Raw genomic sequence first — 144,179 nt, 5'->3', positions numbered from 1 at the left:
CCTCTCATGGGATCATCAGCATGAAACAACATGTACTGTCCCCTACCCACATCAAGGGAAACCCCCTGACCCCCGTCTTTTCCCCGCCTCCCCTGGTAAAATGCCTCTACTTGATGCCAATAGACTGGGCAGAATGCACTGCCATGCCTATCCTCCTCAGGTATACATACCATCCTTACTAATGCGGGGCGGGGAAGTCCTGTATGTCTTCCCACCACCCCTTTAAGGACTTCCCTTGGAAACTCTGAAGCACACTCTTGCAACGCTGGCCAGCCCGAGCAACCCCATCCTTCAAGCCCTACTGTCAACATTCAACCAAACCATGATGGAACTAGTAGTCTTGCACACACCTCTGAAACAATGTCACACCGGGGTGAAACCATTTTCCCCCAGTACACCCAAGAACTGACTGACAATAAACGTATTATATGAAGACAGACACTCATCATTGAAGCTAAAACTATGCATTGCTCCATGACTATCTGCCAACTCTGCCCTTATTTCCCTTCAATCTTCTCTCACCTCTACTCTGGACACTCTTTATCCTGCTCGTCCCTTCACCCCATCCTGTAAACCACCTCGACCATGGCTCACTCCTTTTCCTTGGAAAACTTCAGCCCTGTTAGAAGAAGACCCAGTCCTCTCTTGATCTTGAATCTCTCTCTTCTCCACACACCTCCTGTGATTCTCTCCTTCTAGCTGCTAAAAAACAGTACTTTTCTTCGCTCACCCCTGTCCTTACCTCATCACCCGGGTCATCTTTTTCAATGTCTTTCTGCTGTTGATCTTGCTGATTACTTGACATCTAAGGTTTCTAACCTCAGTGCCTCCTTCGTCTCCCCATCTCTGTGCCCCTCCCATCTTCGCTGCCCCATCCCCTGCACCTTCTTCCTTACCTATCTTCTCTGCCTTTTCCCCCTCTTATTGATTTTGATACCACTCATTTCCTTTCTCGTGCCCATCCTACAGCTTCTCCAACTGACCCTCTTCCCTCGACACTTGTCCCTCTGGTCCATGCTCTGGTCCTCCCCTACGTTACTCTGCTCATCAACCGGTTTCTCTACTCTTCTGTCTTTCTTGTCTCTTTCACACCTGCTATTGTTATCCCCATTCTGGCTCTAATCTTGGCCCACTCTTGTTTTCACTACACACCATCCCTCTTTTCTCACTTATCTCATCCTTCCATCTTTCCTGTCACTTTTACGCTGATGACTCCAAAATCTTTTTTTCCCGATACTCTGCATTCTCAATTTTCTGCCCTCCTTTATTCCATTCAATCCTGGATGGTTTCCCACTTCCTTCACCTTCACCCATTTCAAACAGGAGTTCTATTCTTCCCTCCGTCCCCTTTCTCAGCCCTTTCGCACCCGTCTTTCCTTTCCTTTCCCCCTATTTGCTTTCTTTCTCCTCCTCTGCCCAGAATCCAGGCATCCTGTTCGACTCCTCTCTCTCCTTCTCCTCTCATATCTCTCTCACAGCACCTAATTTTGATTTCTTCTCTTTAATCCTTGTCACGCTCGTCCCTGCCTTTCCTTCTACGCTACTAAACATCTTGTGTCTGCTTTAATCTTCTCACATATCGACAGTGGTGGAAATGGAAAAAATGTGAAGGGGGATCCCACAAGGGCCGGGTGGGGGCAGAGTTTAGAGGAGGGGCGGAGTTCCGAGGAAGCAGAGCTCAGTGGGACCGGAGCAGGCAATTGAACTCCGTTCAAAGGATGTTCGAAAATAGTTTTAAAATGGCATAATTTCTTTCATGGCTGGAAAAGTACATAAACCATAGTAAGATATGCATTTATGTACATTACTATGGTTTGTGTATTTTTTAAGACATCTTCTCAACACTACAAATACCAGAAACTTTTTGGGGAATGTACGTCTTGAGGTGATTGTGCGCATGCGTGAGCCTCGTTCTGGCCGCGCATGCGCGTTCGGAATAAAGAAGGTCCGTGCAGCAGTTGCCGCCAGGACCCTGGAACGTACGGATGTGTGATTACTGGTGTCAGTGTATGCATGCGTGTATGTGCTAGTACAGGGCGGGCCGAGGCACAGGTGCGCCCATCGCATTGGCGACGAGGCGGGACACGGGAGAGAAATGCTCAAAACGTGTAAACGTGTTGTTATGAGCATTTCCTCTTCGCGTGTGCTACGAACTTCACACGAGTGATGGCGGCCATTTTGTTTTCAGTATGTACGGCAGTAGCGGCCCACAAGGGCACTTGTGCGCTGCCCAAATACTGAGGGTAAACAATTCCTCCGTTTTTTGACACCCTGCAGCCCCCAGTTGGGAGGGCTGCACGTCTGACCTCGGCATACAGGTTTTAGGAGAGAGCAGCCAAAGGACATCACCACAGTACCTCAGCCCAAGAGTCCAGGTATGTCGAAGCCCATTTCAGCCAGGTTTGCGGCCTCTACTATGGATTGAGGTGCCTGTGCGACCTGTGAAGATGGCGGACAGCGACGGAGAAGCTCCTGTGGCGGCAAGAGTGGTGAGAAGGCAGCATGGTTCCTTACAACCCATGCAAAAAATTGATACATCGGGCCCACCTTCAAAACTGGGCCCAAGATGGCTTCTATGGATCAAAAAACTTGATATGTTCTTCGCTGCTACCGGAGAAACCGACGATGATGCGAAAGAAGCGACGCTACTATATTCAGCAGGTACAGAAGCACTGCGTATTTACAAATCCTTCACCTTACCAGCAGCAACCTACACTGCTGTCAAAACTGCACTCCATGATCACTTTATCCCTCTATCCAATGTTGACTTTGACAGGTTTGTCATGTGCGGGGAGAAGCAGCATGAAGACGAGTCGTTAGATCAGTTTTGCGCATGCCTAAGACAGCTAGCAAGCACGTGCAGATGGGCAGATACAGATGTGATGGTTCGCAATCAACCGATCCAGGGCTGCAGCTCCGGCAAGCTGCGGAGGCAGATTCCGAGGGAGCCGGGCATGACTCTAGCTCAAATATTGGACAATGGAAGGGTGTACGAACTCACTGAAAGTAGAGGGGCGAAGATGGATGCAGCCGTACGCCCAGGCAAACATGAGGAGGCCTTTGCTGTGGGGAGACAACCTCAATCGAAACCCTGGTGGAGCCAAAAGAGGCAGGAAGTAGCCAGTATTGTGGGTATGACTTGCCACACTCCGAAGACTGTCCAGCAAAAACTAGAGTCTGCGGGAGATGCAACACGCCGGGACACTATGCCAGGATGTGTCGGGCCGCTGCCAGAGAGGGCCAGCCAGGTCGGGTGGTGGTTTCAGGAGACAACGCAGTGTCGCTGCACTGGAGCAAGATGCCCAAAGGCTCAACATTGCCGAGGAGGAAGAGGAAGATGAAGAGGTCTTCTTCATTTCGAATTTGGGTAAAGGGGCGAAGAAATGCAGACAACCGACGTGCGTCGTAGAGTTTCAAGGGACCCCCACACAAGTGCTAATAGACACAGGGGCCTCGGTGTGTGTACTGGCCACAGAACATTATGAGGCCATTCCAGGCCCACCTCCCCTGGACAAGTCGAGAGCCAGAATTTTCACATTTAGAGGTGACACTCCCCTACCCATCAAGGGGGTATTCGTGGCCCCAGTGTCCCATGGAGGCAAAGTCATCAAAGCAAGGTTTTTCATCACCGATGTCAACCCACGTTCCCTGTTGAGTTGTGCTGCCTCGGAAGCATTGGACCTTATGCATTTTGCGCTGGAGGTCTACCAAGGTGACATTGATACGCTTCTGGAGAAGTTTGCTAGCCCCTTTCAGGGGATTGGCAAGCTGAAAGCTGAACCTGTGCGGCTGCACATTGATGAGACCATCCGGCCGACAGCGCTGAAGCACCACAGGATTCCATTCCACCTCCGTTCCCAAGTGGAGGATGAACTCAAAACACTCATCAGTATGGACATCATTGAAAGGGTGGAGGGGCCGACTCCATGGGTCTCGCCCATCGTTGTGGCGCCAAATCCCAAACATCCTGGCGCGGTACGCATCTGCGTAGACATGCGGCTTCCGAATTCGGCCATCAAGCGTGAACACCACTTAACTCCCACGCTTGACGACATCATGCAGGGAGCCAAGATATTCTCTAAGCTGCATCTGAGAGCAGGTTACCACCAGCTTGAACTGCACCCAGACTCGAGGTACATTACCACCTTTACCACGCACGAGGGTCTGTACCAGTTCAAGCGCCTTAGTTTTGGCATAACCTCGGCCGCAGAGGTTTTCCAAAATACCATCAGAGGTGCTCTGGCAGGACTCATGATATACTTAATATGAGTGATGACATTCTCGTTTTTGCCACGTCCCACGCAGAGCACATGAAGCGGCTGGAGGTGACCCTGCAAAGGCTTAGTGACCTAGGCCTCACCGTGCATAGGGAGAAATGCGAGTTCCTCAGGGACCGTTTTGGGTTCGTTTTCCACGTGAGCGGAGTGTCTCCAGACCCGGAAAAGATCAAGGACATCCGAGAGGCAGCGGCGCCCCAGTCGCCCACGGAGGTGCGCAGCTTTCTGGGGATGGTGAATGATTGTGGCAGATTCATCAAAGGACTGGCCTCTCTCTCCGAACCCCTGCGGGCACTGACCAAGAATGACGCTGTGTGGGTCTGGGACAAGTGTGAACTGGAGGCGTTCTTGGCGATCAAGAGTGCACTATCTAACCAAGACACGATGGCGTACTTTGACCCCACTGCAGAGTCCGAGATCGTCGTGGATACTAGTCCCGTGGGCCTAGGGGCAGTTCTCATGCAGGCGGATGCCAGGGGTGAAATGTTACCCATTGCATACGCGAGTAAGGCCCTTAAAGAGACAGAGAGACGCTACTCGCAGATTGAGAGGGAGGCGCTAGCGATCCTGTGGGGCTGCAGGCATTTTCATTTGTACATCCTCGGAAAGCCGGTTACTGTCGTAACCGATCACAAACCTCTCCTGCCCATCCTAGCGGGCGTGTCCTCGAAGCCCCCTCCACGGATAGAGTGGTGGATGCTCGCTCTCATCGAATATGGCGTCAAATTAGTGTACAGGCCAGGGACGAACAACCCGGCGGAGTACCTGTCCAGCCACCCCAACAAGGACTGCACGACAGGCCAAGGGGAGGTGGTGGAGTGCCAAGAATTCATCCACAACATCGTTGAAGGGGCGATGCCAGTAGCCTTAGCCAGAGAGGTGGTGGCAAGTGACTCATCCAAGGATGAGGTGTTTAAGATCATCCAGGCTGCGATTAGCAGCGGAGAATGTAGGGATGTCCTGCAGAATAACACTAGACGGGAAGACAGAGCCCAGAAGGACTTGCAGTCGCTATGGAAAGTCCGTGACGAACTGTCAATCTCGGATGACGGACTGCTGCTGAGGGGGCGGCAGATAGTCATACCTCAGGCGCTAAGGGCCAGGGTCCTGGAGCTGGCCCACACAGGGCACCAAGGTGTAGCAAAAACAAAGGCAAGACTGCGACTGAAAGTATGGTTCTCGGACCTAGAAGGCCTGGTTGAGTCACACGTGAAGGGTTGCCTGCCGTGTCAAGCTGCAAGCCCCCTTGAAAGAGCACCACCGATCAACTCCATGGAAAGGAGTGAAAGGCCGGGGGGCACTGTCCATGCCGACTTCGGGTCAACTGGGAGGGGCATGTAATTTTTGGCAGTGGTTGATCAATACTCAAGGTATCCAGAGGTGGAGCTAGTTGACTCAACCGCTGGGGAATACACGATCCTGGCCCTGGAAAAGATGTTTGCCACGCACGGCGTCCCGGAAATCCGGTGTTCAGATAATGGACCGCCCTTCACCGGAAGCCAGTTTGCACAATTTATGAAGGAAAAAGGGATCCAGCACCGAAAGCTTTCACCGCTCTGGCCACGAGTGAATGGCGAAGCGGAGAGGCTCATGAGGACACTGAATAAGGTCTTCCGCATAGCGGCCAATGGTGGAGGAGAACTGAAGAGGAACCTCTTCGAATTTCTCAGGTAGTACAGAACAACCCCCCACCAGTCGACGGAGGTTGCACCAGCCAAGGCATTGTTCGGGCACTGCCCGAGAGGACTCCTCCCGGAAGTGGAGGGCCGTGAACCGGGGGTCATAGACAATGACCGAGTGAGGTAAGAGCGAGAGGCCCACAATGAGAAGGAAAGCGGAAGGAGAGGATTGCAAGACAGGGAAGTAGTCGTGGGAGACTCTGTGCTAGTCCGGAACCGCAGACTCGAAGGGAAGCTGTCACTGCCAAACGAACCACAACCCTGGACCGTCACCCACGTGAAGGGGTCAATGGTAACCGTGGCTAGCGAAAGGGGGATTGTCACCTGAAACAGGTCATTCTTCAAAAAGGTCGACGTCCGGCCCTGAGAGACTGGTTTGATGGAATCGGCATTGCAGGAGGACAACATTGGGAACCCTGAAGGAGACCCAGCGATGGACCCGCCGCCAGTGGTAGGGACTCCGCCACCTACCCCGAGGAGCGGGAGACGGCACCCGATGCAACAGAGTTGCAACCCACCTGTTCGACTCAAGGACTAAGTCCTGGGCTCAGGAGACTGAACATGAGACTTGCACATGTCAGCAACCCACTGGTGGGCAAGTTAAAGTTGTTGGTTATTGAGTTGTTTTGTTTAAAGAAAAAAAGGGATGTTACGTCTTGAGGTGATTGTGCGCATGCGCGAGCCTCGTTCTGGCCGTGCATGCGTGTTCGGAATAAAGACGGTCCGTGCGGCAGTTGCCGCCGGGTCCCTGGAACGTACGGACGTGTGATTACTGGTGTCAGTGTATGCATGCGTGTATGTGCTAGTACAGGGCGGCCCGAGTCACGGGTGCACCCATCGCAGGGAAGTCAATGATCACTGCGGGCTCCATAATGTAGTGCGCTCGGACAGAGCAGATTACATTACCGAGCCCGCGAATCTGGGGGCTCGGGGATCATTGCGTTTTCCAAATGGATTCTGCTGTGTGCACAGTGCGCTCGCATAGAGCAGATTACATTACCGAGCCCACGAATCTGGGGGCTCGGGGATCATTGCGTTTTCCAAATGGATTCTGCTCTGTGTGCACAGTGCCCTCTGTGTTCTGTCACAGGGTCTTAGACCCTCGGCAAACCTAGCGGTTGCCCTCAGCAGGGAAGTATCCAGCATTGCAAGAGTGGGGGGCGAGCTATGAAAAAAAGTCCTGCTACTCTTCCCCCCAAATTTAGGGCACGCAGTTGCATACAGTCTCATTTGCACCCCACAATCGTCCACCACCGCCCCAATCTACTTTTTTGGTAACATTAGTGGCAGATGGTATTTTAAAAAACAAACTAAAAAAACTGCAGGAAACTCATCTATTAGAGCTCTGTCCAGGTGGTCTGGGGCAACATACATGCACACCTCCTAATGTGCACATGGATTGCACCAACAGGAGTGACTTCACAGAACAGGACATTGCAAGGAGCATCATTAGTCCTTGATACTTGAAGGCACCATGAACATGACTTTAGAATAAGTTGCCATAATTAAGCCAAGTGGCAGATAACCTTGTGGTGCAAAATATCTAAATTGCACTATTATTATATATGGAGCAACTCTATAGTCATTAGGATTTTTTATAATAGCCTGATATATTAACATAAGCTATGAACTGAATCCGAATCACTCACTGAGCTTCAGATAAGACACAGTGTGATTAAATGATTTCCCCAGGATCACACACTTTGGGGAAAGCAGGATGCGGACAATTTAAGGAACTGAGCACATCTTCCCAGGTTTAGCTGATATGCATATTTATTAAGGTTTTGCTTTGCATTTCATGTGCTTAAATAAAACTTTATTTATAGCTATGCCCTGGAAGCAAAGCACATTACATAATAAACTATCCTTTCATAGTAAACTAACTATACACTATATACATTGTCATTGAAATAAATTGAGCAATGGGAGTATGGTTATAGTTTTATTCTCCCCATCCCACATTCAAAGTGAGGCGAACAAATACCCCTCGGGTTTTAAAGTCATAGGAGGTCATTATGACCTTGGAGGTAACCATGCTGCTATTTGCGGCATGGCTACCCCCATTCCGGCTACCGGGTCCGGGTTCCTGGAATGGGGAAATACCGAGCTATTCCGACCTTGGAGGGCCTGCTATTTCCCCATTCCAGGAACCCATCCCCATTCCCATTCGAGCCCCCATAGGGCTCAATGGGAATGGGGAGCATGCTAACAACGTTAATAGCGTTGATACCGTTAATACTGTTGTTAGCATGCTGGACCGCTCGCTGGACCCGCTGAGGATGCCTGGTAAAACCAGACGTCCTTAGCGTGTCCTGCGAGCGGAACTCGTAATGAGGCGGTAGGGGGTTAACGGGGCCGGCAGCTCTACCGGCCCCGTTAACCCCCTACCGCGAATCTCGTTATGAACCCCATAGTCTTTATTTCATGAAGCCTGCAGCATTATGCACACTTATGCCTCCTGATCACTCCCTCCCATTCATGTACTAAAGGGAGTCCCTGCTAATAGTCCCCCTCCCTCCCATCAGTTCCTAATATGATATGATATGATATGATATGATAACGTGCCTAGTGTTAGGGAGAATTCATATTTGTGGCTAATTTCCCTTACCTAGTGAGACCCTCAGCAGCTTTGCTGGATTTCTGGGGTTTATTTTCTTCCACCTGGTAAGAGTATGAGCATTTTTCCCACTCTTACAGTGTATTTTTTGTGTGTGTTGTACTTTTTGTGCTCATGGGCTATGGAGTGTCACCAACTCCCTAGGCATCATCTTGTTACTTGTGTGTCACACAGCACCTTTAGTGCAGTGACACAGGGATGTCTTTTAGACTTCCCTTGTGAACTCCATTTCTGGGGATGACTACTGTCCACCAGAAACATGTAAAGTCACCATTGGCTTTACTAGTCCTTTTAAAATACAGATCCATTACAAGCCATCATGTAATGGAGTACTGGAGGGGAATATCTTTCCCCTGTCCTTCTGTAACTCAAGGGGCACTTTTGTGTCTCCCTTCCCAACTCGACATGGCTGGTGGCAGTGGTAACTATCATTTTTACACGGATTCCCGTGTTAGTGTTCTGGCTGTGGTGACAGACGTGAACATAAAACCCGCTACCCCATATCATTTTTTTTGTGGGTCCTAGCATGGTTTTTCAACATTTCGTGTTGGAAAGTTCTTTCTTGTTGTTTGCTTTTCGCGCCAAACCAGGTTTGGTTTCCTTGTTCGCTGTCCATTGGCGGGCTTCTGCAAAGAAGCCCTCTTTTGGCATCTGGGTGTCTAGGTGGTCTGAATGTGAGGGAGGGATTTAGTAACCCCCTGCACAGGGTCTCCTTGAGTCGATTGGCTGAGGTGGTTGTCCGGGCCAAACAACCCCCCTGCTGTGTGATTGACAGCCAGGCTGTGTGAATGGGGGATTTTGGCATAAAAGACAGGACTTTTGGGCTGGAAGTCAGAGTCGCCACTGGAACGACAAGAACGAAAGAGAAGTGGAGAAGAAGACGGCTGCTGCAACTCCTGGATCCCGGTGAAGCCCTGCTGCAGTCCTGAGCTATTTACCCTTCAACGACAGAGAAGATCCAGTCTGGAGTTTACTTCCCTTGAGCCTGGTGGGATCAACTAGCTCACCTTCTACAGCCAGAGAATCCTCTTCTGGGTCGTAATCGCTGCACTGAGCTGTATTGGTCCGGAAATCCATCAGAAGAGCCTCTCCTGTTTTTAAGGAGTGCACCTTTTATTCATCATTGCTTTGCTGCTGCTGGTTTCATCCCTGGGTAGTGCAGATTGCTCCAGATGTCCTCCTTCTTGTCCCCAAGCTTCAGGAACCTTGAGTCTGCAGGAACTACCAGGAACAACTGCCGTAGCAACAGCTTTCTTCATCCGAATAAGGTACTGTGTCCATTTGGTCGTTCTCTCCGTTCGACCTTGAGGAATCGGGGTGAACCCTTTTCCTTTCTGAAGGCTTGTCCTTTCTTCCTTCCATCTTATAACTTTTGCTTCCCTTGACAATATCCAGTACTCCTGGCAATGTTAATCTTGAACTATTCTAACCGTGTGATCCTCGACAACAGAGCCCCTGCTCCATTTGACACATGGCGCAGGCCTATTGACTTTTATCTGCCTCTTAGAAAACGTCTTCTGATTCTATTGCCTTGACAAAAGTATTGCTATGATTGTATCCACTATTCCCTTGTTTTAATTCTATGTGCTAAGTGTGTTTGACTTCAGGTGCATTTCTTCTCGCGGGTACGCTTCATTTTTGTAAGGCCTAACTGTCATTAATGTCAAAAAGTGATCGCGTATTAACCCACGGTAACGTCTTTGTTTCGAAACGCCGGTCTGTCAAATCCTAATGTACTTGCCTTGAATTGACCTGAACAAGAGGAATTGGTTGTGTGTAGTATATTTACAGTGTGGTTTTATTTAATAGAAGTGAAGTGTTTTGTGAACAAATGCTTTAAAAATAAATGTACTTATATTTTTCAACCAGAAACCTTGAGTCAGTGGTTGTTTGAGTCAGAGTGATTGTAGTCCTTTGTGTAATCTCTACTACTGCTCATTTACTCTTGAGATAGGTCTGGCTGCTCAGCCATCACTACCACTTGACTGTGTTGTACAGGCTTGTACCAAAGGTGAAACTGTACTACCACTTGTGGTCTTAATTGTGTGTAGTGGTCCCTAACGGCACTGCAGATGATTCTGCCTAACACTGGTGTGCAGCGGTGGGATTTTTAAGTATAGTGATTACCCTTGGAGTGCTGCTATTACCTTGGGTCAACTAACCACAAGGCTAAACACCACAAAAATCTATTAACTGAAAAATCATGTCAAATATGGAAAACGACAGTGAGGAGAGCCTCTTAAACTACACTGCTGAGGTTTTAAGAAGCATGTGTAGGTAATAGAGCCTCTCTTGTAAAGGAAAAAAATGTGAACTGGTTGCTAACTTATTGGGAAAACAAAGTCTGGGGAGTGGGTCAGAAGGGCCTACCACTCCTGCAAATGTGGCTAATGATGTTTCTGATTCTGAGAGTGTTGGATTAGAAGAATTAGATGAGTCCTTGTTAGGAAGCCCTACAACTCCTCTCTGTAACGCTCACCTGATTCCCACAGAGGCGCAGGTCGTGGCAGGAAGGTGTCTGTGACTCGAAAGGTGACGTACAGGACTCGATGGGCTTCTGGGGTCGAACCTCTTCGCACTGTTTGACAAACTCGTAGGGTGAGGTTTCTGCAGGTGAAAGAATATAGGGGTTAATGGTCTGGGTTGTTTAATGTCTCTCTTCCTCTCTCTCTCAAGCTTCTCCGTAGAGCCCCCAGGTCAACGTGCTCACCTTAGATAGGTGAATGCTGGACTCTCCATCTGCGTCTGATGCAGGGCGCTGTTGCCAGTTCCTTCACTGGTGAAACATAGGCCTCTTGGACGCAGAGGACCTTTACCGTCGTTAATCGCACGAGCGGTGAGTTTCCAGACACCTTTTTAGTCTTTATAGTCTTTAGAGTCTTTAGGTGCAAGGCACGCTAACATTGAACAGGACTTCGTATGATGCTTTTCTCCCCTTTTGCTTGCAGGACTCTTGAGGAAGATGAAATAAAGCGCCTGGAAATGCGTGAGTAAATGCAAGCGCTCTAGCTGTTTTTTCCCTTGCAGCGTAGTTCGTGCTGAAGAGGCACCAGAGTATTTGCAGGCGTTCTATTGTGAAGAGCGCGATGGGCGTAAGTAAATACCTGTCTAATGTCTCTTCTTTTGTCTTTCAGAAGCTTGTTTGCAGCGCCGGAGTCCGTGGAAGGCCCGTAAGTAAATACGATGCTTTTATCTCCGCAGGTGGCGATGCAGCGTGAAGAATTCCAGAGTTCACGGAGTGCCGGTAAGTAATGACAATGCTTTTGTCTTCACAGGCGAAAGTACAGCGTGCCGAAATGACCGCAGCCGATGGATTAGGTGAGTAAGCACTGAGAGTTAAGACTGCCTTGCTAACCTGCTGCTTCTTGTCTCTGCAGATGCTGCTGTCGACTGGATACAGGAATGGTGAGTATGATTCTTGCAGATTGAGGAAGAAAGGCTGGAACAGACTCGGTGAGCGTTCTGCTGCAGATGCAGAATAACGCGAAGCACGTTTCATCAATCGGGTGTGGTTTAAATAGCCTTGGAGTGATGAGGCGTCTTCCTCTACGGCCCCGCCTAGGTAAGAAAAGAGTTCCAGTTCCAGAAGCTTTCCCCATGCTGAATCCAGGGAATGGAGCTGCCCCACCCAGGTAAGAAAGTAGTTCCTGTTTACAGAGGACTTCTAAGTGGCTGGTAAGTAAGCAGCATGGTCTGCTGCAGGTAAGTCCACCCAAACATCTGCACACATATTATGAGCCCTGCGCTTCCAGTGCCGGGACCGATGATTCTGATGAGCCTGGTGCCACCGGCGCCAGGACAAGGTCCAAAAGGTCCCCGTGGGGACCGGCTGGTGCCTAGGATTAGGGTTAGGGGCCTGCTTCCAAGGACTTTGGGCTGGTCTTGGCTCCTTGGAAGCAGTGATCATGACAGTACCCCCCCTCAAGGCCCCTCCTAAGCGTGTCTTCTCCGGGGGTTTTGGCTTGTCGGGGTGATTCAGATGGAATCTCTTGACCAGACGAGGTGCGTGGACATATTCTGGGGTTCCCAAGACCTTTCCTGGGGACCGTATCCTTTCCAATCAACCAGATAGCATAATTTAGATTTGGAGATTTTGGAGTCTAGGATGTTCTTTACTTCGAATTTGAGTTCTCCGTCTACCAAAACGGGTTCTGGGAGTTCAGTCAATCGAGTTTCTGGTTGTACTGGTTTTAATAAGGAGACATGGAATACTGGATGTATTTTCATATGCGTAGGTAATTCCAATTTGACTGCCACCGGATTAACTATGGTAGAGATGGTGTAGGGTCCAAGGTATCTCGGGTTGAAGGTGCAGGATCGTTGTAGAGGCAGGTGCTTAGTGGATAACCAGACCTGGTCTCCTACTGCGTAGTGAGGGGCCTCTTTACGGTGTTGATCTGCTCCCTTTTTGACTTGAGCTTTAGCTCTTTGCAGATGGGCAGTGGCTTCCTTAAAAGCACGGGTAATCTCAGAGTGTAAATGATCCACAGCTGGTGTTTCAAATTCTTGGGGAGGATCCAAATTAGAGGTTCTAGGATGATGTCCGTATAATAGGAAGAAGGGAGTCTTCCCGGTTCCAGAATGAGTCGAATTGTTGTAAGCGTATTCAGCGATCCACAGAATATCCTTCCAAGGGTTTTCAGTTTGTTGGAGCATGCAACGCAGATATTGCTCTAGAGTCTGATTTGTCCTCTCGGTTTGTCTGTCAGTTTGGGGATGGTGACTGGTTGAAAGTCTTACATCAATTTGGGCTAGACGACAGCAACTTCGCCAAAAGTGGGAAATGAATTGACTTCCCCTAACGGAGTTTAAAACCGAGGGAAAACCGTGTAACCGAATGATGTTTTCTAAGAATTCTCGGGCCAATACCGAAGCCGAAGGTAGGCCCATCAGGGGAATGAAATGAGCCATCTTGGAGAATAGATCCACGACTACTAAAATGGTATTATACCCTGAGCATGGAGGTAAGTCCGTGATGAAATCCATGGACAGGGTATGCCATGGACAGGGAGGAATATCCAGAGGGTGTAAAAGGCCGGCTGGTTTCTCCTTCTGACTTTTATTCTGGGCACACACACCGCAGGAGATTACAAAGTCTCTAATATCCTTCTTCCATGATGGCCACTAGAAATGTCTCTTGATCTTTTCCATGGTTTTGGTAATGCCAGGGTGACCCTCCATCAGAGAGTCGTGATAACCGGAGATTACTTGTTTTTGTATTTTCTCACAGGGTAAGTACAATCGTCCTTGGAAATATGGTAGGTCTTGATCCACTGAGAATTCTTTTCCCTTTAATTGCCAGTTCTGCAAATCGGCCGGAGTTAGGAGTGACTTGACTGCAGTCTTGATGTCTTCAAAGGATTGAGTGCTGACTAATCCCAAAATCATTTGTTCTGGGATTATGGGTATTGGTTCTGGATTGGTCAAATATTCATCTACTCCCATCCGAGAGAGGGCATCTGCTTTTCCGTTTTTACTGCCGGGTCGATAAGTAATTATAAAGTCAAACTCAGCCAGAAACAGAGCCCAGCGAAGCTGTCTGGAAGACTGAGCTTTGGCCGTCTTCAGATATTGTAGATTGCGGTGATCAGTCATTACGGTGACTGTGTGTCTGGCTCCCAAAAGATAATGTCGCCAGGCTTTAAAGGCCGATCTGATAGCTAAAAGTTCCTTGTCTGTAATGGAATAGTTGATCTCGGGAGCCGAGAATTTGCGGGACCAAAAGGCTACAGGATGTAATTGGTGTGTGACCGGATCTCTTTGTGATAAAACTGCCCCCATAGCAAGACTAGAAGCATCCGTTTCCACGATGTAGGGGAGTTCTGGGCGAGGATGTTTCAGAACAGGTGCAGAAATGAATTTAGCTTTTAAGTCCTGAAAAGCTTGTTCTGCTTCAGTAGACCATTCAAAACATTTGTTCTTTTTTAACAGAGCGGTGATGGGCTGGACTATCCGGGAAAATTCAGGAATGAATCTGCGGTAAAAGTTAGCGAATCCCAACATGCTTTGAACTCCTTTTACCGAGGTTGGTGATGGCCACTTGATGATTGCATCGACCTTCTTCGAATCCATATGAACCCCATTAGGTGACAATATGAATCCCAGGAACTCAACTTCAGTTACGTTGAAAACGCATTTTTCAAGCTTGGCAAAAAGGTTATGTTGACGCAGTCTCTCGAGAACCTTTTTAACGTGTATCTGATGTTCCTCTTCAGATGATGAATAGACAAGGATGTCATCAATGTAGACAACAACACACACATCTATGAGTTCTCTAAGGACATCGTTCATAAAATACTGGAAAGCGGCAGGAGCGTTACAAAGTCCAAAGGGCATCACTTGATATTCAAATAGCCCATACTTGGTGCGGAAGGCCGTCTTCCGTTCATCGCCTTCTTTTATTCGTACCAAGTGGTAGGCTCCTCTGAGATCCAATTTTGTATATATACATGCTTCTTTGACTTGGTCCAGGAGTTCAGGGATCAAAGGTAACGGGTATCTGTTTTTAACGGTGATTTGATTCAGGGCGCGGTAATCTACACAAGTCCTAAGGTCTCCTTCCTTTTTCGGAACGAAGAACAAAGCCGGGGAAGCTGGAGACTTAGAAGGACGGATAAACCCGTTAGCTAGGTATTGGTCCAGATATTGTCTGAGGTGAAGATTCTCTGGCTCGGTGAGGGCATAAATCCTACTGCAAGGAGGAGTTGTTCCGGGTATCAAGTCTATTTGACAGTCGTAAGACCTATGAGGAGGCAGGGTGTTAGCTTGATCCTTCCGAAAGACATCTTGGAATTCCTGGTAGTCGGGAGGTAATGTAGGAACCTCAGAAGAAATTGCCGCCACTGAAACTTCAGGCCGAGGGTAACAAGTGGTAAAACATTCTGGAAACTGAACCCTCTTTGCTCGCCAGTCGATCTGAGGATTGTGTTTCTCTAACCAAGGGATTTCCAGAATGATCTGGAACTGAGGGGCCTTGATCACATCGAACACTATTTTCTCCCGGTGTCCATCTTGGCTCGCTAGCGTCACTTCTTGGGTGGCGTGCGTTACTGGTCTGGAGGCTATCTCTGTGCCATCCACTGTAGTAATGACGTCCTTTACTGCCTTAGGGACAAGGGGTAGATTCATCCTTGATGCCATTTCACGGTCCACATAATTGCCGATTGCTCCGCTGTCAATGTAAGCTTCAATTGCATGCAAACGATCCGGACGTGCTGGACTAATGAGGATCATGGGCACCACGAAATGCAAGGTCACGGGACAGATCTTAACGCTCGGCAAGAGGACCTCTACACTTGCCGGGCTAGGTCGTTTCCCTGCTTTGAACTTGTGGCACTGGTGTCTGCGGCTCCTACAGCCTTCTTAGCTGGTTTCACTGGACAGTCTCGAAGAAAGTGCCCTGAGTTCCCGCAATAGAGGCATAATTGCAGCTGTCTTCTTCTTTCCCGCTCCTTTTGGCTTAAAGGACCTTTCATCCCCCCTATTTGCATGGGTTCCACAGTGTCAGCTCCCTTAGTAGAAGTTTGTGGTTTAGAAAACACTCGGGTATCAAATTTAGAACGATCAGCCTTCCTGTTCTGTAATCTGTGGTCCAATTGGACGACTAAGTCAATATAGTCGGAACATTCTTGTGGAGGGTTCACAACTTGAGCTAACACATCCTTGAGCTCTCCACGCAGGCCTCTGTAGAAAAGCGTTATTCTCTTGTCCTCGGGCCATTGAGTTTCCACTATGAATCTGTTGAATGAGGCTATATAGGTCAAGAGGTCTTGATTACCCTGTCGTAATGAAAGAAGTTCATGGTCCAAGGCCTGCCCTTGTGCATGTCTTGCAAACAGTTTCTCCATACTGGACTGGAAGGCCTGGAAATCATGCAGAACCGGATCATCCTGGGTGACTAAAGGAATCGACCAATCTGCGGCGCTGTCACTGAGATAAGAAAGCACGAAAGCCACTTTGGTCTGATCTGTTGGGAATGCAGCTGGTCGACATAAGAAATGTAAACGGCACTGGTTGATGAACACTGCATATTTCTTTGGGTCACCAGAAAAACGTTCGGGCGGAGCCAAGGGCACATTACCAGGTAGATTGATTTGCACTGGATTTACAGATGGTGCAGAAGGATAGCTTCCTCCTGGAGCGGGCAGAGGTGTCTGTCCGGCCTGCGTTTGTAGCAATTGCCTAGCGAGGTCCTCTGTTCGCTCCTTGGAAAGTATTAGTTCTCTTCTTAGAGAGCTTGTTTCCTGACGAGCTGCATGTACTTCTGCTCTTAATTCTCCGAGCAACTGGGCTAAGTGATCAGTGTCTGAGGTTTCCATTGTGCTTGGGTAGGAGTTTTGCAGTGGGCTTCGCGTTCTGTAACGCTCACCTGATTCCCACGGAGGCGCAGGTCGTGGCAGGAAGGTGTCTGTGACTCGAAAGGTGACGTACAGGACTCGATGGGCTTCTGGGGTCGAACCTCTTCGCACTGTTTGACAAACTCGTAGGGTGAGGTTTCTGCAGGTGAAAGAATATAGGGGTTAATGGTCTGGGTTGTTTAATGTCTCTCTTCCTCTCTCTCTCAAGCTTCTCCGTAGAGCCCCCAGGTCAACGTGCTCACCTTAGATAGGTGAATGCTGGACTCTCCATCTGCGTCTGATGCAGGGCGCTGTTGCCAGTTCCTTCACTGGTGAAACATAGGCCTCTTGGACGCAGAGGACCTTTACCGTCGTTAATCGCACGAGCGGTGAGTTTCCAGACACCTTTTTAGTCTTTATAGTCTTTAGAGTCTTTAGGTGCAAGGCACGCTAACATTGAACAGGACTTCGTATGATGCTTTTCTCCCCTTTTGCTTGCAGGACTCTTGAGGAAGATGAAATAAAGCGCCTGGAAATGCGTGAGTAAATGCAAGCGCTCTAGCTGTTCTTTCCCTTGCAGCGTAGTTCGTGCTGAAGAGGCACCAGAGTATTTGCAGGCGTTCTATTGTGAAGAGCGCGATGGGCGTAAGTAAATACCTGTCTAATGTCTCTTCTTTTGTCTTTCAGAAGCTTGTTTGCAGCGCCGGAGTCCGTGGAAGGCCCGTAAGTAAATACAATGCTTTTATCTCCGCAGGTGGCGATGCAGCGTGAAGAATTCCAGAGTTCACGGAGTGCCGGTAAGTAATGACAATGCTTTTGTCTTCACAGGCGAAAGTACAGCGTGCCGAAATGACCGCAGCCGATGGATCAGGTGAGTAAGCACTGCGAGTTAAGACTGCCTTGCTAACCTGCTGTTTCTTGTCTCTGCAGATGCTGCTGTCGACTGGATACAGGAATGGTGAGTATGATTCTTGCAGATTGAGGAAGAAAGGCTGGAACAGACTCGGTGAGCGTTCTGCTGCAGATGCAGAATAACGCGAAGCACGTTTCATCAATCGGGTGTGGTTTAAATAGCCTTGGAGTGATGAGGCGTCTTCCTCTACGGCCCCGCCTAGGTAAGAAAAGAGTTCCAGTTCCAGAAGCTTTCCCCATGCTGAATCCAGGGAATGGAGCTGCCCCACCCAGGTAAGAAAGTAGTTCCTGTTTACAGAGGACTTCTAAGTGGCTGGTAAGTAAGCAGCATGGTCTGCTGCAGGTAAGTCCACCCAAACATCTGCACACATATTATGAGCCCTGCGCTTCCAGTGCCGGGACCGATGATTCTGATGAGCCTGGTGCCACCGGCGCCAGGACAAGGTCCAAAAGGTCCCCGTGGGGACCGGCTGGTGCCTAGGATTAGGGTTAGGGGCCTGCTTCCAAGGACTTTGGGCTGGTCTTGGCTCCTTGGAAGCAGTGATCATGACAGTACCCCCCCTCAAGGCCCCTCCTAAGCGTGTCTTCTCCGGGGGTTTTGGCTTGTCGGGGTGATTCAGATGGAATCTCTTGACCAGACGAGGTGCGTGGACATATTCTGGGGTTCCCAAGACCTTTCCTGGGGACCGTATCCTTTCCAATCAACCAGATAGCATAATTTAGATTTGGAGATTTTGGAGTCTAGGATGTTCTTTACTTCGAATTTGAGTTCTCCGTCTACCAAAACGGGTTCTGGGAGTTCAGTCAATCGAGTTTCTGGTTGTACTGGTTTTAATAAGGAGACATGGAATACTGGATGTATTTTCATATGCGTAGGTAATTCCAATTTGACTGCCACCGGATTAACTATGGTAGAGATGGTGTAGGGTCCAAGGTATCTCGGGTTGAAGGTGCAGGATCGTTGTAGAGGCAGGTGCTTAGTGGATAACCAGACCTGGTCTCCTACTGCGTAGTGAGGGGCCTCTTTACGGTGTTGATCTGCTCCCTTTTTGACTTGAGCTTTAGCTCTTTGCAGATGGGCAGTGGCTTCCTTAAAAGCACGGGTAATCTCAGAGTGTAAATGATCCACAGCTGGTGTTTCAAATTCTTGGGGAGGATCCAAATTAGAGGTTCTAGGATGATGTCCGTATAATAGGAAGAAGGGAGTCTTCCCGGTTCCAGAATGAGTCGAATTGTTGTAAGCGTATTCAGCGATCCACAGAATATCCTTCCAAGGGTTTTCAGTTTGTTGGAGCATGCAACGCAGATATTGCTCTAGAGTCTGATTTGTCCTCTCGGTTTGTCTGTCAGTTTGGGGATGGTGACTGGTTGAAAGTCTTACATCAATTTGGGCTAGACGACAGCAACTTCGCCAAAAGTGGGAAATGAATTGACTTCCCCTAACGGAGTTTAAAACCGAGGGAAAACCGTGTAACCGAATGATGTTTTCTAAGAATTCTCGGGCCAATACCGAAGCCGAAGGTAGGCCCATCAGGGGAATGAAATGAGCCATCTTGGAGAATAGATCCACGACTACTAAAATGGTATTATACCCTGAGCATGGAGGTAAGTCCGTGATGAAATCCATGGACAGGGTATGCCATGGACAGGGAGGAATATCCAGAGGGTGTAAAAGGCCGGCTGGTTTCTCCTTCTGACTTTTATTCTGGGCACACACACCGCAGGAGATTACAAAGTCTCTAATATCCTTCTTCCATGATGGCCACTAGAAATGTCTCTTGATCTTTTCCATGGTTTTGGTAATGCCAGGGTGACCCTCCATCAGAGAGTCGTGATAACCGGAGATTACTTGTTTTTGTATTTTCTCACAGGGTAAGTACAATCGTCCTTGGAAATATGGTAGGTCTTGATCCACTGAGAATTCTTTTCCCTTTAATTGCCAGTTCTGCAAATCGGCCGGAGTTAGGAGTGACTTGACTGCAGTCTTGATGTCTTCAAAGGATTGAGTGCTGACTAATCCCAAAATCATTTGTTCTGGGATTATGGGTATTGGTTCTGGATTGGTCAAATATTCATCTACTCCCATCCGAGAGAGGGCATCTGCTTTTCCGTTTTTACTGCCGGGTCGATAAGTAATTATAAAGTCAAACTCAGCCAGAAACAGAGCCCAGCGAAGCTGTCTGGAAGACTGAGCTTTGGCCGTCTTCAGATATTGTAGATTGCGGTGATCAGTCATTACGGTGACTGTGTGTCTGGCTCCCAAAAGATAATGTCGCCAGGCTTTAAAGGCCGATCTGATAGCTAAAAGTTCCTTGTCTGTAATGGAATAGTTGATCTCGGGAGCCGAGAATTTGCGGGACCAAAAGGCTACAGGATGTAATTGGTGTGTGACCGGATCTCTTTGTGATAAAACTGCCCCCATAGCAAGACTAGAAGCATCCGTTTCCACGATGTAGGGGAGTTCTGGGCGAGGATGTTTCAGAACAGGTGCAGAAATGAATTTAGCTTTTAAGTCCTGAAAAGCTTGTTCTGCTTCAGTAGACCATTCAAAACATGTGTTCTTTTTTAACAGAGCGGTGATGGGCTGGACTATCCGGGAAAATTCAGGAATGAATCTGCGGTAAAAGTTAGCGAATCCCAACATGCTTTGAACTCCTTTTACCGAGGTTGGTGATGGCCACTTGATGATTGCATCGACCTTCTTCGAATCCATATGAACCCCATTAGGTGACAATATGAATCCCAGGAACTCAACTTCAGTTACGTTGAAAACGCATTTTTCAAGCTTGGCAAAAAGGTTATGTTGACGCAGTCTCTCGAGAACCTTTTTAACGTGTATCTGATGTTCCTCTTCAGATGATGAATAGACAAGGATGTCATCAATGTAGACAACAACACACACATCTATGAGTTCTCTAAGGACATCGTTCATAAAATACTGGAAAGCGGCAGGAGCGTTACAAAGTCCAAAGGGCATCACTTGATATTCAAATAGCCCATACTTGGTGCGGAAGGCCGTCTTCCGTTCATCGCCTTCTTTTATTCGTACCAAGTGGTAGGCTCCTCTGAGATCCAATTTTGTATATATACATGCTTCTTTGACTTGGTCCAGGAGTTCAGGGATCAAAGGTAACGGGTATCTGTTTTTAACGGTGATTTGATTCAGGGCGCGGTAATCTACACAAGTCCTAAGGTCTCCTTCCTTTTTCGGAACGAAGAACAAAGCCGGGGAAGCTGGAGACTTAGAAGGACGGATAAACCCGTTAGCTAGGTATTGGTCCAGATATTGTCTGAGGTGAAGATTCTCTGGCTCGGTGAGGGCATAAATCCTACTGCAAGGAGGAGTTGTTCCGGGTATCAAGTCTATTTGACAGTCGTAAGACCTATGAGGAGGCAGGGTGTTAGCTTGATCCTTCCGAAAGACATCTTGGAATTCCTGGTAGTCGGGAGGTAATGTAGGAACCTCAGAAGAAATTGCCGCCACTGAAACTTCAGGCCGAGGGTAACAAGTGGTAAAACATTCTGGAAACTGAACCCTCTTTGCTCGCCAGTCGATCTGAGGATTGTGTTTCTCTAACCAAGGGATTTCCAGAATGATCTGGAACTGAGGGGCCTTGATCACATCGAACACTATTTTCTCCCGGTGTCCATCTTGGCTCGCTAGCGTCACTTCTTGGGTGGCGTGCGTTACTGGTCTGGAGGCTATCTCTGTGCCATCCACTGTAGTAATGACGTCCTTTACTGCCTTAGGGACAAGGGGTAGATTCATCCTTGATGCCATTTCACGGTCCACATAATTGCCGATTGCTCCGCTGTCGATGTAAGCTTCAATTGCATGCAAACGATCCGGACGTGCTGGACTAATGAGGATCATGGGCACCACGAAATGCAAGGTCACGGGACAGATCTTAACGCTCGGCAAGAGGACCTCTACACTTGCCGGGCTAGGTCGTTTCCCTGCTTTGAACTTGTGGCACTGGTGTCTGCGGCTCCTACAGCCTTCTTAGCTGGTTTCACTGGACAGTCTCGAAGAAAGTGCCCTGAGTTCCCGCAATAGAGGCATAATTGCAGCTGTCTTCTTCTTTCCCGCTCCTTTTGGCTTAAAGGACCTTTCATCCCCCCTATTTGCATGGGTTCCACAGTGTCAGCTCCCTTAGTAGAAGTTTGTGGTTTAGAAAACACTCGGGTATCAAATTTAGAACGATCAGCCTTCCTGTTCTGTAATCTGTGGTCCAATTGGACGACTAAGTCAATATAGTCGGAACATTCTTGTGGAGGGTTCACAACTTGAGCTAACACATCCTTGAGCTCTCCACGCAGGCCTCTGTAGAAAAGCGTTATTCTCTTGTCCTCGGGCCATTGAGTTTCCACTATGAATCTGTTGAATGAGGCTATATAGGTCAAGAGGTCTTGATTACCCTGTCGTAATGAAAGAAGTTCATGGTCCAAGGCCTGCCCTTGTGCATGTCTTGCAAACAGTTTCTCCATACTGGACTGGAAGGCCTGGAAATCATGCAGAACCGGATCATCCTGGGTGACTAAAGGAATCGACCAATCTGCGGCGCTGTCACTGAGATAAGAAAGCACGAAAGCCACTTTGGTCTGATCTGTTGGGAATGCAGCTGGTCGACATAAGAAATGTAAACGGCACTGGTTGATGAACACTGCATATTTCTTTGGGTCACCAGAAAAACGTTCGGGCGGAGCCAAGGGCACATTACCAGGTAGATTGATTTGCACTGGATTTACAGATGGTGCAGAAGGATAGCTTCCTCCTGGAGCGGGCAGAGGTGTCTGTCCGGCCTGCGTTTGTAGCAATTGCCTAGCGAGGTCCTCTGTTCGCTCCTTGGAAAGTATTAGTTCTCTTCTTAGAGAGCTTGTTTCCTGACGAGCTGCATGTACTTCTGCTCTTAATTCTCCGAGCAACTGGGCTAAGTGATCAGTGTCTGAGGTTTCCATTGTGCTTGGGTAGGAGTTTTGCAGTGGGCTTCGCGTTCTGTAACGCTCACCTGATTCCCACGGAGGCGCAGGTCGTGGCAGGAAGGTGTCTGTGACTCGAAAGGTGATGTGCAGGACTCGATGGGCTTCTGGGGTCGAACCTCTTTGCACTGTGTGACGAACTCGTAGGGTGAGGTTTCTGCAGGTGAAAGAATATAGGGGTTAATGGTCTGGGTTGTTTAATGTCTCTCTTCCTCTCTCTCCCAAGCTTCTCCGTAGAGCCCCCAGGTCAACGTGCTCACCTTAGATAGGTGAATGCTGGACTCTCCATCTGCGTCTGATGCAGGGCGCTGTTGCCAGTTCCTTCACTGGTGAAACATAGGCCTCTTGGACGCAGAGGACCTTTACTGTCGTTAATCGCACGAGCGGTGAGTTTCCAGACACCTTTTTAGTCTTTATAGTCTTTAGAGTCTTTAGGTGCAAGGCACGCTAACATTGAACAGGACTTCGTATGATGCTTTTCTCCCCTTTTGCTTGCAGGACTCTTGAGGAAGATGAAATAAAGCGCCTGGAAACGCGTGAGTAAATGCAAGCGCTCTAGCTGTTTTTTCCCTTGCAGCGTAGTTCGTGCTGAAGAGGCACCAGAGTATTTGCAGGCGTTCTATTGTGAAGAGCGCGATGGGCGTAAGTAAATACCTGTCTAATGTCTCTTCTTTTGTCTTTCAGAAGCTTGTTTGCAGCGCCGGAGTCCGTGGAAGGCCCGTAAGTAAATACGATGCTTTTATCTCCGCAGGTGGCGATGCAGCGTGAAGAATTCCAGAGTTCACGGAGTGCCGGTAAGTAATGACAATGCTTTTGTCTTCACAGGCGAAAGTACAGCGTGCCGAAATGACCGCAGCCGATGGATCAGGTGAGTAAGCACTGCGAGTTAAGACTGCCTTGCTAACCTGCTGTTTCTTGTCTCTGCAGATGCTGCTGTCGACTGGATACAGGAATGGTGAGTATGATTCTTGCAGATTGAGGAAGAAAGGCTGGAACAGACTCGGTGAGCGTTCTGCTGCAGATGCAGAATAACGCGAAGCACGTTTCATCAATCGGGTGTGGTTTAAATAGCCTTGGAGTGATGAGGCGTCTTCCTCTACGGCCCCGCCTAGGTAAGAAAAGAGTTCCAGTTCCAGAAGCTTTCCCCATGCTGAATCCAGGGAATGGAGCTGCCCCACCCAGGTAAGAAAGTAGTTCCTGTTTACAGAGGACTTCTAAGTGGCTGGTAAGTAAGCAGCATGGTCTGCTGCAGGTAAGTCCACCCAAACATCTGCACACATATTATGAGCCCGGCGCTTCCAGTGCCGGGACCGATGATTCTGATGAGCCTGGTGCCACCGGCGCCAGGACAAGGTCCAAAAGGTCCCCGTGGGGACCGGCTGGTGCCTAAGATTAGAGTTAGGGGCCTGCTTCCAAGGACGTTGGGCTGGTCCTGGCTCCTTGGAAGCAGTGATCATGACACTCTCCATGCCCAGAAACCACAACCTCTGTCCACAAGGACCCCACCAGGTCCTACACTCACTCCTGAATTTATTGCACTTGAGAAAATGAGACTTGAGTTGGAAGTGAAACGTATTGATGCACAAACTGACATGAAACATCAAGAGTTAGGGCTCAGGGAAATTGAGATGGCTCATGCTTTAGAGATGAAGAAATTGTCTGTAGAAAATGCTTCTCTCCCATGATCTTCTAGGTCTGCCAGCCCTAAGAGACCCCGTATGCCAAAGGAAATGATTGGTATGTATGAGACTAAGCTTGATATTTTGGATTGGTTAGCAATGTTTGAGTATAATCATGGGATTCAAGGTATCTCAGGGAATCAGTTGATTCCTTGGCTTTTCTCTAGGCTCCCCCCTGTTGCAAGTGATGCTGTAATGGAGTTGGGGGAGGAGGATAAACAGGATTATGAGTGTGTGAAAATAGCTTTAATAGCTAGATTTGGGAAGACCCCTTCCCAGTACCTTAAGAGGTTTAGAACCCTCAAAAAGCATGATGGTACCCCTTGGGCTACCTGGGTGTGTGACTGTTTGAAAAACTTAGATGGTTGGGTTTAGGGTTACATAGTGAATACTTATGAAGGTTTGAGGAATCTTGTAAAGTTGGAGTCTATTTTTGATGGCTGCTCTCTTGAGCTTAGACAGCACTTGGCTGATTCAATGGAGATAGATCCTAAGAAGTTAGCTAAGGCTGCTGACTTGTGGGTTGCCAACAGGACTACTCACAAGGATTCTGGGGCAACTCAGAAGAAGGATGAGGGAAAGCAGCCAAAGAAAGATAACAAGGAGAATTCTAATACCTCCCATCCAAAAGTGGGCCCCAAACCTAACCAGGGGAAGCCACAAGGGAAACCGAATAAGGCTAGTGTACCATCTGGTGCTAAACCAGGTGGAGGTCAGAGCAAGCCTCCATTCATTAGGACATTTGGTAAATGTTTTGTTTGTGAAGCTACTGACCATGTGAAAGGGGATCCCAGTTGTAAGGGTAAACCTTCAGGGGTCCACACTGTCTCCTTAGCCTTCTCCCAGGTGGAAGAAGTACCTATGGCAAGTGGAAACTTTCAGTTACTGGCTGATGAACCCACGAGAGTCTCAGCTAGTGTTTCTTTAGTGTCCATGGGTCTTTGAGAACAAAAGAAATAAGATGCCTATAACTCAATCCCAGATAATACTAAAGAGTATTATAAAGATAGTGTTCTTGTGGATGGTCAGGAGACCCTTGCCATCAGAGGCACTGGATCCAGCATAACTGTGGTTGATGAATGTTTTTTCAAGGTGGAGGATGTTGCTAAGGCACCTAAATACCTAGCCAAGTTAGCAGGAGGCACTGTGCAAATGGTTCCCCATTTACCAGCTCTCATCCAGTGCAATGACATGACTGTCAGAATACCTGTTAGTGTGTAGAGTGAAGTACCTGGGAGAGTGCTGTTGGGTAATGACCTGAAAACTCTTGGAGTTGAGTCTAGTACCCCCAGACCTCGCAGTAAGAGGAAGCAGGAGCTCACAAGGTCTGCTAGGGAGAGAACCTTGAGAGGCTGTTGTTGTAAAGTGTCTTTTGCTCTTGAGTGGAATTCTACCTCGTAGAATTCCACTCTTTCTCTGATGTCATGTTTACTTCTGTTCAGAGGTGAGATTCTATGAAGAGCCGTTAGAAGCTGGAGTGAAGAGGTGCTGTGTAGGCTGAGTACTGCTGGCTTAGGCTGGTTACTAATAAAGGACCTTCACTTACCTGCAGTGTATGCTTCCTTATTACACTGGCGATGAGAGTAACCAGCCTCCGACCCACATTGCCTTTGCAGCCTCAAGCAGTTGTCTACATTCCTCTTTTCGCCTTTGGAAGAGTGCCTGCTTCGGAGTAGGAGCAGAGGGCCGTGTGGAGGAGAGCCATCTCGCCGACGATGTCCGCGTTAAGAGACTCGTCCTGAATCAGCTGGGAGGAGCAGCATTGCCCAGCCCCAGCCGTGACAGTTTGTCCGTGGGCTCCGGCGCCTGGTTGTCCTGTGGAAGGGAGGCCCCTCCGCACACATCGGCACCAGGACAGCCGACGTGCCCCCAGCCTGTGCTCCCCAGCCGGAGTTGAGCGCGGTGCCTCCTCTGACAGCAGGTGAGAGGGGAAGGGATCCCTGCTTCCCGGCGCTTTTCCGCCCTGCGTGGCGAGTGGGGCTGGGAGCCGGGGCGAGCGCGCCGTTCAGCCCCCTGTGTCTGCCGCCCCTGTTCCCTTAGCGGATATCGACGCCGGCTGGAGGAGGGTGGGACTAAGCGTAAGCTGCCTCCTTTCTGCTCACAGTCCTGCCTTAGGGGCGTTCCCTCCAGCCGTACAGAAGGAGAATTAACCCTGTGTGGATCTTCCAAGGGTTTTGTCACTGTATTCTGGCCACATCTCTGTCTTCGCTCAAAGCACGTTGTATGGTACAGTGACACTCCAGAATTGGTTGTTTTGCCAAGCACACGGGTGAGGCTGCACAGTGGACACTAATTCATTACAAGGTTGCAAAGTGGATATTGGTTCATTACAAGCCTGACTGACCCCCCTTCTCAACATGCAGCACAATAATGCACGTCCGCCACCTGCATTCTTGGCCAGTCCTGGTGAGCAGCCTGTTGTGTGGGACTTGTGGGTGCTCACCTTCAAAGTATACCTCAGAGCCGCGGGTGGTGCAAAATTCACGGATGATGAGAAGGAGGCGGCGTTGCTCAATTGTTTGGGAACTGAGGGCCTCAGGGTATTCAGGCATCTGCCCGGCCCCAATGTGCACGCACCCCGCTGCCCAGGCAGAAGGCAGTGAGGGTGGTGATGTTGTACCAGCAGTCGTGCTCGCTTATGAGACAGCTTTGGGCAAGTTGGAAGCGCGATTTGGCAAGAGGGCTAACGTTGTTCTTGAGAGGTACCATTTCTTTTCGAGGGCTCAAGGCTCCTGAGAGGGAATAGATGCTTTTGTGACTGCCCTATGCAATTTGATTGCAACATGCAAGTTCACTGGTACCGTCAATGAGTACATCCGTGACCAAGTAATGATGCGCACGCGTGATGTACGTGTCAGGGAGAGACTATGGATTGAAAAAGACCCACCCCTGGAAAAAGTCATAGAGATTGCCCGCGCAATTGAAGAATCTAGGAAGAGTGTGAGAGAAATGGCTGATAAAGGGGAAGCTGTGCATGCTGTGATCCCTGTAGGACTGTTGAGGCCAAAGTGAGGAACAAGGACGGCAGGGCAGGGCCCTCATCGAAGGAACAGTGCAGGAGATGTGGTTGGCGAGGTCATGCAGCGGGTGCAAAGGAATGTCCTGCTACCAATGTGGACTGTAGGAAATGCAAAGCCAAAGGACATTATGCCCGCATGTGCAGGTGCCTTGCCTCCACTAAGGAGTCTGTGAAAATGGTGGACGTGAATGATGATGATGTGACGATAGTGGGGTACATGGGTTGTTCTGGCAGGGGTGAAGAAGGTGTGCCTGAAGGGACATTGTTGAGTGTGGGGAGCTGCAAGAAGAGAGCTTGGCAACGCTCATGGTCAACGGCGTTCCGTTAGAGATGATGGTGGACACAGGTTCTCCATACACTATGATATCCCCTGAACTATACGAGTCCAAGTTCCACAAGAAAGTGTCTGAACTCTCCTCTTCTGATATAAACCTGTGTGCCTATGGGCGAGTACCCATCAAAGTTTTAGGTTTTGAATGGACTGACATAGAGTTTGAAGGCAGAATGGCAGAATGGCTAGGGGTAAGTTATACGTGGCTCACAAAGGTGACCCTGTAGTGGGTTGGGACGAACAAGCTGCCCTGGAGCTGCAAATTAGACCTGGGAAACCTGTCCCTGTGATGAGTGTACGTGAAGGGAATGACTGTGCTATGTTGCCTGTGGGAATCACAGCAGATGTTTTGGAGAGCAGGTTTCCCTCAGTTTTTACTTCAAAGTTGGGCAAATTGAAGGGTTTTGCACACAAGATAGTTCTCAAGAAAGGTTCCGTGCCTGTTGTACACAAAGTCAGGAGAGTTCCGATCATGGCTCGTGATGCTTTAAAGGAAGAGTTGCACAGACTCAAGGAGTCTGGGGTCATAGAGGAAGTAGAGTGTTCAGAATGGTTGGCCCCGGTAGTATTGGCACGCAAGGGTGATGGAGGAATGAGGATGTGCGTAGATCTCAGAGATCTAAATTCAAGCATTTGGGTTGACAGAAACCCCTCGCCAACATCAATGAGATGCTTTCCCAGGTATCTGGGGCTTCCTGCTTTTCTACTTTTGATCTTTCCTCTGCCTATCACCCCTTTTGGCGCCTTCCGTTTTTGTAGGATGCCCTTCGGCTTGGCCTCCGCAGCTGCAGTTTTCCAGAGGACAATGCAGAAACTTTTTGGGGGTATTCGGGGGGTGGAATGTTTCCAGGATGACATTTTAGTATGGGGTAAGTCGCGAGCTGAATATGCTGTTAGGGTTCTTGAGGTGATGTGTGTCTTGAGGGATTGTGACCTCACCCTCAAACTTAGCAAGTGCAAGGTGGGTGTTCCCAGTGTGACTTATTTGGGACATTCGTTAGATGCCCAGGGTATTCATCCTAGGGTGGAGTTGGTAAAAGCGTTGAAGGATGCACCGGCCCCAGTAAACAAAGATCAGTTGAGATCCTTCATGGGTCTCGCAGAGTACTACAGTAGATTTGTGCCTTTGTATGCTGACAAGACTGTTGGTATGAGGTCGTTGCTGAGGAAGGGTGTGCATTTTGCATGGTCAGACCAGTGACAAATGGAATTTCTCAGGTTGAAGGAGGAGATTGAGCAAGCCCCGTCCTTGGGTTCCTTTTTACCGGCCAGGAAAACTTATCTCACTGTGGACGCGAGTGAGTAGGGCATAGGTGCTGTCTTGGAGCAGAGGGTGGAGGGCGAGCTTCGGCCTATCGCCTTTGCATCCAGAGTGCTCAGAGAGGCTGAAGGCAGGTACGCTCTCATAGAGAGAGAAGCTCTGGCTGCTGTGTGGGCCTCCAAATATTTTAGGACCTTTCTGTGGGGAATTGAATACACCTTGCGCACTGACCACAAACCTTTGGTGCATGTGTTGACGACTAATGGGTTGTCCCATGCGTCTTCAAGGATTATGAGGTGGATGGCTGATATGGTGGAGTTTAATTTCAAGGTTGAATTTGTCCCGGGAGCGAGGAATGCGGTAGCGGATTGCCTGCCGCGGTTCCCGAGATCTGATTATGTCGATGGAGTCCAGGATGTAGTGGGGGATGATTGTACCTTGGTTGCGAGTGTGGTGCCTGCTGTGTCGGAGTTGGAATGGGGTGCAGAATGTACAGCTGATCCGGAGTTGATGGAAATAAGGACTGCGCTCAGTAGTGGGGTTGTCGGTACTACGTTGTCTAAATATGGTCACGTGTGGGAGGAATTGTCTATTGGTCCATAGGGTGTGGCCAGAGGTCTGAGGTTGGTTCCTCCTTGTTCCCTTAGGGAGAAGCTCGTCGATTTGGCCCACGAGGGGCATATAGGAAGGTCCATGACCAAGAGGAGGCTCAGAGAAGAGTATTGGTGGCCCCGAATGGACGCTTGATGTGGAGGACGTGGTGAAGGATTGTGCGGCCTGTTCCACTAGTGACAAGATCAAAGTTCCAACTCCCCAACCCATTTATCCTGTGGAAGTGCCCCGTGAAGTGTGGTCCAAGGTGGCGCTTGACATAATGGGCCCCATAGATTCATTGGGTGGGGGGGTCTAAGATTTATTGTGGTTTTGGTGGATTACACGTCCAGATGAGTTGAGGCTACAGCTTTGGCTACGGTTACTGCCCAGAAAGTGGTGGAGTTCCTCTCTGCTGTGTTTGACAGGGAAGGTGTGCCTGCGGGGTTGGTGACCGATAATGCTGCCCAGTTTGTGTTGGAGTACATGCAGAAGTTTTTCTTGGTATACGTCATCACAGAGTTGCATTATATAATCCACAGGCCAATGGTCTGGTAGAACGCATGAATTGTTTTGTCAAGGGTGCGGTTCAGTTGGCCCTTGCCAATGGTCTTCCCTGGGGGAGAGTAGTATCGGAGTCACTTAAAGCATACAGACTTACTCCTTCCATTTACACTGGTCATTCTCCTTTCGAGTTGATGCGAGGGAGGGAACCTAGCTCCAAATTGAGAATCCCTGCCCTGGGTGGTGGGGTTCAATCACAAGTGGATATGCAAGAAGTCTAAATCGAGTACGGTGTAGGCAACAGCGTTTTCTGCAGGAACAACTGGCCCGCAGGAAGCCCTTGCCGGTCAAGATGGGTGATTGGGTCCAGATCAAGAATCCCAGGTTTGCAGCAAAGGGACTCAGCAAGTATATGCAACCACGCTTAGTTGTCAAGTGTGGTCGCGGTTACGTCAAACTTGAAGATGGCTCCAGATGGAGTCACAGGCGTGTGGTTGTGGTAGACAAGGCCAAAATGGATTCTGCTGGTGGTTCGTGGGGGGAGCCTGATTGCGCTGTAGGTGATGCTGGGTAGATGGTTGAGTGTCCTTTGCTATGCCCTTCTACTTATGGGGAGGCTGCTGATAAGGTGCCTCCTATGCTGGCCCCTTCTCACAATTGTGAGAATGCTCCTGTTCCGGTGTGTGAATGTGATGAGAAGGCATCCTCCGTTACTGGGCTGTCTGTCTCTGTCCAGAGTAATGCTTATCCTGTCAGGGCGAGGAAGGCTCCTTCTAAGTACAATGATTATGTTTTGGGTGCCATAGTTCGTTAGCGCTTGTTCCTGTTCTTATCTTTTCCCCTCTTTGAGCTGCATTCAGGTCCTTGTTTTTGTTCTTATGTTTTCCCCTCCTTGAGCTGCATTTAGGCCCTTATTATATGTGTTGTGGTGGTTGTGTGTGTTTGCCTGTTGGTGTGTGTTGCGGTAGTGTGTGTAGCTGCCTGTGTGCAGTTGTTTTGCCGTCAGTTGTGGGTAAAGGGGTTAAAAGTGTTGTAAAGTGTCTTTTGCTCTTGAGTGGAATTCTACCTCGTAGAATTCCACTCTTTCTCTGATGTTATGTTTACTTCTGTTCAGAGGTGAGATTCTATGAAGAGCCGTTAGAAGCTGGAGTGAAGAGGTGCTGTGTAGGCTGAGTACTGCTGGCTTAGGCTGGTTACTAATAAAGGACCTTCACTCCCCTGCAGTGTATGCCTCCTTATTACAGCTGTCCTGGGGACTTGATAGAAGAAGCTATCACCCCCAGTCCACAGGATCTACTGACTGCTATTGCAAGAAAACAAGAGACAAAGGGGAAACCCAAGTCTGCCAGCAAGAAAACAGCAAGCACCCCTGTACCCACAAGGACATCACCGAGACTGTCCAAAGTTACATCTGTGACTCCTCCACCAGCTGAGGTTGAGTGTGAGGTCCAACCCTGTGTGGTTCCACCAGATACTGAGGAATCAGATCTGGAAGAAGATCTTACTATGGTTGGAGATCTTGACTCTGTTGAATATCCTGAGCTGCAGTCTTTACCTGCAGAAGGTGGACCCAACAGGGTCAGACTTCAGCAGAGGACAAAGAGAGTGTCCTACTCTTGAAGGTCTTCGCCTAAAGGCAGCTTCTCAGCTCGATGGGAAAGAGCCTGGGAAGTATAGGTTGCACTGGGAAGATGGCCTCTTCTACAGTGAACCGACTGAGTCAACCCCTGGAGACTGCAAAAGGATTGTAGTACCTCTAGTGAGCCGACTCCAGTTCCTATTTTTTAGCCCATGAGATACCTTTGGCTGGTCACTTAAGTTTTGAGAAGACCAAGAAAAGGCTCTCACTTTACTTCTACTTGCCTAAGATGTGTTCAGAAGTAGACATATTCTATAGGAGCTGTCACACTTGCCAAACCTCTGGCAAGAGTGGAGCCAAGAATGTGTCACCCGTGGTGCCTCTCCCAGTGGTGGGAGTTCCTTTTGAGAGGGTAGGGATTGACATTGTTGGTCCTCTTGATCCTCCCACATCTTCAGGTAACAGGTGTATCCTGGTGGTAGTAGGCCATGCTACTAGGTTACCTGAATCAATACCTATGAGAACTGTTATGGCTCAGGCTGTGGCTAAGGCCCAACTTGGTATTTTTACCAGAGTAGGTTTTCCTAAGGAAGTGATATCTGACAGGGGATCAAATTTTATGTCCCATTACATGCAAGCCATGTGGAAAAACTGTGGAGTCACTTAGAAGTTCTCTACTGCCTACCATACACAAACCAATGGATTGTTGGAGAGGTTTAATAGAACTACCAAGAGCATGATAGGTGCTTTAGAAGAACCCCTTAAAAGAAAATGGGACCTTCTACTGCCATGCCTTCTCTTTGCATATAGAGAAGTCTCTCAGGAGGGAGTAGGTTACAGTCCCTTCAAACTTGTCTATGGCCATCCAGTCAGGGGTCCATTGGCCCTGATTAAGGAGGGGTTGGAGAGTGCTCCTTCCCCCAAGCCAGTCAGAGTGACCGACTATGTGGTAGGTCCCCGGAGGAGAATGTCACACATGATGGCAGAGGCAAGTGATAACTTGAAGGCTGGTCATGCTCTGGTCAAATATGGGCATGGCCAGAAGGCTAACATGGTTGAGTTAACTCAAGACCAGCTTGTTCTTGTTATGGTACCCACAAGACTGAGGGCCTTGTGGGACAAGTGGATAGGACCCTTCAAAGTTGTGGGTAAACTTGGAGAGGTGAACTATCTGGTGGACTTCGGCAATCCTAAGGAGGCTCACAGAGTCTTTCACACCAACTGTTTAAAGGATTATGTCTGTAGACCTGAAATAAGAGCTTTGCTTCTAACTTCAGCTCAGGAGGAGGAGGAGAGTGAACCTCTGCCTGACCTCCTCAGAGGCTTATATTTAGATGAGCAAGTGGAAGGAGTTAATCTCTCTTCCAGTCTCACATCTGACCAGCAGGATGAGTGTAAATTACTGTTGATTCAGTTTGCCTCCCTGCTCTCACTTTCACCAGGCTTGACCCCTTGGGTTCAGCATGATACCCTCACTGGTGACCGTTTGCCTGTGAAAAGCAGGTGGTACAGAATATCAGACAATGTAAGAACCCATATAAGGAATGAGGTCAACAAGATGCTTGATCTCGGGGTTATAGAGCCCTCTAATAGTCCATCGTCTAGCCCAGTTGTGCTTGTAACAAAGGCAGGATCCAAAGAGTTGAGATTCTGTGTGGACTATAGAGCTCTAAATGCAGTCACAAAGACTGATGCCCATCCTTTGCCTAGGACAGATGAGCTGGTGGATAAACTTGGTGCAGCCAAGTACCTCTGCACATTTGACCTAACCTCAGGCTATTGGCAAATAGCTCTGACAGACCATGCCAAGGAGAAAACTGCATTCCCCGCACCAGCAGGCCTCTTCCAGTTTAAGGTAATGTGCTTTGGACTAACAAATGCACCTGCTACATTTCAGAGGATGGTCAATCAAGTTCTGAATGGGATGGAGGACTTCTGCATAGCATACTTGGATGACATTGCAGTGTGCAACCCTACATGGAAAGAACATATTGATCACCTAGGGTATGTTTTGCAGGCTCTTGAGCAGGCCAATCTGACCATAAAGGTAAGTAAATGTCAGATTGGTCAGAGCAAAGGGGTCTACCTTGGACATGAGGTAGGAGGAGGTGAAATAAGGCCATTGCCTAGCAAAGTATAGGCTGTACAAGACTGGGCCACCCCTACTACTCAAACCCAAGTGAGAGCCTTCCTAGGTCTCACTGGGTACTACAGGAACTTCATAGGGAACTATGGGACCATAGCTTCTCCCTTGAATGTTATCTCCTCTCCCAAATTTCCTAAAAAGGTCAGATGGAATGAGGAGTGCACTCAAGCCTTTAAAGGCCTGAAGAAAGCCCTTTGTCAAGCTCCAGTCCTAAGAGCTCCTGACTACCACCAACCCTTCATTGTGTAAACTGATGCTTCAAATACAGGTATAGGTGCAGTCCTTAGTAAACTGGATGAGAAAGGTAGGGAACATCCCATTTGTTTCATCAGCAGGAAGTTAAAGGATCCCGAGACAAGGTTGGCAACAATAGAACGAGAATGTTTTGCTATTGTGTTGTAACTGAAGAGGTTTAGGCCATAATTGTATGGATCTACTTTCATTATTCAGACTGACCACCAACCCTTGAGATGGCTGATGCAAATGAAAGGGGAAAACCCTAAACTACTAAGATGGACAATCTGCCTGCAAGGTTTTGATTTTACCATGGAGCACAGAGCAGGAAGTCACCACCACATTTTTTTTTTATTTAAAGCATTTAGCGTAAAAAAAATACAAACGTTTGCTTATATACAAATTAAATTTTTCTCTCATCCACATACACAAGCCAAACCCATTATTTTCCTTCTTTCTTAGTTCTGCATCAGAGTGGATCCAGGTTTGGCTATGTGTTAAGAAACAAATGTTGTCCATTGTGTTTTTATACCATTTCAAGTCTCTTTAACATTGATTCAAGGAAGATTCCTAAAGCTTTGGTAATTTTCCTATTTGGATTGTCATATAAGGCTGACCACCATGAGTCGGAAATCTTGATCACATGCTGGAGACAATATTGGTTGTAATATGCATCCCCTTTCAGTTCTAAGTTCAGGGCAAAACATGATTAGGTATCGAGTCCATTCATCTTCTTGTTTGCATAGTCTACAAAGTTTTTCTTTTGCCAGGCCATATCTGACCAAATTTGTCCTTGTTCTTAGAATGTTCAGACGGAATCGCAATATTAGATCTTTATGATTCTGATTGGCGCTTTTTTATAGATATCCTGGAAATATCTGTGGGCATCTAGTTATCTTTTCAGACAAGGTATGATGACTCGAAATGGCTCTCGCACGTTCTGTTTCTGCCCAATCAATAGATAGCAGAAGTAATTTTACTCTCTGCGGATGTTGACACAGGGCTCTCATTGATACGTTCATATTTTGCAGTAATTCCTTGCATTTCAGTTTCCATTCGTCCATTGGCCAAAAGGAAATTCTTCCTCCTTCCTTCTTTAGTATTTGATATTGTTTTGGACAATCTTCCAGCAAGATTTTTCTATAGGTGGCCAGTGTTTTCCAGACTATTCGTGCTTGCGAAGAGTATAATCCCAGCTCGTGCCTTATAATATTTATTGGTACACATATAGGAATTCTCAGCAATTTACACCAGAATCTGGCTTCAAGTTTTTCCCAAGTTTCCCATGGGATCCTCAGGGCCGTTTCTCCTGCGTATGTTACAGTAGGTATTACTTTAGCGTTGTAAAATTCTACAATCGGGCGAATGGAGAATTTGAAGAACTTTCTTTTCAATATTAATGCCTCTGATGTTAATTGATCCATTTTTTGTTGTAGATGATCGATCCAAGGTTGCTCACTCCAATTCGTGCTCACGATTGCTCCCAGGTATTTTGTGTCTTTCACTATTTTTATTGCTTCATTCTCTATGTGCCATTTGAAAGCTTTCTTGGTATTGGGACCTGGTTTTGTGATTATCATTATGACTGATTTTTCTGGATTAATTTTTTGTTTGATTTCTTTCAGATGAGTGTTTAATGCTTCCAGTTTCCTTTGTAGCCCAATTTGGGTTTTGTCCATCACTATAAGGTCATCTGCATATAGAGGGTGACCTATTTTTGTTTCTCCTATTTTAGGAGAGCAAGCTCTTAATGGTTCCAAACAATCTTTTACATCCAAGATATAGAAGTTGTGAAGTATGGAAGCTAGTGTGCATCCTTGTTTTAGCCCACACTTTGTCACAATTGCCTTTGTTAGATTTCCCTTTCGATCCAATCTCACACGCATCGATGTATTTGTGTGGAGAGTTTTAATAGCTTCTATCAGATCTATCGGACAGCCTTTTTCTGTCATTTTAACCCAGAGAATTTGTCGATCCACTCTATCGAATGCTGCCGCCATGTCTATTGAGGCCATAAAGAGTTTTTGATTTTCTTGGCTGGTCTTTGCTTTTAATAGATTTAGAATTAGGAGGTTCAGACTACAGTCTACTTTTTCTACGAAACCTGCTTGTCTATGATCAAAATTACCAGAGATTTGAATCCATTCCTTTAATCTTTTTAGAGGTATACCAGCAAAGAGTTTACCTATGACGTCCAAAGTGATATTGGACGATAATTCTCTGGACATGCTCTGTCTCCTTTTTTATGTATCGGAATAGTAATAGAAGTCGTCCAAGATTCTGGAATCTGCCTTATTTTTACTATTCGTGTAAAGAGTACAAAGCACATGTTTGCCCATACCTCTGGGACTTGCTTTAATATTTCATTTGTCAGGCCATCCGGTCCTCTGGCTCTGGATCTACTCGCTTTCGTGATCAATGCTAGAATTTCACTTTTCGTAAATTTGATGTCCCAGCCATTTTCCTTATCTGTTACTCGAGGGAATGACTCATTTGCAAGCTCACAGTTGTATTTTGGTTCAAAGTATTGTTCCCATTTGCTTTCATGTATAGGATTAAGTTGTTCTTCACCTTGTTGATTTCCTTTTTGATTTAGCAAAGACCATAAGTATTTTGAGTTTTTATTTTGTGTTGCCATAAGCATCTGTTCAGAGTCTTTTTGAAATAGTATCGCCCTGTGGGATTTGATCCAATTTCGATGCCCTTGTTTGAGTGCCTTACTTTTTATTGCCATATCATCACAGGCAATATTCTGTTTTTTCAGGGCTCTTAGGTCTCGTGCTAACTGTCGTTTTTTTCCCGCTATTTCAGCGTTAAAATGGTGCACCCTGTTTTTTGTGTTCCTTCTTTTATTTTCGGTGGCCACTCTGAAAATTGTCAGACAAGTTTCATACTCAACATCTTTTCCTGTTGTAGATTCCCATTTATTTATTGATTTAGTTAACAGAGGAATCACTTTGGTTGTTATTCTCAGTCTGTTTCGACCCTCATTTGTTTCAACTTCAGTTGGCCAAATTTTCCTTTGTTCCTTGTCATTTTTATTAGCGATGTCTGTCTCTGAGCAAGTGAGTATTAGGATTTTATGATCACTACTTTTTGTTGGTAGAATGTTTAGAGACATTGTTGTGCCAAAAGTTTCTCGATCTACAAAGAAATAGTCCAGAGTTGCAAATGAATTGTACGATGCCCATCTGGGGTTTCCTTCTAAATCTCCTTCTACATTACCATTCACTTGTAAAAGGTCACGGTTCTCCATTTCCATTTGCCATTTTCTCGCTCTCGATTGTTTTTGTTGATTGTGATTCGTCATCTTTGCCTGGTTATTCTTATTTTTATCACAGGAGATATTAAGATCACCACACAAAATTAATGCCGGATTATCGTATTCTGATCTCAATTGATCCAGATAGTTGGTAAATGTTTCCAGTAGGGTTTGTCCATCTTTGGCATTAACATTCCAATACAGGTTAAAGATAATTAGAGTGTTTTTCTTCCCTCTTTCATGTGGATTGCCATTTCCTTCTACTTCTTCTTGCAGAATTATTATTTGCATCTGAGAGGATGGTTGAATCGTGCGTATTACATTTCCACTATACGTATTCTTTATAATGGTTAGGAGGCCTGCAGAAGGTCTACCTTTTTTTCCTTTGAGAGCTTTGTTCAGGTAACAGGTCGTACCATGTAAATATGGTTTTTCTTGCAGCCAACACTCTTGAATGCAAATAATGGCTGCAGTCATAATTTCGGTATTTATTTTTTCAACCAAATGATGAAAACCTCTTGTGTTCCAGGAGGCGAATTTTATTTTTCTTCGGAGATCCTGACCATCGATCTAGTTTTTTGTTTCTTTTGATTTTGTATCCAGTGTCTCTGCTAACCATCCCCAAGAGCTTTCTGTGTCAATTTTTGTTTTAATGGCATGCCCAGTATCTGATTCGAAAGCTAGATTCAATTTCTCATTTCCTTTGATTTTCATCCGAAGAGCATTTGGGCCCCGTAGTATTGTCGGAGAGAACCGTATAGGTCTATAGTCCACTTCATCTTCACTTTGATCCCCACAGGCATGTTTTGGCTCTTTAGAGCTTTTTTTCTTTGGTATATACTTTTTTGGGTCTTTTTCACTCTGTTGTTGATTTTCTATTTTGACATCAAAACCCAGTGCTCGGAGGTCGTCTGCTGCTAGCCATATTGAGTTCATGACCGCCTTTGATTTTAAGTGTATGCATATTCTGTCCGTATGTTCTTCATTCAGGAATTCTACAATTTCTATGTCTTTTGGTTCGATAACTCTTAATTGAGGGACATTATACAGGAGTTTCATTAAATTTGATCTATTTAAGATCAGACCGTCCTTTGCTCTTAAAACTATCTCCATTCTTAGTTTGTATAAGCGGTTTTGGTTATTAGAGGGCTCTGATTTGTTCTTATCGCTCCTTCTACCCTTGGTGTCATCGCATTCATAGGAGCTTTTCAATCCTGAGCTCTTAATTACGTTTGTGCTCTTTCTTACCCAACCTTTGCTAGATTCTTCTATCATAGCATTAAGCAGATGTTGTTGCTTTTTTCCAGATCATTTTTCTCCTCAATTTGCATTCTTTTTTCGTGCAGAGTTTGAAAGGTCAGAGCCAATGCTTCTAGACTTTCCGGTGATTTGTTTTCCTTATTTCCAGGATATTCACAGTGCTCCATTGACTCTTGTGAGCTTTCATTCTCATATACTGATAAGAGTAGTGGGGATTCTTGGCCATTTGACTCATTTAAGGAGCTTTCTAAGGTACTCTCTAGTTCCACATCTTTGATATGTTCTCGATCCTGTTTTTTTGTTTGTAGTGGCTCATCCTTTTTTTTCGTTATATGCACTTGTTGAATAGGATTCGTTGTCTCTTGTCCTTTGATTTGTCAACCTTGTCTGGTCGTTTTGATTCTTTTGTATTTTCAATGGAGAATAAAGGATAAATACCATTATGCTGATTTTGGTCGACATTATGTTGTGTAGCCGGCATCATTGGCCCGTTGTTCAAGGCCTCTTCCAAGTTTCTTTCATTTCTTCGATTGCCTATTGGCAGATTTCAATTGTCTATTTGATCCATCACACAAGTGCTTGCTGTTTCAGTTTTTCTACTCCGAAAGTCAGTCACAATTACCCTTCTTTGTTCCTCGCATGGCTTTGGGTTTGTGTCCAGTGTTTCTGTTAGAGGGCTTTTGTTCTCAGATTGGACGTAGTCTTTTTGGCTCTCTGGTTTAAGTGGCTTGATGGTGTCACTCTCTTATCTTGCAGAGCCTCTTCAATTAGGTCACTTAGAGTCTTGATTATGCCATTTTCTGACTCTTTTTCTTGTGTTTTTCTTTTTTTTTTTACCTCTAACTGTTTTTCCACCTTAGTTAATTTAGTTTGGATTTGTGCCAATACATGGGCTTGATCCTTACAGTTTTCGCCTAGTGCCTCATAAAGCTTTAAATATGGAGCAAGAGCTATCGTCATCATTGACCCTACATCAGCTTGCATGTTTGCACAAATATCTATTAATGGCCATGCATTTTGTGACGGAACTTGTTCTCTTTCAAAATTGTTTTTTTTTATTCCACGCTGTTTGGGCTTGGCACGATATGTTCTTCGTCATCCGGCTGTGTGGCCGAAGTCATGCTGCTACTTAATTCTTGAGGTACATCTTCATTAGATATTTGTGGTGGTAGAAAGACATTGTCTTGCAGTTCTGAAGTGATTTTTTTGTTCACTTCCTCTTCTACAATCATAGCACTTTTGTTTTCGTTTTTATTCCTTTTTTCCAGGGCCATAAAAGCAGTAGATTTATTTACTTCCACCTCTCCTTATTGCCTTTTTGTTCGAACGGTCTGTGGAGTTGAGGTGCTTATTGGTTCATCATTTATGGATATTTTTTGGGCATCATCCAATTTTTCAGATTGTTTCTGTTGGTCAGAAGCTGCATTTTTTGCAGGAACTTTTTTAATTCCTTCGGTCTCTGTAATCATTTCGCCAGTAGGTATTTTGCTGGAGCCGCTTTCGTCTATTTCTGGCTGTTCGTCCTGAGACATTGTTTGCTCACATCGGCCAGACGCTAGAAGAAGGTCATGGTCTGACATTTCCATTTCAATTTGCTGCTGTTTGGAGTCCATATTCCTAGATACCATGGTATGATCTTTCTGAGAGGAGAGTAAGTCTTTCTTTTTGAAGTGCCATTTTATGGTTTTTATTCCTGAAAGGGACGAGGGGCGCGGTTTAAGTTTTCGGAATGGGAACTTGTTTCAGAGGTCCACCTGCCCCACAAATTGATTAGGTTTGTTTTTCCATTCGTTTTTTCTTGTGTCACGAGATTAGGTGATTTTTGTGTGTTACATTGTGCGAGACTCTTTTCCAGAACACACATTGTTTCTTTGTTGTGGGAGGACAATAGGTATGATTTGTCCTTCTCACACACTTTCCGTGCATTTTGTTTTACTGCTGTACTTTGTATTTTTGTAGCTTGGCTGCTTTCCATGCCGTCCAAACATACTGCTGCTTCAATACTCTCATATAGAATACTTGGTATAAATGTTTTTGGTACTTTGACTTTATTATTGATTTTCTTGTTCATTTTTTGCTTTATTGCAAAGGAGGCTACTTCCTGTGGAAGACAGAAGCCTTTGTTCCTTGCTAGCTCCCTCAAAGACACCACCCCTCTCTCGGACAGCGAGTCTCCAGTTCGCGCTCGCTCCCCTTTATTTCGCTCGGCTCCGCGTGCTTTGCCTGACTCTGCTGTCATGACTTCATCGCCATGCGCATGTGCGCCTCCACTAGCCCCGTCGCATACCGCAAACTGCGACCCGACCTGACTGATAGGGGAGCTGTGCAACGGTGAGAATTGAAATTTATCCAGGGCGGGTGAGGAGTTTACCGGGGGGGTTGAAAAGGGAGGGGTGGGTGAGAGGGGGATCGGGGAGGCAGCGGTTTTGTTTGTGTGGAACATACCGTCAGTGGGGGGTACGGGCGCAGCGAGAAGCAGAGAGCATGGCTTACCTAGATCTTGCGCGCCACTCGTTACTTCACTTTTGTCCCCCATTGTACCCCCCGACACCGGGCAATTTCGAGCGACTACGGGTATTAGGTACCTGAGTGCTTACCGCGTCGCCGGAGTTCGCGGTGGATGTAGAGTCCATGTTGAGCCTCTAGCTCCACACTGCGCCAAACAGCCGCACAACAGCCTGTGGGCTTGACTCCAACAGGCTTAACGCCGCAAGGGTGGTAGCCTCTGTCCTTTCAAGGAGCCCGGAATCATGTGATGAGATCACGTGCAGCTTTTGCCACGCCTCCTCCAGGAAGCGCGTTAGTACGGCGGTGCCGGCAAGAGCCTGGATCAGCTCGCAATGCCGGATCAATAGGTAGGTAGAAGCAGCTTCTGCTCAGATGAAGAGTACTTTTTGCAATGAGTAGCACACCAAAATGCTGATGGTCTCTCTAGGATTTATTTAACTGACTAGAGGTAAGAGATCCTTCCAGGAGTGGATTAAATCCAACTGTCCCTTAGTCTGGGGTGGGAGGGGGGCGAGTGTTAGGGAGAATTTTCATTTATGGCTAATTTCCCTTACCTAGTGAGTCCCTCAGCAGCTTTGCCGGATTTCTGGGGTTTATTTTTTTTCTACCTGGTAAGAGTCTGAGCCTTTTTTCCCACTCTTACAGTGTATATTTGTGTGTGTTGTACTTTTTGTGCTCATGGGCTATGGAGTGTCACCAACTCCCAGGCATCATATTTTACTTGTCTGTCACACAGCACCTTTAGTGCAGTGACAGAGGGATGTCTTTTAGACTTCCCTCGTGAACTCCATTTCTGGGGATGACTACTGTCCCCCAGAAACATGTAAAGTCACAATTGGCTTTACTAGTCCTTTTAAAATACAGATCCAGTACAAGCCATCATGTAATGGAGTACTGGAGGGGAATATATTTCCCCTGTCCTTCTGTAACTCAAGGGGCACTTTTGTGTCCCCCTTCCTGACTCGACATGGCTGGTGGCAGTGGTAACTATCATTTTTACACAGATTCCCGTGTTAGTGTTCTGGCTGTGGTGACAGACGTGAACATAAAACCCCCTACCCCATATCATTTTTATCGTGGGTCCTAGCATGGTTTTTCGCCATTTCGTGTTGGAAAGGTCTTTCTTGTTGTTTGCTTTTGCGCCAAATCAGGTTTGGATTCCTTGTTCGCCGTCCTTTGGCGAGATTCTGCAAAGAAGCCCTCCTTTGTCGTCTGGGTGTCTAGGTGGGCTGAATGTGAGGGGGGGTTTAGTAACCCCCTGCACAGGATCTCCTTGAGTCGATTGGCTGAGGTGGTTGTCCGGGCTGGACAACCCCCCTGCTGTGTGATTGCCAGCCAGGCTGTGTGAATGGGGGATTTTGGCATAAAAGGCAGGACTCTTGGGCTGGAAGTCAGAGTCGCCACTGGAACTACAAGAACCGAAGAGAAGTGGGGAAGAAGACGGCTGCTGCAACTCCTGGATGCCCAGTGAAGCCCTACTGCAGCCCTGAGCTATCTACTCTTCAATGGCAGAGAGGATCCAGTCTGTAGTCCTCTTCCCTTGAGCCTGGTGGGATCAACCAGCTCACCTTCTACAGCCAGAGAATCCTCTTCTGGGTCGAAATCACTGCACTTAGCTGTAGTGGTCTGGATAACCATCAGAAGAGCCCTCTCCTGTTTTTAAGGAGCGCACCTTTTATTCATCATTGCTTTGCTGCTGCTGGCTTCATCCCTGGGTAGTGCAGATCACTCCAGATGTTCTCCTTCTTGTCCCCATGACTGAAGCTTCAGGAACCGTGAGTCTGCAGGAACTACCAGGAACAACTGCCGTAGCAACAGCTTCCTTCAACCGAATAAGGTACTGTGTCCATTTGGTATTCTCTCCGTCCGACCTTGAGGAATCGGGGTGAACCCTTTTCCTTTCCGAAGGCTTGTCCTTTCTTCCTTCCGTCTTATAACTTTTGCTTCCCTTTGACAATATCCAGTACTCCTGGCAACGTTAATCTTCAACTATTCTAACCATGTGATCCTCGACAACAGAGCCCCTGCTCCATTTGACACTGGCGCAGGCCAATTGACTTTTATCTGCCTCTTAGAAAACGTCATCTGATTCTATTGCCTTGACAAAAGTATTGCCCATGATTTTATCCACTATTCCCTTGTTTTAATTCTATGTGCTAAGTGTGTTTGACTTCGGGTACATTTCTTCTCACGGGTACGCTTTATTTTCGTAAGATCGAACTGTCATTACAGTCAAAAAGTGATCGCGTATTAACCCACGGTAATGTCTTTGTTTTGAAACACTGGTCAGTCAATTCCTAATATACTTACCTTGAATTGACCTGAACAAGAGGAATTGGTTGTGTGTAGTATATTTAGAGTGTTGTTTTATTTAATAGAAGTGAAGTGTTTTGTGAACAAATGGTTTAAAAATAAATGTACTTATATTTTTTTAACCAGAAACCTTGAGTCAGTGTTTGCTTGAGTCACAGTAATTGTGGTCCTTTGTGTAACCCCTTGTACTGCTCACTTTACTCTTGAGATACGTCTGGCTGCTCAGCCACTGCTTCCACTTTACTGTGTAGTACAGGCTTGTACCAAAGGTGAAATTGTACTGACACTTGTAGTCTTAATTGTATATAGTGTTCCCTAAGGGTACTGCATATGATTCTGCCTAACACCTATACACACGTGTTTCAAGGTGTGACGAGGAAAGGGAAGGGGAATAGAGGAAAGGCAGAGACAACGATCCTACTTGGCCAGGTGACATTGAGATTGCGCAGGTCCAGGGGAAGGAGGAAGAGGAAAAGTGCAGTGGCAAGGGGGAGGGAGCAGTGCAGTACATGGGAACGACAGTAAAATAAATAGAATAAAGAAAGCAATAAGAAAAAGTGCAGCCAGCTGTTGGCAAGTGCCAGGGTAAGTGCAAACATCAGGATTCAAGTGCTGGTAGGGGACATTAGAGATACAGAAACAGGCCCCAAGTACAGGGGATGCCAGGGAGGCATTGCAGGGGTGCAACTGGCCGGGGAGGGGACTGGGCCCGAGATCAGAGGGTAGACAGGTGAACAGTGCAGTTTCAGCCAGGAGTTCAGCATGGGAAGGAGGAGAGAAAGCAGAAGCAAAGAGGAAGGTTTTGTGATGGTTCCGGAACCGGAGATGATTCTCCTCAAGTTTCAGGGAGGCAGGGAGGCTGTTCCAGAGGGAGGCCGCAACCGAAGAAAGAGATCTACCACCAACTCGTTGCTTCGAGAAGTGACTGACCCTGAGGGAGTTAGAGGTGGATGAGCAAAGAGCTTGAGAAGGAAGTCATTTAGGAAGAGAGAGTTGAAGGTATTGAGGCCCTGTGCCCCAGAAGGCCTTGTGGACAATGCATAGGGTTTTGAACTTAATCCTTGCAGCCAATGGGAGCCAGTGTAGAGATTTCAGTCCTGGAGAGATACGATCCCTGGGCTTGAGGCCAAGGACAAGTCTCGCAGGCCTATTCTGGACGAGTTGTAGAGGGCGGAGAGTAGAAGCAGGCAGATTTAGAAAGAGGCTGTTGCAGTAGTCCAGCCTAGAGAGAACCAGAGCTCTGGAGACAGTGAGCTTCTGGGGCAAGGAGAGGAAAGGAAGAATACCTCTGAGGAGGTGCAGATGGTAGAGTGACTTCTTAGTGATGTCATAGATGTGAGGAGAGAAGGAGAGTGTGGAGTCGAAGATGACCCCAAGGTTTTTAGCCTCACAGGTGGGAGAAGGAAGAGAGCCAAGAGAGGCCAGCCAGAGAGTGACAGGAAAGGAGGGAGCAGGTGTGCCGATGAGGAGAATCTCGGTTTTACTGGCATTACGGCAGAAATCATTGGCGGGACACCACTCCTAGATTGCAGACAGACAGTCAGAGATGAGAGAAGGACAAGAAGTGGCAGGAAGGAGCCTGAAGATGAGTTGAGTGTCATCCGCATAGCACTGAAAGTTGGAGCAGAGTGCGGCAATGCAGTGGGCAAGAAGTGCCAGGTATAGGTTCAACAGCCAGGGAGAGAGGTTAGACCCCTGGGTAACACCACAAGTAGAGATAGAGGTAGAGGAGAGGAAGAACACTAGTTGGACCTGGGAGGGTCGTTTGGAGAGGAAAGAAGTCAGCCAAGCCAGGGCCTGATCGGTGATACCCAGGTTATCACAGAGATGGTTGAGCAGGATGGCATGGTAGACCGTGTCAAAGGCAGAAGAGAGATCAAGTAAGATGAGGACACAAGGGGTGTTTTAATCGAGGTTTGAGAACAGGTCTTCACGGATGTTCAGGAGAGCAGTTTCCGTGCTTCTGGCAGCTCTGAAGCCAGACTGATGGTCATGGAGACAACCAACAGATACAGTGTCAAGATTAAGCTGGGAGATGGACAGCATTTCCAGGAGTTTGCACAGGAAGGGAGTGATGGAGATTGGGTGATAGTTAGCCGGGCAGGAGGGGTCGGCTGTGGGTTTCTTAAGAAGAGAGTGCACAAGGGTGTGCTTCAGGGGGTTGGCGTGAGACTCCAGTTGCGAAGGAGTGGTTGCAGAAGTCAGCCAGAGCAGGGCCCAAGGTGTCAATGTGGTCCTTTATGGATTTGAAGAAACAGGGGTGAACCTGTTTTGACGAGACTTTCATAGATTGGACTTGTCTAGAAACCTGGTCTGGTGAGAAAAGGAGAAAAGCAGGGAGCAGAGGAATGAGAGGGAGAAGAGGGGGGAGGCGGAGGAGGGGGAGAAGAGAGAGAGGACAGGAAGTCCTGAGTGTTAGAAATTAAATGAGAAGCCAGGGCCATACAAAGAGTCTGGGAGGGGACAGAAGAGGTAGAGACTGCAGCAGGATTGGCCAGCTCCTTACAGATTTTAAAGAGTTTGGCCGAGTTGTTAGATGCCGCAGAGACGTGGCCTTGGTTCTAGGCTCTCTTCTTGGTGAGGACAGAGAGACGGTATTGCCTTTGGAGCAGGCGGCAGGCCAGTTTGTCAGAGGATGAGCAAGAAGTCCTCCATTTCCTCTCAGCCACCCTACACTTAGATTTAAGTGTGGCTAGGTCAGAGTTATACCAACAATTGCACTTGGCTTGGACTTCAAACGGATCCTCATGACAAGGGCAAGTGCATCAAGAGTATCAGAAATAGGAGAGTAGAGAAGGGACAGGGCTGTGTCCGGGTGGGAGTCAGCCAAAGGAGATGGGGGGGGAGAAGGTGGCAGCGAAAGCCTCAACTGACACACTCTTCATGGGACGGATGCCCGAGAAGGTAGGTGGCAGTGTTGGGATGGGCTTGGCTTGGGGGGAAGAGAGTGAGAGATGAGAGGAGAGGAGGCAGTGGTCACTCCAGGAGAGAGGAGTGGTCAGAGGGATAGAGAGGGGGAGATCAGAGAAGATCAAGACATCAAGCATGTGACCTGCAGAATGAGTGGGGCCAGAGGGGAGGATAGAGAGGGAGAGGAAGTCACAGAGGTTGCGAAAGAGCAAAGATGAGGGACAGGGAGAATCGAGGTGGAGGTTGAGGTCACCAAGGAAGAGGAGTTGAGTGGTTGAGGCCAGGAGGGAGGAGGAGAGATCAGCTCACTCGGAGAGAAAAGAGGTGATTTGACCAGGGGGCCGTTAGAGAGTAGCAACAGTAAGAGAGTGGCCAGGAGAGAGGGAGAGCCTGCAGGCAAGGCATTGGAAGGAGGGGTAGATCTGAGTAGGAATGACAATGCCAGAAATCCACTCAGGAAAGATCAGGGCTACACCACCTCCGGGTCGGCTGGATCTGGGTGCGCAGAGGATCTTGTAGCCATCAGGGAGGAGAATGTCAAAGCTTGTGACAGAGCTGGCCGTAAACCATGTCTCAGTAAGACTGAGGACATCAAGGTCAAGTTCTTCGAGGAGGTGGCAGATGTCAGAGGGGTGTTTGACAGCAGAGCGAGAGTTGAGAGTGGCAAGATGAAGAAGGTTGCCAGCATTAAAGACCTTCCAGGGAGGGGTACAAAACAGAGGTATGCCCTGCGGAGGTGTGGAGGGAGCCCGAGGTGGGGGAGAGGAGGAGGGAGGAGTGGGCAAGGGAGCCAAGAAATGAGAGGAAGGGACAGCCGGATGTGAAAGGAAGTTGAGGAGGTGATGGAAACGCCTATCGAAGAGGAGGAGATTGGCCTGAGGACCTTGAACCATGACAGTGCCATTCAGAACGATATTAAGGATGACTCTGGAGGAGTCAAAGGAATCCATGAGGACTTCCAAGTGAGTGCCACCATTTATGGGAGAGGAGGAGACAGGACAGAGCACAGAGATCATATGCGGGGTCCATAGTTGTGGCGAAGGAACGACAAAGAGGATGTCAGTGAGGGTCTGTCTGGAAGAGGCGTTGGAATAGGTATCAGCGATAGGGAGACCAGGGTTAGAGGACACAATATCCTTTTTAAACTTCTTCTTTCCAGACTTAGTGAGAAGGGAAGGCTAGTTGATAGAGAAGCAGTTGGAGTAGATGGGAGAAACAGAAAGCGCCATGGGTGGCAAGAGAGAGGAGGCAGAGGAAGGAGTAAGCAAGTACAGCGGTATAGAACAGTCATTGGGCTAGAAGGTTACAATCAATGGCCAAAGTTAGATGCAAAAATACACCGAAGTTTAACTTTCAAGTAAATGCAAAAATACACCCAAGTTGGACTTTCAAGTAAATGTAAAAATACACCCAAGTTAGACTTTCAACTAATGCAAAAATACACCCACGTTTGACTTTCCAGGAAAATGCAAAATACACCCGTTTGGCTTTCCAGGTAAATGCAAAATACACTCAAGTTTGGCTTTCCAGGTAAATGCAAAATACACCCAAGTTTGACTTTGCAGTTAAAAGCAAAATACACCCAAGTTTGGCTTTCCAGGTAAATGCAAAATACACCCAAGTTTGACCTTCCAGTTAAATGCAAAATACATCCATAATGGTAACTACATAAATGCCAATAAAAATATTTTAAAATAAATACATTAGGGAGCGCTGCATCCCAGAATCTTGGAAGAAAGCTATTTTAATAGCAGTGTATGAAGCCGGCGATAGAACCACGCCAGAGAATTATCGGCTCCTGCAGTATTGGACGCAATAACCACCAAAGCTAAAACCAGTAAAGGTCCATCTGTGTATGTGACTTTTGTAGATTTGAAATCTGCATTTGACAGTGTTGATCGAGGCAAATTATGGGAAACTTTGATGAAGTTGGCATGTCCTAGTTGGCTTGTAGATATCTTGGTTAAATTACATGAAAACAACAGTGTACAAATTCGTCTTGACTATGTGGGCAACTTAACACAATCCATAAGAGTGAATAGAGGAGGGAAACAGGGAGGCCTCTTGGCCGCTCTTCTATTCAATCTCTCAGTGCTATGCTGACGACACGCAACTCATTTTCAGGTTGCCCTCTGCCACCTCCTCTCCCTCTCTCATCTCCGATTGCCTATCTGCCATTCAAGATTGGTGTGCCCCCAATGATCTTTGTCTGAATGCCAGCAAGACGGAGATCCTCCTCATCGGCACACCTACACCATCCTTTCCCCTCACTCTCTGGTCGTCCTCCCTTGGAGCGCCTCCTACCCCCTCCTGCGAGGCTAAGAACCTCAGGGTCATCTTTGACTCCACCCTTTCCTTCTCCACCCACATCTCCGAGGTATCTAAAAAGTCAAATTTCCTACTGCACCTCCTCAGAGGTACTTTGCCTTTCCTCTCCTTCCCCCAGAAGCTCATGGTATCCCAAGCTCTGGTTCTCTCTAGCTTGGACTATTGTAACAGCCTCTTTCTAAATCTACCTGCCTCTACTCTCCGCCCTCTTTAACTAATCCAGAACAGGACTGTGAGACTTGTCTTTGGCCTCAAGCCCTGGGATCGTATCTCTCCAGCTCTGAAATCTCTCCACTGGCTCCCAGTGGATGCAAGGATTACATTCTAAACCCTCTGCATTGTCCACAAGGCTTTCTAGGGCCTGGGTCCAAAATACCTTCAGCTATCCCTCCGCAAATACCTACCCTCTCGAGCTCTTCGCTCCTCTACCTCCAACTCCCTCAGGGTCAGTCGTTTTTCAAAAAAATGAGCTGGGGGTAGATCTTTGTCTTCGGCTGGGGCCTCCCTCTGGAACACCCTCCCTGCCACTCTAAAACTTGAGGAGAACCATCTCCGGTTCCGGAAGCACTTCAAGACCTTCCTCTTTTCTTCTGCCTTCGCTCCCCCTCTCCCCTGCTGATCTGTTCTCTCTTGGCACTGTGCACCCGGCCACCCTCTGTCCTTCGGGCCCAGGTACCTGCTCATCCTGCCACCCTCTCGCACTGCCTCCGGGCCACCCCTTGCACTGGGGTTTGTATCTGTACCCATACAGCCCCCCCTTTTTCTTCCTGCATTTATCAGTTCTACCCTGTCTGCTGCCTTAAACCTAGCCCTTGCAAATTGCTGGCTGCACAACCACTGTTTGTTGCCTTTATTATTTATTTATTGTTATTTATCTGTTTCTCCTCTGCTCCACACTCTCTTTTTCTCCCCCCTTCCATGCACTTTTCCCCTCCCCCTCTCCTATGCACTTGCGGGTTCTCAATGTCACTGGGCCTAGTAAGATCGCTGTTTTGTTCTCCCCTGTTCCCCTCCCTTGCCTTGTTGCGCTCTGAAACACTTGTGTACGAGCGCGATAGAAATAAAATATCAATCAATCAACATATAGCAGATCTGATTAGACGGCTAGCGGCAAAAGCCAGTTGCCCAACTAAATTTGAAAATATGATGATATCTGCTATGCTATACACTGAAGATTTATGTCACGGCTCGCTCCCTTCGTTCCCGTCCCCGCCACTTGGGGGCATGTTCTGGGGTTTATTCCTTACTGGACATTTCCTTCGAACCCTATGCTACAGTGCTCTGATGAATTGGGAGCGTTTAAACCTGATTTTCCAAGTTACTTCCCTTCCGGATCCATTCCAGGTTTTTGGCAGCCAGCATGCTACTTAAATCAAATGACTATGTTTCCCAGAATGCCTTGGCTCACTGCTTCACCTCCTACTTTCCAGAATGCCTGGCTCACTGCTTCATCTCCTCCCTGGCAGCCAGCATGTTACTCAAATCAAAGGACTACGCTTCCCAGAATGCCTTGGCTCACTGCTTCACCTCTTGCTTCCCAGAATGCCTGGCTCACTGCTTCACCTCTTGCTTCCCAGAATGCCTGGCTCACTGCATCATCTCCTCCCTTGCAGCACAAGGCTGGGAGGAGGATAGGCAACACCTGTGGCTCCAGGTGCAGCAGGCAACACGCCTGGGGGTGTGCTCGTTAAGCAGCTTTAAAAACCTCAGTTTGCTTCAGTCCGGCGCTGGTCATTGTAGCAGTGTTCCTGTTGTGACTAGTCCCTGTTTCCTGTACTTAGTTTCTGTGCCTTGTACCTAGTTCCAGTACCCTGTTCATAGATTTTGAGCCAAGTATCTATTTCCAGTTCCTTGTTCCTAGTTTCTGTGCCTTGTATCTAGTTCCAGTTCCTTGTTCCTAGTTCCATGCCTTGTACCTATTCCTGTTCCTAGCTTTCTGCCCAGTTACTAGTTCCTGTATCTTGTTCCTCTGTCCTGGATTGCGGATTTATGCGCTTATTTGATTTATGCTTTCTGAATTTCCCTTTCTGTCTTTCTCTGTCTGCAGACAGCCTTTCTCTGTACTTTACTAATTGATGCAGCCCAGTTTGCCGGTGTTTTCTGTCCCTTTATGCTGCCCTGGTTACTGAAAAGCATGATGTATTATTATTTACTTTCGTAGAATTAGTTACTGCCTTTTCTCCTTGGATTGGGTGGGAAAGGTTTCCTTTTGTGATATCATTTTCCCTGCTCCTGATCCAATTTATTGAGATTCCACTCCATGTTTTCCATTGCACTTCTACATTCATTTTCCATTGATTATTAGGTGTGGGTTTGTTGTTACAAGTTCTAGAGTGTTCCCCTTTTAGTTTTCCTCACGATTTTTCCATTGCACTTCTGCATTCATTTTCCATTGATTATTAGGTGTGGGTTTGTTGTTACAAGTTCCAGAGTGTTCCCCTTTTAGTTTTCCTCACGATTTATCCCTTGCATTTCTGCATTCATTTTCCATTGATTATTAGGTGTGGGTTTGTTGTTACAAGTTCCAGAGTGTTCCCCTTTTGTTTTCCTCACGATTTATTATCACAATTCAGACTTGCCTTTTACTAGGGTTTATGTATTTTGTTATCTTTAACCCTTTGCTTTTACAGCCTTCTGGGTCCCTGTTTGATCTACAGGGTTCGTGTAATCACTGACATTCAAGTGGTCTTTCCGGTCCTCGTGAGTACTGTTTATAATTGCCTTATTCAGTATTCTACAGATTGTCAGTTCACAGAATCTGTCCTTGCTTGCCCGCTACGTGGGTTTAGCGCTGTCAGTATCTGTAAGAGCATAGTGGGTAAAGAGTTTGCCGACTTTTCCTTTCAACCATAAGGAGGTCCTAAGTGTTTACCCTACATCCCTTTTCCTAGATTGGTAATACTGTTTTACCTTATTGACATTCATGGGTTTACATATATACACAAGACTTGGGTATTATATACACGTTGTTAGATTCAGAGTTGTTCACAGTGCGACTGTGTGCATTTTCCCTTTTGCCATAGTATGCCTTCTTCCTTTCTTAACAGAATGACCAGCCCTTATTCCCGTTTGTATACGGCCAGATTAAGAAAGAAAGGCAGCAAGGCTACTAAAAAATGTGTACATAAAGCTTTGACTACGTTTGCCTGTGATAATCAAATCACTGATCCTGATTTAAAGGAACTCCTCGACACAAATGGGTATTTACGTGCAAAATATTTTTCCCACAGCCTGGCCCATCATACATTGCCTGATCCTAGTTCTGTCTTTAATTTTGATTCAGATATGTCCGCACAAGCCTTAGCAGCGGAAAATAAAACACTGTTAGATTTACTAAATACGAGTACATCTGTTGTTGAACCCCATGATTCCGGTTGTGCTTTACCTCAGATTGAACAGTTTCATGATTCAAACATAAAGAATGAAGGGGTTCATTACATAACTTCTGTTTTCAGCCCTCAGTCAACTGCTTACTCCTCTGCACAAGTACTTACTGTAGTCCCTAATGTCAAGAGGTCTGATGTCAGATTACTTAAGGGTAACACAGACCAAGTCGGTAAGCGAGAGTATAGATCGCAAGACCTGCAAGCAGTAAATGACGATGTACAATCAGTACACGTCCAGATGACTAGGGCAGGTTCCAGCCCCGATGCCACCATGCCTTCCCTTGTGACTACTGATAGGGATGTACAGTTAAGCCTGGGCATGTTAAGAGTTGAACTTGAGGAATTAAGACGAGAATACATCAGTTTACTAGAGGAGAATAAAACTTTACGATTGTTTCTGACTACACCTCAAACTTTATCCGTTGATGAAGTGAATACTGTTCAATCTCTGAGTGAGGAGGTTTTAGTAGGTCATGATACTTGTCAATATGAAAAACCTATTGGGAGTGAGAGTCCTCTTTCTTGCACAGCACTTATTCAGAGCACAGATTCTGACAATTGTTCTACCGTTTGTCAGGAATTGCTGTTAGTAGAAGATTTACAAGTCACTCCTTTGCCCAAGAATTCCTCTGTAGCAGTCAGTCATAATTCAGAGTTTGAACACATACATGCTTCTGTATTCCGAACACAATCCACAATGGATGCGTACACAGAATCAGTCATTACTGTAGGCTTAGGTTCAGCCCTTGATCCAGCTGCTGAGACTGAAGTAAACATTCAAGCTGATGTGGAAAACGATGCTACCTCTGTGTTCACTCCTCCTTCTGCCAAATATTGTCACAATGAACAATCAAAGACAGTACATATTTCTTGTTTTGATGGACTCATTCCACAGTATACTAAAACAAGGACCAGGCAAGCGATTCCTGAACTGTTGATAGATAATCTGCCACCTTCAGAAGTTAAGACAAAGGAATGGACACTTGACGGAATCCTGATTAACAGAGACTTTGGAAATGACTCTATGTCATCCACTAAGGAAAGGTGCGGCATGGATCCAGCTCAGTCTTTGGTTAATGGTGTCATGGAGTCAACCGCCCTAAAGGTGCTTTCCATTCCTGATTCACAAATATGTCTGTCGACTTCTGGGACTTCAGTCTGTCCTTCTACAACTATTGACTCTTCGACTACCCAGTCCACGGCTCTGCAGTCATCATTGTCAAACGTGTTTTCAATCAATGAACAATTGCTATATCTGCCAGTCACTCAAGAGTCTTCACCATGTACCTGGTCAGAGCCAAAGACCTTGACAAGTTTGTCTTCTGCTAACGAGACGGCTCCAGCTTGCATGCCCTCAGCCTCTGAATCTCCTCTGGCATGCCTGTTTTCAGATACAGTGACTCATCCAGCAGTTTATCCTTCAACCATGAAGCCTCTGGTAGCACATCCTGAGTGCCTGTCTCCGGTCCCAGAGCCTACTGCTAGTTTGGCTTCAGTTCATGAAAGACCTGTATCCTGCTCAGCCTCCCTGCCAATATCGGAGGTGAACCTGTCTGCTCTGTTTGATCATGTTGCAGATTCATCTACTTCAGAGCTACCTCCTAAATCCCAGCCATTTATTACGGATGAACATCCAATCTGCCCATCCTATGCTTCAGGAGGATCACCAGAAGGCCTGCCTTTTACACAAGCTAATTCTCCCAACTGCTTGTCTGTAGAATTAGCACCTCTCGCATATGCTACATCTGAGTCTGAGACTTCTGCCAGCTCTCCCTTCAGAAACATCAAGCCGGCTCACGACTCGGGAGGGCCTTACATGCGAGGCCGCTGGACTTGCCTGGAGTATTACGAGAGAGAAACGGATGCCATCCACCACGGCCCAGTCACCGAACGAGTAGCCGACCAAGATAGCGGGCTGGACGGTCCGCGTTTGGAGTCCGGTTTTGATCAACCGCTTGACAACCCTTTTGTTGCCGGATCCCACATGAGCCTGAGGGAAGGGACGGGCACGGCCCTCCAGCTGCAGCGCCAGTTGGGTGCTAGTAGCCGAAGGAGGGGAAAGTCTGCTGCAGTTCAAGATGTGCCTGTTTTTGCTCCCGCTGCTAGTATGCCTGATGTTCCAAGTACTGTGTCTAACACTCCTATCAGTATGCCAAACGTTCCTGCGGTTGTATCCCACGTGCAACAAGGTGGCTACTTGACTGGCTACATGACTGTCAATGGGAGTGCCAGCCTCGTACAACCCATTGGATCTCCAGACCTCCAAGGCATGGAACTTATGCAGGCGAATCTTTGTCACTTTCAACCACAAACTTTTACCCAGATGGATGACAGAGTATCCGAACCTCTACCTCAGCCGCCAGCTTCCTCTTCCGAACATAAACATTTCCTGAAACCTGCTGTTTCCTCACCTCCTGTGTGTCCACTCTCGGCAGTGAGGCTAACAGAACTTCTACCGTTGTCTAAGGCATGTAGCACCAGCCTGCCTCTCTCCCCAAAGATGTATGCATATCCTCTTCCAGTGACTAAGCTTCCCGGACCTTCCGACTCTGCTTCGGGTCCTGCCAGTCCTTCATGCCTTTCTTCAACCCATGAGTCCTTTCCTTACCGAAAACCTGCCTATGACTCTTATAGACTGCAGCCTGATTCTATTCATTCCAGTCCTTCTGCTTCTGCCCTTGGATCATTGTTTTCGTCTGTGCCACCTCCGAAGACGAAGCGCTCCAGTCATGGAAGGAAGATGTTTTGTGCGAGTAACGGCCGCCTGGAGTCGGCCGTGGAAGGGGGTATAGTGTCACGGCTCGCTCCCTTCGTTCCCGTCCCCGCCACTTGGGGGCATGTTCTGGGGTTTATTCCTTACTGGACATTTCCTTCGAACCCTATGCTACAGTGCTCTGATGAATTGGGAGCGTTTAAACCTGATTTTCCAAGTTACTTCCCTTCCGGATCCATTCCAGGTTTTTGGCAGCCAGCATGCTACTTAAATCAAATGACTATGTTTCCCAGAATGCCTTGGCTCACTGCTTCACCTCCTACTTTCCAGAATGCCTGGCTCACTGCTTCATCTCCTCCCTGGCAGCCAGCATGTTACTCAAATCAAAGGACTACGCTTCCCAGAATGCCTTGGCTCACTGCTTCACCTCTTGCTTCCCAGAATGCCTGGCTCACTGCTTCACCTCTTGCTTCCCAGAATGCCTGGCTCACTGCATCATCTCCTCCCTTGCAGCACAAGGCTGGGAGGAGGATAGGCAACACCTGTGGCTCCAGGTGCAGCAGGCAACACGCCTGGGGGTGTGCTCGTTAAGCAGCTTTAAAAACCTCAGTTTGCTTCAGTCCGGCGCTGGTCATTGTAGCAGTGTTCCTGTTGTGACTAGTCCCTGTTTCCTGTACTTAGTTTCTGTGCCTTGTACCTAGTTCCAGTACCCTGTTCATAGATTTTGAGCCAAGTATCTATTTCCAGTTCCTTGTTCCTAGTTTCTGTGCCTTGTATCTAGTTCCAGTTCCTTGTTCCTAGTTCCATGCCTTGTACCTATTCCTGTTCCTAGCTTTCTGCCCAGTTACTAGTTCCTGTATCTTGTTCCTCTGTCCTGGATTGCGGATTTATGCGCTTATTTGATTTATGCTTTCTGAATTTCCCTTTCTGTCTTTCTCTGTCTGCAGACAGCCTTTCTCTGTACTTTACTAATTGATGCAGCCCAGTTTGCCGGTGTTTTCTGTCCCTTTATGCTGCCCTGGTTACTGAAAAGCATGATGTATTATTATTTACTTTCGTAGAATTAGTTACTGCCTTTTCTCCTTGGATTGGGTGGGAAAGGTTTCCTTTTGTGATATCATTTTCCCTGCTCCTGATCCAATTTATTGAGATTCCACTCCATGTTTTCCATTGCACTTCTACATTCATTTTCCATTGATTATTAGGTGTGGGTTTGTTGTTACAAGTTCTAGAGTGTTCCCCTTTTAGTTTTCCTCACGATTTTTCCATTGCACTTCTGCATTCATTTTCCATTGATTATTAGGTGTGGGTTTGTTGTTACAAGTTCCAGAGTGTTCCCCTTTTAGTTTTCCTCACGATTTATCCCTTGCATTTCTGCATTCATTTTCCATTGATTATTAGGTGTGGGTTTGTTGTTACAAGTTCCAGAGTGTTCCCCTTTTGTTTTCCTCACGATTTATTATCACAATTCAGACTTGCCTTTTACTAGGGTTTATGTATTTTGTTATCTTTAACCCTTTGCTTTTACAGCCTTCTGGGTCCCTGTTTGATCTACAGGGTTCGTGTAATCACTGACATTCAAGTGGTCTTTCCGGTCCTCGTGAGTACTGTTTATAATTGCCTTATTCAGTATTCTACAGATTGTCAGTTCACAGAATCTGTCCTTGCTTGCCCGCTACGTGGGTTTAGCGCTGTCAGTATCTGTAAGAGCATAGTGGGTAAAGAGTTTGCCGACTTTTCCTTTCAACCATAAGGAGGTCCTAAGTGTTTACCCTACATCCCTTTTCCTAGATTGGTAATACTGTTTTACCTTATTGACATTCATGGGTTTACATATATACACAAGACTTGGGTATTATATACACGTTGTTAGATTCAGAGTTGTTCACAGTGCGACTGTGTGCATTTTCCCTTTTGCCATAGTATGCCTTCTTCCTTTCTTAACAATTTAGTGATGATAGACCACACATTTAGTGGGATGAAAGCTATGCTAGAAGAACCTGACAGCTTCGCTACAGAACATGGATTGACTATCAATCTGAAAAAAACGCAGGTCATGCTGTTTTCTTGCAAGAGAGTTAACAAAGTTAAAATGGAAGGATCATGGGGTAATGTTGAACATATACCGAGGCGTACAAATATTTGGGAGTCCTTTTCAATTGTAAAACTGGGTACAGACCTTTGATTGAGAATACAGTTAGACGGGCCAAACAAATCACCATGATGGTGAACACATGTGTAAGAGATTATGCAGGATACTCTCTGAAAGGCATATTGACATTATGCCGCCAAAGGTTTACACCAGTCTTAGTATATGGTCTTGAAGCCGTTACCCTTACCGAACTCTCCTTTGTAGATAGGACTGAAGACCAATTTTGGTGCTCTATTTTGGGTGTGCCTCGTTCGTGCCCCATCCAATATATTCGGGTGGAACGTGGCCTCTAGTCCAGTCCAAGACAACAGCGAGGTTTGCTAGTTTTGAAAGCAGGGTGTCATCCAGAAAGTGAACTATTACAGACCATAGGTACACATGTTGCTAAAATTAATGACCATAAACCTGGGTGTAAATATGTGGTTAGTTGCTGTGAATATTTTCATGAGTTACAGTGGGTAGCAAAAGTGAACCAGTGTGGATACTTTCCTGCAATCAAACAAGCATTTAAGGCTAAGAGATATGATTGGGAGTGTAATTTTATTTGTATGTATGAACGTAAACACTTTAAATATATTGAATGGATTTTACATATGTACTTTAAACCCCAGAGGTACCTAATACGGTGTCCAGACCTTCGGGTTCATAAATTTAGGCTGCTAATGAGAACCAACCAACTTCCTGTGAAATCCACATTTGGTCACCAATGGAGGTTTATGAAAAAGGACAGATATTGCCGCATGTGCCATAAAGTTGACATGTTGGAAACTGTGAGGCATGTGCTAACAAGCTGTCCTTAAAGACAAAAACATTATATGGTGAACTATGGTCATTTTGTCCATAATATGGAATATGTACAATCAGTAGCTTTTTGGACCTGGAGTTTGAATGTGCAACCAGAAGCTGTGTATATTGCCCTATAGAGAGTATGGCAAACTGTTCCGCCTGTAAGTGAAAGCGTCTAACATATTTGTAAGAGTCTTGTAAAGTAGTTTTAGATAAATGGATAGCCTGATTTTCAAGCTTTGGAAAAAATGGACTGAAAATTAATATGTATGTTTGAGTATTTTTGTAATGAACTTTGAGAAAGTATGCATGTATGTACAAAGTTGTAAAGTTCTATGAACTGAAAAACAACTAAATAAATAAATACATGGTCACTGGGAGAGACTCATGGTCATGGGAAGAGGTGCATAGTCACTCCTCATGGAGCTTGGGGCCAATGGCCAGAGGACAACAATCCACTCCTTCCGAAGCTGATGGTCACTGGGAAGAGGTGCACAGTCACTCCTCCTAGAACTGGGGGCCAATGGCCAGAGGTTCACAATCCACTCCTCCGGAAGCTGATGGTCACTGGGAGAGACTCATGGTCATGAGAAGAGGTGCATAGTCTCTCCTCCTGGAGCTGGGGGCCAATAGCCAGAGGTCCACAATCCACTCTTTCCGAAGCTGATGGTCACTGGGAAGAGGTGCACAGTCACTCCTACAGGAGCTGGGGGCCAATGGCCAGAGGTCAACAATCCACTCCTTTCGCAGCTGATGGTCACTGGGAAGAGGTGCACAGTCACTCCTCCAGGAGCTGGGGCCAATGGCCAGAGGTCCACAATCCACTCCTTCCAAAGCTCAGGGCCAGTGGGAGAGCGTAATATTCATGGTAACAGATGCATAGTCACTTCTCCTGGAGCTGGGGGCCAGAGGTCCAGAATCTGTTCCTCCTGTATCTGGGGGCCTTTGGCCAGAGGTGCTTAGTCCACTGCCCCTAGAGCGGTTGGTATTAGCTAGAGGTCAGGTATATATTTCTTCTGGAGCTAGGGGGTCACTGGCCAGGGGTTCACAATCTGCTCTACCTGGAGCTGGAGGCCTCTGGCTAGAGCTCAGGAATGGGGGTCACTTGGCCTCCTGGAGCTCCTCCTGGGGCTAGGGGCCACTGGCCAACAGTGCAGCATCTATTCCTGCTGGACGCGGGGATCGCTGGGCCTCGGTCCAGAAGCCGCTCTCAGAGGTCAGGGATCTGCCCCTCCTGGAGATGGTGCTCATTGCCCAGGGCTCGCCATTATATGAAGCGTTGCATAGAGTGGGGCACCAGGAACCCAGAAGAAGAGCTCCTCAAATACCCCTGGGGCTTTCAGGGCCCCTCCATCCAGGCGCAAGCCAAAGGTACATGCGGGTGGACCTGGTCCGGCACCAGGCCCCCTGGGGAGTAGGGACGTCGGCTCAATAAATGCCGTAATACCACAATAGCACATGCACTAATATTAGTAATAATGGTGCTTGATACTTTTCTATCGGATAACTTTGCAGGATGTTTAGAACTCGATCCGGGCTGAACTCAGGCCAACCCTTGGAAGGTCCCCAAGGCGCTTCGTGCTTCTTGGAGCTGAACTACAGGGCCTGGGAAAGGTTTATTCTTTTCTCTCCTAGAAGTCGTTTTTGATATGTTGAAAGGCGTGCAGTCGGACATCGTGCGACTGTAACTTATGTTCTACTGCCCCCGCGTGGTCGTCTGGTGTACTGCCGAATGCACGATGTGGACAGGACACCATGTTCAACATTGACCAGGGTTCATGGTGAAAGGGCCTGGAGCAGAACCGCACTGCTGAGCTTCTGGGCTTGATTCCCGCGATGCATCTTTAAGATGCTAAACTGTGAGACAGTAAAGGCTAAACAAGCTCCTGTGATATGATGTGGCGTGTCTAAGCGCGACAAGACAAGGAGGCGGAAACAAGGGAGGACAAAACAATGATCTTACTAGGCCTTGTGTCATTCAGATCGTGCAAGTGCGGAAAAGAGGGAAGGGGAGAAGTGCCAGAGGGAAGGGGGAAGAGCAGTTAACTCACAAGTGCAGCCAGCGGGTGGCTCATAAGTGCAGAGAGAGGGATTGTAGGGTTGCACATACAGACCCTTAAGTGCTGTGGAGCCCAGAGGCAATGCAAGGGCAACTGGACATGCAGGAGCCTGGGCCCCTGTTCAGACCAGTGCATGGAGCAGTCGGGAGCATCATTAAGGGAGAGGAAGAGAGAAAGCGGAAGCGAAAATAAAGGTATTGAGTTTCTTCTGGAACAAGAGGTGGTTCTGCTCAAGTTTGAGAGATGCAGAGAGGCTGCTCCAGGGGGAGGCCCCAGCCGAGGGGATAGATCTGCCCCCAACTCTCTGCTTGGAGAAGTGTCTGACCCTCAGAGAGTTGGAGGAGGATGAGTGGAGAGCTTGAGAAGGAAGATGTTTTCGAAGAGAAAGTTGGAGGTGGAGCGGTCCCAGGCCCCAGAAAGCCTTGTGGATGATGCAGAGGGTCTTGAAGTTGATCCTAGAAGCAACCACAGTGAGCCAGTGAAGAGATTTCAGAGCTGGAGAGATATCATCCCTGGGCTTGAGGCCAAGGACAAGTCTTGCAGTCCTGTTTTGGGTAAGTTGTAGAGGACGGGGAGTAAAAGCAGGCAGATTTAGAAAGAGGGTGTTGCAGTAGTTCAGATAGAGATGGCCAGGTCTCTGGAGACAGTGAGCTTCTGGGGGAAAGTGGGAAGAGCAAGAACACCCCTGAGGAGGTGCAGCTGATAGTGTGACTTCTTAGAGACATCAGAGATGTGAGGAGAGAAGGAGAGGGTGAAATCGAAGATGACACCGAGGTTCTTAGCCTCACAGGAAGGAGCAGGAAGAGGACCCAGACTCCATGAAGTACTCCCCGAACCCTGTTCTGCGCACAGCCCCTCGTATCCCAGAAGCCACTGCTACGATAAACTAGTCTACGTAAAGCGGTTCACTGCTCTCGTGAGCTAGGCTGCCCCAACCAAAAATATCAAATATAGACCAGTAGCCCCCCGTAGGTGCCCAGGGAATGCCACACACAGCCTCACATCTGTCACCAGCCCGCTATTGCTCATGAGTAAGTCACTGTCATTGCTTTCAAATGTTTGCTGTGTTTCTGCACCTATTGTATGTGACACGCTCGTTTGAATGACGTTCATAGATAATCTTTCCTCACTCCTCCGAGCATTACCATGGGGTAAACTGTGACCGCCCAGCAATGCGTAGACACAATATTTACACATTCTTTCCATCACTGTGCCCAACGAGTTGTATTTAGGAAAATACACCCTGTACCAGGATAAAACAAGATAATATGTGTGCCCTCGTGTGGGGGCAGGTGTAGGGCAGCAGCAACCTCCAAGCACTTCTGAATCACACTGTACCCCACCAGAGAGCACCCACCCCCATGACACGGCAGAAGCCCACGCCTACATAGTTATCCATTCGCGCTTGTGCAGTATCGGGGAGCAGGGGCTGGATTCGAACGGAATGGAGAAAGAGCAGTCAGAGAGACAGGAGGGCACCCAGCCTAGAGCACAGCAGGATGGGCTGTGGTAACAAGGATGAGCGCAATTGATGTGGCGCATTGGGATGCAATCCAGATTGGCGGGGGCCAGCAATCCTACCTGAGATAAGTGGCCGTCTCAAGGATTTTAGAGTGGTTGGGACGGAGAGAGACAGGTCTGAAGAATAAGGGGTTGGTAGGTTTAACACTTGATTTGTTTAGGAGCGGATGCCAGGCAGTGGGACCCCCACCTCCTGCACAGGGATTAACTGGATAGCAGTTCAGCTGAAAAGTCCAATGAAGGAGCTGCCTGGTTCCAAAATGGCCCCCATATGGGGCAAAGGCCAGGCACAATGGTGGCCCGAACGCAGGGATCTTCTTTAGATGAAGTCCCTCCCTCTCCACCAGGGAGGATGCTGGTAACAAGGCTAGGAGTAGTTATAGCAGACGCAGCCTCACATCTCAACACACAGAGGGCCTCCTCACGGGGTTGCAGGTATTAGCAGTGCTCATGCTGCCAAAAGTCACGCAGTGACCATCGTTCCTAACAAGGCCGACGCCACCTCATAATGACTTTCTGTTAGTCCCCATGCAGAAGTCCTAAGGATTTCATTGGGCAATCAGGCATTGCCGCTTGGCTAATACCACCTGTGGTAATGCCATCATGCACGCGCAGGCAGTTTTACAGTAATAATACTGCCACAGTCTGCTGTGCCCACACCTGTTATGAGGTCAAAAGCCTTGATCTCACCGGGAGGGCCGCCTCAGGGTGTGTGGTGGCGCTGTCACTAAGTCCCTGAGGCCGCGCCCCCATCTCAGCTTCCATATGTGGGATGCATAGTGTGTGGCTTATGGGTACAGTCAGTCGTTTCCAGATTCTCCTCGGTTTTCAGATCAAAGATTACAGCCATGAGACTCCTGCCATCCAGTAGCCAGAATGCTTCCCCTCTGTGTGCGGTGCTGCAATGCACCTGAGGTGGCTGTTCACAAGCAAGACGTGTAGAACCTTATTTCACTCTGACACGTGCACACATTTTCTGTCTTTCTTTCCCTTATTAACGGCTCAACATTCTTTATTTTTTGTTTCTACCTTTATTTCTTAGTTTACCATTTTCCGCTTTATTCGTTTTATTTCTTCTTTCTGTTCTCCTTTTAGTTTCATAGCACCTTCTTGTTTTCCTCCTTTCTCTTTATTTGTTCTTTGTTTCTTTCTCTTACATTCCCCCTTTCTTTTTTTGTTCCTTTTCTTTCATTATCTTGTCGTTCTTCGTTTCTTTGTTGAAATGTTTTCTTTACTCCATTCTCTCACTTGCTTTCTTTCTCATTCCCCTTCTTAATCTCTTTGCCGTCCCTTCTTTCCTTCTCCCTTATCCTCTTTCTCATGATAAGTCATTCATAGGGCACCTGTACACAAGTCTTTCTTTTCCTTCTTTGCTACTTTCTCTTTATTTCTTTATATAGTTCTTTTTTCTTTCAGATTCTCTCCATTCTTTCTCCCATTCTCGTGTTCGCCCCTTCTTCCCAGCGCTCTCCTCTCTACGCCTGTTGTGATCTTTGGTTGATGCTCTGTGTGGGAGAACTGGGGGTCATTAGAACCCCAAAGCTCAAGACTAGGACACACACAGAAGTGACTTGGGATCTTTATCCGAACCTCCCTCCATGTCGTATCCGCAGTGGGACACATGAGGACTCGCCTTGTGCACCAGTGGGTCTCCCTCTTATCCGACTGTTATCACTGTGCTCAATATCTTAAGAATGGTGCACAGGAAAGTCTGCTCAAGCAAGTATTACATCTATCTACACGTTCTCTGCATAGGTCTCATGTATTATTCATTATTGGTGTTAACCAGAGGTTTGCGGAAAACCTCAGTCTCCTCACTTCGGTTACCCTGAAATCCGCTGGGGACTGCATGAGTCAAAATGGCCGTCTATTTATAACGTTAGCGACGTGTTGACGTCATTGCGTCCTTTGCTGCTAATGACGTAAGAGGCTTGGAGCGCGATTAGTCTGCAATTTTTGTTGGTGTTCCTTCCTGATATTATACATGGATAGTTAAGGCACAAAATTGCATGTTGGGGTAATTAAACTGCAAATATCGAGAGACCTTCGTACAATTGGGTGTTTTATGTATCAATTCAATGGTTATCATTTTAATTAGTGTATGTATCTATTCTCGTAGGATTACTTGCCTCTCATTGGACGGATATACTCATTAAACCCTGTATTTAGGTGGTTATACATTTTATGGGATTAGCAATATTTGCCATGGCCTCAAGTTGCCTGAGTGCAAGAACAATGTGTTCTCCACATTCAGAACCTGTTGGGGACAGTTATTCAATCTTGATCCTTAGTAATTAGAGTCCAGGGATTGGCTAAAAGGCAGTAGACTTCTATTTGTATTTTATTGTGTTTTATATAGCGCTTTCACCTAAAGCACTGTACAATTTACAAACAAAGCACTGTACAGCAGTAATGGTAAATAAACATCAGAAGATGAGAAGAGCGGAAAGTAGAGTAGTCAGTGATAGAAGGAATAGCCACCGGAAGGGCATTTCAATGTAGAGGAGCAAGAAGCTGAAAGGACCAGAAGCGAGACTGGCCACGGAACATTCGGTCTGAAGAGACAGGAAAAACGCAAGAGGCGAGATGCGAGATGGACTATAGAAGAAAGAAGTGAACCAAGATAGTCAGGTGCAAGCTGGTAGGTAGAGCGATTTAAAGACTAAGCAAAGGAAATGGAATCTGAGAAGGGAATGAAAAGGTAGCCAGCCAAGTGAAGAAGAAATGGAGTCATGATAGGAAAGAAGGCAAAGTAGACGAACACAGGGGAGCAAGACGTGAACTTGGGAGAACAAGGAGAGTATTAGAGCAGTAGAAGAGTCGTGAAAAGATTAAGGAGGAGATAAGGAGTTTGGTGGCCTGAAAAGTGAGAAAAGGGCGGATTTTGCAAATGTTGTATAGATGGAAACGACCGGAACGAGAGGTAAGAGAGATGTGGTGAACAAAACAGAGATTAGAGTCAAGATTGAGGCCAAGATTCCGAGGTGTAGGAGAAATAGTAAGACTAGCGGTTGGAAAAGATATGAAAGGAGCAGGTGGATGAGGTGGAATAGTGTTAGCAGGGAAGAATAGTACCTCCGTCTTCTCTGCATTTAAGGTGAGGAAATGGGAAGCCATCCAAGATTCGAGAGCAGAAAGACAGGCTGCAAGGGTGTAGTCAATTTCTTGAGTGAAAGACGAGAAGCATACAAAAAGTTGTGTATCGTCGGCATAAAAGTGACGAGAAAGACCAAAGGAAGAAATTATGGCTGAGAATTCAAAAGTGTAAAGAGAGAAAAGAAAAGGACCCAAGCCTGATCCTTGGGGAACAGCGTGATCAAGGGGAAAGGAAAGAGAGGTCTGACCAGCCCAGGAAACGGAAAAAGTTTGATTCGGAAGATAGGAAGAGAACCAGGAAAGAACAGCACCCCTAAGACAAAAAGTGGAGAGAGATTCCAAGAGCAGAGAGTGATCCACAGTGTCAAAACCAGCAGATAAGTCGAGCAAGATAAGTGTAAAGACTGGAGGGGGGGTGTCTGTACTTCTGCTCTCTATATGGTAGAGGAGAGGCACAGAGGACCCCAGCCAAGATTCTCTATTATTGGTACGTGGTCGAGCAATCAAGGCCTAGCTTCTCAGGAGGTGATGCGGGCTGGTTCTTAAGTACAGTGTAGTCCCCAAGCCCCCACAAAGGAATGTCCACACACTGAATTACTGAAAACACAGTCTTTATATAATTAATATTCAAAGATATGTACACTATCACAATAACTCTCTTTGTACTCAGAAGTCAACAATGGCAAATATATACAATTCTAAAGTGGTACCACCAATATTATCAGATCTCATTAAAGTGCATCAACTATACTGTTAGAATGTCACACAGATCAATAACAAGGAAACCAGCAATAGAGATAGGAAGGAAAGCAAGATGGTTGAAACAATGGGCAAAGTACTGGCCCAGCTACCTAGATGCAGTTCTGTGTGGAGATCCCCCCACCTGGGCAAGCTGTAAAATAAAGATATAGCACAAGCACAGTCGATATATTGATCAATAGTTTTATTCTCTCCTATAATGTTTTTACCCCCCCCAATGTACCTGGTGGAGCAGAGTTCTTCAAAGAAGCGTCGACGGATCCTTCTTGGGTGACCCCCTTTCAAGCAGGAGTCACGAATCGTCGAGAGGCATCGAAGAAAGTGAACTTGGCATCGACAGTGTCGATAAGAAGTTTGAGGGTGCCGAGACCACAGCATCGATCCAGGCGGTGCTCATTGGCGACGTCCTGCGAGGATGAGGAGTGCGGGGCACCTCATCGTTTGATAGTTCTGGACCGCAAAGAGTTTCAGAAGAACTGTGGCCCAGCAAGGGCGTCGAGTCGTCGAAGTCTTTGTGGCCGTCAGGTGGCGGGAAACCCACCGGCGGATTCTCCTCAGCACGTCGCCGGCCTTGAATCTCTCAGGCAGGATAAAGCGGTCATCGGTGTGGACAAGGGAGTCCTTCGATTCAAATGTTCTTAGGCAAAGAAGCAGGCGGTCACGGTTGTCGGCGGCACAGCGTCAACTTCGATGTGCCTCCAGCGGTTACACAAACCTGCGAACCCTGGTCGAAGGCAATGGACTTCGACGGCGGCGAATTCCTGGTGCTTGACTTCGATCTCCTTGGCGGTCCTATCTCCGGTCGGCAGCCTTTTGAGGGTCTGACTCCCAGGGAGCTTCGGCGAAGGTCAGTGGTGCTCGATGGTCCCTCGGAGCACGGGAAGAGGGTGCCTTACCAGGTCCTCTCTCGGAACAGTCTTCGATGAATTCGGCAGCTTTCAGATCAGGTTGAAGCAAATGCAACAGCAAGTCGTCTTCTTCCAGCTGGGCATCGAGGATCAGCAGTTCCAGTTACTCTTCAAGTGTAGACACAGCTTCTGAACAATTTCCAGTGGTGAGGTCCCCAGATATACTATCCTGTCTCTCATCCACACTGCTGGGTCACTCTCAGCAGCCAATCATACAGAAGGGCATTCATGCAGTCAGCCAGCCAATCAGGCACACAGTGCATTCAGGCCATGATCCTCCCTCTCAGACACTCAAAACAAGGAATGTGGATTGGGACAAGTACCCAGCCATTCAACACTACAAACTGCATTCAGGCCAGTTTCGGGCAGGGCTGTCTCAGTCTTTGTCTCTCATACCAGAAACCAGACAGCCACAACAAGAAGTGTATATTGGTCACACACTCCATTAACCAAGGTCCACCCACAGGGTGTACCCACAACATACAGTCACTGGGAAGGCTCCAGCCAGTCTGGACTGGACTTCACAACAACACCATATATGGAACTTCCACCCAACAGCCAGTCAGGGGGAAGGGACAGAGTCAGGGATTCTCAGGATTTTGGGAAAACAAGATAACAGGCAATAGAAAGCAAGAGGCCACATGGGGCCATCTTGTTTTCTATGAAGAATCAACCGGTTCCAATGGCAGGGACCGGGTATCCCAAAATGAAGGATACTCAGAGCACCTGTCAAATTCAGCATGGAGCTGCCACCAGCCAATACCCTGCTCTGTGGGCCACGAACAGTTGCCCAAAAACATACACTAGGGGCACAGGGTTGTACCCCCACCCATGGGTGCCATAAGGGTATCTCATGGGTCTGTACACCAAGCCAAAAACAGGAGAAGCTGCACTGCCAGGAGTCCCACATGGACTCCTGGACAGAAAACAATACAGAACATAAATGAAAAGGGACTACTGGACAAGGACATGGAGGCCCTGTCCCTCCAATGCATTTCCAGCATCACAATAAGAAAAGAGGAGTGTTTAGAGCAGCGAACTGAGAGGAGAGAGTTAAGTACACAGATCAGTGCAATCTCAGTGGAGTGACGAGGATGCAAACTGGACTGAAAGTGAGGAAGAAGAGATAGGTCAGTGACAAAGGATGAAATCTGAGAATAGACAAGACGTTCAAGGAGTTTAGAAAGAATAGGAATAATGGTTGCGTGTTTGAAGGCTGTGGGAAAGATGGAAGTACTGAGACAGGTATTGAAAAAAAGAAACGAGATATGGTATAGGAAGGGGATCCAATTTAGGAATGAGAGCAGATGGGATTGTGTCAGTGGGAGTAGCGGTTGGATGTGCTTTGGCTAACAGAAGTAGTACATCAGAGTCACAATCTGTAGAGAAACTAGAGAGGAAAGCAGATGGAGTAGTATGGGGCGCAGATACGCTGGATGGAAAAGGAGAATTTAGAATGTCTTGACGCAGGGAATTAACTTTAGATGTTCTCGCAGGGCACCAGGGTAGTGCAAGACACCACTCTGGTGCCAGGATTTGCAATTGGGACACCCCACACGTGGTGCCGCTACATATCACGAGCAACAACCGCGTAGAGCGGCGCCTGCAAGCTTTGTCTCTCCAGATGCTTTGGACTACAGCTCCCATCAGCCCAAGCCAGCATAGTCAATGGTGAGGGATCATGGGAGGCATAGTTGAAAACTTCCAGACTGCCACAAGTTGCAGACCCCAGACATAGTGTGATATAAAAGGCATTATTTTCAATAGTGTATGTTCGGCTTAGCAATGTTCCATTAGCTCCCCCATACCTAGGGTTACCCCCAAACAAGGATCACAATAACCATTATCTGTCCTTAGAAGTAAAATGACTCCTCAACACAATTATATTCTTAAACAAAGAACAGATTCATTGTTACAAGACAGCAGTTCCACCATAACAACAAAGCCATTGGCTTTTCCGAGTCTTCCTGGTAAGTATGAAGTCGCAAACACATGGGGGTTATGTGTCAAGTCCTGTGGATAGATAAAAATGGCGGTAAAAGTGGCGTTGTGCTTTTACTGCCATTGTCCTGAGCCACGGGCTTTTAAGTCATGTGTCAAGCTGAGTTTGGGGGCAGAACGCTCCACACATGTCTAACTGCGTTTGAACTTCCTGCGAACAAATATGTCGGGTTTTTCATGGTGGCGGAAAATTAGTTGATTCTTATGCAATCACCTGGTAAAGGCGGGCGGGTTCCGCAGTTTGTTTGTTTGTTTGTTTGTTTGTTTGGTTGTTTATTTTATTTGTATGGCGCTTAAGAAGACGGTTACATAAATGTGAAGTATCTTTGTGTTGCATACTTCGTACTTCCATACATACATATAATATATAAAGGAATACAATTTACAGTCATATGTTAAAAGGTAATATACAGTTATCAAGAATACAGTTGTAATATACAATCATATACAGTGCATGCGCCAGATTGCCGAGCAAAGGCAGTAAGGTCAGGTGTCAATAGGCTACTCTTTGTTCAAGAGCCAGCTGATGGCCTGTTTCCTGAAGATCTGGAAGGACTCGATAGTTTTGATGTTGAGAGGTAAGGTGTTCCAGAGTTGGGAGGCAAGTACTGTGAAACTGGCCCCTCCAGCTCTTTTTAAGTGGAATCTGGGCACGGTCAAGCATAAAGTGTTGGAGGATCTGGTGGTTCTGTTGGTAGGTTTCATGGTGAATTTGTTAGCTAGATAAGGAGGTGCTAGGTGGTTAATGGGCTTGTACGTGAGGCATATAGTTTTTAGATCGATTTTCTGGCATATGGAGAGCCATTTGCAGGCTTTCCTGGTAGTAGAGATATGCTCTCGTCTCGGAATGTTAAGGGCTAGGCGCAGAGTGTTATTTTGCAGTACCTGTAGTTTGTTGAGTACGGATTGGTTAGCACCTAGGTACAGGCTGTTGCAGTAATCCCCTTTGGATTGTATGAGGGCCCTGGCAAGGGTGACACAGCTATTGGGAGATAAGAAGGGTCTGCTGGCCCTAATGAGCTTGCCGGTATAGGTGGAGGCTGAGGCGATCATATTGGTGTGTTTGGAGAGGTTGGTTTTGGCATCCTGGTAGAAGCCGAGGGTTTTCACATTTTTGGCAATAGGGTTGGAGTGACCATCTATTGAGATGTTATTGTTTAGTTAGGGTGTTGGGGGAGCCGACGATAAGGATCTCTGTCTTCTCATCATTCAGACGGAGGCCATGAGAGGCCATCCATGCCTGAATGATGGAGAATATTTCATTGGTCCGGGTGACGTTTGCATGGTAGTTGCCTGAGATGGTGAGGAGTATCTGGGTGTCATCTGTGTAATTGGTGTAGGTGACACCCAGATGGTGTAGTTGGTCAAATAGGGGCTTTGTAAATACATTGTACAAAGTGGGGGATACACAGGATTCCTGAGGGACCCCGCATGATATGGGGATGGGGTCTGGTGCATCTGTTGTGGAGAAAACCAACATGGTTCTGTTTGCCAGGAAGGATTGTATCCATGTGATGGTAGAGGAGGAGAAGTGGGCTGCGGTGGCTAGGTGACTACAAAGGATTTTGTGGCTGACCAGGTCAAAGGCCGCTGAGAGGTCTAGGAGGAGTAGGATTGCGGCGTTGCCTTTGTCTTTAATTTCATCAATCTGGATTTTGAGATCAACAAGGGCAGTTTCTGTTCCGTGTTGAGATCTGAAGCCAGATTGACGTATTCCTAGCAGTTGGTTGGATTCCAAGTATTCCTGAATTTGGATGTAGGCAACTCTGTCCAGGATTTTCAGTAAGAAGGGGACTGTAGTGATGGGCCTGTAGTTGGTGGGTATAGCTGGGTTGAGGGATTGTTTTTTCAGGAGTGGGAGAACCCATGATTGTTTTAGGTTGCTAGGGATCGAGTTGTTGGTGAAGGATAGATTGATATGTTTGGTGATGAAGGGGGAGAGCTCTCTGGCTGCATCTTTTATGATCTGTGCAGGGCAGCTGTCTCCTTTGCAGTTAGAGGGTTTCAAGGAGGTGATGATTGTTTGGACTTCTGGGATAGTGACTTTCTTAAACGTGAAGCCCGATCTGGTGTTGTTGGGCTGTGGGTGGGCTGGGGTTGGTGACCTTGCTATTGGAGAGTTGATGGCTTGTCTTGAGATTTTATTGTTGAGGGCATTTTGGATGCTGGTGGCACCAGGATTTGTCTTTCAAACAGGTGTCTGGAGGTGAAATAGGGTTTTCTAGTTCCTTCAGAATTTTAAATAATTCTTTAGTGGAGGATCCAGCCTGAGCAATCCTGGTGTTGTATACATCTTTTTTGGTGCACATTTTCTCACTTTTCTAAAGCCAGGATAAGTTTGTGAGGTTGGACTTGTTTTCCACGGAAGGGTTAGTCTTCCATGCGAGTTGTGCTTTGGCTTTCTTTTTTCTGAGTACTTTGAGTTCCGGGGTGTACCATGAGTTCAGATGAGCTTTAGGTTTGTCTTTACGTGGTTTCAGGGGGGCAATGGTGTCTATTGCCTTAGCCATGGAGTCATTGAAGGTGTCAATCAGCAGGTTTAAATCAGCGTTGGCTGGGAGAGCATTAAGGGAGGGTAGGACCAGGGGTAGTAGGGCTTCAGCGGTAATGTTGCGTTTGTTCCTGGTGGGACAGGCTGGTGCCGGGGGGTATTTATTGGGTAGTACCTGATTGATGTTGATCTCAAGAGGGATCATGTGGTGATCAGTCCATGGCAGAGATTGAGGGTCCTTGCAGGTTGTGTTACAATTGAACGTTGCTACCCAGTCAAGGGTTCCGCCCTTTTGGTGGGTGGGGAGTACATTGAGTTGTGTGAAATCATGTTCTGTTAGGACATTGCCTAGGGAAGCAGCGTGTGCATCGTTGGGGTCTTGGAAACCAAGGTTGAAGTCCCCGAGGATCATGATTTGTGCTGAAGGTTTGAAGTGTTGAGTGATGATAGATGAGATGTCTACTTCAAAGACCCCAGGGGGGCCTGGGGTCTGTATATGAGGTGGAGTGTGATCGTGGCTGTGGGGGAGGTTTGCAGGTTTGCTGTGAGTATCTCGCAGGATGTGAGTGGCATTGGCGAGGCTAATCTGAGGTCTAGGGAGGATTTGGCGATGATCGCTACGTCTCCACCTCTAGTGTTGGGTCTATCAACTCTGAGGATAGAGTATTTGACCGGGATGGCTAGCGATAAGTGTGGTCCGGACGCCTCATGAAGCCAGGTTTCTGTTAGGGCCAGGAAGTGAAGATCGTTGGTGAGAATGATGTCTGCGATTTCTGTAGGGTGAGCGGCTAAGGATCTGACATTAAGCAGGGCACTTTTTAGTGGGGGAGGTATGGGCTTATTCGGCGCATTATGGTTTGTATTGATTTTGGTATTGGGTTTGGCGTTGGGCCTAGTAGTTGTGGGGAGCCTGGTGCCAAGTCTGTCGTTGCGGGTAGTGAGGTTGGGGGTGAGGGAAGGCGGGGTTAGCCCGGGGGCATGGTGCGGGCAGGAGGATTGATGTTCAGCTTAGCCTGGTGAGGTTTAGCGATTGGTCTAGTGAGGGCTGAGGCTGTGGTAGGGAGGCTGTGTGTTGTGATGGCTGGGGGGCCCAAGTTGGCGGGGGCAGTATGAGGCTGGTGGTGAAGGGTTGGGAAGGGGGACACGGAGGGTAGGAAAGGTGTGGGACATGGGATGGGGTGGTGCCTTGGGCATCCTGGTTTGGCCAGGCCGTCCTGGAGGACTATGTAGTTGTTACAGCTACAGGATACGTGGTCGGGCATTATGCAGAGTGGGAACATGATTAGGGCGAGCCAGAAGGTCATAGTTTGGCAGCAGTGGTGTGTAGTACTGATGCCTGGCGTAGTGGCACTGGTTGTAGGAACAGGCCAAACTATAGCAAGATGGTTAGTTTTTGGGCTGGGCTGCGGTAGACTTGAGGGCAATAGTTGGTTTAAGGATGGTGCATTTGAGCTGAGGTGCAACAGTTTGTAAAGTCAACGAGTGATAGTATAAGCTAAGAGTGATGGGGTGGCCCCAGCTTCAAAATAATACGTTTGGTTAAGGTACATATAGGTTCAGTGGCACAGTGGTCAGAAAGTGCCCCTCGAGGCAAGATCATGGCCTTGGTTAAAGAGCATCTAGATTTGAAGTGGCACATAGGTTAGATTACACCTGGGTTTTGGGAAACACATTTGGCTGGTAATGCATGTAGATTCAGTCGCACAATTGTCAGAGAGTGATAGTTTAAGCTAAGAGGGTGAGGCAGTCCCTAGCTTCAGAGTGACACATTTGGTAGGAGTACATCCAAATTCAAGTAGCACAGTTGCTCCAGATTGCACCATGAGACAGGATAGTAGCTTTGGTTAGCGAGCAACTAGATTCAAATAGCACATAGGTCATATTACGCTTAGATTGTGGACAGCACATTAAGTGAGGAGTACATCCAAATAACACAATTGGTCAGAAATGTACTGTGAGGCAGGTCGATAACTTTGGTTGGTGAGTAACTAGGTTGAAATAGCACATAGGATATACTACGCCTAGATTTCGGATCGCACATTAGACTAGAGGTACATCCAGATTCAAATAGCACAATTGGTCCAAAATACCCCTCGGAGCACAGTGATAGCTTTGAATAGGAAACACCTGGATCTGAGTTAATTAGTCAAATAGGCAGGTTACAGTAGACGGTGGACATGAACGTGCACGGCAGTGAGCTTAGTGCAGCAGTGGTAAGTTGGCTGGTACACAGGCCTGAGGTTAGGCTATTTTGGGCGTGGGCAGGCAGAGTGGTGGATAAGCGCAGGGTGCCACGATTGAACTTGTATTAAAGAGTCAACGGTAGAGTAATGTAGCGGCAGTGTGGCGTGCCTCGGTAGCGGTCGACCAGACACTGATTGGTATTAACATGGTTGCACAGTACCTGTTGCGGTGTGGGGGTCAGGGCATCAGATTGCAGGAGGATCCGGCATAGTGGGAGGGCAACATTGTGGAGGTGCAGCGTGACGCTTGTTCCGCAGGTTACAAGGCGATGATGGTGATGGCGGCGGGTACGAGGGCTTGCCAGTAGTGATAGTGTACAAGTGGAACCTGGGTCTGAGTCATGGGTACTTTTGGGCAGCATTCCTGGCCCAGGCTCGGACAGCTCATGGCAGGGTCCAGACAGGAAGCCTTAGTGTGTGGCCTTGGTGGGTGGGCCGTCGATTAGCCTGCTGGCGATGATTGGCCAATAAAAGGAGCCGAGGGGCAGTTGTTAATTGAGGGAGACATTTACACTTTTCCACCAACATATGGGGAAAGTGAAGAGAGAATTTGAGTTGGCTTATTTTTCCTTCTCACTTTTAAACTACTTGGTGAAAATGAGGAACACGCATAGAGGGCGCCGTGTGCACTTCAGTGCAAATGGAGGTAGTCCCTCCATGCAATTCACCATTTAACTTTTAGAAGAGGCGTCACTTGCTTGGAAGGGACGGACCCCCAGTGGTCGCCCTTACATTCTGCAAGTGTAATGGTCCAGGAGGCCGAGAGGGCCAGGCGAGAGCAAACTCACTTTTAAGCTTTCATTGGCTACCGTGTGTGACTGAGAATCAAACGCTGCCTGAAACTACGCTCTGCAGGGGGAGTTCACTAATGGATTCCTAGGGAATCCGCCTGCTTCTGACCCAGGCGGAATCCAGAGCAATCCATGGGGGAATCTCATGCACGCGATGGAGCTCCCACTCCGCTCCATGCCCCTCCTTCTCCTTGTGTCATGGGGCAGAGGGGGAAACGGGGGCATACATGCACCTCGCATGTTCTTAATTTCCCGCCGTCACAGTTTAAACGAGGATGGCAGGGTTTCAGCGAGGATGTTAGATATTTAGAAGCAACATGTCTACCTATATGCCCCTCCCCCCACAAACAAAGGCATCTATAATACACCGGCATGCAGGCGCGCACACACACGCTTTGATCCCTCCCAAATTACCCAGAGGCCACTGTGCTTAGTTTAATTGCCAATGCTAATTAGGAGACGGATGCTGTGCTACCCAATACAGGCACAGTGAAGCACGCGAGAGGGCGTGTGATTGATGCGCAGTGATGGGTGTGTAGCCACACGTGACACCACAGCCTCAGCGCCGGTAACTTCTGCTTCGCCCCCCACCTTTTCAACCTTTGAACCTTGTAAGGCGCTCCGAGACCCTCTGGGTAGGGCCAGTGCTGAACACACATTCGAATAAATAAATAAATAAATAAATAAATAAATAGGAGGGATGGAGGCAGTGGGAAAGGGTCCCAGGAAAGAATGATAATTTAGGGGCATGAGCTCAGAAGTGAAACGAAAGGTTAACGACTAGACATCCTCATCCTGCGTGAGTTGAGCGCGTCCGCTAGGCGTTCTAATTCCAATAAGACAGCTCAGCGGGTTATTTCACCTGCTGCAGGGATTCGTGTGTAAGCTGTGTATTATGCAGCCACAAAGGTCATTGTCACATCATATACTTTCCTGTACCCCCACATTCCGCAATAGGGCGATTGGAACAGCTGGTAAAACACGTCCTGTTGCCAGACACCCCTGACATGGGCGGAAGTGGTCAGAAGGGGTTTAAGGGTTTGGAAGTCGCCCTCCTGGAGGTAAGCGAGGAGGCTGCTCAGCGATAGGGGAGAGCCCCGTAGGTGACTAAAAGGAGCCTTTATTCAGCACTAGTCACAGGTAAGACATGACTCCCACAGTAGCAAGGGCCCCGAAACATCCTGCCGCACACCTGCACCTTCTGACAGTCTCGCCGCACACAGCTGACATGACACACACCACAATTCCACATAACTCAGCAGCCATGGGCAGCCAGCCTCCAGCACATGGCATGGCTTCCACACGCCACCTACATTTTAAGATGTGTATTTCACCTTCCTTCCCTCTTTCCTTCTTTCCTCCCTCCCTCGCTGCCTCCCTCCCTCACTCCCTTCCTTCCTTCTTTCCTCCCTCCCTTCATCACTAGCTCCCTCCCACCCATGCTTCCTCCCTACCTTCCTTCCTCCCCCTCTGCCGTTCCTAGCTCCCTCCCTTCCTCCCTTCATCCCTCGCTCCCTCCCTCGCACCCTACTCCCTCCCACCTTCCCACTCCTTCCTTCCTAGCTACCTCCCTTCCTCCCTCCCACCTTCCCACTCCTTCCTTCCTAGCTACCTCCCTTCCTCCCTCCCACCCTTCATCCCTTCCTTCCTTCCTTCCTACCTTCCTTCCTCCCCTCTCCTTCCTTCCTAGCTCCCTCCCTCCCTTCCTTCCTCCCTCCCTTCTTCCTACCTTCCTTCCTCCCCCTCCTTCCTTCCTATCTCCCTCCCTTTCTCCCTTCCCCCTCCTTCCTTTCTACCTTCCTTTCTCCCCCTCCTTCCTCCCCCCTCCTCCCTACCTACCTTCCTCCCAATCCTTCCTTCCTAGCGCCCTCCCTTATTCCTTCGCTCCCTTCTTCCCTCTCTTACTTCCTCCCCCTCCTTCCTTCCTCGCTCCCTCCCTTCCTCCCCCTCCTTCCTTCCTAGCTCCCTTCCTCCCTCGCTCCCTCCCCCGCTCCCTCCTTCCTTCCTCCCCCTCCTTCCTTCCTAGCTCCCTTCCTCCCTCGCTCCCTCCCTCGCTCCCTCCTTCCTTCTCCACTCTCCTTCCTTCCTAGCTCGCTCCATTCCTCCCTTCCTCCACCTCCTTCCTCCCTAGTTCCCTTCCTCCCTTGCTCCCTCCTCCCTACCTTCCTTCCACCCCCTCCTTCCTTCCTAGCCCCCCCGTCTTTCCTACCTTCCTTCTTCCCCCTCTTTCCTTCCTAGCTCCCTCCCTCCCTTCTCCCCCTCCTTCCTTCCTACCTCCCTTCCTCCCTCGCTCTCTCCTCCCTACCTTCCTCCTCCCCCTTCCTTCCTAGGTCCCTCCCTTCCTTCCTCGCTCCCTCCCTCCCTACCTTCCTTCCTCCCCCCTCCTTCCTTCCTACCTCCCTTCTTTCCTCCCCCTCCTTCCTCCCTAGTTCCCTTCCTCCCTTGCTCCCTCCTCCCTACCTTCCTTCCACCCCCTCCTTCCTTCCTAGCTCCCCCTTCTTCCTACCTTCCTTCCTCCCCCTCTTTCCTTCCTAGCTCCCTCCCTCCCTTCCTCCCGCTCCTTCCTTCCTACCTCCCTTCCTCCCTCGCTCTCTCCTCCCTACCTTCCTCCTCCCCCTTCCTTCCTAGGTCCCTCCCTTCCTTCCTCGCTCCCTCCCTCCCTACCTTCCTTCCTCCCCCCTCCTTCCTTCCTACCTCCCTTCTTTCCTCCCCCTCCTTCCTTCCTAGCTCCCTTCCTCCCTCGCTCCCTCCCTCTCTCGCTCCCTTCTCCCTACTTTCCTTCCTCCCCCTCCTTCCTAACTCTCTTCCTCCCTCGCTCCCTCCCTCCCTCCCTCTTTCCTACCTTCCTTCCTTCCCACGCCTTGCTCTCCTAACTCTCACCATTGCTCCCTCGCTCCCTCCTTCCCTCCCTCCCTACCTTCCTCCCTGCCTTCCTTCCTCCCCCTCCTTTCTTCCTAGCTCTCTCCCTTCCTCCCGTCCTCCCCCTCCTTGCCTCCTAGCTCCCTTCCTCCCCCACTCCCTCCCTCGCTCCCTCCTGCCTACCTTTCTTCCACCCCTCCTTCCTTCCTTCCTCCCTCCCTTGCTGCTCTCTCCCTCTCTCCCTGCCTTCCTACCTTCCTTCCTCCCGCTCCCTCCTTCCTAGCTCCTTCCCTTCCCCCTCCTTCCTAGTTCCCTTCCTCCCTCACTCCCTCCCTCCTCCCTACCTTCCTTCCTCCCCCCTCCTCCTTCCTAGCTCCCTTCCTAGCTCCCTTCCTCCCCCTCCTTCCTTCGTAGCTGCCTTCCTCCTTCACTCCTTCGCTCCCTCGCTCCCTCCTCCCTGCCTTCCTTCCTTCCTACCTCCCTCACTCCCTCCTCCCTACCTTCCTCCTCCCCTCCTTCCTTCCTATCTGGCTCCCTTCCTCCCTTCCCCCTCCTTCCTTTCTACCTTCCTTTCTTCCCCCTTCCTCCCTCGCTCCCTCCTCCCTACCTTCCTCCTCCCCTCCTTCCTTCCTATCTCCCTCCCTTCCTCCCTTCTGCCTCCTTCCTTTCTACCTTCCTTCCTCCCCCTCCTTCCTCCCTAGCTCCCTTCCTCCCTCATTTCCTCCTTCGCCCCCTCCTCCCTACCTACCTTCCTCCCAATCCTTCCTTCCTAGCTCCCTCCCTCCCTCGCTCCCTTCCTCCCTCCCTCCCTTCCTTCCCCCCTTCCTCCCACGCTCCCTCCCCCGCTCCCTCCGTCCTTCCTCCCCCTCCTTCCTTCCTAGCTCCCTTCCTCCCTCGCTCCCTCCTTCGCTCCCTCCTTCCTTCTTCCACTCTCCTTCCTTCCTAGCTCGCTCGATTCCTCCCTTCCTCCACCTCCTTCCTCCCTAGTTCCCTTCGTCCCTTGCTCCCTCCCTCCCTCGCTCCCTCCTCCCTACCTTCCTTCCACCCCCTCCTTCCTTCCTAGCTCCCCCCTTCTTTCCTACCTTACTTCCTCCCCCCTCTTTCCTTCCTAGCTCCCTCTCTCCCTTCCTCCCCCTCCTTCCTTCCTACCTCCCTTTCTCCCTCGCTCCATCCTCCCTACCTTCCTCCTGCCCCCCCTTCCTTCCTAGGCCCCTCCCTTCCTCCCACCCTCCCTACCTTCCTCCCCCTCCTTCCTTCCTACCTCTCTTCTTTCCTCCCCCTCCTTCCTTCCTAGCTGCCTTCCTCCCTCGCTCCCTCCTTTCTCGCTCCCTTCTCCCTACCTTCTTTCCTCCCCCTCCTTCCTTCCTAGCTGCCTTCCTCCCTCGCTCCCTCTTCCCTACCTTCCTTCCTTCCCACGCCTTGCTTCCTAGCTCTCACCGTTGCTCCCTCGCTCCCTCCTTCCCTCCCTCCCTACCTTCCTCCCTGCCTTCCTTCCTCCCCCTCCTTTCTTCCTAGCTCCCTCCCTTCCTCCCATCCTCCCCCTCCTTCCCTCCTAGCTCCCTCCCTCCCTCACTCCCTCCCTCGCTCCCTCCTCTCTACCTTCCTTCCACACCTCCTTCGTTCCTAGCTCCCTCCCTTGCTCTCTCCCTCTCTCCCTGCCTCCCTACCTTCCTTCCTCCTCCTCCCTCCTTCCTAGCTCCTTCCCTTCCTCCTCCTTCCTAGCTCCCTTCCTCCCTCACTCCCTCCCACCTCCCTACCTTCCTTCCTCCCCCCTCCTCCTTCCTAGCTCCTTTCCTAGCTTCCTTCGTCCCCCTCCTTCCTTTGTAGCTCCCTTCCTCCTTCGCTCCCTTGCTCCCTTGCTCCGTCCTCCCTGCCTTCCTTCCTTCCTACCTCCCTTCCTCCCTCACTCCCTCCTCCTCACCTTCCTCCTCCCCTCCATCCTTCCTAGGTCCCTCCCTTCCTCCCTCGCTCCCTCCCTCCCCACCTTCCTTCTTCCCCCTTCCTTCCTTCCTACCTCCCTTCTTTCCTACCCCTCCTTCCTTCCTAGCTCCCTTCCTCCCTCGCTCCCTCCCTTGCTCCCTCCTTCCTTCCACCCCCACCTTCCTTCCTAGCTCCCCCCGTATTTCCTACCTTCCTTCCTCCCCCCTCTTTCCTTCCTAGCTCCCTCCCTTCCTCCCCCTCCTTCCTTCCTACCTCCCTTCCTCCCTCGCTTCCTCCTCCATACCTTCCTCCTCCCCTCCTTCCTTCCTAGGTCCCTCCCTTCCTTCCTCGCTCCCTCCCTCCCTACCTTCCTTCCTCCCCACTCCTTGCTTCCTACCTCCCTTCTTTCCTCCCCCTCCTTCCTTCCTAGCTCCCTTCCTCCCTCGCTCCCTCCCTCTCTCGCTCCCTTCTCCCTACTTTCCTTCCTCCCCCTCCTTCCTTCCTAACTCTCTTCCTCCCTCACTCCCTCCCTCCCTCCCTCCCTCACTCTTCCCTACCTTCCTTCCTTCCCACGCCTTGCTTCCTAGCTCTCACCGTTGCTCCCTCGCTCCCTCCTTCTCTCCCTCCCTACCTTCCTCCCTGCCTTCCTTCCTCCCCTCCTTTTTTCCTAGCTCCCTCCCTTCCTACCTTCCTCCCCCTCCTTCCCTCCTAGCTCCCTTCCTCCCTCACTCCCTCCCTCGCTCCCTCCTCCCTACCTTCCTTCTAACCCTCCTTCCTTCCTAGCTCCCTCCCTTGCTGCTCTCTCCCTCTCTCCCTGCCTTCCTACCTTCCTTCCTCCCCCTCCCTCCTTCCTAGCTCCTTCCCTTCCCCCTCCTTCTTAGCTCCCTTCCTCCCTCACTCCCTCCCCCCTACCTTCCTTCCTCCCCCCTCCTCCTTCCTAGCTCCCTTCCTAGCTCCCTTCCTCCCCCTCCTTCCTTCGTAGCTCCCTTCCTCCTTCACTGCCTCGCTCCCTTGCTCCCTCCTCCCTGCCTTCCTTCCTTCCTTCCTCCCTTCCTCCCTCGCTCTGTCCTCCCTACCTTCCTCCTCCCCTCCTTCCTTCCTAGGTCCCTCCCTTCCTCCCTCGCTCCCTCCCTCCCTACCTTCCTTCCTCCCCCCTCCTTCCTTCCTACCTCCCTTCTTTTCTCCCCCTCCTTCCTTCCTAGCTCCCTTCCTCCCTCACTCCCTCCCTCTCTCGATCAATTTTCCCTACTTTCCTTCCTCCTCCTCCTTCCTTCCTAACTCTCTTCCTCCCTTGCGCCCTCCCTCTCTCCCTCTCTCCCCCCTCCCTACCTTCTTTCCTCCCTCTCCTTCCTTCCTAGCTGCCTTCGTCCCTCGCTCCCTCTTCCCTACCTTCCTTCCCACGACTTGCTTCCTAGCTCTCACCGTTGCTCCCTCGCTCCCTCCTTCCCTCACTCCCTCGCTCCCTCCCTCTCTTCCTCCTTCCACCTTCCTTCCTCCACCCTCCTTCTTTCCTAGCTCCCTCCCTTCCTCCCTTCCTCCACCTCCTTCCTTCCTAGCTCCCTTCTTCCCTCCCTCGCTCTCTCCCCCTCCCTTCCTTCCACCCCCTCCTTCCTTTGTAGCTCCCTTCCTCCCTCGCTCCCTCCCTACCTTTCTTCCTACCTTCCTACCTTCCTTCCTCCCCCCTCCTTCCTAGCTCCCTCCCTTCCCCCGCCCTCCCCCTCCTTCGTTCATAGCTCCTTTCCTCCCTCGCTCCCTCCCTCGCTCCCTCCCTACCTTCCTTCCTACCTTCCCCCATCTTCCTTCCTAGGTCTCTCCCTCCCTTCCTCCCCTCCTTTCTTGCTCCCTTCCTCCCTCGCTCCCTCCCTCCCTCGCTCGCTCCTCCCTACCTTCCTTCCTCCCTCCTCCTTCCTTCCTAGCGCCCTGCCTTCCTCCCTCGCTCCCTCCCTTCCTTCCTACCTTCCTTCCTCCACCTTCTTCCTTCCTTCCTAGGTCTCTCCCTTCCTCCCTTCCTCCCCCTCCTTTTTTGCTCCCTTCCTCCCTCACCGCCTCCCTCCCTCCTCCCTTCCTCCCTCGTTATCTCCCTACCTTCCTTACTACCTGTGGAATCAGAAAATACAATATTAAGGCTTTTACACCAAGCAAAGAGAAATACACCAACACGGGCTTGTAAAGATTCCCAGAATCTTTATTGCAATACTGTACAGTTTACAAAACAAAGGACACAAATAGCTATTTGGCCGTCAGTACATCACAGAGACCACCAGAAAGTTCAATGTGAGCAGTGAACAGGAATTGCTAGCTGGACATCAGCATATTTATACAATTTCTTCATAACGATGTCCAGCCTCCTACAAGTTAATCATGTACTGGGCTAGGGTCGCGCCAGGTTCATTCCTAATTTACATATCTCGTGCATGCGGTTTACTTTTTAATACATTTGCTAACAAACACTATTATTCTCTGGGTTTAACTTTACACTCTTTACACATTTGTTTTAATACAGGTCAAACAGATGTTTCGCATGTCGTGTTCAAATAGCGTTATTGTTCTTGCATGCTTGTAGGTTAACATCGCCGATTCAAGTAATCCCCTGATCCCGAGGTCAACAAAGGACATGGTCTACATGACCCTAACATATAGCCTGCAGGCAGGTTGGACATTAACTCTCCTACAGAGGTTGAAGAGGTTAAAGTAAGAACACGCAAACACAGGTCGGCCATTTTAGGCCACAGGGTGACTTTGCACGACAAACCAAAATGGCGGCTTTAACCTAAAATGGAGGCTTGATTCACTCAAGGTTACGACCTTGCGATGCGGATTTCCTCACAGAGCGACTGGGCATAGGCCAACATATACAATGAGAACGAAACAATATTATATCAGTTTTAACAAACCCTCCTTTTGGACTATGCCAAGTGCTAAACTACCTTCAATCACTTTGCGACTAACTCCATATTTCAACGTCTATACACCCCGAATCATTATCAGACATATCTATTGCCATTAGATCAGACACTAGAGTTTCTTTCAACACATACTCCTTGGAAACCTCATCTGGGGCATATATTTTATGCCCTATTACACTTGTTGCTTGCGCGCAACACCCCCCCTAATACCGAACATATACCAGGGACAACAAAGAAATAGAAAACTTCCCAAGATAATCAGCAGGGCCGAAAACAACTTCCATCCCCACGACCGTAGGAGGTCCCAAAACCATGCACCAAGTTCCCAGTTTCCCTCAGGAACATGCACTTCTGAACTAAGAACATGTAGATTTTGGATCGCCCTAAAGATCGTTGGAGAGGAGTCTGGTACGTAAACGCAGCAAGCGGACCCCACTAATTTACATACTCCTCCATGCTCTGCCAAAATGACATCTAATGCCATTCGTTTCTGAAGAGCTACTAATATTATCGCTTTCTGTTCTAACGTCATATTATAGAGTATGTAAGTGGTCCGGTTGATGGTTTTCTCCAGTACTCTCGCTAGTCCCCTGATATCTTCTGAATTCATAATTTGCCCAAAAAATAGCACAAAGGATTTCACGATATCTCCTAGAGTTTGCGCTGGAGTATCCCCCTTCACATCTCGTTGTGGAAATTTCTACAGTACTGGGAATAAATACCCCAGGTAATAGAATCCCTAAATAGCAGGTTCCTTGCCAATCCCTGGGCAACCATGGAAATTACCGCAAACGAAATAGACAGGTTCACCTACGTACAGAGGTCTGTTCTCACTAGTCAAATTCGCAACGTTGGCGCATTTTCTAAAATTACCCATTGACCGTGTTCCATTCCTCTGTATGCAGAAGGATACTGAATCAGGGCTATGGTTAACAGAATAAGATGGAGGCGTGGGATCCTTATTGCCTATAGGAGCCATTTTGAAAGAGATCAAAGACTGAAAAGGACGAGACAATCTATCAGAGGGCCTAACAGAAGCAACGTTTGGCTTACTCCTATTTGCAAAAAGCGAGCATCCCAGGGGCACCAAAACACGCTTTTCAAAACTATTCAAATTCTGTACCATCAAAGTTCCCTGGGATGCTATCATTCCATCGGCCAAAGAATAGTGCTCTAAGAGAAGCATAACAAGCAGTTGTCAAAGGTAAAGGATGAATGTACCAACCTAGTCCCTTATCCCCATGTTGCGGTAGATGCGAGCAGATCCAGCAGTTTGTTCTGTTCAAAATTTCATGAGTGGCATTCATTATTAACAAAAGAGTATTATTCTGATAGTTCCGTCTATGCGAAGAATCTCTAGGCGACAAGGTATGCAATTGCACGGATAGAGTGGGGAAAACAGATAAATTTTCAACAGGTAAAAAGTCCTCTAGCGGATATTCTTCCTCCAGATACCATAACCCAAAACCAATAGTTACAAAAAACCCAGTTATTATTACAAAAAGACAACAATACAGTTTCGGGGTCCCATTACATGCTTGATCATTGTCTCTGCTATTCACATATTTATCTAAAATTTCGGTACGAGCGGTAGCGGGTGCAGGCATTGTAGTCTTCAATCGAAAAAACACCAATTGTTCGTTTGCTGGCGACTCCAGTCACGCGTCTTCTTAATGTCTCTCCACAACCCTTAGCCAACAGAATCCTTTCATACAGTCGGGCCAAAAGGCAGGCCCTCAAATGATTTTCTCAATCGCACAGTCAAACCGTGCCATACGTCTATTTTCTTGGATGTAAATTATATTTCACAATTTCCGGTGCCGAAGTATCAGATAACAGTATGTCGTCACTTCCCACTGGAGGTGGCGAGTGAACGGAAATGGGATCAGAAAATGGATGATCCGGAAGTACCACTGTTGGAGAATGCGGAGACAAGATGGCCGTTTTGTCTGGCCTTACGAACTCTGGAACGGTCTCCAATACTCTTGGCTGACATCCAGTTACAGATTATGTCCTCTGAAAGCATCAGTTGTGTCAGTTGTTGCTGTTTCAGGCACGTTGGTTACAGCATTGGAAAGGGATTCTGTGTCTTCTGTATCGTATGGCACGGGCTGCGGGATCCGTTTGGTGTGTGTCGAGGGGATCCAGTTCTTTCGCCCTTCTACCTGCACAGGAGTCTGGGTGACTAGCAGGACCTGGTAGGGACTCCTCCACTGAGGTGCAAGGCATGACGATCTCTCAAAAACTTCCGTGAGGATCCAGTCCCCTGGTCGTAGACTGTGACCAGGACCCTCGTACCGTACAGGTAATGCCTCTCGCAACTGGTGATAAATTGAAAATAGATTTTTAGTCAACTGGTTACAGTAATCTGAAAGAAGCACATTCTCTATATCCCGCAACGAGTGACTTTTTGGCATACCCCAAATATTAGCAGGCCTCCCCATTACCACCTCAAAGGGAGAGAGCCCAGTCGTAGTTTGAGGGGTTGTTCTCATCGACAGCAACACGATCGGTAAGGCGTCCGGCCATTTTAGTTTGGTGCCAGCACACGTCTTAGCGAGCTTGTTCTTTATAATGTTGTTATGCCTTTCCACTAATTCGGCACTTTGGACATGTCTGGCCGAATGGAACCGTTTATCAATCTGTAATCCTTCACATATTTGTAGGATTACAGCAGCGATAAAGTGTGGCCCATTATCCGACCAGATGACACTCGGCAGCCCGAACCTAGGAAAAACTCTTTCAACAGTGTTTTTGCCGTGGTTATGGTCGTTGCATCTCTAACAGGGAAGGCCTCAACCCATTTACTAAATGCACAAATAACAACCAACAAATATTTAAGATTGTTGCAACGTTCCATCTCAATAAAATCAAAATGGATAACCTCAAACGGAACAGAAGGTGGAGCAAAACTTCCTCTAGGAGTCGAGGTACCTTTTCCTACATTGTGCTGCAAGCAGACCATACACCCTTGGACAAAGTGCTCCGCAATTTTGAAAATTTTATCATTGGCCCATACACTGTGTAAAATTTTAGTCAATTTACGCGCGCAGAAATGGGTCGGACCATGAGCCATAATGACCATCATTGTAATATAGGCGTCAGGGAGTAACCATTTTCCTTCAACATTGTCCACCCAACACCCATCTTCATCCAATCTTCCTGCACCCTCGACCCATCTCTTAGTTTCCTCTATAGTAGCATCTGCTTGAATGTCTTTTACAGAATCGATACTTTCACCAAAAGTGCAAACATTTACAGTTTCTCTTACAGCATACATTTCTGAACTAAAATCAGTGGCAGTTTGCTTAGCTATCTGATCAGCGAAAGCATTCCCTTTTCCTATATCATCTGTAACCTTTTAATGTGCTGTACATTTAATAATGGCTAACTGAACAGGGAGTGCGAGCGCTGAAAGTAATTGCACTATTAAAGTGCCATGCTGTATTTTTGTGCCATCTGAGGTCAAGAAACCTCGTTCTTTCCAAAGTCTACCGAAGCTGTAAACTACCCCAAAGGCATACTGACTGTCGGTATATATATTTACTGTAAGCCCTTCAGAAAGTTCACAAGCTCGAGTTAACGCTATAATTTCTGCGGCCTGCACGGAATTATGCATAATTCTTTTGGTTTCCACAATCGTGCTTAAAGTAGTGACGGCATAAGCAGCCATGGATGTACCATTCGGAAGTTTAAAACAAGAGCCATCACAAAATAGCTCTCCTTGTGGGCTATTCAAAGGCGTGTCTTTCAAATCAATTCTACCTTTAGTCTCTTGTTCTGTAGTATAAAGGCAATCGTGTGACGTTTCGTCGCCATCAACAGTATCTTGCGGGAAAGGTAAAAGTTCTGCCAGATTTAATACACAACACCTCTGAATTTTAATGTGGGGAGCAAACAAGATCAATTTGTATCTTGTCAATCGTGCGGAAGTAAGGTGTTGCGTTTGAGTTCTATTTAATAAAATATATACAGAGTGAGGTACCATTAGGGTTAACACATGACCCAGGACCATTCCCTCGCTCTGTTTTACAGACGCAGCAGCAGCAGCGACAGCTCTCAAACATCTCGGCAAAGCGCATGCAACAGGATCAAGGACGGATGAGAAATAGCCGCACGGCCTATTCCTCCCTCCATGTTCCTGCGTTAACACAGCCAAAGCACATCCATCGCATTCATGCACATACAACACAAAGGCCTTTTCATAATTTGGAGTTCCTAAAACCGGCGCCGAACACAGTGCGGTTTTGAGAAAATCAAATGGTGTCTGGTGTTCCAAAGTCCATGGCAATGGCAAAGAAATGCCCTTCTTTGTCAAAACCAGCATTGGTTTAATCGTTAACGAAATGTTAGGGATAAACAATCTACAGTAAGAAGCCATACCTATCAGGGCTCTAACTTCCTTCTGCGTATTTGGGACAGACATGCCAGAAATAGTTTTTATTCGTTCAGGTGTCAACCTTCTTCCCTCCTTTGACAGGAGATAGCCTAAATAGGCGACCTCCTGACAACAATATTGGAATTTTTTGAGTGAAGCGTTGTGGCCATGTTTTGCTAGATGACAAAGCAACAACATGATGCCTTCTTTACAGGCATTCTCAGAATCAGCAGCCAAGAGGAGATCATCTACATACTGTAGTAACGTGCAAGTAGTAGGCAACTCAAGAGTATCGAGTTGCTCTTTCAATGTTCTACTATAAATACTTGGACTCTCCGTGTACCCTTGTGGTGCACGAGTGAATGTGAACGAGCGTCCACCTAGGGTAAACGCGAACAAATACCTACTATCCTTGTGTATAGGAATACTGAAAAACGCGCTTTTGAGGTCACAACGCTAAAATGAGTGGCAGAAGCCGGAATCATAGTTAGTATTGTTGTAACATCAGGTACAATAGGAAATTGAGGAGGCACAATTTTGTTAATAGCACGCAAATCAATTATAAACCAAACCTTTTTTGTATACTGGCAAAACCGGCTGTTACACAAACTACCTGTAATTTCCTCAATTACTCCACGATGTACAAAATCAGAAACTATACATTTCAAAGCCTGTTCGCCTATAACTGAGACCTTATATTGTGGAATGCGAGGCAATTTTACTCCATGTTTCAGAATAATTTTAACAGGTTCAATTTGAAGAATGCCCACATCATTATCATCAATTACCCATAAGCATTCCGGAATGTTACTGAATTCTGGCGGTAAAGGTCGAGTCAAAAACTGAGAGGCGAGTGATTGCTGAGGTGAAATTGTTAACCGAACTCCGTCTGAGGAACAATGTATTACTGCATTCAATTCCTTCAACAAATTTAACCCTAGCAAATTCTCCCCACAGTTTGTAGTAAGTAGAAATGGACACTGCTCCGTGAAGGGACCCAGTGTTATTGGTACCGGCAAAGAGACCAGACAAACTACAGGTGTGCCTGAAAACCCTACGGAAGCATTGGACTGCCCTGACAGTGGAATATTTGGAACCTGTGAATGGTCAATGGAACATTTTTGTGCTCCCTTATCTACTAAAAATAGATGCTTCCTATTTCCCACCGCCATCTCAACGTAGGGACCTTTCTGATGAACGGGAATAGGCGTTGGTTCCAAATCCTGCTTCGGGCAATCCTAACGACACAGAATATCGTCAAAAGGAAGCTCTCCAGATAGGTACGCGGTAGAAGGATGATCAAAAATGTTTCCATTATCCACACTCGAAACGTGTTTATCCTGTGAAGAAGGTTGCTGTGATTCTGGCGCAAACTGACCTCTGCAGGGGCCCCCTGCACCTGGGCGACCTCTGGATCGTCTACCCATGATCCCAAATGACCTTTGCCGCAAGGTCGGACATTGTGCGCGCCAGTGACCTTCCTGTCGACAATAGGCACACTGGTTAATGGTTACCGGAGCAAAGGGCGTACTTACCTGTGGAACGTACTGACCTCTAAATTGATTACCCCCTCTAGGGTTTCTAACAATCTGTTGTAATAGGACTTTTGTTTTTAGGTCACCCTTTATTTTCTCAAGTTTTTCCTTTTCATTATTTACACGATTTTCATAGTACTGAGCATGTGCAGTACTTCTGATTGAGACTTCGCCTGCCAAGCGCTTTCAGAGGACATAATCTGTAACTGGATGTCAGGCAGCAATCCACGTACACATTTGTCGACAAACAGCCTTTTCCCTGACTCTGTGCCTAAGTCTTGTCCACTGAAATCTGAAAATACCTGTTCGAACCGATTGAAGAACTCGGTAGCACCCTCAGACTTTCCTTGGACACAGGCCGTAAACTTGTCCCAAATGATTCTTTTTTCAGGAACTATAGTTTTTAATTTTACAATAATCCTATCAGGCAAAGTTAATATCACTTGCAGCGGTCGCTCGCCAGCTGGTCTTTCTCTGTCGAGCCTAACCATGTTATCCCATGTATCTCCTAACCCAGGTACATCATCTACAGTACTAATCTGTTTCCACAAATCAACTGGCAGGAGTACGGGAAATAATAAATCAATATCACTTAAGGTGAATACCGATGATTGTAAGACCGACTCTATTTCTCTATAGAACCCCGTCGGATTCTTTCTTACATCAGGAATAGATTGCTTTATGGTGTTCACTTCCTGTCTTGAGAACGGGACGTGAACAAACTGCGATACGTAATGTGCAGGAATGTCCACCACGAGTATTCCTCGTGCAGCATCGGCCACAATCTCAACATTTGGGACAAATGTCGGAGGGACCTCTCTCATAGGCAACTGAGGAGTAGGTAGCTCCGAACGCATACTAAGCAACAGAGCCAAATCAAGCGCTAAGGCAGTCGAAGAAGTATCAATCGAAAAGGCTCTCTTATAAACACTCAGCAATTCTGCGGGACAACAAATCTTTCTTTTTACACACTCATTCTGCAGGTATTCTACCATAACCTGTATCACTTTCTTTTGCATTTCTAACGTATACTAACCATATGTGTCATATACTTCATCTGGAGTTATCGACATATCCGAAATCCATCTTATCGCATCTTTTGTACAAATTCACGCTTTCCTCACCTTTCAATTCACGGCGAGGAGAAAACCGTTTCTGCAAGAACATAGTACCTAAACTATCATCATCTACTTCTTCATTCTGTAACTCTTCCAACTCCTTCTTATACACAAAAATCCTCTTAACATGCTCATATACTTTCTCCGCAGTATCTCTAGACAACGCTAAGGCGTTCAAATCCCGTAACCCTTGTGGGAGATCTACATCGTTTAATCTATTCCACATTATGCTCAAATTAATTCCTAATCCTTCAGTAAAAACATTTTCCTCAGGAATACTTTTTAAATTTTCGAGTGTGGAGAAAACATCAGCTTGTTCACCCTTCTCCATACAATGTTTAGCCCAAGCAATCAATTCATTCTTTTTATCTGGGGACACAGTATTACGAGTCACAACCTTTGATCCCGCTCCCTGGTCTACTATAAGCAATGCAGAAGCACTTGGAAGAAGAAGAGTAGACACATTCTGAATATCAACAGTTGGAAGCAAGGGGGCAGACAAAGGAGCAACATCTGGAAGAACAGCAGGAAGAACAATAGGAAGGACCGGGGGAAGTAGAGGAGGAGGAATAATGACAGGAAGGGGTAAAGCACCACGAGGAGGGATGTACGGGGGTGGCGCAGAGGCATCGGGCCTTCGTTCATGCAAAAGTTTGTTAATCAATTCATCTGACGTATGAATTCCTAATTGAAACGCTCTGTCTGTGTTCCTAACTGACTCCAATTGTTTATTTTGATCATATAACCGTGCCTTTTCAACACTCGTCATATGTCAACGCATATGTTTCTCTCTCCTCTTTTGTTGCTGCAAAGCTTCTGTTTTCCAACTGTGCAATGCGTCAAAGGCTGCAGGTCTAGCCTTTTTCTTTACCAATACAGACTCTAAATATTCTATACGAGGGATTTCAAAGCTACCATTGGTTGGCCACCGAAGATTAGAGTTATGTCTGGTATGTCTGTGCCAAATGTCATTAAATGCTATACTACCAAAGCCTTTCTTACAGTACATAGTACATGCCGGCGACCCTTCCTGTGGTGCGGGACGGCTACCTTCCAAAGATTGTCTGTCGCTGCGGAATAATGCCCTGAAGCAGGCAGACAATTTCCCAGGCATATCAGAATTCTGGTGTTACCTGGTCAAATAATTGTGCTCGCGAGTACAATGCGCCAAATTCAAATTGTCTGGGTTAAATTAAAAATCGGGTCACGATTCACCTGACCAAAGGACTGGGAGGCCCGATCGGGTTACTAATGACAATTCTAAGGACCCACGTGTCTGGTGATTTCGGCAAATTTACCCACCTCGATATATGGACCCTCGTCAAGATGTCGTCTCGGGCTACAGCTCACCGTTCGGGGATCAGATCGTGCTGTTCTGTCGAGGAATTCGCTTCTCGTCCAGAGGGGCCGTTTTGTTGGCACCGTCCGATCCCGGTCCGATAGCCGAGCCAACCTTCAACAAGACGAAGTTAATCTTGAGGGTCCCTATTCGGGCGCCATCTGTGGAATCAGGAAATACAATATTAAGGCTTTTACAGCATGCAAAGAGAAATACACCGACACGGGCTTGTAAAGATTCCCAGCATCTTTATTGCAATACTGTACAGTTTACAAAACAAAGTACACAAATAGCTATTTGGCCGTCAGTACATCACAGAGACCACCAGCAGGGTTCAATGTAAGTAGTGAACAGGAATTGCTAGCTGGACATCAGCGTATTTATACAATTTCTTCATAACGATATCCAGCCTCCTACAAGTTAATCATGTACTGGGCTAGGGTCGCGCCAGGTTCATTCCTAATTTACATATCTTGTGCATGCGGTTTACTTTTTAATACATTTGCTAACAAACACTATTATTCTCTGGGTTTAACTTTACACTCTTTACACATTTGTTTTAATACAGGTGAAACAGATATTTCGCATGTCGTGTTCAAATAGCATTATTGTTCTTGCATACTTGTAGGTTAACATTGCTGATTCAAGTAATCCCCTGATCCCGAGGTCAACAAAGGACATGGTCTACATGTACCCTAACATGTAGCCTGCAGGCAGGTTGGACATTAACTCTCCTACAGAGGTTGAAGAGGTTAAAGTAAGAACACGAGAACACAGGTCGGCCATTTTAGGCCACAGGGTGACTTTGCACGACAAACCAAAATGGCAGCTTTAACCTAAAATGGAGGCTTGATTCACTTAAGGTTACGACCTTGCGATGCGGATTTCCTTGCAGAGCGAATGGGCATAGGCCCACATATACAATGAGGACGAAACAATATTATATCAGTTTTAACATACCTTCCTTCCTCCCCCCTTCTTCCTTCCTAGGTCTCTCCCTCCCTCCCTTCCTCCCCCTCCTTTCTTGCTCCCTCGCTCCCTCCCTCCCTCGCTCGCTCCTCCCTAAATTCCTTCCTCCCCCTCCTTCCTTCCTAGCGCCCTCCCTTCCTCCCTCGCTCCCTCCCTTCCTTCCTTCCTTCCTTCCTCCACCTTCTTCCTTCCTAGGTCTCTCCCTTCCTCCTTTCTTGCTCCCTTCCTCCCACACTCCCTCCCTCCCTCATCCCTACCTTCCTTCCTTCCCCTCTTCTCACCCTTGCTCCCTTGCTGCCTCCTTCCCTCCCTCCTTCCTTCCTAGCTCCCTTCCTCCCTCCCTTCTTTCCACCCCCTCCTTCCTTCCTAGCTCCCTCCCTTGCTCTCTCCCTGCCTACCTACCTTCCTTCCTCCTCCTCCCTCCTTCATAGCTCCCTCCCTTCCCCCCTCCTTCCTAGCTCCCTTCCTCCCTCACTCCCTCCCTCCTCCATACCTTTCGTCCTCCCCCCTCCTCCTTCCTAGCTCCTTTCCTATCTCCCTTCCTCCCCCTCCTTACTTCCTAGCCCTCTTCCTCCCTCGCTCCCACGCTCCCTCGCTCCTTCCTCCCTACCTTCCTTCCTCCCCCTCCTATCTTCGTAGCTCCCTCCCTTCGTCCCACTCCTTTCTTCCTAGCTCCCTTTCTCCCTTGTTCCCTCCCTCCCTTGCTCCCTCCTTCCCACCTTCCTTCCTCCACCCTTCTTCCTTCCTAGCTCCCTCCCTTCCTCCCTCCTCCCTACCTTCCTTCTTCCCCTCCTTCCTTCTTAGCTCCCTCCCTTCCTCCCTATCCCCCTCCCTCCCTTCCATCCTACCTTCCTCCCACTCCTTCCTTCCTAGCTCCCTCCCTTCCTCCCTTCCTCCCTCTTCTTCCCTCCCGCTCTTCCTTCCTCTCTTCCTTCCTCTCTCCCTCCATCCCTCCCTTCCTTCCTTAATTCCTTCCACTCAGACGTAACGTCCACAGTGTTGCATGGGGAGGAAGGATAGCTTAGAGGCAATGCGTTTGTTTTGGGAGCAAGACAACACAGAGCAACACGGGTTCGAATCCAGGACCCACGCTTAGAAACCACTTGCAAGTATTAAGGGCGTCATAAGTGAACAATAAAATAAATAACTACAAATGCACAGCTCCGGTGGCGCCATGTTGTGGGGTGAAGGCCTCTGCCAAAGGTAGTCTCTGCAAGCCACATAGCTGCACTGAGCACACTATGCGCATGCGCTCTGGGCCCTGGTGCACGCACGCTCCGGTGGCGCCATGTTGTGGGGTGAAGGCCTCTGCCAAAGGTAGTCTCTGCAAGCCACATAGCTGCACTGAGCACACTATGCGCATGCGCTCTGGGCCCTGGTGCACGCACGCTCCGGTGTCTCACCCATGGCCGCCGCCTTCCATATGGTGTTATCGACCCAAACAGGAATGAGCGGCCCCCAGCCCTCGGGGGAATACACGCGTTCCCTTCTCTCAGGACCACAGGGAGAAGAAACCCCGTGCTTAAGGCCACTCAGGAGTTCATCTTGGCACCAATTATTCCCTCTGTTTTCCAGTACACTTCTAGGGTTGAAGGTCAAAAGATAGGGGTGGGGACAAGAGCTGAAGGTCAAAAGATAGTGGGGGGCGAGAAAGAAGGAACATCTTTCAAAATGCCCATCACTGAAAGCCTTGAACACGGCCGTGAACTATCTGGCGGATCCGAGTCCCGGGGCACTGGCTCACTTAAAGCCCTATTCTCTGTCTTTCTGTGTTCGATTGTGATCCTCGCCGATATCTACTCCCACTCCACGCTCTACTCTGTGAGCAACTCGATATTTCCAGCCTAAGGCAGGCGTGCTTTGTGCAGTGCCCTCTGCTTCGTTCTCCCCCACTACTCTTCCCAGACTCTTGAACAATATCTGTTTTACCAACTGTACCCCGTGCACCCTGCTTGGACGCAGCTTCCTGTCTCTTTGCACTGTCACATTAGAGGGAGGCCGGAACCCACTGCAGCTCAAGTCCACCTCCAAGGTCCTCAGTCTAGTCTTACATCTGCCCTTGACCTCATCCACCGCCCCCTGCAGCGTCTCTTTGCCTTTACCCTCCCCCTCAGCCATTAGCTTCACAACATACCATTCCGGGCCATTCCACCCAGAGCCAGCCTTAGGGGGGGACAAGCCGGACAACCTCCCAGGGCGCCACACCCCCAGGGCGCCATTATTCCCCGCCACGCCAGCTCGGGGGAGTCTTTCAAGGGCTCCCCAGAGCTGGTGTAGTGGGAGAAGGCGCGCAATGCAGGCTTTCACTGGTAAAGGCGCCCGCGGCTCAGCACCGCATTGTCACTAAATGCGCCGGTATGCCGCGGGTGCCTTCAACAACACAAGGCGCCATTAGCCCCCGTCACGCCAGCTCGGGGGAGTCTTTCAAGGGCTCCCCAGAGCTGGTGTAGTGGGAGAAGGCGCGCAATGCAGGCTTTCACTGGTAAATGCGCCCGCGGCTCAGCACCCCATTGTCACTAAATGCGCCGCTATGCCGGGGTGCCTTCACCAACACAAGGCGCCATTAGCCCCCGTCACGCCTGCTCGGGGGAGTCTTTCAAGGGCTCCCCCAAGCTGGCATAGTGGCAGAAGGCGTGGCGGACGCCTCATTGTCATTAAATGCACCCGCAGTGGCAGGCTCATTTAATGACAATGGGGTGCTGACGCAATCTATTCATATCAGTACCTCCTTGCCAGAGCCAGGAGGTTAAAAAAATGTTTTTAAAAAGTGGCCCGCCCCCCTACCGCCCCAGGGGCGCGAGGGGGGGCTCCAATTTGCCCATGGTGCTGCTGCACTGAAGGCCGGCCCTGATTCCACCTCACTGCGTCTCCTTGTATTCAGCGCCCTACAGCACCCTCCTTCCTGGTGTGAGACTTTGCGCCATCCCCCGGCCACCTTTCACCCATTGGCATGGCCTCCATGGGCATCTCTCGCATCTTGCTCACAGCCTAGCATCACACGTGCGCATCGGAGCGTCGTGAACACACATGCCCGTGTGCTGGTAGTAGCTAATGGCGCTCTTTAGCGGATAGTATCTGGGAACCAGCCAAACTAAAAGGTGGCATCGTAAACTGATTACAGGAGTCACCAATGGCACCCGCGCATACAATAGTTCACCATAAGCCATGCAAAGGCTTTGATAGAAAGTAACCAGCTGTGGGGCGCAGCTTGCCAATGACATCTGCATGCCAAACAACAATGCATTGCTATGGGGGTGCAGTTTGCCAATTGTGCGCAACCATTGGCTGCAGGGCTGCACGTGCAAACACATGGGTGAGCCTTTCACGGTGCCCTCTGAGCTGGCGTGGTGGGAGAAGGTGCGGCAGGGGTCCCATAGAAGGTTGCTTTTCTATTTTTGTTTTGCTGCCTGGGGCACTGGCGCAGCTAAGGCCGACCATGATTGCCTGTGTTGCTTAAGTTGAAGCACAATGCACGGCTTGCTGGGCCGCATGCCAGGACTCTTTCAGGCTGCATGCTCACAGACGAGTGCCACGGCTCGACAGAGGCACATAGTGGGGTTCCCGAGCTCACTTTATACATGTGTGTAGTGACTAAGCGTCCCCTGGACCGTGAGTAGCATGCATGGAAGGTTGGAGTGAGTGACAGAGAAGGCAGCCTGAGAGAATGTTGATGTGTGAGTGGTGATCTGTGAGAGTCAGTTGGAGATGTAGACCCCTGAGAGAGCATGTGGTGCATGTTGCCCTTAACTTATGCGCACCTGACCTTATGTACCGGATGTAATGTACAAGGAACTTATTAAAGGAGCCACTGGTACATCCCAGGATGTCAGAGTCATCATTGGCCAGGAACCCATCTTTACAATGAGGTCCCAAGAACCCAGCGATTCCACTAGAGTAGGGCCCGGACTGCTACTCTCTGGAGCCACCTGCTTCCTCAAAATGGCCGCCGGGACGTCGCACGAGGCACGTCGTAGACAGGCAGCCAATGGGCAGGCACGCCCGACGCAGCAGCGCGAGGCACGATGTGCTGTGATTAGGGTCATCACGTGGGCCAGACCTGTAAAATCAGGCGCTATAGGGACGTTTCACTCAGGGAGTGGCAGCGTAAGACAGTGATTGCCTTATATGCTTTCCTGATGCTGGCGGCACGCGCTGGCTGATCGTTCTACGATTCGGGGCCAAGGGTTAGAGGGATTTAGAGGAACAGAGGGACATTCTTTTTTTTTTGCTTGAATAAGGTTTGTAAACATGCGCCCAGCTATGTAAATCAAGGCGCCCTCCTGTGCGTGCGCTATCGCTTCCGCCACGGGGCTCAAAGGAGCTCTTTAGCGAAATAAATTCACCAAATCCAACAATGTTATCTGGGAGGGGTGTTTTTTTCAAGCGAGCCAAGGCTGGACGTTTTGCTCGATTACCTGCAATTTATTTTATTGCCTGCAACTTATTAACCCTGCAGATTAAATTCCCTTAAAGTTGTGACATGAAGGCGCCGCCTCGTCTCATGGCCACAGTGTGGCTGCTTTGCCGACTCCTGGGCCGCTACGCACAGAGCCTTTCCCAATGGGGCTTTGCCAGTATAATCAGCCTCTGGTCTCTTCCAAATATTCACATGGACATATTTTGGGCATTTCAAGGCACGAGCACTCTGTTAAAGTAGAGTGCCAAGGAATGCATAGCGCCGCCACCCCTTTGGCGCAGGCCTTGGCGGGTTTGTGACCTGCAGCGCGCGCTCTGACGTGTACACGCATGGCATGCTGGGATTGCGTTGCCAAATATAGGGACTACCTATGTTCGAGTCAGGCTTTTTTCCCTGACCGGACTTATTGAGTGAGTGGATGACCAAATGAAGCGCCTTTGCACACTGAATTGGCGCTATATATACACTGACGCTCTAAGGGAGCGACATATTTGCCAGACTCTGTGTGAAGGGCATTCTAAACACGTGTAGGGTGGGCGGGACACATCCACTTCTCGGCTGCTCTCAGCAGAAAGTGAGACTGCCACTCTGATGTCTGGACACACACACACACTCTTTCTCTGCTGGTGTGGTCCAATGTGTGGCCCCCACCCCAAATGGCGGTGCTTTCGGCTGTTAACACACGCCCAGTTGATATGTGCGTGCATGGAGTGCACCCCTCCCCACATTGGATGCAGTAACCGTGCAGACCGAGCTGAAAAGTGTCAGAAGGTGGGTGTCACAGCAGCAGCACCAAGTCCTCCTCGGGCAGGCCTCTGTCTGTTTTACTGGGCGTTGTGTGTTGTCTCCTTGTTTCTGCTCCTGGGGTGTTCGGTTGATGCGCTGTGCGCACCACAGACTGCTTTGGTGGGGTATCGTTACGGTGTGGTGCCGTTAATCAGAAGTATACACCCTGTTATAGGGTAACGCAGGGCAGGTCCTCTGTGATGACCCTGTCAGCGGCTACTGGTGGCACCAGAGGAGGCTGGAGCCGACCAGCAGTGAGGGCAATTACCTCGACCGATTGCACTGTGGTGTGGGATGTCCAGCACACTGACACCCTTTTCCGTAGCTGTGTTTTTGATGTGGGAGCTACAAGGAAAGAGAAGGGGAAGCGGGAGTGTCTCTTCAGAGTGTGTCACCTGCTTCCTAGCAGTGATGAGAAGGTTAACCATGCCAGAATCACGTATGTAGGGTGGTTTGTCTGAAGATGCTGGTTTATTTAGGAAAAGCCTACAGCGGTGTGGGGAGTAGCACAATGGCACAGCGCGGGTGCCGTCCCTGACTATGCAGCTGAAGGAGAAGCATGTAGCAATTTAGGACTCGTCTGAAGAGACTCCATGAACGTCAAAGATCGTGGGTATAGTGAAGACCCAGCTAGAGCGGCAGAGGGTTGCTAAAGAACGCAAGAGACTCTGACACCCTCAAGAATCGTGGGTATAGGGAAGACCCAGGTAGAGCGGCAGAGGGGTGCTGAAGAACGCAAGACTCCGACAACCTCAAGAATCATGGGTATAGTGAAGACCCAGCTAGAGCGACAGAAGGGACGCTGAAGAAAGCAAGAGACTCTGACAACCTCAAGAATCGTGGGCATAGTGAAGATCCAGCTAGACCGGCAAAGGGGCGCTGAAGAAAGCAAGAGACTCCAACAACCTCAAGGATCGTGCGTATAGGGAAGAACCAGCTAGAGCGGCAGAAGGGGCACTGAAGAAAGCAAGAGACTCCGACAACCTCAAGGATTGTGGGTATAGTGAAGACCCAGCTAGAGCTGCAGAGGGACGCTGAACAAAGAAAGAGACTCCGACAACCTCAAGGATCGTGCGTATAAGGAAGACCCAGCTAGAGCGGCAGAGGAGTGCTGACGAAAGCAAGAGATTCCAACAACCTATAGAATCGTGGATATAGGGAAGACACAGCTAGAGGGGGCACTGAAGAAAGCAGGAGACTCTGACAACCTCAAGGATTGTGGGTATAGTAAAGATCCAGCTAGAGCGGCAGAGGGGCGCTGAAGAAAGCAAGAGACTCCGACAACCTACAGGATGGTGGGTATAGTAAAGACCCAGCAAGAGCGGCAGAGTGGCGCTAGAGAAAGCAAGAGACTCTGACCACCTGAAAAGAGGCAGGCTCGTGGGTATAGTGTAGACCAAGCTAGAGGGGCAGAGGGGCGCTGAGGAAAGCAAGAGACTCCAACAACCTCAAGGATCATGGGTATAGGGAAGACCCAGCTAGAGTGGCAGAGGGGCGCTGAGGAAAGCAAGAGACTCCAACAACCTCAAGAATCGTGGGTATACTGAAGACCCAGCTAGAGTGGCAGAGGAGCGCTGAAGAAAGCAAGAGACTCTGACAACCTCAAGGATCGTGGGTATAGTGAAGACCCAGCTAGAGTGCCAAAGGGGCGATGAAGAAAGCAAGAGACTCCAAGAACCTCAAGGATCATGGGTATAGTGAAGACCCAGCTAGAGCGGCAGAGAGACGATGATGAAAGCAAGAGACTCCGACAACCTCAAGGATCGTAGGTATAGGGAAGACCCAGCTAGAGCGGCAGAAGGGGCACTGAAGAAAGCAAGAAACTCCAACAACCTCAATGATCGTGGGTATAGTGAAGACCCAGCTAGAGGAGCAGAGGGGCGCTGAAGAAAACAAGAGACTTCGACAACCTCAAAGATCGTGGGTATAGTGAAGACCCACCTAGAGCCGCAGAGGGATGCTGAATGAAGCAAGAGACACCAAGAACCTCAAGGATCGTGGTTATAGTGAAGACCCACCGAGAGCGGTAGAGGGGCGCTGAGGAAAGCAACAGACTCCGACAACCTCAAGGAACGTAGGTATAGTGAAGAACCACCTAGAGCGGCAGAGGGGCGCTGAAGAAAGCAAAAGACTCTGACAACCTCAAAGATCGTAGGTATAGTGAAGACCCAGCTAGAGTGGCAGAGGGGCGCTGAAGAAAGCAAGAGACTCTGACAACCTCAAGGATCGTAGGTATAGTGAAGACCCAGCTAGAGCGGCAGAGGGGCGCTGAAGAAAGCAAGAGACTCCAAGAACCTCAAGGATCGTGGGTATAGTGAACTTGTCTGAGGACTAGGACTCGTGTGGCCTGGAGGGTCTTCGGCCTTGTGGCGTTCTTAGATTTCTGGGCTGATGAGCGGATAAGGAGGCACTGTTGGTTCATGGCTTCTGGATTGGAAGCCGCTGCTCAGGAAGTAGTGCCACGTGTTCAATCACGTGAGCAAGAGAAGATCCCTGTGAAGTCCAGAGCTCAGCAGGAGATCCAGCTAGAGCGGCAGAGGGGCGCTGAAGAACGCAAGAGACACCAAGAACCTCAAGGATCGTGGGTATAGTGAAGATCCACCTAGAGCGGCAGAGGGGCGCTGAAGAACGCAAGAGACTCCAAGAACCTCAAGGATCGTGGGTATAGTGAAGACCCAGCTAGAGTGGCAGAGGGGCACTGAAGAAAGCAAGAGACTCCATAAACGTCAAAGATCGTGGGTATAGTGAAGACCCAGCTAGAGCGGCAGAGGGTTGCTGAAGAACGCAAGAGACTCTGACAACCTCAAGAATCGTGGGTATAGTGAAGACCCAGCTAGAGTGGCAGTGGGGTGCTGAAGAACGCAAGAGACTCCGACAACCTCAAGAATCGTGGGAATAGGGAAGACCCAGGTAGAGCGGAGAGGGATGCTGAAGAAAGCAAGAGACTCTGACAACCTCAAGGATCATGGGTATAGTGTAGACCCAGCTAGAATGGCAGAGGGGCACTGAACAAAGCAAGAGACTCTAAGAACCTCAAGGATCGTGGGTATACGGAAGACCCAGCTAGAGTGGCAGAAGGGCGCTGAAGAAAGCAAGAGACTCCAAGAACCTCAAGGATCGTGGGTATAATGAAGACCCAGCTAGAGCGGCAGAGGGGCGCTGAAGAACGCAAGAGACTCCGACACCCTCAAGGATAGTGGATATAGTGAAGACCCAGCTAGAGCGGCAGAGGGGCGCAGAAGAACGCAAGAGACTCCAAGAACCTCAAGGATCGTGGGTGTAGTGAAGACCCAGCTAGAGTGGCAGAGGGGCACTGAAGAAAGCAAGAGACTCCATAAACGTCAAAGATCGTGGGTATAGTGAAGACCCAGCTAGAGCGGCAGAGGGTTGCTGAAGAACGCAAGAGACTCTGACAACCTCAAGAATCGTGGGTATAGGGAAGACCCAGGTAGAGCGGAGAGGGACGCTGAAGAAAGCAAGAGACTCTGACAACCTCAAGGATCGGGGGTATAGTGTGGACCAAGCTAGAATGGCACAGGGGCGCTGAAGAAAGCAAGAGACTCCAACAACCTCAAGGATCATGGGTATAATGTAGACCCAGCTAGAATGGCAGAGGGGCACTGAACAAAGCAAGAGACTCTAAGAACCTCAAGGATGGTGGGTATAGTGTAGACCCAGCTAGAATGGCAGAGGGACGCTGAGGAAAGCAAGAGACTCCAATAACCTCAAGGATCGTGGGTATAGGGAAGACCCAGCTAGAGCGGCAGAAGGGCGCTGAAGAAAGCAAGATACTCCGACAACCTATAGAATCGTAGATATAGGGAAGACACAGCTAGAGTGGCAGAGGGGCTCTGAAGAAAGCAAGAGCCTCTGACAACCTCAAGTATTGTGGGTATAGTGAAGACCCAGCTAGAGTGGCAGAAGGGGCGCTGAAGAAAGCAGGAGACTCTGACAACCTCAAGGATCGTGGGTATAGTGAAGATCCAGCTAGAGCAGCAGAGGGGCGCTGAAGAAAGCAAGAGACTCCGACAACCTCAAGAATCGTGGGTATTGTGTAGACCCAGCTAGAATGGCAGAGGGACGCTGAGGAAAGCAAGAGACTCCAACAACCTCAAGGATCGTGGGTATACTGAAGACCCAGCTAGAGTGGCAGAGGGGTGCTGAAGAAAGCAAGCGACTCTGACAACCTCAAAGATCGTGGGTATAGAGAAGACCCAGCTAGAGTGGCAGAGGGGTGCTGAAGAAAGCAAGAGACTCCGACAACCTCAAGGATCGTGGGTATAGTGAAGACCCAGCTAGAGCGACAGAAGGGACGCTGAAGAAAGCAAGAGACTCTGACAACCTCAAGAATCATGGGCATAGTGAAGATCCAGCTAGAGCGGCAAAGGGGCGCTGAAGAAAGCAAGAGACCCCAACAACCTCAAGGATCTTGGGTATAGTGAAGACCCAGCTAGAGTGGCAGAGGGGTGCTAAAGAAAGCAAGAGACTCTGACAACCTCAAAGATCGTGGGCATAATGAAGATCCAGCTAGACCGGCAAAGGGGCGCTGAAGAAAGCAAGAGACTCCAACAACTTCAAGGTTCATGCGTATAGGGAAGACCCAGCTAGAGCGGCAGAAGGGGCACTGAAGAAAGCAAGAGACTCCGACAACCTCAAGAATTGTGGATATAGTGAAGACCCAGCTACAGCAGCAGAGGGGTGCTGAAGAACGCAAGAGACTCCGACAACCTCAAGAATCGTGGGTATAGTGTAGACCCAGCTAGAATGGCAGAGGGACGCTGAGGAAAGCAAGAGACTCCAAGAACCTCAAGGATTGTGGGTATAGGGAAGACCCAGCTAGAGCGGCAGAAGGGTGCTGAAGAAAGCAAGATACTCCGACAACCTCAAGGATTGTGGGTATAGGGAATACCCAGCTAGAGTGGCAGAGGGGTGCAGAAGAAAGCAAGAGACTCCGACAACCTCAAGAATCATGGGTATAGTGTAGACCCAGCTAGAATGGCAGAGGGCCGCTGAGGAAAGCAAGAGACTCCAACAACCTCAAGGATCGTAGGTATAGTGAAGACCCAGCTAGAGTGGCAGAGGGGTGCTGAAGAAAGCAAGAGACTCTGACAACCTCAAATATCGTGGGTATAGAGAAGACCCAGCTAGAGTGGCAGAGGGGTGCTGAAGAAAGCAAGAGACTCCGACAACCTCAAGGATCGTGGGTATAGTGAAGACCCAGCTAGAGCGACAGAAGGGACGCTGAAGAAAGCAAGAGACTCTGACAACCTCAAGAATCATGGGCATAGTGAAGATCCAGCTAGAGCGGCAAAGGGGCGCTGAAGAAAGCAAGAGACTCCAACAACCTCAAGGATCGTGGGTATAGTGAAAACCCAGCTAGAGTGGCAGAGGGGTGCTGAAGAAAGCAAGAAACTCTGACAACCTCAAAGATCGTGGGTATAGAGAAGACCCAGCTAGAGTGGCAGAAGGGTGCTGAAGAAAGCAAGAGACTCTGACAACCTCAAGGATCGTGGGTATAGTGAAGACCCAGCTAGAGCAACAGAAGGGACGCTGAAGAAAGCAAGAGACTCTGACAACCTCAAGAATCGTGGGCATAGTGAAGATCCAGCTAGACCGGCAAAGGGGCGCTGAAGAAAGCAAGAGACTCCAACAACTTCAAGGATCGCGCGTATAGGGAAGACCCAGCTAGAGCGGCAGAAGGGGCACTGAAGAAAGCAAAAGACTCTGACAACCTCAAGAATTGTGGATATAGTGAAGACCCAGCTCCAGCAGCAGAGGGGTGCTGAAGAACGCAAGAGACTCCGACAACCTCAAGGATCGTGGGTATAGGGAATACCCAGCTAGAGCGGCAGAGGGGTGCTGAAGAACGTAAGACTCCGACAACCTCAAGGATCGTGGGTATAGTGAAGACCCACCTAGAGCGGCAGAAGGGGTGCTGAAGAAAGCAAGAGACTCCGACAACCTCAAGAATCGTGGGTATTGTGTAGACCCAGCTAGAATGGCAGAGGGACGCTGAGGAAAGCAAGAGACTCCAACAACCTCAAGGATCGTGGGTATAGTGAAGACCCAGCTAGAGTGGCAGAGAGGTGCTGAAGAAAGCAAGAGACTCTGACAACCTCAAAGATCGTGGGTATAGAGAAGACCCAGCTAGAGTGGCAGAGGGGTGCTGAAGAAAGCAAGAGACTCTGACGACCTCAAGGATCGTGGGTATAGTGAAGACCCAGCTAGAGTGACAGAAGGGACGCTGAAGAAAGCAAGAGACTCTGACAACCTCAAGAATCGTGGGCATAGTGAAGATCCAGCTAGAGCGGCAAAGGGGCGCTGAAGAAAGCAAGAGACTCCAACAACCTCAAGGATCGTGCGTATAGTGAAGACCCAGCTAGAGCTGCAGAGGGACGCTGAACAAAGCAAGAGACTCCAACAACCTCAAGGATCGTGCGTATAGGGAAGACACAGCTAGAGCGGCAGAGGATTGCTGACGAAAGCAAGAGATTCCAACAACCTATAGAATCGTAGATATAGGGAAGACACAGCCAGAGTGGCAGAGGGGCTCTGAAGAAAGCAAGAGCCTCTGACAACCTCAAGGATTGTGGGTATAGTTAAGACCCAGCTAGAGTGGCAGAAGGGGCGCTGAAGAAAGCAGGAGACTCTGACAACCTCAAGGATTGTGGGTATAGTGAAGATCCAGCTAGAGCAGCATAGGGGCGCTGAAGAAAGCAAGAGACTCGGACAACCTACAGGATGGTGGGTATAGTGAAGACCCAGCTAGAGCGACAGAGGGGTGCTAGAGAAAGCAAGCGACTCTGACCACCTGAAAAGAGTCAGGCTCGTGGGTATAGTGTAGACCAAGCTAGAGGGGCAGAGGGGTGCTGAGGAAAGCAAGAGACTCCAACAACCTCAAGGATTGTGGGTATAGTGAAGACCCAGCTAGAGTGGCAGAGGAGCGCTGAAGAAAGCAAGAGACTCTGACAACCTCAAGGATTGTGGGTATAGTGAAGACCCAGCTAGAGTGGCAGAGAGGTGCTGAAGAAAGCAAGAGACTCTGACAACCTCAAAGATCGTGGGTATAGAGAAGACCCAGCTAGAGTGGCAGAGGGGTGCTGAAGAAAGCAAGAGACTCTGACGACCTCAAGGATCGTGGGTATAGTGAAGACCCAGCTAGAGTGGCAGAGGGGTGCTGAAGAAAGCAAGAGACTCTGACGACCTCAAGGATCGTGGGTATAGTGAAGACCCAGCTAGAGTGACAGAAGGGACGCTGAAGAAAGCAAGAGACTCTGACAACCTCAAGAATCGTGGGCATAGTGAAGATCCAGCTAGAGCGGCAAAGGGGCGCTGAAGAAAGCAAGAGACTCCAACAACCTCAAGGATCGTGCGTATAGTGAAGACCCAGCTAGAGCTGCAGAGGGACGCTGAACAAAGCAAGAGACTCCAACAACCTCAAGGATCGTGCGTATAGGGAAGACACAGCTAGAGCGGCAGAGGATTGCTGACGAAAGCAAGAGATTCCAACAACCTATAGAATCGTAGATATAGGGAAGACACAGCCAGAGTGGCAGAGGGGCTCTGAAGAAAGCAAGAGCCTCTGACAACCTCAAGGATTGTGGGTATAGTTAAGACCCAGCTAGAGTGGCAGAAGGGGCGCTGAAGAAAGCAGGAGACTCTGACAACCTCAAGGATTGTGGGTATAGTGAAGATCCAGCTAGAGCAGCATAGGGGCGCTGAAGAAAGCAAGAGACTCGGACAACCTACAGGATGGTGGGTATAGTGAAGACCCAGCTAGAGCGACAGAGGGGTGCTAGAGAAAGCAAGCGACTCTGACCACCTGAAAAGAGTCAGGCTCGTGGGTATAGTGTAGACCAAGCTAGAGGGGCAGAGGGGTGCTGAGGAAAGCAAGAGACTCCAACAACCTCAAGGATTGTGGGTATAGTGAAGACCCAGCTAGAGTGGCAGAGGAGCGCTGAAGAAAGCAAGAGACTCTGACAACCTCAAGGATTGTGGGTATAGTGAAGACCCAGCTAGAGTGCCAGAGGGGCGCTGAAGAAAGCAAGAGACTCCAAGAACCTCAAGGATCATGGGTATAGTGAAGATCCAGCTAGAGCGGCAGAGGGGCGATGAAGAAAGCAAGAGACTCCGACAACCTCAAGGATCGTAGGTATAGGGAAGACCCAGCTAGAGCGGCAGAAGGGGCACTGAAGAAAGCAAGAAACTCCAACAACCTCAATGATCGTGTGTATAGTGAAGACCCAGCTAGAGGAGCAGAGGGGCGCTGAAGAAAACAAGAGACTTCGACAACCTCAAAGATCGTGGGTATAGTGAAGACCCACCGAGAGCGGCAGAGGGGCGCTCAAGAAAGCAAAAGACTTCGACAACCTCAAGGATCGTAGGTATAGTGAAGACCCAGCTAGAGTGGCAGAGGGGTGCTAAAGAAAGCAAGAGACTCTGACAACCTCAAAGATCGTGGGCATAGAGAAGACCCAGCTAGAGCGGCAGAGGGGCGCTGAAGAAAGCAAGAGTCTCCAAGAACCTCAAGGATCGTGGGTATAGAGAAGGCCCAGCTAGAGCGACAGAAGGGACACTGAAGAAAGCAAGAGACTCTGACAACCTCAAGAATCGTGGGCATAATGAAGATCCAGCTAGACCGGCAAAGGGGCGCTGAAGAAAGCAAGAGACTCCAACAACTTCAAGGTTCATGCGTATAGGGAAGACCCAGCTAGAGCGGCAGAAGGGGCACTGAAGAAAGCAAGAGACTCCGACAACCTCAAGAATTGTGGATATAGTGAAGACCCAGCTACAGCAGCAGAGGGGTGCTGAAGAACGCAAGAGACTCCGACAACCTCAAGAATCGTGGGTATAGTGTAGACCCAGCTAGAATGGCAGAGGGACGCTGAGGAAAGCAAGAGACTCCAAGAACCTCAAGGATTGTGGGTATAGGGAAGACCCAGCTAGAGCGGCAGAAGGGTGCTGAAGAAAGCAAGATACTCCGACAACCTCAAGGATTGTGGGTATAGGGAATACCCAGCTAGAGTGGCAGAGGGGTGCAGAAGAAAGCAAGAGACTCCGACAACCTCAAGAATCATGGGTATAGTGTAGACCCAGCTAGAATGGCAGAGGGCCGCTGAGGAAAGCAAGAGACTCCAACAACCTCAAGGATCGTGGGTATAGTGAAGACCCAGCTAGAGTGGCAGAGGGGTGCTGAAGAAAGCAAGAGACTCTGACAACCTCAAATATCGTGGGTATAGAGAAGACCCAGCTAGAGTGGCAGAGGGGTGCTGAAGAAAGCAAGAGACTCCGACAACCTCAAGGATCGTGGGTATAGTGAAGACCCAGCTAGAGCGACAGAAGGGACGCTGAAGAAAGCAAGAGACTCTGACAACCTCAAGAATCATGGGCATAGTGAAGATCCAGCTAGAGCGGCAAAGGGGCGCTGAAGAAAGCAAGAGACTCCAACAACCTCAAGGATCGTGGGTATAGTGAAGACCCAGCTAGAGTGGCAGAGGGGTGCTGAAGAAAGCAAGAAACTCTGACAACCTCAAAGATCGTGGGTATAGAGAAGACCCAGCTAGAGTGGCAGAAGGGTGCTGAAGAAAGCAAGAGACTCTGACAACCTCAAGGATCGTGGGTATAGTGAAGACCCAGCTAGAGCAACAGAAGGGACGCTGAAGAAAGCAAGAGACTCTGACAACCTCAAGAATCGTGGGCATAGTGAAGATCCAGCTAGACCGGCAAAGGGGCGCTGAAGAAAGCAAGAGACTCCAACAACTTCAAGGATCGCGCGTATAGGGAAGACCCAGCTAGAGCGGCAGAAGGGGCACTGAAGAAAGCAAGAGACTCTGACAACCTCAAGAATTGTGGATATAGTGAAGACCCAGCTCCAGCAGCAGAGGGGTGCTGAAGAACGCAAGAGACTCCGACAACCTCAAGGATCGTGGGTATAGGGAATACCCAGCTAGAGCGGCAGAGGGGTGCTGAAGAACGTAAGACTCCGACAACCTCAAGGATCGTGGGTATAGTGAAGACCCACCTAGAGCGGCAGAAGGGGTGCTGAAGAAAGCAAGAGAGTCCAACAACCTCAAGAATCGTGGGTATTGTGTAGACCCAGCTAGAATGGCAGAGGGACGCTGAGGAAAGCAAGAGACTCCAACAACCTCAAGGATCGTGGGTATAGTGAAGACCCAGCTAGAGTGGCAGAGAGGTGCTGAAGAAAGCAAGAGACTCTGACAACCTCAAAGATCGTGGGTATAGAGAAGACCCAGCTAGAGTGGCAGAGGGGTGCTGAAGAAAGCAAGAGACTCTGACGACCTCAAGGATCGTGGGTATAGTGAAGACCAAGCTAGAGTGACAGAAGGGACGCTGAAGAAAGCAAGAGACTCTGACAACCTCAAGAATCGTGGGCATAGTGAAGATCCAGCTAGAGCGGCAAAGGGGTGCTGAAGAAAGCAAGAGACTCCAACAACCTCAAGGATCGTGCGTATAGTGAAGACCCAGCTAGAGCTGCAGAGGGACGCTGAACAAAGCAAGAGACTCCAACAACCTCAAGGATCGTGCGTATAGGGAAGACACAGCTAGAGCGGCAGAGGATTGCTGACGAAAGCAAGAGATTCCAACAACCTATAGAATCGTAGATATAGGGAAGACACAGCCAGAGTGGCAGAGGGGCTCTGAAGAAAGCAAGAGACTCCGACAACCTCAAGGATCATAGGTATAGTGAAGACCCAGCTAGAGCGGCAGAGGGGCGATGAAGAAAGCAAGAGACTCTGACAACCTCAAGGATCGTAGGTATAGGGAAGACCCAGCTAGAGCGGCAGAAGGGGCACTGAAGAAAGCAAGAAACTCCAACAACCTCAATGATCGTGTGTATAGTGAAGACCCAGCTAGAGGAGCAGAGGGGCGCTGAAGAAAACAAGAGACTTCGACAACCTCAAAGATCGTGGGTATAGTGAAGACCCACCGAGAGCGGCAGAGGGGCGCTCAAGAAAGCAAAAGACTTCGACAACCTCAAGGATCGTAGGTATAGTGAAGACCCACCTAGAGCGGCAGAGGGGCGCTGAAGAAAGCAAAAGACTCTGACAACCTCAAGGATCATAGGTATAGTGAAGACCCAGCTAGAGCGGCAGAGGGGTGCAGAAGAAAGCAAGAGACACCAACAACCTCATGGGTCGTGGGTATAGGGAATACCCAGCTAGAGTGGCAGAGGGGCGCTGAAGAAAGCAAGAGACTCCAAGACCCTCAAGGATCGTGGGTATAGCGAATACCCAGCTGGAGTGGCAGAGGGGCGCTGAAAAAAGCAAGAGACTCCGACAACCTCACGAATCGTGGGTATAGTGAAGACCCAGCTAGAGCAGCAGAGGGGTGCTGAAGAACGCAAGAGACTCCGACAACCTGCATCTGAATATCCAACAAGGAAGCCATCAGTAGCAGTAGCGAGAGAGAAGGCTTGAAGGACCCTGGAGGAGTCAAGTGACGGGGCTTCCACAGACAGAGAAGGTGGAGAACACCGTGGAGTGACCACCAAAAAAGTAGACATGTGAGAGACACTACAGCACCGTACCGGTGAGATGGGCAAATAGCCCAGGAAATCAGGCAGAGGACCGAGAGAGCAGGCTGAGAGGTACAGTGGAGATCTCAAGTGGAAGGGAGGCGCATACGCAAGACTTGTCCTTGGTCTTAAGCCCTGGGATCGTATCTCTCCAGCCTTGAAATCCCTCCATTGGCTCCCAGTGGATGCAAGGATTAAATTCAAATCCCTCTGCATTGTCCACAAGGCTTTCTGGGCCCTGGGTCGAAAATACCTTCAACTATCCCTCCGTAAATACCTCCCCTCTCGAGCCCTTCGCTCCTCTACCTCAAACTCCCTCAGGATTAGTCGTTTTGCAAAAATACAAGCTGGGGGTAGAGCCCTGTCTTCGGCTAGTGCCTCCCTTTGGAACAGCCTCCCGGCCACCTTGAAACTTGAGGAAAACATCTTTGGTTCCGGAAACTTCTCAAGACCTTCCTCTTTGCCTCTGCCTTTGCCCCTCTTCTCCCCTGTTGATCTGTTTCTTCTCATGGCATTGTGCACCTGGCCACCCTCTGTTCTTTCGGGCCCAGGTATCTGCTCACCCTGCCACCCTCCTGCACTGCCTCCAGGCCACCATCTGCACTAGGGTTTCTGTATATGTACCCATACAGTCCCCCTCCCACGTTTCTTCTGCACTTATCAGATATACCTTTCTGACGAACTTTCACCTGTCACTTGCTGGCTGCACTACCATGGTTTAAAGCCCTTATTTATTATTTATTCTATTTAATATTTATTTTTGTTTTTCTCTCCTCTGCTTCACACGTTCCACTCCCCCCCACCCTGCACTTTCCCCCCATTTTCCTTTCCCTTGCACTTGCGCTTTCTTAAATGTCACTGGGCCTAGTAAGATTGCTGTTTTCAGTTTTTTTAATCTCCCTTGTTCCCCTCCCTTTCTGCCTGGTCGCGCTCTGAAACACTTGTGTACGAGCGCAATATAAATAAAATATAATTTCATTTAATTTCATTTCATTTCAAGTGCGTTCTGAGTGAGTCAGAGCAACCGCGCTGCACCCTACAACCTGGAAGGGAGGTTCCTAGGCAAGTAACAAACCCCAGTAGACATTGAGAGAGTGGGAGAGCAGCGGTGCTACACCCTTTAACCTGGAAAGGAGGTACATATGCAGGTAACAACCCCCAGTAGACATTGAGAGAGTGGGAGAGCAGCTGGGCTGCACCCTAGAACCTGAAAAGTAGGTGAGTACTCAAGTAACAACCCCCAGCAGACATTGACAGAGTGGGAGAGCAGCTGCGCTGCACCCTAGAACCTGGAAGGGAGGCAAATACGCAAGTAACAGCCCCCAGTAGACATTGAGAGAGTGGGAGAGCAGCCGTGCTGCACCCTGGGACATAGAGTGAAAGTTCACAAGCATGTAAGCACCACCTGTGGCTGTTGTGAGAGTGAGAGATCAAGTGTGCAGCACCATGGGTGAGGAATTGCCATCTGGCAAGGGTGTAGAATCCCTAGCATTTTGTTTTTATCAATTAATAAAATGATTACATCTCAGAAAGGGTGGGCAGCTAATCAGAAGCCCCTGTGAAAAGCTTCAAGTCAAAAGCATAGTGACACATGTGACCTGCTGAACCAGTCTCCTGATCCGCAGCCCCAGCTCTCCAGTGGCACAGACCAGGTTCCCAGGTTTCGGGGGCCCTTCATGCCAGCTGCTGTGACAGTTACGTCACTGCAGTGCAAAGGCTGCATTTAACTCTGCACCTCTGTCCCAAACCACATAATTATGAGCGTTACTAACCTGGTGGCAGTTGCAAACTTTATACATGGGCTAGCATTATGTGAAGTTGGGTAACACCTCCCTCCAGCAAGATGGCCCCTCAGCAGGAGCTGTCCTGAGTAACAGGAAACTAAGGCCACACCTAACGCAAAAAGGACTAGCCTCACACCAGGGTTTTTCACACCAAAGGGCGTTTCACACCAAAGCGCCTTTGCTGCTGTGGGAAACGGAAGAGGCGGGATTAGCGTAGACAGAGGGAGCTCACCATAGATGGGGAAGGGATCCACCATCTTGTTTCTCTGTGTCCCTCTCTTATATTCCTGTCCCCTCCACTTACTTTGGCACAAAGCACTTTGGGTGTGATGCAAGAAGGCAAAGACCACTTGTCACAAAGGCAAGGATTGGACCCCTTATATCAGGCTTGCTTTGTCCAGTCAATTGTGCACTTTTGCCTATAAAAGAGGGGGTCCTCTTTGGACTGCAAGACATGAAGAAGAATCTGTTTGTGCCCTGCTTGCAGAGCAGTCCTGTCCAGAGTCCTCCAGTTGCGAAACTAAGGCAGGTGTCGTATGGCAGAGACAAGCTCTGCTCCCTAACCATCCCAGGGCACTTTGGGGTTCAAGTTCTGCAGCAAGACCTGACTCTGCCAAATACACTGGTACCCAGGACCTTGCTGCAGTTTAAAGACCCCTGTGGGTATTTGCCGGCTTCCCCTGTGTTCGGGAGAACGAGAACTCAGACTTATCTTGTCCCTGGACCCCTGGATTGGGACTCACAGAAACCTGGAGGCCAGATCAGCCAGAATACTTGTTTCCCCCCCGTCAACCTGCCTGTAGACGCGTGTCGAGCCTCTTTGACACATTCGAAACCACCAGGACCCTTTGGTGCTTTGTTTGGCACCCTCCTGGTCTTCGAACCGCTGGCCCAGCACCAAGGAGCCTGGTTTGATTCTGTTCAACTACCAAAAGCCGTGAGATGGTATTATTGCCTCCTAATTGCCCCTCTGGCCCCTCTGGTCTAGCTTTGGGCCCTAGAGACTGGTGAGGTCACCTTGGGTCCCATTTTCACCCCCTTTCATCCCCCAGAGGCTGCGTCTTTCTATCTCTGCATATTCTGTGTTCTTTCCACGAGGGTGGGTTTGTGTAGTGTTTTTCTATTTAGCTTTGATTGCAGCTGGTGTGTTTAACTAAAGTATATATACTTGAACCGGACCTTGATTGGGCATGCCTTTATTTTGGACTGTTGTAGTTCGCTGTTTGGGTCATTACTGAATCACATCCACAGCTCTCTTGAGAGCATATCTTTCCGTCGCTGCACGTTGAGGAGGGATATCTCTTTACTGTGTCTATTTCACCTTCATAATTGGATTTCAACCTGTTTTATTGACGTCTGAGGTCTTCAGCCACTACTCATCCTTGTACTCCTGCAGGGCAGAAGTCTTTTTGCTGCACAGTGGGATGCTCAGGGAAGGTCCTCAGCACGTAACAGCCAGCGAGCAGAGCCAGAGGAACCGCGCCGCACCCTGGAGATTGGAGTGACTAGTCACAAGTACCAAACTATAGGAACTGAGCATTGTGACTGGAGGGGAAGTGCACTGCATTGTGGGAGCTGGGGTGAGGGTTATCAAGAGTCTAACAGCTGTCAGTGAACATTGTGATAGAGAAAGAAGCCCAGACCATCTTCTGGATCCTAGAGAAAGAAGCCCAGACCATCTTCTGGATCCTAGAGAAAGAAGTCCACACCATCTTCCGGATCCTAGAGAAAGAAGCCCAGACCATCTTCCGGATCCTAGAGAAAGAAGCCCAGACCATCTTCTGTATCCTAGAGAAAGAAGCCCAGACCATCTTCCGGATCCTAGAGAAAGAAGCCCAGACCATCTTCTGGATCCTAGAGAAAGAAGCCCAGACCATCTTCTGGATCCTAGAGAAAGAAGCCCAGACCATCTTCTGGATCCTAGTGTGAAGGTTCACACGCAGGATGAGAGCCATGCGTTGAAACATGCAACGATGCAAATCATGACCAAATAAAGCTGAGAACGAATAAAAGTGAAAGTTCCTTAAATGAGTAAGTCCAGGAGTCTTATGTTCTCATGAGGATGCCATGCTCCCTGATGGGCGTTCAGGTTATTCGTAGTGCTGTGAATGTAGTACAGTGGAGCAGTTGAGATTAGTATTGGTCAGGGTCCCTAGCTCTGGTCTGTGTAGAGTAGGGAGTACAGAGAATGGGGTGCACAGCAGGATCCGCTGTGTGCGCCCCGTTCCAAAAAGGCCCTTTTGCACGCAGTCTTAATCCGGGACTCATGCTGGCGGCACGCGGCACGCGGCAAGACACCTTCCACACACATCTCCAGAGACAGCTCTAAGCAACAACTTGAAGACGGAATGGCCCATCTTGAATGGGGTTTTGAAGTGTACCACCATGCTGTCTTGCCCTGACTCGGCGCCACCTGCCACCCTGAGCTCTCCCTCTTGGTGTCCTCCAACTGAGCACCAGGTTCGTACCGGGCATGCAGTGTGGCAAATGTCTGGTGCCCTGAGAAGATGGCTCCTGCCTGTCCTCAGTGAAGGTAACACTTGAGCGCACGCAGGCCACGCAGATCTGCTCAGGGGCGGAGAGGAAGCTATGCAGCCAAAGGGCCACATCTCGGGCTACATGCAATGAAAGGAGTGGCTCATATGATATCATTAAGAGACAAGGAGGAGACTGCGCGGTTGGCCAACATTCTCTAGCAATCCCAAGCCCTTTAGGGGACGTCACGGAACATACTAGCGCCTCAAGCACTTTCCGTGCACTTTCTACTGAGCAGTGTGCTACTGAGTGTATTACAGCGCTAGTAAGCTGATGGGTGTGGAAGTCATGTATTCATTGCGTGGGAAAGTGGCGAGTGCCGCAAGCAGCAGAAAGTGCAAATATAACTCAAGGAAAATGAAATGGAGATTTGTTTTAATTGTACAAATGCGTAAGTGGGCGATAAAAAACATTAAGGTGCAACACATGGAGACGATGGTGGGTCCGGCAGGTGTTTCATGCAAGTTGAGGGTCCCATCTTAGCAGCGCCAGTTATGCAGTCTGCGCCGCTGGCGGTCGGTGGTCGCGCAGTTCCTGCGCAGCCTGCGTGCGCGTCCCCGCTCTTGCCGGGCCCATGATTAATATGCCTGCTTGCATTGGCTCTCAGGGAAGCCGTGGACGGCCTCTTTGTCTCGGCCTCTCATCATGAAACGCCGGCCCTCCACATTAGCGCATCTGAATTTCCATCCGCAGTCAATGCGCCATCCAAAGGGACCATTAATGCATCATTTTTTAAACTCCTCCACTTAGGTTTTTTTCCCCCCTAATGGATTCCCTTCGGATGAATGGGGCCCGGGAGGCAGCTGGTGCGGCCTGGCGGAATGCCGCCCAGTGTCTGCTGGGCCTGGGGGGCGGGGAAGGGCGCGCCCCAGCACGTGCTGCCGGCGCGCACAGCTGACGGCGGCGGGGGCCGCGACTCGAGGGCCGCAGAGGCCCCCATACAGGGCCGCGGGCTTTTATCCGCCCGTTTGTTCTGCAGAGAAAGGCTCTCAGCTGGTGAAATGCTGTGAAAAGGCCCCTCTTTTCACCCGGCCCTCCTTGGGGAGCCAGGCTGGGAAGGGGGAAGTGGGCAGACAACTGGAGGCCCGCATGGCTGCTCTGTGCGCACAAGGCCCAAATGCAAGGCTCTCTGCCATTGGCTCCCTGCGTGCGGCTGAGCGTGGGGAGCGCGGGGCTCCAGATACCCCACAATCCAATGCTGACTCCTTAACAACAAGTGGCAGGGGCTCCCGTCCGCAGGACAGAATTCACTTCATTTATGTATGTATTTGTTACAGCGCACAGAACCCTTGGGCATCTTGGCGCTAGTTACATTAGTTACAGTAGGGTGCAAGGTTACATGTTACATTCAGTGGTGGAAATGGAAAAAAATTGGTGGGGGCTCCTACAAAGGGTGGAGGCGGAGCTGGCAGTCGCCCTCCGATCAAAGAAATCTTCTGAAATAATAGTTTAAAACGGCGGCGCTATGTTTTTCATGCTGCTTCTTTTCCAAACTATCTATCGATTCCACTTTAAACCATCTCCATGGCACTGGTGATGACTTACTTCACTGTGCGCATAATAGTTTTGACCAGTGTTGCTGAGTAAATATTCTTTGAAATGCACAATTTACATTCCATTTTATTAAAAAAAAACGACCCCTCGGATACTATTCAAACAAGGTGATTTCTGTTCGCCATAAGCAACATTTTCTGCTACTGGAACCCCACCTGGCACAGCTCCTGCAGCTCCCCTCTGAAAGCAGTTGGGTATTTATTTATTTATGCAATGTTTGTTGTTTGTCGGATAGAGGTATCCGACAAACATTGCATAAATAAATAAATAAACCGGTTCATGGCCGAGGACTGGGTCGTGGCTGAGGACTGCAACTTCCTCTGGTGACCCCTTGCACAGGGTCACTAGAGGAAGTTGCAGTATGTTTGCAGGCGCTTTCTTCCCCCCACCCCCAGGGCAGAGCAGGGGTTTGGGGCGGATGACTCTGGCCAGATCCTGAGATCCAGCTACACATCTGGTGCCGGATCTCGGATCCGGCGAGAGCCCGGCCCAATCGCCAGCGCTGCTTGCTTTACGTGAAGAGAGGTGGAAGGAGAGTTACATTTTACATTAGAAAAGGGACTTGAAAAAAGGGGGGGCAAAGCAGTGGGGGATACTCGAAACTCGAAAATGTACTCGAAACACTCACACCAGCCTTATTCCCAACAATGCTGCTCATTTTACGGTCAATAAGATGACTTTTGGGCACGTGTGAGCACATGCATGCAAGCATGTGTAATAATAATGTGTGTATGGAGAGAAGTAGCTGTGAAGACGTGCATCAACGCGGTGCATCCATATTGCTGCTATTCCCAGCATGAAGCCGCGCACCAGCAGATTTCTCCGTTACCTGCGAGTCCAGTGTAGTACATGAGTACCCCCTGCAAGGTGCGGTCATGCCAAATCCATCACAGCTGCCCCATGTGCCCACCTGGAGGGCTAAATGGCACAAGAGGTGGCGAAAGGAGCCGCAACCAGCGTAAGGCATAGAAAAGGCAGCTAGGACACCTGGGCCACTGTTTAGACTAGTACCTGCGGAATCAGGGTCCAAACCCCAGTCAATGCATTCCCAGGGAAGGACAGAAGATGCCGGCAAGATCCTGTGCACACTGTTGTCTGCTGCTATGGCACTCGTTTCCCTTAATTTTGACCTTCTGTTCCTCTGTTGCGTGCTTCCCCCTTCCTACATTCCTTACTTCATTTCTGTTCTGACCGCTCTGCAAAATCTCCTCCTACTGCCGCTTCAACTGCCTATTGGATGCATGTCCCCTGGAGCCATTCACAGTGAATTCCAGCCCTCTTAACCAAGCCTTCTCCAATCTTCATTCTGCTGCAGCAATACTCAGATCCCCATAAGATTGGTCCTCCCATGTGAGCTTTTCCTTGGAGTCGCCTACCCTTCTGGGTGCCTCGATTCTCTCTGGTACTTCAGGGACAGTCCTGGCTGCTACACAGGAAGGCTCTATCTCTCCTTGGCTAGGAGACAAAAAACACCCCAAGCAAGGCAGGTCGCTGATACATATGGCCAGACTGGCACCACCAGCATAGGTCAGTATAGCCACAGAATAACACTTATCATGTTTGCTTTACTCTTGAGGCTCACTAGACAAATGCAATGCCCACAGTAAGAAAATATATGTGTACTGACAGAATCAATGTAGGCTAGTCTAGTAACAATTATCAGGTTTTCTTAACCCTTGATTCCCATCTTTCCAATGCCATGGCATTGTAAGTATATATTTTCCGACTTGTGCCACCAACGTAGGCCAGACTAACCACATAATAATACTGCTCCTGTTTGCTTTACCTTTGATGCACTGTAAAAAAAACAAATGCCTAGCCATATTAAAAATGCCCAACCTGCTGCTGTATAATAAGGCACCCCTACACACAATCTGAGGTCCCAGCACGCATGCATTCACACAGCCATTCATTTCTCTCATTGACTCATGCACACGTACAACATGCATTCTCTCATTCACATCTGCACACAAACATACACTCTTCTTTTCACACGCGCACTAACAGACACACACCCTTGCATGCACGCATGTATCCATACATGTAATGTTTTCTTACCTACAGCCCCGGCCCAGACTGTGCCTGCCATGATGGCCCTCCAGCTCCTGCGCAAAATGCAACAGGAACCAGGAACCAGAGACAGCTTGCTAGTTCCAGAAGGCATGTGCTGTGTAGCTACAGCAACACTTTTATGCTGCCTAGGGAGACCTAAATATGTGGAAGGGGGCCGGAACACCTCCTACACACATAGGTCTGCAGTTCCCCAGCCTGCAACCCCAATGGGCCATGCAAGGCCAGTGAAGCAAAACACCCCCAGCCTTGCATGACGTATTGTGATGTGCACTGGGTCCCTCCCGCTCCATTGCACATTACAGGTGAGTCCCCCTGGTGGCAGGCAGATGGCACAGGCATCTTTCTGGCCTTATGTTAACAGGAAGCTGCTCACAGCCACAGATGGTAGAAGTGACTATTCCGGTTTCGGGGACACATAAACATAGTCAATTACACAAACAGAGCAATTTACAGAAAGTTAGATTAGAATTGAAGACAGAGTAAGCCTAGGAGGAATTATCTTCCCTGTGACCTGGCAGCAAAGAAGCAGAAAGAAAGAGCAGCGGGCAGAGACCCGGAGGAAGCACATGGAAGGTGCAGCAGAGTGGGGAAAGTGCTGCACCACGGTCCTGTAGTGCAGCGCTGCAGGCATGCGGATACCACCCAGTTGCTAATGCAGTGATTCATGTCATTAAAAGGTGCGGAATTATAAATGCACTTCAATCCTTTCCCGGGGCCACTTTCAGGTGCTTATTTCATCTTTGCATTTAAGGGTGTGTTTTTGCTTCAGATTGTTATCTGTGCATGTCGTCGCATATCGCCACATATCGCTGCATATCACTGCATATCGGCGCATATTGCAACATATCGCCCCATATCGCTGCATATCGCCACATATTACTGCATATCGGCGCATATCGCCACTTACCGCCGCATATCGGCGCATATCGCCGCATATCGCTGCATATCGCCACATATTACTGCATATCGGCGCATATCGCCACATATTGCCGCATATCGCCACATAGGCGTAGTATAACATTTTAAATATATTGAAGTCTGAGAGGCCTGGGGTGACAGGAGGCATCTTCAGCACCTTCATTATAAGAGACTCGGGTACACCAAGGAGGAGATCAGATGGCAGGAGAGGTCCCAGCTGTGGGACATGGAACTCTGGCCCGAGGACTCATTCTAGCAGTCAGTCACACAAGCTCCCACACGCACAGGGAGACACACAGGCACGGATGAATGAAAAAATAGGGGTAACGTGATCAGCCGACAGCGCTGTGAAAAACCCACTGCAAACAAATAGAGCCATTTTAAGACATGGGCCTCATTACGGGTTCGCCGGTAACTGGTGAACTCGTAACACCATTCCGCCGCCTGAGAACCTAGTACCTCCGGGCCAGTATGTCAGGCGGCAGAAAGTGTAATTCCCCATTCCCGTGTAGTCCTATGGAACACGGAAGCATCAGCACCCTTGCTAACAGTGCCAGTGCTTCAGTGAAAAGCCAGTGCCCCTGGAAGGTCAGACCAGGTGGGAGCAATGCCCCTACAGGCAAAGTCTGGCGGTCCGGAAAGGGTGCCGGTACGCTGCTACCAGCACTTTCATTTCCAGACCGCCGGGCTTGGAATGAGGCCGGTTGGGTATGTGTTATTATGTTCTTAAGGACCTTCTTCAGAAGGGAGTGGTGTGCTTGGGATCTGAGAACCAAAGAGCAGTGATTTACATTTGCTGCAGTACCTCTAAGGTGCTCACATTGGCTGGGCTGGGTCAGTCCTTGCTACCCAAGTCAATGCATGCAGAGTCCTTGCTGTGGTTGCAGAGGTCATGGAGCAATTGGCCTCAGTGGTCGGAACTTCGCTGCTCACTGGGCTGTTAAGAAGTTCAGAATGTTTGCACAGTGCAAATGCTTGCTAACGGCATGCATCTTAAATTGATTGACTATGTTTTAGCACCAAACGGTTCAAGAAGCATTATTGCAGGGCTATTTGTTCTGTGTAGAGTATTTACCAGCAGTGTAGTACCCTAAAGGCGTTCAAATGCTTAGAGCATGTGTCTTCCCTTCAGTACTCCCTAGGAGCATCCAGCTAGGGCTGTCCTAGTGAAGGGTGGAACTTTGAAGGATGAAGACCAGCCGTTGACCAGCCTTGTTCTCTCGTTGCCTCTTCGCCTGAGCCTTTGCTTTTGCTTTTCTCCCTGTTGCACCTGTGAGTACCTGAAGCTTCCAAATATCTGTGCCTTCTCTCCACACTGTGCTACTCACACATAATGCATTCACTCCTACTCCTCCTGCTGCTCTTCCTACTCACCTCTCCCTATGCTTTCACCAATCACACTACAACGTTCTCCGTACTTATTGTAAAACTCTCCACTCAAAACTCTCACTACTCTAGTACTCGAGTGCGAGTGACCCCTGACCGGCCCATAGAGTCACAGCTCGCTCTGTCGTACTTTTAAGACGAGATAGCTGAACCTTGAGGTGGAAGGGGTGCAGGACTTCTTACTCCAACACAATAAGGACAACTCAATGGTTTGGCAAAGGGGAGTCCATTCAATGATAAGTACAAAAAATGGGGAAACATGGGAATCAACAGTGCTGCGATCGCCCATCTCGCTTCAACTCCCAACAATCTTCATTCAAACAGTAACAGTTATACCCAAAATTCGTCATCATTGACGTGTAACACTGATAAGTTTATCATGCAATTCTATTGGTTGGAAAAGGTAACTTAAGTAGAGGTGCTATATCTGTATATGGTAACTGAGTGTGAGGATTGGATAACCCTCATCAGGTGGGCGTCTATGCCCTTCACTCTAACATTACTCATGTAGACGTCACTAAAAGTACGACGTCCCATTGGTTCTATTATCTATAGGACCCTAGATCACTTGGCTTATTGTGATTGGGTCGGTTACACCCCTAGGCATAAATCTCCACTTTAATTAGCAGCATGCAGAATGGTCACCCAGATGCAGGATGCCCCAAGGTTCACCCAGCCTCCCTTCCATCAATCAGTACTTTAGTGCTATGTGTCAATTAGTTGGCTGTGGTCGGCCTCGAAACTGTAGCTTCTTGTCAGGAAAAGTTATGGTATCTTCTTTTTTGGGTGACATCAGAAGTTAGTGCCTCTTTGCGCTTGGCTGATCACGTGTTAGCACACCATGAATCTGCTTCATTTTCCAGCTATTTGTGCATTTAATTCTCATTTCGGCCTGCCACCTGCCTGTGCCTCCTCATCTCGACCTTCACGGGGCAGGCTGCTCTGCTCTTAAGTTTCGATTCTCCGGATCTACTGTCTGCCTCCCTTTCTTGGTTTCACCTCGACTTCCCAGGCACGGACTGCTCTTTGCTGAGTTTCGATTCCGCCGTCTCTTCTTGTTGTAGCTGGAATACGAATCCTGTCCTGTTTGACCCTTAGTAACATGGTTAATTCTGCTTTTGTATAAAGTGGATTTGTAATTATATAGTGTGCTTCGTTGAGGTAGATATATAGTTGGCGCTTGCTGCTCTATTCTTCTACTAAGCATAGCAAGCCAACCTGTTTTCTTAGCTTCTTGCAGTTACAAGGATATGTATAGGTGTTAGCTGGTTGAATATCTTATCATCCTGCTTTACAATTTAAGGTTCTTTATATTTCAACATTGTCTCTCCTTCCAAGTTCATGATATCCTTATTCTTGACATCGTCTTTGTGTGTCGTCTTTTGGTTGTCGTTTCATCCATCTGTGAGTCTGTCCGGGCCCTTGTGTCGTCACCATTCGTCTTCAATTAAGGCCTTTTGAGTTTCTTCTGGGACTGTTTAAGCAATCTTCATTTCATGTCATTTGTTGGTAAGGTTGTATCAATGGATACCTTACTGTCCTACTGTCCATGGTTGTCTGGTTATTGGCACTTCAATAGGTATTGCTATTCTGATGGGCACTGGGCAGAGCCCTAATGCGGCTCTCTGATGGTTTATTTGCTCCTCATACGTCACATATCTCGGTGTGAACGTTTCTGGTACTTCGAAATTGGTGGCTGGAGTGCAGGCTATATTTGGGACCCCCTTTACACTCCCCCCTCTGGTCGTTTTATCGACCACTTCTGCTTCCTCTTTTAGATTAATATTACTTGGTTCTTCCGTATCCATTTCTTCTTCGTCTTCTGGGTTTGTACATGACGGTTTGAAGGAGTGTCTCTTTGGAGTCCATATTTCTATCACTCCTTTCAGGTTTCCTGCTGTTTTTACATGTTTGTTTTTGTTTCATGTCATTAGCTGACATTGTACATTTGGGCTACAATAGATCCATTTTCCTTCATAATTTTTGCGTTTCCTGGGATACAGAAACTTTGTACCTTCTGGCGCACATTCTCTGGCCTTCACAAAGTCTCTAATTTCATCATCATTTAGGTCTTTGGGCTTCCATCCTGGTTCGACATCAATCATGATCTTCATCCCTATGGCTTTCTTTGCAGTTTTCTGGCATTGCGAGATTATTATCTTGATGACACAAAATCCTAGTAATATTACTACTAGCACGGCTCCTAGGAACTTGAATGCATCCGCCATCCATTGTAGAACCCATGAAAACAGTGATCCAAACCAGCTGTCTGCATCAACTTCGTCAGTTTCATTGATCATCTGATTCGGTAGGTTTGTCAGCATACCTATGGCTTCTGTTAAAGTTCCATTATCTTTGTCGTGAGAAGGTGTAAATGTGCAACAATATTCTCTTCCATCCATAGTTGTGATCATGTCAAGTACATATCTGTTCTGGAGAATCATCAGTCGGATTGCTCTGAACTCTTCCTTGATTGCATTGAATCCTTTTATTGTCGAGTTGATAGTTTGCAGTAATTCCCATCTGGTTATCTGCAACCATTTAGTATTTTCTCCAACTTGGAATCTTGGCATGAGGATTGTCGCGAACACTGATGAGGTGAGGCTGAACAGCCTGTGTTCATGTGGGATTGCATGAAATGCTTCTTCTGATTTGGCAGAAAAATAATTTTCTCTCTTCACTCGGGTTGTCAGTTCCACAGATCTTCTTTTCCTCAGGTGAGCATCTGCTTTCGGGAAACTGTCAATATTCAGGTCACCTTTCGGGATCACCAAAGCTAGAACATGGACATTCACTATTGTGCATATACCTCCCCAGTTTCTCGGTAGTCTGATGTATGCTTTGGATCCACATGCCCAATAGTGATCCATAATTTCTAATTGTACATATGCCTGACAGTGCAAAGAACTATACAATACTCGCCAAGTGGAATCAGCTGTGCCAAGATCTGTTGGGTGAGTACGACATCACTCCTGCTTTGCTAGTGGAAAATCCGGATGCAGCAAAGCTGAAGATTTGGCGGCTAGATTGGATTAAGACCTGTGATCAAAGAACAAAGTGCAAGTTAATGCACGAAGTCCCAGGCGAGGCGAAAGCTTTCAACCAACGCCACTCTTACCTAACGCATCTGCCAAATCAGCACGCAAGAGCATTGTACATGAGATTCAGATTAAACGCACTAAATACAAAAGAACGTTTAAGCTCTTGGCCTAAGTATGCAAATATTGATCAAAGGTGCCGCTTCTGCAATCTTGATATAGAATCTCTAAAGCACTTGATCATGTCATGCTCGAGTTTTGAGAAAGAAAGAGGACGGATTTTTTCGCCAATCATTCATAATATTAGCCCAAGGAGCTCGGAAAAATGGTGGGAAATGTTCTTCGAAGGCTCAAACCGAACTATATTGTTTAATCTGATAACGCTGCTACAGGTCTTAAAAACAAGATTAGACATGAAGGATCCAACTCAAGTGCCCAGAGTCGAATGAACCTCTGCAGTGAACACGGCTTGGACACCAAGATTCATATAACTTGTGAAATTGGGTGTAGAAGGGTGGCGAGGGCAATGTACTTTAAAAAAGGTCTAGGAGATACTGTTGATTGGGTGTGATTTTCCTGTCCTGTGTTTTTAAAGGTTGAACAAACCGTATAAAAATAAAATAAAAATAAATAAATAAATAATGATCCATAATTACTGCAGTTCCATGAGTTATTCCTGGAGCTTCAAAAATGTATCTGCAGTTCTGGTTCACTCCCATCGTCCTTGTGCCATTGTTCCTGAAGCACAATTTCGGGCATTCTAGAGGCACTATATGCAAGGTTTGTCTTCGACCCATGTCAGTAATTTTGTAAGTTTCGGCCATAGAGGTTTGCACAGACTCTTTGAGTTTTCTATTGCTTCCTTGCAGGCTCCAAGGACCATCCAAGCTCGGCAGATCCTTCTTCCCATCCGTTTGGTGAAAGCACTGTTCCCTAAATCTGCATTTGCCTCTGTTCTTCCAAATATGAGCATCTTCTGGAGTTTTTCCTTGGATGTTCAGTCTCGCGGTTACTTCCCGTCTTATTCCTGCTCCTTTAACTTCAGGCTTCTCATACCTGATCACGTGATTCCTAGTATGAGCTCTATTTCTCGTCTTGATGTCTTGAACATAATCATCTTCATCGGGGTAATCTGTTTCAGTTGCCCATATCAATGAGGCTTCACTTCCCATGATCTGGCCTCTGGTGTTGCACATTGCTTCATGTGACAGACAATGTGCTGTCGGGACATCAATTTCTACAGCCACGAAGATCTTGGATTTCCCCGTGCTGTACGGTAGAAGTGCACAAACGAAGCACTCTCCTTCCGAATTTCGTCTTCCAACTTCTTTCATATGCTGGTACCAAATGTTATTCCCTATATGTGCTGTGCTGTCCAGTTAATTGTTCAATGCATTATTATCTTCATATAGACTTCTGTTGATCATCCTTAATGTTCTCTTGTAGTTTGCTATAACTACATCCTTGAATGCCTCTGTATGGCTTTTTCTTGCAGGAGGGTTCTCAGGTATCCTGGCCCATGGTGCAGGCTTCTTCATCCGCGCCATTTTAGTGGACAAGAGTCTGGCAGCTCTTTCCTGGTCCTCATGCATCTTTTCTCTGCTACGTGCAAGTGACCATGCCAACCAGCCTAACACTGGTCCGGTATATGGCTATATTGTAGGCCTGGTACTTGTCCCTTGAGTTGGAATATGCGTGCTGGATTTTACAGTCTCTGTCGTTTTGTTCTTCAGTTCCTCTTGTCATCTTCTAGCTCTGGCTAAGTGCGGGAATAGAAGGTCTACTAACATTTGTGTCTTTGCAGTGAGTTTTTCTGAGGCCGCTTCTGTCTTTTTAAGAGCTTCTGACATGACTGCTTTTGTTGGCCTTTCTCTCAATTCTTCTCGTTTTTTCTCACTATTTCCTGTGAATGGTCATTCAGGAGGCAGTCTCATCTTCTCTGCTGCTTTCGTTTGAGGTTCTGTGGTCATTGACACTAAACCTGTTTCGTGTGCATTCAGTGTGTGTGTGCGTGTATTTGTCAGTGCTTTCCCTTCATTCTTTCTGTGCCAACCCTGTCTCTGGCTTTCCTGCTCATTCGTTACCATAGACGTGTGTACATTACTATTAATCACGTTCGTTTCAAGTTCATTTACTCTACCATCAAAATTTCTAGGGACTGGAATGACTATACAAGGTCTGGGTGCTTTTGTGGGTTTCCTGCGTACATCATCAGGTGGGTGCACTGAAATTGGAACGCTTCGTGCACCATTAAAAAATGCAGTTCTGATCGTTAATGACCGAAAAATAATGACAATTATAATACATAAGTACATTATAGTTCGATATGTAAGGCGACAGCATTTCCTTCCAGAGAAGTGAGGGTGCCTCTCTGCTTGTGGGAGGGCCAGGTTACTGCTCTGGGCCCCCATCTTGATCATTCGCCAAATGTCAATGGTATTGTTCCCCCACCCAATATCGTTCTTTGAACAGTTTTGTGTCAGAAAGTGTCAGGTGTTTCACAAGTGTCCCCCCTCTTGTGAGTGATGATTGTCTCTTGAGACAGGATGCAGTTCCTTTGCTAAACTATGGAAAAAATAGATTAAAATAGCACTTCAATGAGACACCTTTACGGTACATGTTCAAATTGAGCGGGTTCCCAGTCCACTCCTCTAATCTTCTTCAGTCCTGAGGACATGTTGGACACTGGTGTGTGTGAAGAAATATGGTTCCATCCTGTGTCCTCTCTCTCCCTGTTCAGATTCCATCCTGTGTCCTCTCTCTCCCTGTTCAGATTCCATCCTGTCTCCTCTCTCTCCCTGTTCAGGTTCCATCCTGTGTCCTCTCTCTCCCTGTTCAGATTCCATCCTGTGTCCTCTCTCTCCCTGTTCAGGTTCCATCTTGTCTCCTCTCTCTCCCTGTTCAGTTTCCATCCTGCCTCGTCTCTCTCCCTGTTCAGTTTCCATCCTGTCTCCTCTTTCCCCGTTCAGTTTCCATCCTGTCTCCTCCCTCTCCCTGTTCAGGTTCCATCCTGTCTCCACTCTCTGCCCTGTTCAGTTTCCATCCTGCCTCGTCTCATCTCTCTCCCTGTTCAGTTTCCATCCTGTCTCCTTTCTCTCCTTGTTCAGGTTCTATCCTGTCTCCTTTCTCTCCTTGTTCAGGTTCTATCCTGTCTCCTTTCTCTCCTTGTTCAGGTTCCATCTTGTCTCCTCTCTCTCCCTGTTCAGGTTCCATCTTGTCTCCTCTCTCTCCCTGTTCAGTTTCCATCCTGTGTCTCCTCTTTCCCCGTTCAGTTTCCATCCTGTCTCCTCCCTCTCCCTGTTCAGGTTCCATCCTGTCTCCACTCTCTGCCCTGTTCAGTTTCCATCCTGCCTCGTCTCTCTCCCCTCTTTCCCTGTTCAGTTTCCATCCTGTCTCATCTCTCTCCCTGTTCAGTTTCCATCCTGTCTCCTTTCTCTCCTTGTTCAGGTTCTATCCTGTCTCCTTTCTCTCCTTGTTCAGGTTCCATCTTGTCTCCTCTCTCTCCCTGTTCAGGTTCCATCTTGTCTCCTCTCTCTCCCTGTTCAGTTTCCATCCTGTGTCTCCTCTTTCCCTGTTCAGTTTCCATCCTGTCTCCTCTTTCCCCGTTCAGTTTCCATCCTGTCTCCACTCTCTGCCCTGTTCAGTTTCCATCCTGCCTCGTCTCTCTCCCCTCTCTCCCTGTTCAGTTTCCATCCTGTCTCCTCTCTCTCCTTGTTCAGTTTCCATCCTGTCTCATCTCTCTCCCTGTTCAGTTTCCATCCTGTCTCCTTTCTCTCCTTGTTCAGGTTCTATCCTGTCTCCTGTCGCTCCCTGTGCAATTTCCATCCTGCCTCCCCTCTCTTCCTGTTCAGGTCCCATCCTGTCTCCTCTCTCTCCCTGTTTAGTTTCCATCCTGCCTCATTTCTCTCCCTGTGCAGTTTCCATCCTGTCTCCTCTCTCTCCATGTTCAGTTTCCATCCTGTCTCCCCTCTCGCCCTGTTCAGGTCCCATCCTGTCTCCCCTCTCGCCCTGTTCAGGTTAGATTCTTATGTTGCAGAAGACATTCCTCCGTGGCCCAGGGCAGCTTTTAAGCGCTCCCCCCACGGTGTAGGCGCCTGCATGGGCCTTGGGCCCATGCCAGGGCTCAGGAAAGGGCCTATAACCGCAGCCCTAACTATCAGCCGCAGCCGATAGTGCTTGGCAATAAAGCTGTTTGAAGAGGTGTTGACTGTCCATGGGTGCAGAGTCGTAATCAGGGGGCAGATAAAAGGTGGCAGCACTAGGCCCTGCGCCGCCCTGTCAGTTGGCATGGCTCTACTCGGGCACCTTCCACCCTGGACCTGCGCTAAGGTGCATGGATGCTTTACGAGCGTGTTATCTAAATTGCCCCCCCCCCCCCCCGGCCACCGCACAGCTGGTGAGTGATAACCTCCGGAGTGCGTGTGCCGTGATTCCGTACACTGGTTCAGTGAAAGGTGGCACCGCACGAGTGCCTGCAGACTTGCGAGTTGCATGCCTTTGTTCCCCGACGAGGCTCGCAAAGGCCTCTGGGGAATTGGGGGCTGTGCAGGGAGCTGTGTTTGTCTGTGTGACTTCCTCTGCCTTATGTCTGATGGTTTTATTTCATTTGTACTTTAAATGACCCTTCTTTGTTTTGTTTGGGCTGGCATATGAGGATGGGCGCACAGCTTGCAAGTGTTGTTTGGGTATTTGCCCACCCATTAACTGCCTATGGACATGCCCACCCAGTTCCTGCCCCTCCCCACCCAAAACACCTCCTCAAGGGAATTCTTTGAACTCGCTTTGAACAAGCCTTACCATCAACGTTTCACTTGAAGAGCCCACAGCGTATTTTCAAAGCAGTCTCACAGAGTTAATGACTTAATTGGAGTTGTAAATGTGGTACTGGTGTAACACACATGTCTTAACCAGGTCTGCCATCTGCCTCATGATTGATCAGCACTCTGTGTGTCCTTCACTGAAGTCCTGTTAAAAACAAGTGAACTGGATGGACCCCAGCCGGCCCACGAGACTGGGGGTCTCCAGACAGCCCTTTAAGATGAGTAGTAGCACCTGTGAGATGGATGGGGGTGCAGATTCCTACTCATGCATCAAATAATGGCAACTCAATAGTTTGGCAAAGGGAGTCCGTTTAATGACAAGTTCATAAAACGGGGAGATCAATGAACATCAGCAACCGCTCGATCTTCCTTCTCGCTTAAACTCCAACTGTTATCAGCAAAAACACAGTATTTATATCAAAAACTCGTCATCATTGACGTGTAATCTTAAAAACCTAACATGCAACTTGATTGGTTATAGGGAGGTAACTTTAACATAGGTACTATATCTGTATGTGGTAACGGGGGAGGGGATTGGATAATGTCAGGTGGGGCAACTAAGCCCTTCCTTCGAACTGGACACTGTAAACGTCACAAAAAGTATGACGTCCCATTGGCTCTACTCACTATAGGACCCTAGATTGCATGGTCCACTATGATTGGGTTGGCATCAATCCCACGCATACTTTTCCACTTGAGCTAGCAGCTTGCAGAATAATTAGCCAGGTGCAGGGAGCAAGTCTGCATCCCAGCTTCCCTCCAATTTATGTTAACCCTTCATCACCTCAGTGGCCATGTGTAAATTACTGCTTTGTAGTTTGGCCTTGAGTCTGCCTCTTGGTCTGAGAAAGGTTAAGGAGTATGGGTACGGCAAGGCTCCATGCGTAGGTGTGAAGCCCCTGGCTGCACTGATTTAGATTATCCTATGGCATGCATATGTGAAACAGCCCAATTCATAGAGTCTAATACCCCCCAAGCTTATGAAACTACGTGCTCCTAAAGGGCATTGACACAGCCTACTTTGCCTATTTTGCCACTGCTAAGCATACTCTACCATTGCCGTCACTGGTCTCTACTAAAGTGTTTGACATAGCGTATTACTGTCTCTGTTCATTGCTGCTAAAGTGTCCTGACATAGCCTACTTTGCCCAATTTTCCACTGCTAAGCATACTCTGCCATAGCCAACCTGATCAAGACTCCTGCTCTACTTGCTGGAAGCAACCCAGCTGTCGCTGCTCCAGTGATTTCTGAATTTGCCTAATTGCTACCTGTACCCTTACCTCTCTCAGCATGTGCACCTTGTCACTGTACCTAGCATGCTACGCACCCTACTTGCCTTCAACTTCAGACCCAATTATCCCAGGATAGAATACTCTGACTATCCTAACTCCAGCAGCTTTAATCTGCTCACCACGGCCTCCCCACCTATGCCCCATCACCCCACTCACCACAACTTGCAGGCACTCACTCATGCACCTAATTGTCAGTCCAGACTCCATAGACTCTGGACACGCACACGCCCCATGAACATCAATGCCCTGCCCTTACAAATAGTACTCAGAAATACTCATCTAGGAACATGCAACGCACCCAAACTTAACTCGAATCATCACAATATACACAGACGCAACACTAATTCTCCAATCCATCCCACATAATACCCAAGTTCAACGTCTTGAAACGACACATCACCTCGACTAAAATAAGAACCCCACCTCAGCCTAACAGGAACAACACGGCACAGCAACTTAAATGCGCCTTACTCAATGTACGCTCCCCCAAAGCCCATGCTCTTGAAGTCAATGTTCTACTAGTAAGTCAGAACATAGACATACTAGCCATCACTGAAACTTGGCTTCATGAGGCATCCGGACCTACCGTCATGCTAGCCCTACCAGAAGGCTACTCCATCCTCAGACAGGGCAGGTTGTCAAAAACAGGAGGGGGGTAGCCTTGATCTTCAAAGAGGCCATAGCTATTAGGCCCATACCCTACCAAGGTGAAAGTAATACAGACACTCTATCGGCCAAATGATCTCTCTCACCTAAAAAAACTATAAATATTCATGTGATTTACTGGCCACCGGGAAGTTCCACGGTCTTCCCAGGATAAATGACACATTTACTCGGTAAAAACATCAGAAATACCACCAAGACCTCACTTCTAGGTGACCTGAATCTAGGATTCAATGACCCTAACGATAAAACTGTTATTTCTCTCTCAAAGGACCTCCAAGATCTGGGTTTCTCACAAAAAGTCACCTCCCCACACACTCCAGAGGCTGCATCCGTGACTGGGTATTCGACCATAACTGTGACTCCGCTATCACATCCAACACAGCCCTCCCATGGACGGACCACAAATGCCTACAATTCACCATCCCCACGGCACCCAGCACCAAATCCACCACTCCTGCACCTGCTACACAAGCACGTAGCGCCAAAAAACGAACTGCAGAGAACATCCGAGCCTATCTTCACCTCCCGTGCCTGGCACCACCATTCTCACAAGACCCTAACATCCTAGCAGATATATTTAAGGACGCCATTACTAGTGCAGTCAACGCCATTGCCCCACTAGAAAATAAGAAAGAGAAAAACTCATTCCATTCTAACCCATGGTTCACAGACGAGGTACAGACCCTTCGGAATAGTAAACGCCAGCATTTAAAAAATGGCAGGTAACCCCTTGTGACACCACTAAAGAAAACTTCCAAACTATTGCAAACAAGTACAAAGACTCCATTTTTAATGCCAAATCTGAAGCTTACAATCGCAGAATCTGGGATGCTAACTCTCAAACCAAAGAACTCTTCACCATCTTTAAAGAGCTCACAGATCCTCCCTCTTGCACTGATGAGATCATCAAAGATGAAGCTTGGTGCGCTAGCATACAAACTGCCATGCTAAAGAAAATAGACCTACTACAAAACAAAATCCAAGACCACTATAATACATTACCTAAGCAGAATCAACACATTCCGACTCTGCCCAACTCCAAATCTATTGACTTTCCCAAATTTTCATTTCAGGAAGTCAAAGAAACAGAAGTCATAGACATCCTTAAACATCTCAAACCATCGCAATGCAAGGGCGATACCTGCCCCCCTAAGATCATAAAGGAGTGTGCCGAGCCACTCACTCCTCTCCTAACCGCCTTCATGAACTCATCCTTTAAAACAGGCATAGTCCCTGACAGCCTCACAGAGGCATGGGTGCGTCCCCTCTTTAAAAAAACGACACTAGACCCTACACAACCTAATAACTACCGGCCCATAACAACCGTCCCATTCCTTCTTAAAATATTAGACAAAACCGCCCACTGCCAAATACAACTCGACCTTGAAACCAACTCCATTCTAGGCAAAAGACAGTCTGGCTTTCGCAAAAGGCACAGAACTGAAACCGCATTACTAGACCTAAAAAAACAAATCACTCATATCCTGGACATGGGCAAAACTGCCCTCCTACTCCTAGACCTCTCAGCGGCATTTGATCTGGTTGATCATAAAACCCTCACCAAACACCTCTCAAACGCTGCACACTTCTCCAACCAAGCAACCACCTGGATTACCTCCTTCTTAGAAGGTAGAGCTATGAAAGTCTTCTCTAATATAGCTAATGCAATGCCCACCCTCATTCACTGTGGTGTTCCTCAGGGATCCTGTACTGCCCCCACGCTATACAATCTTTTCACAAAGCCTCTTTTTGATAAACTGGATGCACTTGGGATCACATACACAAACTATGCTGACGATACCCAAGTGCTCCTCCCGCTAACAGGAATTTATCACCAGGAGGCTACAATACTAAGGCAAATTTACTCCACCATCCAAGCTTGGATAGCTACAATGTCTTAATGGGGACAAGACTGAAATTCTCATTCTTGGCCAAAAGTCCACCTTGACAAGTGCATTATCCCGGTCTCATCTTCTGTGAAAACCCTAGGGGTACACATCAATGCCATGCTGTCCATGAACAAACAAGTCAGTGCTATCGTCTCTGCCTCTGCATTGAGTACCAAGCTCATTAATGCTATAAAACCCTTCCTAACAAAGGACAATTGTCTTTCCATTGCCAGAGCTACTATAGGGGCGAAGCTTGATTACTGCAATGCGCTCCTAGCCGGCACCTCCAAAAAAACCATAAACAGGTTCCAGACTACCCAAAATAACTTTCTCGGAGTAGCCCTAAGTGTACCCAAAAGAGACCACATCACACAAGCTAGAAAGGCGGCTCATTGGCTCCCAGTCAAAGACCGTATCACGTTCAAAATTCTCACGACCACATACAAATGCATTAACTACACAGCACCATCCTACCTCTCAGACACACTATCCAGATCACTCTCATCTAGGCCCACCAGAACATGCTACTCCAACCAACTCATGGTACCATGCATCAACAGGGTCAAAGCAGGAGGGTTAGGATTCCCGTACATTGCCCTGAAGCTATGGAATGCGCTCCCACCTACACTCACAGCTGAATCCTCTCTCCACGCCTTCTGGAAAAAACTCAAAACTGCTCTCTTCAACTAACTGCTCATACCGCTGTAGCCTCCCCTCCTCCTGCTTCCCTTCTGATCTATATTATCTGTACATATCATGATTCTCTTTTGTTTCTGTTCTTTATGTAACTAAGCTATGTACACCCACTGTAACAAGCGCAATATTGCTTCTGGGCTGTTGTGCGCTCAACAAATATGAATAAATAAATAAATAAATACATAAATAAAGGTCTCATCCCTTTCTGCCGCCTGGCCACGTGACTAGGACACTGTGACATCGGCCTCTTCTTCATGCACTTTCGTGTATTTGATTTAATTCTGCCAGTCGTTTACCATCTGCGGCTTATCTCGACCTTGCTGAACAGGAGACTCTGTTATTTTTTCTCTTTAATTGTAGGCATTGCTAGTCTATTCCAGCCTGATACGGCCTTGGCTTCTTTCATGGTTACCTTCAGCTGGGTTTCTCTCCGTCTTTAATTCTTGATTTGTTTGCTACGGCCCTCTCCTTTAGAGACCTTTAGTAACCTCTATTCAATTCTGCTCGTGTGCGTAGTGGATTTGCACTCACCTATAAAGTGCTTTTGAGGTAGATATATGTATAGTTGGCGCTTGCCGCAATCTATTTTACTACCAAGCATAAGCAAGCTTCACGATTTCTTTGCTTCTTGCGGTTCCTTGCGTATGTACACCTTTAAACTGACTTAATGTCTTCGTCATACAAATGGCATAAGTTTCTTCACCTTGAAATCAAGTGTTTCACCTTGGGCTCAAGATGGCACCTTTGCGCCAAAATGAAGAGGATCCAATGGGCGATCTGCTCACAAACACACACTCCATACGTGGACCAATCACAGAGCACAGTGGTCCCAGGCATTCAGGGCACTCCAGACTCTCTGGCACCCAGGATTTGTATTGGGAACAGACATCCCAGCCCACATCCTGGAGGCACAAACACAAGGCATGCAGAAGCCTGCAAAAGCATTGGGATTCGCAGGAAAGTGCATGACCAAATAAGGACTGGCCCGGGTCGACTCGACCTGGGGAAGGCGAAGGGGCAAGATAGCCAAAGGACAGGACAAAGAACCTCGTGGCATGGCCATTTTGGAGCCAGGCCACCTATTTGTGCCAAACGCGGTTAACACGGTTAACATGGCAGGAAGGGTTCAAAATAATGCAAAACGATTGCTGCCACCAGTCCTGTCCATGACACATCTGCACAGTTCAGAAAAAGTCCAGCGAGAGTATCTAGGGCCTTTGGAAATGACTAGAGACCCAAGTGTGCTGTATGGTAAGATACATTGCACACTTGTTACATGTTGCACAAAAGCTGCAACATGAGGAAAGGACTAAGGGAAACAAAGTCTCCCAGTACTGACTGTCTTAAGGGCATGTCAGTTTCCCCATAAAAAGTGAGCGAAAGCCCAGAGGAGTGCAGCAGAAGGCTGTGCTCCACTGGCAAAAGTCAGTCTATGGTGTCTAAACAGCAGCAAATAGTTTGGGGGTGTACACGTGGAGGGAAAATGACATACATTTATGAAATCATTTCTAACATATATGCACATTGGTGAATGTCCATGTTCCAGGATTGAGGACCTGAACATTGACAGTTTCCCGAAAGCAGATGCTCACCTGAGGAAGAGGAGATCTGTGGAACTCATGAGCCGAATGAAGAGAGAGAATTACTTCTCTGGCAAATCAGAAGAAGCCTTTCATGCAATCCCATATGAATACAGGTTGTTCAGCCTCACCTCATCAGTGTTCACGACAATCCTGATGCCAAGAGTTCAGGTTGGAGCAAATACTAAATGGTTGCAGATAACCTGATGGGAGTTACTGCAGACCAGCAACACAACCATAAATGGATTCAATGCAATCAAAGAAGAGTTAAGAGCGATTCGACTAATGACTCTCCAGAACAGATATGTACTATACGTGATCACAGCTATGGATGGAGGTGTTTGTGCAAAAACCGAAGAATCATGTTGCACATTTATATCATCTCACGATGACGAAAATGGAATCTTAACATAAGCCATAGGTATGCTGATGAAACTACAGAATCGGATGATTGATGAAGGTGACGAAGTTGATGATGACAGTTGGTTTGGATCACTGTTTTCATGGGTTCCGCAATGGATGTCAGATGCATTCAAGTTCCTGGGAGCCCTGCTAGCAATGATATTACTAGGATTCTGTGTTATCAAGATCATAATCTCTCAGAGCCAGAAAACTGCGAAAAAAGCCATAAGGATATGATATGATATGATATGGCATTTGTAACGCGCCTATACACAAGTGTTTCAAGGCGCAACGAGGCAGGGAGGGGGGAACAAGGGGAGACAGACAAACGATCCTACTAGGCCAGGTGTCATTCAGATCGTGCAAGTGCATGGGTAGGGGGGACGGGAAAAGTGCAAGGGGGAAAGGGAGAGGGGAAGTGCAGCACAAAGTGATTAGTAAAATACAAGATAAATAATAAGGGCCAGCTGGTGGCAAGTGCAGGATAAGTGCAGACTAGTGCTGGGAGGGGGGGCTGTAGGGATACAGAGACAGTCCCGTAGTGCGGAGGTTGCCAGGGAGGCAGTGCAGGGGAGAGTGGCTGGGCCAAGGGGAGAGTGGCTTGGCGAGTGGCCCAGTTGCTGATTCAGTACAGTTTCAGTGATTTAGCAGGGGAGAGGGGGAGAGAAAGCAGAAGCAAAGAGGAAGGTTTTGAGGTGCTTCTGGACCCGGAGATGGTTCTCCTCAAGTTTCAGAAAGGCAGGAAGGCTGTTCCAGAGGGAGGCCCTTGCTGCGGAGAGAGATCTCCCCCCAACTCGTTGCTTGGAGAAGCGGCTGACCCTGATGGAGTTGGAGGCGGATGAGCGAAGAGCTCGAGAAGGAAGATATTTAGCAAGAGAGAGTTGAAGGTATTTTGGCCCAAGGCCCCAGAAGGCCTTATGGACAATGCAGAGGGTTTTGAACTTAATCCTCGCAGCCACAGGGAACCAGTGTAGCGATTTCAGTCCTGGAGAGATACGGTCCCTGGGCTTGAGGCCAAGGACAAGTCTCGCAGTCCTGTTCTGGATGAGTTGCAGCGGGCGGAGAGTAGAGGCAGGCAGATTTAGATAGAGTCTGTTACAGTAGTCCAGCTTCGAGAGAACCAGGGCTCTGGAGACAGTGAGCTTCTGGGGGAAGGAGAGGAAAGGAAGGATACCTCTGAGGAGGTGCAGCTGGTAGTGTGACTTCTTAGAAATGTCAGAAATGTGAGGAGAGAAGGAGAGTGTGGAGTCGAAGATGACCCCGAGGTTTTTTGCCTTGCAGGTAGGAGCAGGAAGAGGGCCAAGAGAGGCCGGCCAGAGAGCTGCAGGGAAGGAGGGAGTGGGTGTGCCGATGAGTAGAATCTCAGTCTTACTGGCATTAAGGCAGAGGTCGTTGGTGGCACACCATTCCTGCATAGCAGAAAGACAGTCAGAGATGAGGGAAGGAGAAGAGGAGGCCGAGGGTAGCCTGAAAATGAGCTGGGTATCATCCGCATAGCACTGAAAGTTGGGGCTGAGAGCAGCGATGCGGTGGGCAAGAAGTGCCAGATACTGGTTGAACAGCCAGGGAGAGAGGTTAGAACCCTGGGGGACACCACAGGTAGAGAAAAAGATGTCAGAGAGGAAAGATCCCAGTTGGACCTGGGAGGGTCGATTTGAGAGGAAAGAGGTCAGCCAGGCCAGAGCCTGACCATTGATACCCAGGTTATCACGGAGACGGTTTAACAGGATGGTATGGTTGACAGTATCAAAGGCAGAAGAGAGATCAAGCAAGATGAGAACACATGGAATGTTAGAGTCAAGGTTCGAGAGGAGATCCTCACGGATGTTCAGGAGAGCAGTTTCTGTGCTTCTGGCGGCTCTGAAGCCAGACTGATGGTCATGAAGGCTACCAACAGATTCAGCATGGAGATTAAGCTGGGAGATGGCCAGTTTCTCCAGGAGCTTGCCCAGGAAGGGAGTGATAGAGATTGGGCGATAGTTAGCTGGGCAGGAAGGGTCGGAAGAGGGTTTCCTAAGAAGAGGGTGCACAAGGGAGTGCTCGAGAGGGGATGGGAAGACTCCAGAGGCGAAGGAGTGATTGCAGAAATCAGCAAGGGCAGGAGCCAAGGAGTCAATGTGGTCCTTGATAGTTTTGGAGGAAAAGGGGTGGACCTGTTTTGATGAGACTTTCATAGATTGGACTTGTCTCGAAACCTCGTCAGCGGAAAAAAGGGCAGAGGCAGAGAAGGAGAGAGGAGGGGAGGCTGCAGAGGGGCCAGAGGCCGGGCAGGGAATAGAGGGGGGGAGGTGATAGGAGGAGAGTGAGGATAGGATGTCCTGAGTTTTTGAAAAGAAGTGGGAGGCCAGTGGCGTACAGAGGGGCTGGGAGGGGACAGGAGAGGTAGATACTGCAGCAGGATTGGCCAACTCCTCGCAGATTTTAAAGAGTTTGGCCGAATTGTAAGATGCCGCAGTGATGCGGGCTTGGATAAGGGCTCTCTTCTTGGTGAGAACGGAGAGCCGGTATTGCCTTTGGAGTAGGCGACAGGCCAGTTTGTCAGAGGATGAACATGAAGTACGCCATTTCCTCTCTGCCACCCTGCACTTGCGTTTAAGGGTGACGAGATCAGAGTCATACCAGGAGTTGCATTTGGCTTTGGGCTTCAGGCGGATTCTCATGACAGGGGCAAGGATATCAAGAGTATCAGATATAGCAGAGTGGAGAGAGGAGAGGGCTGTGTCAGGATGGGAGTCAGCCAAGGGGGGAGGAGGGGGCGAGAAGGTGGCAGCGAAAGCCTCAACTGACACACGCTTCATGGGTCGGATGACCGAGAAGGAAGGTGGCAGTGATGAGGGTGGCTTTGCCTGTGGGGTAGGGAGGGTGAGGTGGGAAGAAAGGAGAAAGTGATCACTCCAGGAGAGAGGAGTGGAGAGAGGGACAGAGAGGGGAAGGTCAGAAGAGATCAGGGCATCTAGAGGTTGCCCTGCAGAATGGGTCGGCCCAGACGGGAGAATAGAGAGTGAGAGAGAGTCGCAGAGGTCGCGAAAGAGTCCAGAGGGGGGACCGGAGGCATCCAGGTGGATGTTGAAGTCTCCAAGAAGGAGGAGTTGAGTGGTTGAGGACAGGAGTGAGGAGGAGAGGTCCGCCCACTCGGAGAGGAAGGAGGAAATTTGACCAGGTGGCCGATAGATAGTAGCCACGGTGAGGGAATGGCTAGGAGAGAGAGAGAGTCGGCAGACAAGACATTCGAAAGAGGAGTAGGTCTGCGTGGGAATAGCCGTGGCAGGAATCCACTCAGGGAAGATAAGGGCCACGCCCCCCTCAGCACGGATGAAAATCATGATTGACGTTGAGTCAGGACGGAAGCCTAAAAGCCTAGGCACTATTTTTCCCATTGGAACAACCGCATGCGCTTGCATTGCATGTACTATTGAGCATAAGGCTCCTCTCTTCTTAGGACTTGGAGTGCCTCTTAGTTAGGTGGGTTATCGATGTCGAAGGGGACTAAAGTCTATCTACACTGCCTGTTTCCTTCCAATATAGGTTTTCGACATATTTTGTGCATTTAACGCCTTTATTCCCCAATGGTCTTGTATATACATTGTATTGATAGTGTTGTGTTGGTTTACTTAGTGTTACTGTGATTCTTTTGCTATGGTCAATGTTAGAAAGGCCTTGTAATAAATGTGTCTGTATTTTTGATATAACACCTGTCTGGAGCATGTAAGTGTCCTTGCTCTGTGTGCTCATTGAGGTCCTTGAGTCACCCTCACCCCTCCTGAGACTTAGTATTGACCGCCGCCATTGCTACCCTGATTGGTCTGGCTTGTCCAGAGGTTACCCTGTTCCAAGAAACTAGGCTGGCCTTCTGAACCTCTGCCCCTCCAGGTCAGAGTTCAGGGATCCATCTTAACAACAGGTCCATCCCATCCCCTTCCCCGGCTGCAACACTGCCCTCAGGAGCCAGGCCCTTGCCATCCATTGCCCCTGCTGCAACACTACCCCCAGGAGCCAGGCCCTTGCCATCCATTGCCCCTGCTGCAACACTGCCCCCAGGAGCCAGGCCCTTGCCATCCATTGCCCCTGCTGCAACACTGCCCTCAGGAGCCAGGCCCTTCCCATGCCATGCCCCGGCTGCAACACTGCCCCCAGGAGCCAGGCCCTTCCCATCCCATGCCCTGGCTGCAACACTGCCCTCAGTAGCCAGGCCCTTGCCACCCATTGCCCCTGCTGCAGCACTGCCCCCAGGAGCCAGGCCCTTGCCACCCATTGCCCCTGCTGCAACACTGCCCCCAGTAGCCAGGCCCTTGCCATCCATGGCCCCTGCTGCAGCACTGCCCCCAGGAGCCAGGCCCTTGTCACCCATTGCCCCTGCTGCAACACTGCCCTCAGGAGCCAGGCCCTTGCCATCCATTGCCCCTGCTGCAACACTGCCCCCAGGAGCCAGGCCCTTGCCATCCATTGCCCCTGCTGCAACACTTCCCTCAGGAGCCAGGCCCTTCCCATCCCATGCCCCGGCTGCAACACTGCCCTCAGGAGCCAGGCCCTTGCCATCCATTGCCCCTGCTGCAACACTTCCCTCAGGAGCCAGGCCCTTCCCATCCCATGCCCCGGCTGCAACACTGCCCCCAGGAGCCAGGCCCTTCCCATGCCATGACCCGGCTGCAACACTGCCCCCAGGAGCCAGGCCCTTGCCATCCATTGCCCCTGCTGCAACACTTCCCTCAGGAGCCAGGCCCTTCCCATCCCATGCCCCGGCTGCAACACTGCCCTCAGGAGCCAGGCCCTTGCCATCCATTGCCCCTGCTGCAACACTGCCCCAGGAGCCAGGCCCTTGCCATCCATTGCCCCTGCTGCAACACTGCCCCCAGGAGCCAGGCCCTTGCCATCCATTGCCCCTGCTGCAACACTTCCCTCAGGAGCCAGGCCCTTCCCATCCCATGCCCCGGCTGCAACACTGCCCTCAGGAGCCAGGCCCTTGCCATCCATTGCCCCTGCTGCAACACTTCCCTCAGGAGCCAGGCCCTTCCCATCCCATGTCCCGGCTGCAACACTGCCCCCAGGAGCCAGGCCCTTCCCATGCCATGACCCGGCTGCAACACTGCCCTCAGGAGCCAGGCCCTTGCCATCCATTGCCCCTGCTGCAACACTGCCCTCAGGAGCCAGGCCCTTGCCATCCATTGCCCCTGCTGCAACACTGCCCCCAGGAGCCAGGCCCTTGCCATCCATTGCCCCTGCTGCAACACTTCCCTCAGGAGCCAGGCCCTTCCCATCCCATGCCCCGGCTGCAACACTGCCCTCAGGAGCCAGGCCCTTGCCATCCATTGCCCCTGCTGCAACACTTCCCTCAGGAGCCAGGCCCTTCCCATCCCATGCCCCGGCTGCAACACTGCCCTCAGGAGCCAGGCCCTTGCCATCCATTGCCCCTGCTGCAACACTGCCCCAGGAGCCATGCCCTTGCCATCCATTGCCCCTGCTGCAACACTGCCCTCAGGAGCCAGGCCCTTCCCATCCCATGCCCCGGCTGCAACACTGCCCCCGGGAGCCAGGCCCTTCCCATCCACTTCCCCAGCTGCAACACTGCCCTCAGGAGCCAGGCCCTTCCCATGCCATGACCCGGCTGCAACACTGTCCCCAGGAGCCATGCCCTTGCCATCCATTGCCCCGGCTGCAACACTGGCCCCGGGAGCCAGGCCCTTCCCATCCCGTGCCCTGGCTGCAACACTGCCCCAGGAGCCAGGCCCTTCCCATGCCATGCCCCAGCTGCAACACTGCCCCATGGAGCCAGGCCCTTCCCATCCCCTTCCCCAGCTGCAACACTGCCCCCGTGAGCCAGGCCCTTCCCATCCCCTTCCCCAGCTGCAATACTGCCCATGGGAGCCAGGCCCTTCCCATCCCCTTCCCCAGCTGCAATACTGCCCATGGGAGCCAGGCCCTTCCCATGCCATGACCTGGCTGCAACACTGCCCTCAGGAGCCAGGCCCTTCCCATGCCATGACCCGGCTGCAACACTGCCCTCAGGAGCCAGGCCCTTCCCATGCCATGACCCGGCTGTAACACTGGCCCCGGGAGCCAGGCCCTTGCCATCCATTGCCCCTGCTGCAACACTGCCCCCAGGAGACAGGCCCTTCGCATCTGACCCCCCGGCTGCAACACTGCCCCCAGGAGCCAGGCCCCTCCCATCCAATGCCCAGGCTGCAACACTGCCCCAGGAACCATGCCCTTCCCATCCCGTGCCCCGGCTGCAACACTGCCCCCTGGAGACAGGCCCTTCTGTTAGGCAGAATCCTGTGCAGTGCCCTTAGGGACCACTACACACAATTAAGACCACAAGTGGTAATACAAGTTCACCTTTGGTACAAGCCTGTTCTACTATGTTAAAGTGGTAGCAGTAGCGGAGCAGCCAGGCTTATCTCAAGAGTATATGAGCAGTAGCAGAGATTACACAAAGGACCACAATCACTGTGACTCAAACAAACACTGACTCAAGGTTTCAGGTAAAAAAGTACATTTATTTTTAGACCATCTGTTCACAAAACACTTCACTTCTATTAAATTAAAAACCACACATAAAATACACTACACACAACCAATTCCACTTGTACAGAACAATTCAAGGTAAGTACCTTTGGATTTGACAGACCGGTGTTGTGAAACAAAGCCGTTACCGTGGGTTATTTTTCGATCACTTCTTGACCATAATGACAGTTCAGTCCTACGAAAGAAAGGCGTACCCGTGAGAAGAAATGTTACCGTAGTCAAACACACTTAGCACATGAATTAGCACAAGAGAGATGGGAAATAAAAATCATAGGCATCACTTTTGTCAAGGCAGATAGAATCAAGAGACACTTTCTAAAATGTAGATAAAAGTCAATAGGCCTGCGCTAGTGTCAAATGGGACAGGGCCCTGTTGTCGAGGATCACAAGGTTAGAACAGTTCACGATTCGAGATTGCCAGGAGTACTTAGATATTGTCGAAAGGGAAGCAAAAGTTCTAAGAGGGAAGGAAGACAAGGACAAGCCTTGGGTGAGGAGAAAGGGGTCACCCCAATTCCTCGAAGCTGGACACAGTACCTTATTTGTATGAAGAAAAGCTGGTGCCACGGCAGTCGTTCCTGGTAGTTCCTGCAGACTCACGGTTCCTGGAGCTTCAGTCATGGGGACAAGAAGGAGGATGTTTGGAGTGATCTGCACTACCCAGGGATGAAGCCAGCATCAGCAAAGCAACAGTGAATAAAAGGTGCGCTCCTTTAAAACAGGAGAGGCTCTTCAGATGGCTATCCGGACCACTACAGCTGTGTGCAGCGATTTCGACCAAGAAGAGGATTGTCTGGCTGTTGAAGGTGAGCTGGTTGATCCCACCAGGCTCAAGGGAAGAAGACTCCGGACTGGATCTTCTCTTGTCGTTGAAGGGTAGATAGCTCAGGACTGCAGCAGGGCTTCACTGGGACTCGGGAGTTGCCGCAGCCAGATGGGAAGTGTTCAGGTGAGAGGTCTAACCTGGGAGGATAGCTCAGCGGCAATGTGCGCGCCTTGGAAGCAAGACGACACGAAGCAACACAGGTTTGATCCCTGGGTCCGCGCTTAGAATCCTCTGGGTGTTTAAGCGCGTTATAAATACGTAACTAAGACCAACAAAAACTATTACGCAACCACAAAACAATTCCTGTAACAGCGCCTCGATGCCTGCGGCCTGTGTGAGTGCTTTAAAAATGTAAAATTTAATTAAATTAATACTAAGACCCAATAAAGAAAAGTGTCTAATTAAAGAAATGTGTGTCTTTTTCCTAAATAGGTAATTAACCAGGGTGAAAGAATCCGCCACACGTCACACCTGTGATGTTCTAACTGCCCCTGAAGAATGTCCGGCAGGTGGAGCCGAGAGGACAGAAACCTGGACAAGTTGGGCTGTCAGTACAAGCGCATTACTGAAGTTTAGGATAACATGTAAAGGAATAATATACCCGGATTGTGACACTAATTTCAAGTGACATTAGAATTTCTTGTGTTTTTTATGTTCATGCACACATGCGAAAATTCATTGTTTGGAATGGTACGTTTTTATGTACGTATTTTAATATCTGTTTATGGTCATTTAGGTGTATTTACTCTTTATATTGTTTTGTATTAAATTGGTTTATGTACAGTTAGTGGATTTAGGGTCTGTTATTGATTTAAGACTTTTTAGATTCCCTGTGCTTTTGGATGAGTTAACATTGGACACACACTGAAATACCTTCATTTGGTTGTATTATTCATAGTATTGCCCACTCAGTAGGAAGGCATTGGGTTCACAGTGGGAGTACCGTGGTGAGACATATGCACTAATGCAATATACAGCACACTTTTTGAGAAAAATTGACTAAAAGGCCAGAGTGTTTGCAATTGTTTTGTAGGGTAACACCGAGGTAAAAATCCAAAACATCCAGGTCACCAACAGTGCACACGAACATTAATGCTTTGCTAGTAAAAATGCCATGCCACAGTGAAAACATGTCCAACTGGCTGCACAATGTAGACCAGTCTAGACACGTAATAACATATTACAGTAAAGCATGCCAGACCACATTTAGACATATCTATACTGGTTGCACCAAAATGCCGATCATCAAAGCAATAACACTTATCATGGTTATTTTATCACAGATGCGCAAAACAATATACAATGCTGCAGTGAGAAACAGCTAGACTGGCAACATGAAAATGCCAGTCTAGCCAGGTAATTACACTTAGAAGGACTGCTTTATCAGAGATGCTCTGTTAAAAAAAAAAAGTCAAGCAAAACTAAGATATTGCTCGACGGGCTGCACCAAAATGCCTCTTTAGCCACTAATTCCACATAGCAAGCCTGCTTACCCTAGACATGGATGACCATTATGATTTATCACACAATCCCAATCCCACCCCCCAAACCCTCTCCACACATCTCCTCTCCCTCCCACCCCTTGCCCCAACCCCCAAAATCAGCTTCTCTGCCCAGAATCACCTCCACGTCCTTGCCTCAGTGCTTGCGTATGTGGCTTCTTGCCTCATAGGTAAGTACTGGGATGAGAAAGAGTGGGACTAGGAGCAATGAAGATCAGAGGTTACTAAGCCAGGCATTACCTCCATGTCCCTGTACCTCATCCCAGTGCTTGTGTATGAGTCAAAGTGCCTCATACACAAGTACTGGGACGAGGAAGACTAGGGCTAGTAACCAAGGGATTAAACACAACTAGTGGCGCAATACCATTGACATGGCTGGACTACAGCCCTAAAGCCCCCACCCCACCCCACTTGACATAATGCAAAATTCTTTAGGCAATTGAAATCTTGATGTGGGTTTAGTACTTGCATGCCAGGGAAGTGATTGGAAGGGCAGAGGGGGGACAGGAGACCGCTCATTCTCACAGCAGTCCATATGTGGGTGCTTTCAGACTGAAATCAGAGAGTTAACTGCTTGTAACATTGAAGCTGCACTAGAATAGTCTCATTAGAATGTGTGAAGAAGTTAGATGCCCCCACACAAACAAGTTTTCCCCTCCCCCACCGCCCATGAAGTGAGCGCCTCTCCCAACATTTGAAGGGTTAGCACCCCCCTCCCAAAATGTTGGTTTTGTTGCGCTCCTGAACACAAGCATACACACCATTCAAAATACACACACACGCACACCCAGCCACCCATACATTTAATTGTGCACCCTTTCACCATACACTCACAGAGGCAGCCCCCTATATATTTAAGTGTGCACCCTTTCACCATACACTCACACACGCACACGTCATGGGGTTGAGGGGAGCCCTATTACTTCAAAAAGAAAGGGTTTCTTTTTGAATTCACTCTGACTTCATAAATAAAGTATTTTTAGAAAGGACAGAACCAAAATGGAAATAATGTCTTTATGAAGGCAAAGTGACTTCAAAAAGAAACTATTTATTTTTGAATTCATAGGGCTCCCTCACCCCATGACATGGAGGCCTCCAGCCTGGGGTCTTCCATGTCATGGGTTGGGCGGAGACCTCGGACTTCAAAAAGAATGTTGATTTTTGTAATCGCTCTGCCTTCATAAAGAAATTATTTCTGTTACCCTGTAACAGAAAATTATTTCTTTATGAAGGGAGAGTGACAAAACAAAATGTTAACAACATTTTAAAAAAATGTTTTCTTTTTTTTGGTCCCAGGACATGTGGTGGCGGGGGCCCCCACACCAGGGGGTACAGGAGCCCCCGTTACGCCAGTGGGTAATCACAGAGACAAATGATTTCCTGCGCCCTTTGCTCTCATGTTCATCTGAGCATCATTCATGTATTTGGGGGTGGCTATATTGGGATCTTTGAGGAGAGTGCCCAGAGGCTCCATGTCAAGGTTAAAAACGATTGGTGAGAGACTGGAGCCTTGGGGGACTCCGTAGGAAACCTGGAGATGATTAGAATGCAACAAGTTAATCTGAACGGCCTTGGGTCTGCCTGAGAGGTAGGAGGTGAAGCAATTCAGGACAGTGCCAGAGAATCCCATCCCGTCAGCAATGAGGGAGGGAAGGATGCAGTGGTCAACGTTGTCGAATGCAGCTGAGAGGTCAAGGAGGGTGAGGATGCATGAGTCACCCTTAGCCATGATTTAGAGGGCATCCTCCACCACCTGGATGGTGGCTGTCTTGATCCTACACTTGCGGCAGAACCCTGACTGAGTCATTTAGGAGGCAGAGTTGTTTGATTCTGGCGAGTAGTTGTGCAGCAACTACATTAAGATTCTGCCCATGGACGGCAGGTTTGTAATGTGACAGTAGCTGGCCAGGTCACCTGGATCTAGGGTTGGTTTTTTCAAAAGAGGTCGTATGAGCCCCGCTTTGAGGGTGTCCGGGAATGATCCTTCTGCGAGGGAGGCATTGATGATGCTGAGGAGAGCATTGAGTGCCGGGACCATCAATTGTTTAATGATGGAGGCTGGAATTATATTGTCAGAGTTAGAAGTAGATTTGAGGGAGGCCATCATTTTTAGGAGATATGGGGGAAAGAGAGGAGAACATTTGATGCAGGGGGGCAGGCGATACTGATGCTGCAAGAGGTTTATTCGATGGTCGATTGGATTTTGTTTATTTTTTTCAATATAAAATATCTTGATTCTGCTGCATTTTTGCGGAGTTCCTGGGAGAGTTTGGTGCAATGCTTTACTACTTCAAAGGGGGCGCTGCTCCTGGTAGAGGATGCCGCAATGGTGGTTGAGTAGTAATCAGGTTTGGCCTTAGTAATCAGAATCCTAAAGTTTGCACGCAGAGATTGGGGGTTGGTAATGGCTCCCGAGTTATGGTTTATGCACCACCGTTTCTCTAGGGCTCGGATTGAGCGCTTGTTGGAGGCTAGCTAGGGGGTGTACCATTATTTTAGAAATAAATACAGGCAGGACAGCAATTTTATTTAATATGTATTCAACTGTAATACAATTTTAACTCATCGCAAAGTACCAGAAAATAAAACATAACGGGCAACACCTGGACAATGCGGTGCTCACTCCACAGACAAGACTCGCCCTTTTAGTCCGCAGTGAGATATTCATTAAACGTCACTAGAAGGGGTGAAGATTGACAAAGTAGCAGCGCCCCCAGCTGGCCTAATCAAAGCAGCCACAGCCCATGTTATGCGAGTGCATGTTTCTAAAGCTTTTACCAAGTGAACCTCCTTTCACTTCAACACTTCTTTATCGCAGAATCCCTCCAAGAATTGCGAAATATCTTCCAAAATGCAGATTTAGTGATATCGAGTTATAGCAACACGGAAATGTATTTTGTGTTTATGTATGACCCGATACAACACATTGGAGTCGTGGGGATTCACTGACATCTTGTGGCTATTTTGTGTACTACACGACATCATTTGTCCAGGCTCTCCTCTGCCATATCTAATGAGCTGTGCAGAGCTTCTGCTGCTGCTGCTGCATACTCTTACTGGCTTGTACTGTGTACATAGCGCTTATGCTGCACTAAGATTGCTTCAAAGCGTGGAAAGGGACAAGATAGAGACAAGATGGGAACACATGAGGGTCAACAGTGAAAAGGAGGCGGAAGGGGAAACACAATGTCACTGTAAGTCAAAGCAAGGGCCGAAGAGGATAACCGAGTAGAGGATACAGTACCGTCGTGCAAGGCAAGGCCTGTCTTATTCTTTACATATAAGTTGCCTTTATTCAG

The sequence above is a fragment of the Ambystoma mexicanum genome, chromosome 12, assembly GCF_040938575.1.
Source record: "Ambystoma mexicanum isolate Mex_15411 chromosome 12, UKY_AmexF1_1, whole genome shotgun sequence".
Lineage (NCBI taxonomy): Eukaryota > Metazoa > Chordata > Amphibia > Caudata > Ambystomatidae > Ambystoma > Ambystoma mexicanum.
Note: the sequence above shows the minus strand (reverse complement) of the source record.